The following is a 144179-nucleotide window of genomic DNA, read 5'->3' on the forward strand; positions in this document are numbered from 1 at the left end:
CGTAAAAACAACATAACAAGTAAACAGTGGGAGATACCCCTCAGGAACCTGGCATCCCAAGCAAACACCCCCGTTTACACAGGGTGACTGCGTTAGATTTAAGTTAGATCAAGGCACTTAACTTCAAAAAACTGTATACGAGTACGATTGCAGAGGGAGACAATTACCCAGCACAGGAACAATGCACAAGGAGATAATACCAGATGGAACAGTTTTAACACTAGTGACACATAGCAAAGCGGAGCAGTGCTGGCTTCAAAGTAGTACGATCCATCAATCGATGATGTCCCTGTCAAAAGAAATGCAGCAGCGAGGAGTCATCAGCATTCAGTCATTGTCACTTAGTCTTGCCTCGGTTTCAACATCTAGTGTAGTCTTTTTTTTCGATCCAGGACCACATATGTGCTTCGCAAATTTAAGGGCGGAACGGGCATCTGTAAAGTAATTGGGAGTCCCTTCATGCATAACGCGTAGTTTTGCAGGGTAGAGGAGGGAATACTGAAGACCTGCCTGCAAGAGTAAGCGATTTGCCGGTACAAATTCTTTCCTAGCTGCCTGCACCAGCGGCGTGAAATCAGGATAGTAGGAGAGAGTATTACCTTTATGTGTCATTTTACCTTTCTCTCTCGCGAGTATGAGTATGAGGTCTCTGTCCTGATAGTTCAGTAGTTTCACTAGAATGGGCCTGGGTGTTCCTCCGACTGGCGGTTTCTTTCCCAGCGCCCTATGGGCACGCTCCACGGTGAACACAGGAGACAGGTGAGGGTCAAATATTTCATGTAGCAGGTCAGTAATGTAAACCTCCATCTTCCCAATCGCCGTGGTTTCTGGAATACCTGTGACTCGAACGTTGCATCTCCTAGAACGTGCTTCCAAGTCGTCGGCCTTGGCGCGCAAATTCTCAAGCTGTTTCTAAATACTGGTGAATCGTACCTTTGTGTCCTGTTGGAATTCACAGCATTCAGTGTTGCGATTTTCCAGGCAGTCTAGCCTGGTCTCGTGTGTGTCGACCTGTGTTTTCACTGCATTTAGCTGGCAGACAGTGAGTCCAATTTTGTGTCTATGCTTCGTAAGCCGGAGCGCACTTCCAGCATTGTTTTCACATCTATATCCTGCTCAGCAGCATGCTCCTCCGACTACACCGCCTCAGAGTCCTGAGGTGGCTGTTTATTTTGGCGCTTCTGTTCGAATGTGAGTCTTGGTTGTCGGGGTCCCCTTTGCCCATCGCTCTAGCCTGAACAAAGCACTGACCACACGTCTCCAGCAGTCTGTCTGCAATGCTCCGTGTCTACCAATAGATCCGAACCAAGAGTGATTGCAGCGAAGTCCCCATAGGCCCTAGCACACGAGCAGCAGCTGAAGGAGCTAGGCGGGTGTCCGCATAAATGGGCTTCGCCGTGATGTCCGCAGGCCTTGCAGGTCCTCTCAGCCTCACCACCGCGCTTGAAGGAGAGTAGCCGGTACTGTAGGGGTCAGGCACCTCCCAGGTTCCCAATGTCCCAATCACGCATACATCTGGGATCTACAGGCCTCGCAGGGGAAGCGCGCGGTAAACCTCATATTTTGCCGTATAAATTCTCCCTCTGAGCTTGCCAGACAGTACCTCGCGGCCGGCCGCCACCCCCAGCTTCAGCAGGCGTCCGCCATCTTATTGCGAATCTCCTCGGGCTGACCTCATGGTGTAACGGCGATGTCCGATTACAGCCGTTGTCGTTCGTGCACTCCAGGCTACGTGTATCGGATTTGCCTTGGTAATGTGTAATGTCTCTGGGCGAGCCCGCAGGTCAATGATCCGGCAGCGAACCCCCAGCGGGGTAGCCTGGATCTCCACCACACGGCCTAGCCCGATCCAAGATGGCGGCTCAAAAGATTGGTTTTAATGTTGCTTTTTGCAAAATGTTTATTTTAAAGCCTTACAATCCCCTGGACATCGCTTCAATCGGCCAGTAAAGCAGTGATTAGGCGTCCGCTCAACCCCGCTCGAGTCCGCAAGTTCCTCTTCGCCGAGAGATGTCGTCACCAGTGCGGCCCGCTTATCCACTGGCTCAAGTGGACTTAGGCGCCAAATGGAGGATATCGCCAACTGCAGCCTCCCTTGCCACTTCACTCCGGCGTCAGCAGTTGGAGCGCACGACTCCCGAACCACACACGCCGCGGTCTCCAGATTTGAACTGCGGGCGTCTCTCACCTACCACAATCGCACCTTGCAAAAATTTCCGATGTGTCATGCGATCTTGAAGGAGTATGTTAGGATTTATTGCGCAGTCGGCGGAGCTCGCTTATTCAGTGGCCATCACGCTGCTCGGTCGGCCACTTCCCGAATGCGGTATGAACTTTAATCATGATTTTAAGATAGTACACATTTAAAACAAATTCCAATACACCATCAGATGTTTTCTTAATAAAAGATCCTGGCGCCTTAATGATTTCCTTTCTGATTGGCTAGGAGGGGTTTAAATGACGACGGTCTTGGCGATTCAATTGCACACTGGGCTGATAGGACGCCAGATGTCGCCTGCCGAGACTCCCCGCATTCTACTACTATTTACTCCATAACCAGGTGAGGATTTATTAGTTTAGACGAACCGCTTCTAGGCGGTGTAATTTAGTTTTGCAGTCCCACTATTAGGATGGATTCTAAGGGTGTATTTTCACTCGTTTTTGCAGGAATGGCGCTTTTGAATGTATGAAGACAAGGTGAGGCAATAGTATTAGTTGAACAGGACTTTTGTAGAATTAAAACTTCTATTATTAGATGGTCTGACTCCTAGCTGTTTTCTGTCACAGATATCGTTTTTTCACACTAATGAACAGCATCTTATTTGAAGACTCATTGAATAGCATATCTTTTAATATTGGTAAGCATCCTTTATATTAACAAGCATTTACAATGCAATGGTTTTGCCTTTGTTAAAGTTAGAGCTATTGGCATTGCTCTTGACATTATTTTTATTTATGTTTTTTTTTTTTAACATAAATAAATGGCATTGTCATTTACAATGCCACTAGCTTTATCTCTCGCAAATGACACACACAAACACACACAGAGCCCCCCCCCACACACACACCCACACAGAGCCCCCCACACACAGCCACACAGAGCCCCCCCCACACACAGCCACACAGAGCCCCCCCCCACACACACACAGCCACACAAAGCTCCCCACACACACAGCCACACAGAGCCCTCCACACACCCACACAGAGCCTTCCACACACACCCACACAGCACAAGCAGGCAACAGGGGCACACGGAGGCACAAGCAGGCAACAGGGGCACACGGAGGCACAAGCAGGCAACAGGGGCACACGGAAGCACACGCAGGCAACAGGGGCACGAAAACGGAGGCACAAGCAGGCAACAGGGGCACACGGAGGCACAAGCAGGCAACAGGGGCACACGGAGGTACAAGCAGGCAACAGGGGCACATGGAGGCACAAGCAGGCAACAGGGTCACACGGAGGCACAAGCAGGCAACAAGGGCACACGGAGGCACAAGCAGGCAACAGGGGCACACGGAGGCACAAGCAGGCAACAGGGGCACACGGAGGCACAAGCAGGCAACAGGGGCACGAAAACTGAGGCACAAGCAGGCGACGGGCACGAAAACTGAGGCACAAGCAGGCGACAGGGGCACAAAAACTGAGGCACAAGCAGGCGACAGGGGCACGAAAACTGAGGCACAAGCAGGCAACAGGGGCACACGGAGGCACAAGCAGGCAACAGGGGCACACGGAGGCACAAGCAGGCAACAGGGGCACACGGACAGGGTCACGAAAACAAGCACAAGCAGGCAAAAGGGTCACAAGCAGGAATTGTAATTTAGACGGGGCTGAAGTGGAGAACGGTCAGTAGGGAAGTAGTGCGGCTGGTGCAGTGGTACCAGGCCGAAAGGTGAGAGGGGCTGTCTGCACCCCAGTTTGGACAGTTTCCACTACCTAACAGGGATTGGTGGGAGGGGGGCGTACTTCTTGCTTGCTTTAGGGCTGTTACTTCGGGGACGCAGTGCACGCTTTTGCCTGCTGCCTGCTGCCACCGGGACACGACAACAGGCAGGGAGAGGACAGGCTGGGAGAGGGCAGGGAGGGGACAGGCTGGGAGAGGGCAGGCTGGGAGAGGGCAGGGAGGGGACAGGCTGGGAGAGGGCAGGTTGGGAGAGGGCAGGCTGGAAGTGGACAAGCTGGGAGAGGACAGGCTTGGAAAGGTCATGGAGGGGACAGGCTGGGAGAGGGCAGGCTGGAAGTGGACAGGCTGGGAAAGGGCAGGGAGGGGACAGGCTGGGAGAGGGCAGGCTGGGAGTGGGCAGGCCGGGAGAGGACAGGCTGCGAGAGGACAGGCTGCGAGAGGACAGGCTGCGAGAGGACAGGCTGCGAGAGGGCAGGCTGCGAGAGGGCAGGCTGGGAGAGGGCAGGCTGGGAGAGGGCAGGCTGGGAGAGGGCAGGCTGGGAGAGGGCAGGCTGGGAGAGGGCAGGCTGGGAGAGGGCAGGCTGGGAGTGGGCAGGCTGGGAGAGGGCAGGCTGGGAGGGGGCAGGCTGGGAGAGGGCAGGCTGGGAGAGGGCAGGCTGGGAGAGGGCAGGCTGAGAGAGGACAGGCTGCGAGAGGACAGGCTGGGAGAGGGCAGGCTGGGAGTGGGCAGGCTGGGAGTGGGCAGGCTGGGAGTGGGCAGGCTGCGAGAGGACAGGCTGCGAGAGGACAGGCTGCGAGAGGACAGGCTGCGAGAGGGCAGGCTGCGAGAGGGCAGGCTGCGAGAGGGCAGGCTGGGAGTGGGCAGGCTGGGAGTGGGCAGGCTGGGAGTGGGCAGGCTGGGAGTGGGCAGGCTGGGAGAGGGCAGGCTGGGAGAGGGCAGGCTGGGAGAGGGCAGGCTGGGAGAGGACAGGCTGCGAGAGGACAGGCTGCGAGAGGACAGGCTGTGAGAGGGCAGGCTGGGAGAGGGCAGGCTGGGAGAGGGCAGGCTGCGAGAGGACAGGCTGCGAGAGGACAGGCTGCGAGAGGACAGGCTGCGAGAGGACAGGCTGCGAGAGGACAGGCTGCGAGAGGGCAGGCTGGGAGTGGGCAGGCTGCGAGAGGACAGGCTGCGAGAGGACAGGCTGCGAGAGGGCAGGCTGCGAGAGGGCAAGCTGGGAGTGGACAGGCTGCGAGAGGACAGGCTGCGAGAGGACAGGCTGCGAGAGGACAGGCTGCGAGAGGACAGGCTGGGAGAGGAAAGGCTGGGAGAGGAAAGGCTGGGAGAGGGCAGGCTGGGAGAGGGCAGGCTGGGAGAGGGCAGGCTGGGAGAGGGCAGGCTGGGTGATGGCAGGCTGGGAGAGGACAGGCTGGGAAGCAGAGAGGGTCTTACCTGAGAAGTCTGCCAGCGCGGAGCTCTCCGGGGCGCAGAGCAGCAGCAGGGCCCAGCAGAGCAGGGCGGGGGGCGGCAGGGGCTCGCAGAGGTGTCTCCTGGGGCAGCCGCCCAGGTCCACCATGGTGCGGCTCCGAGCCCCAAGCTCACATGGTGCCAGCGCTGCCCGCTGCCGAGCAGCGCCGAGTCTCCGGGGCGCAGAGCAGCAGCAGGGCCCTGCAGAGCAGGGCGGGGGGCGGCAGGGGCTCGTAGAGGTGTCTCCTGGGGCAGCCGCCCAGGTCCACCATGGTGCGGCTCCGAGCCCCAAGCAGAGCAGCAGCAGGGCCCAGCAGAGCAGGGCGGGGGGCGGCAGGGGCTCGCAGAGGTGTCTCCTGGGGCAGCCGCCCAGGTCCACCATGGTGCGGCTCCGAGCCCCAAGCCTCTGGTGGTGGTGCTGCTGCGCTCTGTAGCCCATTTAACTTACCGGGCACTCTGGCGGGGGCTCCTTGCGACGGCGGCAATCTTTTGGGCACTTCTCCGGTCTCCCTCTTCAGCATGGGAGACCGGCAACGTCCTCCGCTTCTCCCGGGGCTCCCTCCAGGCCACGGGAGCCCTGCGTGGGCCGCCATACTTCTTCTCCTGGGCTGCCGTCTTCCTTCTTCCCCCGGGCTGCGGGGGGGCGGGCACTTCCGGCCGGCCGCGCTAGGATTGGCCGGCCGGCTAGTCACTTCCGGGTCGCCGCGGGCAGCGCGGCGGCCCGTCTCTAGCTCAGGCAGGCGGGCTGCGAAGTTTCCCGAGGAGTGGGCTCCCTCGCGGATCGCTGATGACGATCTTGAAGACGAACACCACGCCCACGGAAGAAAACACAAAAACGCCTACGGGAACGCCTCCGAATCTGGTCCGCGTTGACAGACAGATTCAGCTCCCAATGGGGGGCCGGAGACACAGACCGCGGGAGGGGGGCGGGAACGGGCACCCCGAGAGGGGGGGGGGGGAAGGGCACGCCGACAGCGGGAGAGGGGGGGCGGGAACGGACACACGGGGAGAGGGGGTCGGGAACGGACACACGGGGAGAGTGGGCCGGGAAAGGGTAATCAAAAGGCAGAGCACTCACCTGGACTTCTTGGAGCAACGAGAAGTCGACGGGCCCCGGCGCCATCTTCGGCGCAATGACAAAAACATGACTTGAGGAAACCAAAAAAATAACCCCGCCCACCGCCGCATGACTACACAGAGGGAACGCCCATGGAAAAAATCTCGGGAACGCCCCCGAATCTGGTCCGTGAATGACGGACAGATCTCTGTTCCAATGGCTAGCCTCCATTTATGGAGCTAGCCAATGGAACAGAGGGGAGTATTCAAGTCCCCCTTACTGAAAACTAGAGATTTCTCCTGGGGGCGGAGCTAAAGCTCCGTGCCCCAGGCAAAACCTAAAAATGAAGGGACCAGCTCTTGCCTCACAATAACAGTCCCAGATTACTGATGTATTCTTTTAAATATTTTACAGTTTTCTTATATTGGAGGAATATTTTCCCGGAGGGGAGGTTGAGGCAACTACACTAATTTAGTATTGCTCTCAGGTGAGATAATTAGTACTAGTAAAATGTTCTGTTTTGCATATGGATAATGTGAATGATTACTTATGAACAGTCATTATTTAAGATGGGGTGGCCTAGATTATCCTTGAGGGACATATGTTTGGATTATTGCCCTCTTTTGTTTACATTTGATATTCTTGACTAAACTGATGAGTATGTGACATTTAGTTCAGTTAATATGAATCGCTTTCCCTTCTTTTTCATTATGTCTTTCGGTAATAATTTCAACTTTAGGAGTGAGTTTTTTCAGATGTGGATTAAGATGAATTCATTAAAGGGTCGTCTTACCATGTGATGTTTGTTGCTTTTATATGATCTATTTCTTCTTTGTAAATATGATATTTTTAGGTCTCGCGACCTATCGATGCGCGCAAGCGCATCGAGCGTAGCGAGAATTCATGTGGCGAAAACATCTTCAAACCAAAGGGCTTTCAGCCCCGCGGTTTTCATGCAGTGCCCGTGTACATGCACGCGGATCGCATGCAAGCCCAGCCCAGTCCTCCCCTCATTCACGCCCACCCACCAGGCTCTCCCGCCCCCATCAGGCTTCTCTCCCAATCCGCCTGCCTCCCGCCTGCCTCCCCTCGCGCATTCACGCCTCCCACCAGGCTTTCCCGCCCCCATCCGGCGTTCACGCCTCCCACCAGGCTTTCCCGCCCCCATCCGGCTTCCCTCGTAATCTGCCTGCCTCCCCTCGCTCGCATTCCCGCACCAGGCTCTCCCTAAACATTACTTTTTTCACTGCTGGCCGGCCCATCTAGTTTTGCACGGCTTTCGTTTTCCGCTTGTCTGTTTAATTTTTAGGTCGAGTGAAACTCGGACCTATTATTGTCAAACCAAAAGCTGACTTTAGATGTCTTTCATTTGTTTATTTTTCACTCCGCGCTTTAACTTCATCATGTCAAAACCACCTAGTCTTTTTACATGAGGAAACATTCCCTATGCAATCAAAGTCTCTTACGAACATTAGCTGTAACTACAAAATTAAACAAGTGCACGCATCTGAGTGAGCATGTAAGCAAGTGTTCACCTCCAATGCTTACCTATGTTCTATTAAACAAGCCCTTGCAGGTCGCTCTCCTTCCCCCTGCTATCTCAGACTCCCCTGGTTTCGTTCTACCCTCTCCTCACAGCTCGCTCTCCTTCCCCCTGCTATCTTAGGCTCCCCTGGTCCTGGGGCAGCCCCTCTCCCCTGCCTTTGGAATCTCATTCTTGTGCGATCTGTTCAGTTTCTGTGGACGTCCATGGATGAGGATGTATCCCGAGTAAGTGGGTTACATTCGTTTTGATAGGGACACGTGTTGGGGGAAGAAAGTATTAATCTGGAAGTTTGCTTTTACTTCTTGTTCAGCCCGTCCCGTCCTCCTGCTTGCGTTTCAAGGTCTTCTCTGTGCGCCACCATTGTCCAAGTTAACTTTGCTCCCGCCCCCTCCCGTTGTCTGAGTTCACCACCTCCCTTGCCCCCCCTCCTCGCCATTTTCAGGGTGTGTGGTGTTATATATGATGTGGAGCCCTACAACAATACTGCATGCTGCACCCGCACCAGGGCAGTAAGCACACCGACTTTCATTGCCCATCGGCTTCCATACACCTCACTCTTCCAAAGAAAATCATCTTTGATCGGCACAAACTGTTAGGAAGCTTCAGTAATGTGTTTAATTTAAGTTGTAGATTATTATTATAACAACGTTTTCTTCATTGTTTATGGTCTTTTATTGAAGTGAAACCACGTTATAAATGAAAGATGGCTGAAATGCAGCGTGAATTTGAAACGTCTAAGATTAATCCCGGCATCCCTGCTTCACTAATGTGTGTGATCCTGGGCAAAATCTTTTTCACCAAGCCGCCTTTGTGTACATCACATATGACAGAACCTTTGAATGTGTGAGTTCGGGGTGTGCGCTGTTCAAAAACCTCTCTTATGTTTGATTTTAATATTTTAAAATGTAAAATCTATAATAAATAACTAGGCCTTTTATAGTGTTCACGTGTCTCTTCTTTAAGCAACTTCCGGGCCAGGTCTCCTTCCCCTCCAGTCCACTCCACCTCAGTCTCTCCTTTCACGTATCCTAAGACCACCTCCTCTGTTTTTTTCCTAAAACCCCAGCGTGCGCTCAGCCTCATGCCAGCATTTCTCCTCCCCTAATTATTCACTTGTCGGCCGGCCAGCACATCAAAGGCTGCTGCTCTCCGTGCGTCTCTCACCCGTCCTTCCTTGTAATTATTTACATGACTTTAGTTTAACAGTTCTTCTTCCTCATCTCTGGTACACGCAGTTGAGTTTCATTGACCTTTTTTCCTCTTAAACATTAGTATAGCGAGAACAATCCCAGTGATTTTCAAAATGTGGGCACTTAATGTTTTGTTCTCGTCAAAATCCCAATGTGTTTTTAGCTTTGACTGATCTTACAGTTGCTTGTTTTAGCTATAAAGCCAATAAAATGGGCTATCGTGGTTATAATTCCTGTTCTTTACATTATGCCACGGTTTTGGATTTGAGGTTTTCTACAGTGTGGTCCGTCGCATCTAGATGCCAGAACACTTAGTTTACACAGTTGTTTAACAAAAAAGTATAAGCAAAGTATAAAATCAGAGCCACACCAGTTATATTTACATTAAATTAATATTCTAGAACCCAGTTTATTGAATTTGGTGTATACCTTCATGTTTTAGTGAAGGAGGAAAGTGTTTTTTAAAGGTCTCGTGCTTTTCTTCCAATAGTTAATTCGTTTTTGTTTGATCTTGGGTTATATAATCAAGAACATTTCAGGAGTTAGATTATCCCTTTCAATGAAGGCAGCACACGCAACGCCACTCACACACGCAACGCCACTCACACACGCAACGCCACTCACACACGCAACGCCACTCACACACGCAACGCCACTCACACACGCAACGCCACTCACACATGCAACGCCACTCATCCACGCAACGCCACTCACACACGCAACACCACTCACCCACGCAACGCCACTCACCCACGCAACGCCACTCACCCACGCAACGCCACTCACACACGCAACGCCACTCACCCACGCAACGCCACTCACCCACGCAACGCCACTCACACATGCAACGCCACTCACACATGCAACACCACTCATCCACGCAACACCACTCATCCACGCAACGCCACTCACACACGCAACGCCACTCACACACGCAACGCCACTCACACACGCAACGCCACTCACACACGCAACGCCACTCACCCACGCAACGCCACTCACACACGCAACGCCACTCACCCACGCAACGCCACTCACCCACGCAACGCCACTCACCCACGCAACGCCACTCACACATGCAACGCCACTCACACATGCAACGCCACTCACACATGCAACACCACTCATCCACGCAACACCACTCATCCACGCAACGCCACTCACACACGCAACGCCACTCACACACGCAACGCCACTCACACATGCAACGCCACTCACACATGCAACGCCACTCACACATGCAACGCCACACACACATGCAACGCCACACACACATGCAACGCCACACACACATGCAACGCCACGCACCCACGCAACACCACTCATCCACGCAACGCCACTCATCCACGCAACGCCACTCACACATGCAACGCCACTCACACATGCAACGCCACTCACACATGCAACGCCACTCACACATGCAACGCCACTCACACATGCTACGCCACTCACACATGCTACGCCACTCACACATGCTACGCCACTCACACATGCAACGCCACTCACACATGCAACGCCACTCACACATGCAACGCCACTCACACATGCAACGCCACTCACACATGCAACGCCACTCACACATGCAACGCCACTCACACATGCAACACTACTCACCCACGCAACGCCACTCACCCACGCAACGCCACTCACCCACGCAACGCCACTCACCCACGTAACGCCACTCACCCACGCAATGCCACTCACCCACGCAACGCCACTCACCCACGCAACCTCACTCACCCACGCAACCTCACTCACCCACGCAACGCCACTCACTCACGCAAATACACTCACACCCACGCAGTGCCACTTTTACCCACACAGCACCACTTTCAGACACAACGCCACTCACACCCACGCAAGCCCACTCTCACACACGCAACGCCACACTCACCCATGCAATGCCACTCACCCATGCAATGCCACTCACACACGCAACGCCACTCACACACGCAACGCACCCACGCAACGCCACTCACCCACGCAACGCCACTCACCCACGCAACGCCACTCACCCACTCAACAACAATCACACACGCAACGCCACTCACCCACGCAACGCCACTCACTCAAAGGCACTCACACCCACGCAGTGCCACTTTCACCCACACTGTGCAGTGCACAATAGGTCTCGCAGTAGGAAAGTTGGAGCTATTGGTTTTGTAAATGACAAAGCCCTTTATGTTTTTAAAATGAAAACAAAAATAAAAGGCATTGCTATTTGCAATTGTAATAGCTCCAACTTTCCTACTGCGAGACCTATTGGCAACGCCAGTGCTTGTTTTGTATTATGTCTACAGATAATCTTGTATCAGGTTGCGGGGCTATCGGATATTAATGACTTTATGATAGATGAAACTTAATCTCGCTTTTGCAAGTTGCATATAAGAAAGAGGTAGGCTGATTAGATTACTTTGTTAGCAACATTTTTGAATTAATTTATTAAGGGGTTCTGCCTTTTTGGACGTCGTGAGTGCCGCCTGCCTCTTGCTCCACATTTCATCTTTGTGTCCAGCGCCAGCAAAACCTTCACGCCTCGCGGCCCCCGCTCCGCGGGTGCCGCTCGAAGGCAAGACTCTATCCGCGCACAGGAGCACCATCGCGATTGAGAAGAGCAAAAATCAACCCTTCTCCTCGAGGCGGGACTGCGAGGACCAGCGTGCAGCGCGGCGCTGATCGGCCGCAGCTGGTCCTCTTCCCGCCCCCTCCACCGTTAAAGATCAAGCGGTGTGACAGGAGTGTGGGTTCTGCCTTTTTGGACGTCGTGAGTGCCGCCTGCCTCTTGCTCCACATTTCATCTTTGTGTCCAGCGCCAGCAAAACCTTCACGCCTCGCGGCCCCCGCTCCGCGGGCGCCGCTCGAAGGCAAGACTCTATCCGTGCACAGGAGCACCATCGCGATTGAGAAGAGCAAAAATCAACTCTTCTCCTCGAGGCGGGACTGCGAGGACCAGCGTGCAGCGCGGCGCTGATCGGCCGCAGCTGGTCCTCTTCCCGCCCCCTCCACCGTTAAAGATCAAGCGGTGTGACAGGAGTGTGGGTTCTGCCTTTTTGGACGTCGTGAGTGCCGCCTGCCTCTTGCTCCACATTTCATCTTTGTGTCCAGCGCCAGCAAAACCTTCACGCCTCGCGGCCCCCGCTCCGCGGGTGCCGCTCGAAGGCAAGACTCTATCCGTGCACAGGAGCACCATCGCGATTGAGAAGAGCAAAAATCAACCCTTCTCCTCGAGGCGGGACTGCGAGGACCAGCGTGCAGCGCGGCGCTGATCGGCCGCAGCTGGTCCTCTTCCCGCCCCCTCCACCGTTAAAGATCAAGCGGTGTGACAGGAGTGTGGGTTCTGCCTTTTTGGACGTCGTGAGTGCCGCCTGCCTCTTGCTCCACATTTCATCTTTGTGTCCAGCGCCAGCAAAACCTTCACGCCTCGCGGCCCCCGCTCTGCGGGTGCCGCTCGAAGGCAAGACTCTATCCGTGCACAGGAGCACCATCGCGATTGAGAAGAGCAAAAATCAACCCTTCTCCTCGAGGCGGGACTGCGAGGACCAGCGTGCAGCGCGGCGCTGATCGGCCGCAGCTGGTCCTCTTCCCGCCCCCTCCACCGTTAAAGATCAAGCGGTGTGACAGGAGTGTGGGTTCTGCCTTTTTGGACGTCGTGAGTGCCGCCTGCCTCTTGCTCCACATTTCATCTTTGTGTCCAGCGCCAGCAAAACCTTCACGCCTCGCGGCCCCCGCTCCGCGGGTGCCGCTCGAAGGCAAGACTCTATCCGTGCACAGGAGCACCATCGCGATTGAGAAGAGCAAAAATTCAACCATTCTCCTCGAGGCGGGACTGCGAGGACCAGCGTGCAGCGCGGCGCTGATCGGCCGCAGCTGGTCCTCTTCCCGCCCCCTCCACCGTTAAAGATCAAGCGGTGTGACAGGAGTGTGGGTTCTGCCTTTTTGGACGTCGTGAGTGCCGCCTGCCTCTTGCTCCACATTTCATCTTTGTGTCCAGCGCCAGCAAAACCTTCACGCCTCGCGGCCCCCGCTCCGCGGGGGCCGCTCGAAGGCAAGACTCTATCCGTGCACAGGAGCACCATCGCGATTGAGAAGAGCAAAAATCAACCCTTCTCCTCGAGGCGGGACTGCGAGGACCAGCGTGCAGCGCGGCGCTGATCGGCCGCAGCTGGTCCTCTTCCCGCCCCCTCCACCGTTAAAGATCAAGCGGTGTGACAGGAGTGTGGGTTCTGCCTTTTTGGACGTCGTGAGTGCCGCCTGCCTCTTGCTCCACATTTCATCTTTGTGTCCAGCGCCAGCAAAACCTTCACGCCTCGCGGCCCCCGCTCCGCGGGTGCCGTTCGAAGGCAAGACTCTATCCGTGCACAGGAGCACCATCGCGATTGAGAAGAGCAAAAATCAACCCTTCTCCTCGAGGCGGGACTGCGAGGACCAGCGTGCAGCGCGGCGCTGATCGGCCGCAGCTGGTCCTCTTCCCGCCCCCTCCACCGTTAAAGATCAAGCGGTGTGACAGGAGTGTGGGTTCTGCCTTTTTGGACGTTGTGAGTGCCGCCTGCCTCTTGCTCCACATTTCATCTTTGTGTCCAGCGCCAGCAAAACCTTCACGCCTCGCGGCCCCCGCTCCGCGGGGGCCGCTCGAAGGCAAGACTCTATCCGTGCACAGGAGCACCATCGCGATTGAGAAGAGCAAAAATTCAACCCTTCTCCTCGAGGCGGGACTGCGAGGACCAGCGTGCAGCGCGGCGCTGATCGGCCGCAGCTGGTCCTCTTCCCGCCCCCTCCACCGTTAAAGATCAAGCGGTGTGACAGGAGTGTGGGTTCTGCCTTTTTGGACGTCGTGAGTGCCGCCTGCCTCTTGCTCCACATTTCATCTTTGTGTCCAGCGCCAGCAAAACCTTCACGCCTCGCGGCCCCCGCTCCGCGGGAGCCGCTCGAAGGCAAGACTCTATCCGTGCACAGGAGCACCATCGCGATTGAGAAGAGCAAAAATCAACCCTTCTCCTCGAGGCGGGACTGCGAGGACCAGCGTGCAGCGCGGCGCTGATCGGCCGCAGCTGGTCCTCTTCCCGCCCCCTCCACCGTTAAAGATCAAGCGGTGTGACAGGAGTGTGGGTTCTGCCTTTTTGGACGTCGTGAGTGCCGCCTGCCTCTTGCTCCACATTTCATCTTTGTGTCCAGCGCCAGCAAAACCTTCACGCCTCGCGGCCCCCGCTCCGCGGGTGCCGCTCGAAGGCAAGACTCTATCCGTGCACAGGAGCACCATCGCGATTGAGAAGAGCAAAAATCAACCCTTCTCCTCGAGGCGGGACTGCGAGGACCAGCGTGCAGCGCGGCGCTGATCGGCCGCAGCTGGTCCTCTTCCCGCCCCCTCCACCGTTAAAGATCAAGCCGTGTGACAGGAGTGTGGGTTCTGCCTTTTTGGACGTCGTGAGTGCCGCCTGCCTCTTGCTCCACATTTCATCTTTGTGTCCAGCGCCAGCAAAACCTTCACGCCTCGCGGCCCCCGCTCCGCGGGTGCCGCTCGAAGGCAAGACTCTATCCGTGCACAGGAGCACCATCGCGATTGAGAAGAGCAAAAATCAACCCTTCTCCTCGAGGCGGGACTGCGAGGACCAGCGTGCAGCGCGGCGCTGATCGGCCGCAGCTGGTCCTCTTCCCGCCCCCTCCACCGTTAAAGATCAAGCGGTGTGACAGGAGTGTGGGTTCTGCCTTTTTGGACGTCGTGAGTGCCGCCTGCCTCTTGCTCCACATTTCATCTTTGTGTCCAGCGCCAGCAAAACCTTCACGCCTCGCGGCCCCCGCTCCGCGGGAGCCGCTCGAAGGCAAGACTCTATCCGTGCACAGGAGCACCATCGCGATTGAGAAGAGCAAAAATCAACCCTTCTCCTCGAGGCGGGACTGCGAGGACCAGCGTGCAGCGCGGCGCTGATCGGCCGCAGCTGGTCCTCTTCCCGCCCCCTCCACCGTTAAAGATCAAGCGGTGTGACAGGAGTGTGGGTTCTGCCTTTTTGGACGTCGTGAGTGCCGCCTGCCTCTTGCTCCACATTTCATCTTTGTGTCCAGCGCCAGCAAAACCTTCACGCCTCGCGGCCCCCGCTCCGCGGGTGCCGCTCGAAGGCAAGACTCTATCCGTGCACAGGAGCACCATCGCGATTGAGAAGAGCAAAAATCAACCCTTCTCCTCGAGGCGGGACTGCGAGGACCAGCGTGCAGCGCGGCGCTGATCGGCCGCAGCTGGTCCTCTTCCCGCCCTCTCCACCTCTCTTGCTCATCCAATAAAATCTGTGCAGCCCCAACGCGCACGCGGGGCGACTACCGGGGCGAAGACCGGGCAAAGAGCGGGCCGTTTAAGGCCGTTCAAGGACGGCAGAGGACGGCCCTGGCCCTGAACCCCTGCTCTTTTGCCCTCAATCATCATAACGTCTAAGATGTCGGCCATGCGCAATAGAACCAGAAGTTGCGCGAAAAAAGCTACGGCGGTAGCACAGGTGACTGGACCTATAGATCTTTTTATTTCCCGTGTACATGAGACTATTGACCAAAGTATTGTTTTATTGGAAAAGAGAGTCTCCATGGACCTTGCAAATGCTAAGCGCTCATCCTTGGGTTCTCTGGCAAATGTTAAATCACCCGCCTTGCAGTCTTCGAATAATTGCTCCCTACCCCTAACCATGCCCACTAATAGTGCTCCGACTGTACCAAATACTGTTGATTTATCGGTTGCCCCATCAGACTCAGACCCGTCTTTTGTTGACCTGGAGGTTACACCAGATCTAGAAGCCTGTCAGTCACCTGGCAAAGCGGCGCCGAGTCTGAGTGGGTTTAATGATGTGGAAACAGCTCCTGTACCTAAAGTTCCTCGGGGAAGGGCTTCCAATCTCCCAAAGGCTATATCTAAGGGTAAAAATAAAGTAAAAGCATCAGTTAGGAATCACAATCTGATTTCCCCTACTCCACAAATGACATCAGGTATTCCTTGCTGGGTGCAAAACATGGTAACAGATTTAAAATTAGACCTTGAAGCCACACTAGCAGCACAAATCAAGCCTTTAATTTCTAAACTGGACAGGCTTACATCTTTAATACATTCTAAATGGCCACACAAAACGCATGGGCAAGGGCCTGATCAGCTACAAGGGATTACAGAATTAGCCCCCAAATGTTCATCGTGTATCCAGCCCCCTAAAGATGTATTAAACAACGTTCAAGCAACTGTAGCCCCTGGGAACCTAGTTATATCCCATCTGTCGCAAACAGGGAACAATTCTGTCCAATCCACAACTATACCCACTTCGAAGGTGAGGGCTCCTATTTTGACTCATCAACACCCTGTTGTTGATAATAATACCACCACTATTCAAGTAAAAGATGTTGTAGGGAAATCTAATACACCTTCAGTACCTCTTCCTACGAACAAACCTGAAAGTCCTAAGCCAAAGCAGGCACGTTTTAGGTCAATTAATCTACCACCAGAGGTTTCCCCTTTTGTCGTTGTGTTGACAGCAGTCCCCCCGTTGAAGGAGGGAGTAAAAGAAACTTTCACTGAGCTTAGAAATAAATGTGCTCAATGGCTCCACTTACATAAACCTCTACCTAACAACATGAACGGTGAAATTCTTACCGTGCGTAGAGGGGACTGGGTGGGCAGAAGCAAGAAAACAATAGTAGGGGACGTAATTACAGTTAATTTTAGGGATATAGGGGCAGCTAGCTATATATGTAATGCACCCAATAGTGGTCCTGCGACTCAAATTAACCCACTTCCTTTGTCTTATTTTTTACCGATGTCTTCAAGATCAAACCCTCCTTGCCCCACTTTTCAAAGTAATAGAGGACCTGTGTACCCCCCGCAACATGCTGCCAAACCTTGGCAGCAACCACTACACCCGTCTCCTTTTCTTCCACATTATGTTAATTTTCAGCAGCAGCCATTAAATGCTCCATCTTTTCCCCTGCACCATGTTAATTCTCATTGGCAACATCCCCTCCATTTTCCACCACCCCTACTTCAGCCTGCCCATCAGTGGCAGCAACCCTTTCAGCCACTACAACCAGTTAAACACCAGTGGCAACAAACATGGCAGGACTTGCCCCCTTCCCAAGATCCCCTGTTTTCACAATTCGCCCATCCAAATAGATATGCTGTGCTAGACGAGGTAGATTGACTCAGCCCTACTGAAGCTCTGGATTCAAACATCTCTACGTCCTATTTAGATATGGCGAGTTCTTCTCCTGTCACACCTTTAGCCGCACTTCTTGAACCCTTAATGGTGTCATCGCTAATACCCCTCCCACGTATAGAAAATAGGGGTAGCCTTGATGCATGTACAGCTACTGTTAGCCCCAGATTAAGCCCAGATACCATCTCTCGGGAAGATGGTCCTGCCCTATTACCAGCAATTCAGCCAGAGTCGTCTGTTGTTGGCGATTCTGGTAAACCAGCAGGACTCTCTCTTGTTTCCTGGAACATTGCTGGCCTTGCCAGCAAATTAGGTACACCCTTCTGGACCAGCTTTTTGGGGGAGGGATTGGACCTAATTTTATTGCAGGAAACTTGGTGTCTGGACCCTATTAATATCGAAGGGTATGCATCTTACTGTCTTAGAGCAACTAAATCTAGCTCGGGTAGGGCTAAGGGGGGGGCCTTTTGTTGCTTTTATCCACCAAGCTGTGTGATTGTACGGTCAAATACAGTACGACTGTGGGGACTCACAGCCAAGTTATAAGGGTGGAGTGCAGGAAGAATATTGATTTAGTCGTTGTAAATTTCTACAACAATATTTTTGATGCTATTAGAGGGGATATTTTACTGCCTCTAGAAAGGGAAATTGTCAAGGCCCTTGGTATCTCGAAAAGAAAGGCCGAGGTTGTCTGGGCAGGTGATTTTAACCTGCAGCCCTGCCATTTGTCTAACGGGAACATCTGCGGCTTTGGTGCAGCAACGAGTAGCCATTGAGGGGGCCTGGGGGCGAGGGAGGATTCTCCTCACTTCCAACATTGCAGTTATGGTTCCACATTAAATAATATGCTAGTCACACTAGACATGACCCTGTTAAACTGCAACACAAACAACCAGGCAATAACATGCCCTACATTTACAGGCAGAGATGCAGGATCATTTATAGATCACATTTTGTTGTCTAGCAGTGGAGACTTTACTGATCTGTATGTAAACGAAGAAAGTCTCAGTGACCATAACAGCCTTCGTGTTACCCTCTTGGGGCATGGTACCTCATTAGTTTCAGGTGGAAAATGTTCAACCGACTTAGTACCTATTAGACCAAAGGGTCTAAGGATTAAATGGACTGGTTTAAATTCAAAAGTTAAGCAGAAGGAGGTTCTTACTCAATGTAAGAATCAAATTAGTTCCTGTTTGGATGATGATTGTGATTCTGGCTGCTTAATAGCTCACTTTGTCTCCATGAATAGTATTATTGATGGTATTTTTACTAAGGCCCCGTTAGCCAATAGTGGTCCGAAGCAGGGGTGGTTTGATAAGACCTGTATAGTCGCCCTCCGTGATCTAAAGAATGCTTTAGGCACCAAACCACGCGTCAAGACGGATATACAATACTTTAGGGCTAGATATAAAATAGCAATTAACACTAGGAAAAGGGTATTACAGACTGAGGCGTGGGATAAGTTGAAGGAAGCAGCCGAGACTAAAAACTGCAAACTGTATTGGGAAACAATTAACAGCCCGTTTCTCAATAAAGAAAATGTTCCAGAATTAACCTCTTATGTGGCATGTAGCGATTGGGTTAGTCATTTTTCCAAAATATTCAATCCAGAAGGGTTATCTTCTGAGTCACTATCACCAGAGCCTACTCCATGGCTACCCCTCTCGTTGGGAATAACATTAGAAGAAAGCCATGAAGCAATTTCTTTAAGTAAAGGAGGCAAGGCCCCTGGCCCCGATGGGGTCCCGCTGGATCTATACAAAGATGAAACGGCTTTATGGGCTCCCATCTTGGCGAGGATATTTAATTGTGCGGCAGAAACTAATTTTCCATCCACTTGGGGCCAATCGGTCATTATTCCTTTACATAAGAAAGGTGATAAATCAGAGGCCTCTAACTACCGCCCAATTTCATTATTGGACGCCTCTGTAAAGGTGATGAGTAGGATTTTGCTCAAGAGGCTGGAAGACTGGGCAACTGATTTTAACATCTTAACTAGAGTCCAATATGGCTTTCGGAAAGGCCTGGGCACATTGGACCAATGTGTAAATCTGGACCTTTTAATCAATAAATATACTGTGGCTAAAAATGGCAACCTCTTTTTATGTTTTGCTGATTTGAGCAGCGCTTTTGATTTGGTTAACCATAACATTCTTTGGGAGGTTTTGCTTGATGCAGGGGCCCCAAGGGAAATAGTTCATTTTTTGGCTAGACTCTACGAAAAACTCTCCTGTAAAGTCCGCTATGGCACCCTTGGTGAATGTACCCCGTTTTTTAAAGTGTCTCGGGGCATACGCCAGGGATGTGTTTTGGCCCCGCTTTTATTTTCCCTCTTTATTAATGATGTCGACCGTTCCTTGGTTGACATCCCAGCAGATGCCCCCCTGATTGGTGGTAAACCTGTCCCGCTGTTACTTTACGCGGATGACGCTGTTCTTTTATCCCGAACACAGATGGGCCTTCAGCGCCTAATCGATAATTTTATGCAGTTTATTCAAGTTAGGCGGCTTCGTGTGAACAAAACCAAGACGTATGTAATGTCATGCGGTCAGACAGCTAAGCAGGTAAAGCATACCTTTTTTCTGGATAAGGAAAAGTTGACTCCTGTCAAGTCCTTTTGTTATCTAGGAATTACATACAACAATAGTGGGTCCTGGACCGCGGAATTTGATTCTATCAGACTAAAAATGCTGCGGTCTACTAGCAGTATTTTTCGTTTTGCCTCTAAACTTGGCTCACGAAGCATTTTAGACATGATGAACATATACAATGTATACTGTGTCTCCTCTGCTCTGTATGGGGCAGGGGTGTGGGGACATAGCGAGGGTATATCCCTGCAGAAGGAGGAAAATAAGTTTTTAAGGAGGTTGTTATGTGTTCCCCCTTCTGCCTCCATCCAGCTGATCCATGAAGAAGTCGGGATCGAGTTCATTTCTGACTTAGCAGCAGTCCGGCCACTTTTATTGTGGCGTTCTATTTGGGCTAAGCCAGAGACTCGATTCACTCAGGATATTATTCTTGATTGTATAGGCTTGGACCACTCTTCACGCATATTGTGGTTGAGATACATTCACCGCTGGTATCTCCTTCTTTTTAATATTGATGTGTTCCGTGAGCCTGAAGAGGTTGTTTCTATCTCAAAAAAAGAAATTAAGACAACGTTCCTAAACTTCCGAAAGGCAGAGCGAGATAAAATCTCTGGCAATCTTGTTACCGTGAAATTTTATAAAGATTTAAATCTAACTTCGGGACTCCAATCCTATCTTGTGTATGTGACTCGTCCCTCTCATCAGTATGTTTTAACACGTGTCAGATTGGGCATTGTTCACCACCTGGTTGCTTTTCCAAACACAAGAACCAGTTCAGACATACCCTGTCCGTGTGACAGTATTTCCCGGCAGAGTAGTTGCCATTTCTTACTTTTCTGTAAATTTTTTCATTTTTTCAGGTTAAAATACCTTAAGCCAATTTTTATTAAATACAATATTCGTACTACACAAACAGCACTGATATTTTTATCCTCATTAGAGAACGAGGAGATTTGCTTTTTTCTGGCTACTTTTATTTTGAAATGTACAGCTGCCAGGAAAAGTATTGTACTATAATATTTTTATACTTACCTGTCTGTACCTATGTTATACAGCTGCCAGGAATTGTTTTATGTTGCTATTACTGTTTACATTCCTGTCTGTATATATACGCCTTCAAATTTTATATCAATTTCTGTAATTAAGGTATTATTCATATTTGTAGAGGTCCACAGTATATTATGATTATTTAAAAAATTTTGATGTACAGCTGCCAGGAAAGGCCTATTGAGTAATCCCTACTGATCCCCTGTCTGTTCATTTATGAATGTCTTGTATTTTATAATAGTATGTTGACATAGAGACAAGATCACTTATTAATTGTTGCACTCTAACCTTTTGCACATTGTCTTATCATCTTTTCCTATAAGAGCTCATATGGTGATTTTAAATATTTTAACTATGTACTTTTGCTTGTATGATTTGTATGTACAAATCGAATAAAAGCTTTTGAAATTGAAATTGAATTGAATTAATTTATTATGTGCGTATTGAGTTTCAGGGAATGATATAAATATTTGAATTAATGTTTTTCTATATTTCTTAGTTTGTCAAATAGGCAGGTGTCTGTGACTGTTGGATTGTCAAAAGTAAATCTGTTTATGTGTACTGAAATCTTTTTATTCATGAAACATTATAGATGATTAATCTATATCTTTTTTGATTTTGTATTTTTCGTACAACAGCCCTGATGATGTCCATGGTTGGACGAAACGCGTCGGCTGTTTGACATATGTATTGACTATTGAAACAACGAAGATGCACTACTAACTGATCGCCATCATTTCTGTTGAAACAATATCAATAAAGAACATTTTTGGAATTCACATTGTGAACCTTTCGGATATTTCTTGTGGAACTCGTCGCTCCCTCAATTCATTAGAATTTGATTATGGACTTGATTGGATTTTTTCGGTGGATCCATATGAGGTTTTGAGCCGACATTGGAATGTTTACTACTTGTATCACTTCATATATGAATTTGGTTATTGTCTGTGCTGACTGAGTAACCCTCACCGTTTTTTGTTTATTAGTACTTGCATGCAGTGAACCCACAGCAAAGTTTGAAAAAACATTTGGGGATCTGCTCCTGGCACACCATGAAAGTACTGGAATATTTAATGAGAGTCCTTTCAGGATATATGGTTTTGTAGCAAATTTATGTGAAATTTTATGCTTTAAAATGCACAACTTCATTCCACATTTTTTTAAAGACAATTTTGATTGATTTCCATGTTGAAAAAATTAATTCGGAGCAAACATCTCAGTCAGTCTCATTCCAGACAATAAAACGTGATAGTTATGATTCAATAGGCTAGAGTTATAGGATCCTCACACAGTCACCATCAGGACCACAACCCCATCACAGTTTTATGTAACTCTCTACTCCACGACTACATCATGCATTAATGATTTGTGTCTGTATCCCTGTGAGATCAGTATATTTCCTCTGTATTGGACCCAATCTTTCCAAATGCTATAATGTTTTTGTGTGAAACTCATACACTGATCGAGAACTGCAAAGCACGGTCACTACTGCAACAGAATCAAAAGCTGCAAACACCCGTCTCGGTGCACTAGACCGCAGTGCCTATCAAGCTAAAGATCAACAACACATTATATGTAAAGAGCTGAACCAGAGAGAAAATAACACTGAAGAAGGAACTTGGCCCTTGTTTATTCAAAATAGAATGCTTTAATTGAATGGAATGCGGTATAAACTTTAATCATGATTTTAAGATAGTACACATTTAAAAAAAATTCCAATACACCATCAGATGTTTTCTTTATAAAAAGATCCTTAACAAATGATTTTATTAAAGAAATGTAATGTTAGTGTACATTAAAACATTTATATCAAAGAGAGGCGAAAAATAAAGGTACAGATTTGCATTATTCACAGTTAAGCCCACATGGCAGAAGAACACTTTTGGAGGAGGGTAGAAGAGGAATCTGCTAAAGATAACGAATTGAAGTGTGGTTCATAAATTAGAGCATCTCACAATCCCCTTGCACCCTGGAAATGTAAGGTACTAAGCTTAAGTGTGTCGACATTTATTTAAAAAACTGTTACATTCTGGACATGAAATACAATTAGTAGAAATACATTTAGTTTGCATTTTGAACTGTGGTCATTACCAAATTTCTTCATGAACTCAATTTAGATTTAGCACCTAAAATAGCTAGGGTTGAAAAGGGAATAGAGACTGTGCCCAGCTGCGGTCATGGCAAGGTTGAAAGTTGTAGCAAAACCGAGACTGTCACAGAAAAAGTATCATTAATATTTGAAAAAAGGATTTCAAACTAAACGTAAAATTCAGAGATGGTTAGCAACCTTCAGCCAATACTTTCTCACTAAACGTTTCAAACTATAAGCATTTCCAGCTAAGTATTTTGAACTTTTACATAGAGTCAGAAGGTACACAGCACTGAATCTAAAGGCTGGTCCAACGTACAGGCAACAACCAGGAACTTACATTTTCAAACAACTGGAAAGAGTTACTTATTGTTCCACCATCTTCTGAAACCTTCAGTTTTTAAATCCCCCCCCACCCACTGTACAGGGGCTGTTCACTATGTACTCCAGTAAAAAGTGGTACATAGTGTGTAAAGGTGCAGTGAGTGCAGTTTTTGAGAGACACAGATGTTCCACGAACAATTCACAGGCTTTCATGTATTTACATACACATAGTTGACAAGTGTAACTGCTGTGCAAGGTCATTATGAGAGTTCAGTATGTTGTGGGTACCACAAAAGTACCAATGGCAGTAATATTGCTGCTGTATTTGGCATGAACCCTTCGTCTTAGTTCACCTCCCCCCTCAAGCGCCTCCAATGGCAGCCATCTTTACTTCCTTTTCTTTTTTTCCTCCTGCGCGTATTTCGGGTTGTAAAGCATGGTGTTCAGCAGCAGCAGCGACATCAGCAAGTATGGGGCGTAAAATGACACAAGAGTCAGGCGCTCATTTTGGGTCACAGGCTTCTGTGAGGACAGAGGTAAATCAGCAAACAAAACATGCACAATGATGGGCAGGACAGTCGTCGCAACGTGGACGGAGTAAATAATGGCTGGAATGCGGATCCATTTGCAACCACCTGTGAAGAATTGAAAGGAAAAAAAGAAACATGATTACTTATACTATATTATAAAAATACTTGCAGTAGCTCTTCATACCAGCAGGGAGAACCTCTGAACTACAGTGGTCATCTCCTCCCTCCCACCCCAATTCAAGCAGAACCTCTTGGACAAGCGCGAGCATATGGACTAATACTTTGAACTACACCAGCGGTACTACCAAGGTTGAATAGTACCATAACTCTAATCAAATCATTCATACAGAAGACCCAGGATTAAATGGAAGCTAAACCTACTATGGAGCTCCAATGATCCTTTAGTGACAAGGTGCCGTTCTATAAACACAAGTTGATATCCATGGTTTGTGTTATTCTTCGTGTGATGGAATAACATTTGGCGCACGTGGCAATGGAAAATAAGGATCCACAGATATAAAAAACTTAAATAATAGAAAGCCGATATCAACAGAGAATAATAGATGTGACAGAAATAGAAGAAAACGTGTTCTTTTGGATGTACCAATTTGCATCTACTCGTTAAACTAGTCAATGCAATATTCAGACTGTGCTAAATATTTCCACAGCATTTCCAACTCATTTGGCTAATAAGAGAAACATTCTCACCTGTCTATGTATTTGTGCAGATCCTCATTCAATTTTACATCAACTACTCCAGACTCAAACATACATATGATTTGTGGCTTATCAGTAAATTCTATGCCACGGACAGAAGATGGTGGATAAGGTGGACACATGGATGATACAGAAAATGTGCAAAATACACCTTCCCTTGTAAAACATTATGGATACACACATTACAGAGCAAATGCAACAGGTAAATAGCTTCCTTCCACAGCATAGGTTCTTGTCTGGATTGGTTTGTAGACTAAGATACTACAACCGGTATATTCTATACATGGATTTCATGTTATCGGTTGGCACTCAAACAGACTTATCTGCACTAGAAACAAGGCCTTGAGCATCAACTTAGCAACTCTCAGCTCCAGGTTACCAGCGAGTGATTTCTTTCATGCCATTGTCTACAGACGTTGTAGAGCCACAGGCCTGCGTAGCTTCCACACAAGCACAGTGCCTACTGTGAGCTTACTGTAAGGTTATTAAGGTCAGAGGGCCCTGAGGTAGCATTAGCACAGACAATATGGCTCCGCCGTGAAAGAATTAAACTTTGCCAATGCTAGATGACCACAGCGACTGTTCAAACATCCATGGTAGCCGTCTTTGAATGGGATGTGTAAAAGCAATAACTAAAATGCATTCAAAGGCAAGGGCCGACATCTTGGAATGATCAAAACCCCATTTAAAAAGATGCCAGCTGACAGGGCAGAGAATAGCAAAAAAGTAACAATAAATCCATAAACAAGGGGACTGGAGGCTGGAGGATGCTGGGTGGTCGGGTACTTAAGAGTGGGGGAAAAGGGAGAGAAAATAGCAAGGTCTGTCATCAGCAATGGAAGGATACCAAATGTTCATACAAAAGACAGACTGAAATACTCCTGGGAGGGAGAAACACCAGAATAGTGACGCAAGCTATTGAAGCAGGGACAGGGAAGTGAGACAGACAACAAAGCTATTTAATCAGGAGCAAGGTGTTGACCCAGAGCCAACTCTAAGTACATGTGATGTACTTAAGAATAATAGGTCTGCCAACAGATTCTTGATATGCATTACAGAACAGGGCTATAATCTGCCACACTTAAGTGACAGTCTTGTCTTTGTCCATTTCTCTTAGTGTATTGAATTTGTTGATGGGTAGTATGATTAGGGTATGCTGCAATGTTGGGGACTATCCCGGCTTTTACTGTGTCCTCTTCGCTTTAGACAGGAGCGGTTAAGGTACACATTGGACTAAGCCAATTAAAACCCGTTTGAAATGAATGTGCACCGCACAGGAAGACAGTGAATTTGGATCACTCAGATGTGAAAGACATTAGGGCGAAGAACAATTGATCCCACCCTGCAGGAGTACTTTTGGTCCAATATTGCTCCTGTTTAATCACAGATTTGGTGCTTCTGAGGTCCACCATGCATGGTGTTTGTAAGAGTAGGATCTACCAACTAGGATCTTACAACTGCTTGACAGCTTGGGACTGCGGACAATGACACCGTTCCTGGGGCTCAATAATGCAATATCAATCTCTTATGTACTCAGTTTGGGCGTTGGAACAAGCGCTGCACTGAAGCGCTGCCCTGGTGCACTGCAAATTCAAAATGGAAAGGATGTGAACCATGTATCAGTAGGCCTTTAGGCATCCTTCTGCTCTGCTACCCGTCTGACAGTGCGTTTGTTCGAATAGTGTGCGGGATTTGATTTGAGAGCTAGCATGACCTGACATTCGACATTAAAAACCAGAAAAGGAAAGCAATGCAACCATAAAGACAATAAGAACAGCCACGATTTTAAGAATGGACTGACTTTTAAGACGCATGGGCAATCTGTTCCAAAGTTGACAGGTGGAATAGACAAAACTGTGGCCGCCCCACAAAATCCTTATTAATTATTTCAAGAATGACTGAACTTGAAGCATCAGATCACAGCAGTCCATTTGGAAAGTACCACCTGATTTTCCTTTTAAGGTTCTCTGCTCCAGTTCCACCCAAAGCTTTACGTGCCAAACATAATGCCTTAAAGGCAACTCTCGTCCTGACTGGGAGCCATTGAAGCGGAGCCAAGGCACCAGAGATTCTGCAGCATCGGAAGCGGATTTAATAACAGCTTTTTAATGCCCAAATAAAGGGCATTACAGTATCGAGCCTAGATAAAACTAGAGCAAAGACAACTGACTTTTGCAATTCAAAAGGAATAAAGGGCAATGCCGTCTTCAACATTCTCAACATGAAAAAGCATCACGAGGTCAGTTTATTGGTCCAGTCCGCAAACGAAAGCTCAGCATACAAAACTATCCAAGGTTCTTACTTTAGAAGCTGGTAAGAGAGGAGTGATGAGGGACTGAGGCTACAAAGAATGACTCCAGAAAGAGGCATCTTTCCTGAAAAGGAAAACCTCTGTTTTTTCTGAATTTAACTTCAGGCAATTGCCACTCATCCAATTGAAAATGGCACCCACACACCTGTTAAACCGAGATAGACAACGATCGGGGTGTCGTCTGCATAGGCTACTGTGGCAAATCCAAAAGAGGGAATCACCTCTTTTGGATTTGTGGCTAGAGGAGCCACTTAGATATTAAAAAAGCATGGGCTAAGTAATAATCCCTATTGAAGCCCACACGGTAGAATCATTTTGAATTAAACTCCCCAAGGGCCACCGACTGCTCCCTATTTGTTAGATGTGAAGAAATAAGATCACAATCTCAATTGTTGCCAGACTCAAGAAGGACCACGTGGCTCACCGTGTCAAAGGCTGTGGATAGACCCAAAAGGATCACTGCAGCCTTTTCACCCGTGTCCATGATGAGTCTAATCTCTTCAGAAACCACAACCACAGCAGCCTCGGTACTGTGGCGAGACCTAAAGCCACACATTGCCTTGTTCAAAAATTCATGTTTCTCCAAATATTCCGATAATATTTTGTTAACCCCTTCGCTGCGGGGTGTTTCCCTCCCGCTGTGTGGGGGGTAAGAGGGCCGTGCGAGGCGCCGCTGTGCTTGCAACGAGCTTGGCTCGTCATGAGGCACAGTGCAGCTGTACTCATGACGAGCAGAGCTCGTGACAGCCACACCTGTTTTCGAACGTTCAGCACAGCGGGGAAATTATCCCCACCTGCGAACATTCCAACGCCCGTTACGAGCGGAGCTCGTCATGAGTGCAGCTCAACCGTGCCTCATGACGAGCTGAGCTCGTCATGAGCATGGAAGAGGTTAAGATGTTTTTCAAAACCTTTACTGGATATGATAATCATGATAGGTGGGTAGTTTCTCTACCATAGGATCAAGAGAATGCTTTTTCAGCAGAGGAAGAAGGGAGGCATTTTTTCATTCCCTAGGAAAAACGCCCGCCTTGGTGATAGAGTTCAAAGAGACAGTAAGAACTGGAGCTAACTTTTCACCATGTCATGCCTCCTGGCCTGGTGTGATCAATTAACTCAAAGACTTAGTCTGTTGTCAGAAAGAGAAAGTACTGAAGTGGAGTTTTATTAGAGGTCCAAGAAAAAAATAATCTATCTGGTGAGGATTGGGTAAATTCGCTGTAGACTTTCTCCACTTTGTTTATAGAAAATTCCACCAGCATGTCTCAGAAAATCTGGCTTGGAGGTAAACCATTCAAGGAATTGTTTAACCCAACCTTGCTACCTGCTGTGTAAACTGTCCCTTTCCCCCCACCTTTAGTCATCTACGTTGTTAAGGCACATTGCTGGCTGAGCCACGCGTGCTATTTACCCGCAAGCCGTACAACACTTTCCTTAACCACGAATGTGCCTTAACAACGTAGATGACTAAAGGTGGGGGGGAAAGGGACAGTTTACACGGCAGGTAGCAAGGTTGGGTTACTTTAGAGTTGCAGAGGATCGTTTTTAGGGCTCAGGCCAAGGGGGCTGGGTCGGGATAGATTTTGGGGCGTGGGCTTAATTTTTAGGGCTCAGAGCAGGCAGAAAAGGGACAGTTTACAGGGCAGGGTCAGGGTAGTTTAGAGATGTAGGGGATAGTTTAGAGCTCTGGGCAGGGGGGGCTGGGGTCTGGGTAGTTTTTTAGGTGTGGGTTTAATTTTTAGGGGGCAAGGCAGGGGGTAAAAAGGACAAGTTACATGGCAAGGGTTATAATCTTTAGTTCGCATGCCCCCTTACCCATCATGTCTTTACCACGAAATTGTGAGGTAAAGGCAAGCGTAATAAAGGCATGAGTGGTAGAGGCATGCGTGCTAAAGACCCGGTTGTGGTACAGACCATGTGGTACAAGCATGCGTTAATTTAGGAGACAACCATGGAGCAGTTGGACTTTTTCTATACGTTTTCAGAATTTAATAGTACCAATTTAGAAACGGACTCATTAATCCACTCAGTATAACTTGCTGCAGCTTCGGTTGGATAAGTATCAGTAGCCTGGCTTCAAGGCTTTCAGCTAAATCTTTGTTATTAACCTTATTCCAGTCCCCGCTCTTTATGTCCCTCCTCACAGGGTTTACTACATCTTTCAAAGTCGATGAATCGAGACTGAAGTGGATTGCTTTATGGTCAGAACAGATGATAGGTAGTAATCCTTCCATTTTCAGATTACAATTATTGGAAAATATACCATCTAAAATATGGCACGTATGTATAGCGGGCTTAACTTATCTCGATAAAATTGCTCAATGCGCATAAAAACTTAGCGTTGGGGCTAGGGGGCCTATATACCAAAAGGCCATAAAACATGCCCTTCTCCGATAATTTGCATTTAAAAGAAAGGGGCTCACTATCCGTAAGGTTAGTAGGTTCACACAGTAATTCTAGCAGATTGTGGTAATCCATCGCTATTTGGCCTCTTGTGCCCGCCTAGTCCAATATTCCACTGCCTCTTGTGCCCGCCTGGTCCAATATGCCACTGCCTCTTGAGTCTGCCAGGTCCAATATTCAACTGCCTCTTGAGCCCCCCAGGTCCAATATTTCACTGCCTCTTGAGCCCCTCAGGACCAATATTCCACTGCCACTTGAGCCCCCCAGGTCCAATATTTCACTGCCTCTTGAGCCCCCAGGTCCAATATTTTACTGCCCCTTGAGCCCTCCAGGTCCAATATTCCACTGCCTCTTGAGCCCCCCAGGTCCAATATTCCACTGCCTCTTTTTCCTGCCTGGTCCAACATTTGACTGCCTCAGCAGCCCGCCTGGTCCAATATTTCACTTCCTTTAGAGCCCGCCTGGTCCAATATTCCACAGTCTCTCGAGCCACCTGGTCCAATATTCCACTTCCTCTTGAGCCCGCCTGGTCCAATATTCCACAGTCTCTTGAGCCCGCCAGGTCCACTATTCCACTGCCTCGTTTGCCTGCCTGGTCCAATATTCCACAGCCTCTGGTGTCCGCCATGACCAATATGCCACTGCCTCTTGAGCCCGACAGGACCAATATTTCAGTGCCTCTTGAGCCCGACAGGACCAATATGCCACTGCCTCTTGTGCCCATCAGGTCCACTATTCCACTGCCTCGTTTGCCTGCCTGGTCCAATATTCCACTGCCTCTTGAGCCCGACAGGACCAATATGCCACTGCCTCTCGAGGCGGCCCGGTCCAAAAATTCCACGGCCTCTTGTGCCCGCCTGGTCCAATATTCCACTGCCTCTTGAGCCCGCCTGGTCCAATATTTCACTGCCTCTTGAGCCCCTCAGGACCAATACTCCGCTGCCTCTTGAGCCCCCCAGGTCCAATATTCCACTGCCTCTTTTTCCTGCCTGGTCCAACATTTGACTGCCTCAGCAGCCCGCCTTGTCCAATATTTCACTTCCTTTAGAGCCCGCCTGGTCCAATATTCCACTGCCTCTCGAGCCGCGTGGTCCAATATTTCACTTCCTTTAGAGCCCGCCTGGTCCAATATTCCACTGCCTCTCGAGCCGCCTGGTCCAATATTCCACTTCCTCTTGAGCCCGCCTGGTCCAATATTCCACTTCCTCTTGAGCCCGCCTGGTCCAATATTCCACTTCCTCTTGAGCCGCCTGGTCCAATATTCCACAGTCTCCTGAGCCCGCCAGGTCCACTATTCCACTGCCTCGTTTGCCTGCTTGGTCCAATATTCCACAGCCTCTGGTGCCCGCCATGACTAATATGCCACTGCCTCTTGAGCCCGACAGGACCAATATTTCAGTGCCTCATGAGCCCGACAGGACCAATATGCCACTGCCTCTTGTGCCCACCAGGTCCACTATTCCACTGCCTCTTGAGTCTGCCAGGTCCAATATTCAACTGCCTCTTGAGCCCCCCAGGTCCAATATTTCACTGTCTCTTGAGCCCCCCAGGTCCAATATTTCACTGCCTCTTGAGCCCCACAGGACCAATATGCCACTGCCTCTTGAGCCGGCCCGGTCCAAAAATTTCCCTGCCTCTTGAGCCCGCCAGGTCCACTATTCCACTGCCTCTTTTGCCGTCTTGGTCCAATCTATTGATAGCGCAGCCAGCTGGTAATACTGCGGCAAGATTCGGATCTGAGGATTTGTCTGCCCAGGTTTTCAGCCGAAAATACCAAAATGGGGACGATACAGATGCTGAAAAAATCTGAAATCATAAGAGGGGAAGAAAGGACTGAAAGATCATTTTAAATCTTAGCAATGCCGGAGTTCATGCGAGGAAGTCGCTACTGCAAGAGGCAGAAGAGGTAATAAAAGCTTAAAGCACTGCCCCTCCTTCCACTGCCCCTCAAGCTGCAACTTTAACACCCTTAGGTAGGTTGGCCACGCTCAAGGCTAAGCTACCAAAGGGATAAGTGTTGGTGGGGTTAGAAGTAACAACACAATGCAAAATAATTGAGATATAATACTTTTTAAGTCCAGGCAAAAGCTTTTCGAGTTTGAACGGCTCGTTATTAGTGGTAAGAACGGTAATCGTGCCCCATATGGGGTTAGGGATAGGTACTATATGAAATTTGATTACAGGGAAAATAAAGAGTACAGTGGTAGAATGATGACCTGGAAACCTTTTTTTAACAGAAATGGGCACATAATGACTAGTTTGAAACGGGAGAGCTACTTACCAACTAAGTCAGGAAACTGAATACGAGGCAACGTTCGGATTTAACATAGGCGATTAACATGTATTTAGGGAACAGGGTGAACCACAACCATAAAGAACTTTCCACGGCATAAATGATTACAAAAGGATTAAAAGTATATGCTCGGATGGTCATAAACTGAAGAAAAAAAAACAGTCCAGAAAAGTCGATATAAACCACGCTACAAGGCCAGCGCTGAGAAGTGAAATACGTTGTCTTGTACATTTATTTCTCTTCAGCGCAACCATTTCCACTTCCTGTATTCGAAGGCAAGAGCCGTTAGTCACTGAGCGTAATATATGTGCGATACACTTCACAGCGCTGCTGCAGCTCACAGAGGAATTACGTGCCAACATTTAGTTAGGTGTTTAAGGCGCGTTCATACGAATTCTGAGCAGGAATCTTTCTAATTAATGTCAAAGAACATTTCTTTTCTATACGGTCAGTACCCCCGTGTCTCCACTAGATGGCGCCCTTTCTCCACGGATCTCCCTTTGCAGACGAGCTGCTTTTATGCTTATTTGAATGTCATGTTACAGAGGCGTAATACTACTATAGCAAAGCGCATTTATTAACTTTACCACTGCAAGCTAACTTGTTCGAGTTGCCACGAAATATGAAACAGTTATGAAACGGGAGTCCGTGTACAGAGAATGTCCCTGAAGTTTCCAATGGACCTACACTGATTGACACTTCCGTTTGTACAGTGACAGAGCATTCTTTGCACACACTTCACTGCAACGCATACTAACGTTTTAGAGACCCCGAGTCTTTCCCCGCAGAGGGCACCTCCTTGCCCACCATGCGGGTCTGGGTGATGTAAGGAGTCATTTCGAGAGGACACCCCCTGTACATACCAGTACCCAATCTAATAGTGTATCCGGGGTAGGAAGAGTTTGCGAAAAGCTCTTGACTCCAAAGTTTGTGGTTGTAAACCCACCTACCAGTGCTTTAAATGGGCCGGTACTCACCGGTACTGAGTACCGGCACTTCTGAATTTTCAGGCCCTCAGTACCGGCACTTTTTCAATAGCCAGAGAGAGTACCGGCACCCTATTAAACGGGGCTGCAAGCTCCGGTTATGTCTCCCCGTTTGCACAGGATAGATGACGCCATGCTTCTCAGGAGCTTGTAAGGGCGCCAAGCCTCTTACAGAGTCCCTGCTGGTGATTCCAGCAGCGCCCATGTGAATGGTCTGAGACAGCAGGGGTCTAATAGGGCTTGCCTTGCGTCACGCTGTGATTAACAGTGCAGGTTCTAGACAGACCCTTCCCTGTTGATCACATGCGCAACGACAGTTCAGCTGAAAGTGCTTTAGCCTCACCCTGCCCCTCTCGATCAGTTGTGTGTAAATGGGTTCAGAAAGACAGCCAAAGCTTGTTTTCTTTGCATCTTTTTCTTCAGGACAGGCGCTGCTTCTCTTTGTGAGCCCCTCCAACATTAATCACTGTGTTAATAAAGTAATTTACATAATCCAAGTGCCTTCTTCCGTGTTCGTGCCCAATCATCTATAGTTTACATTTTTTATCCAGTTTGCATATGCATATGATGTCTGGCACGTCCCGTGGATACGTCTTGTTAATAAAGTAATTAGCATAATCCAAGTGCCTTCTTCCGTGTTCGTGCCCCCCCATGATAATTATCTACAGTTTACATTTTTATCCCAGTTTGGCCCCGTCCCGTGGATACATCTTGTTAATAAAGTATTTTGAATAATTCAGTGATGTCATCATGTCGTGCTGTCATCTTCCGCGTTTGTGCATCCCATCTCCCATAGCTAATAGTTTTAAATGTGATCCCGGTTATAAAGTAATTGGCATGATTCCGTGATGTCATCATGTCATGCTGTCATCTTCCGTGTTCGAGCATCCCATCTCCCATGGCTAATATTTTCACATTTGCATTCTATTTGCATAATCCAAGTGCCTTCTTCCGTGTTCGTGCCCTCCCATGATAATTATCTACAGTTGAAATGTTTATCCCATTTGGCCCGTCCCTTGGATACGTCTTGTTAATAAAGTAATTTGAATAATTCTGTGACGTCATCATGTCGTGCTGTCATCTTCCATGTTTGCGCATCCCATCTCCCATGGCTAATAGTTTTAAATGTGATCCTGGTTATAAAGTAATTGGCATAATTCAGTGACGTCATCGTGTCGTGCTGTCATCTATCCATACACACAGATAGATACAGACGGACAGACACACACACACAGACACACCACACACACAGACACACAGACGCAGACATAGACGCAGATACACACACGCACACACACACCTGACCTGACCTGCCTGACTTGCTCAGTGTTGGCCGCTCCCCGAACATCGGTGTCCCTGAACCCTGGTATCGTTACGATTTTAATTGCAATTGCCGCCACCTTTTTGCATATTATTAGTACATAGCGCTAATTTCATTTTAATCTGCCTATAGCGCTGGAATTTGCTGTAGCGCTGGAATTTGCTGTAGCGCGTGTTTAAATAGGGATTTGACCGCAGCGCTACTGACTTTGTGGGTACTGCCTGACTTTCAACAGCTGCACCTTCGCCCACTTCCCAGATATATTTCAGCTGATTGTGCCGACCTCGGCGTGTTATTGTTTTGGCTAGGAGCCATTTTGTTGTTGTGCCTGCCAGCCCGCCCATCCACCCCGATCACACCTCCCTGCGGCCCCTCCCTCTCACTGAGTGAAGAGTGCTGACCCGCCCGAGCCTCCTCTGTGACCTGCCTGACTTGCTCAGTGTTGGCCGCTCCCCGAACATCGGTGTCCCTGAACCCTGGTATCGTTACGATTTTAATTGCAATTGCCGCCACCTTTTTGCATATTATTAGTACATAGCGCTAATTTCATTTTAATCTGCCTATAGCGCTGGAATTTGCTGTAGCGCTGGAATTTGCTGTAGCGCGTGTTTAAATAGGGATTTGACCGCAGCGCTACTGACTTTGTGGGTACTGCCTGACTTTCAACAGCTGCACCTTCGCCCACTTCCCAGATATATTTCAGCTGATTGTGCCGACCTCGGCGTGTTATTGTTTTGGCTAGGAGCCATTTTGTTGTTGTGCCTGCCAGCCCGCCCATCCACCCCGATCACACCTCCCTGCGGCCCCTCCCTCGCTCCGCCCCCCTACACCCCCCTACTTATGTCAGTAGGACCTACGCGCAGCGTTCGAGCGCAGCGATCGCGCCCAACCCGCGCCGAAGGTGCGCCAAAGGTAAGCCCGTCTACGCCCGTCCGCGCCTGGACCGCGCCCAGCGCCAGAGCCCCTGCCCCACGCGCTGCCCAGCCCCCCCGCATTACCTACGATGCCGCCACCCTCCTAGCCCTTAACCCCGGTCGCGTCCCCAACTGCGTCCAAGCCGCTCCTGGACACACCCATGGGCCTTTCTCCTGCTACTCCTGCAAATTCATCGGCACCGACAACGTATCCGCTACGACCACAACACAGACCCCTGACCCCAACCACCTACATTGCATCCTTCTCAACACCCGATCAGTCCACAGACACGCCATTGAACTATGGAATCTACTAGACACCATCTCTCCGGACGTCGCCTTCCTAACAGAAACTTGGATGAACGCCTCTTCCGCCCCAGACATCACCATTGCCATCCCAGAAGATTATAAAATCATACGCAAGGACCGTACCGGCACAGGAGGAGGAATCGCTATCGTCCATAAGAAGTCAATCCGCATCTCAACCAACTCTGACGCCAATCTCACCAACTCAGAACACCTTCACTTCCAGATCCACATCGACCCCAAGACCACACTCAGAGGCACCCTCCTCTATAGACCACCAGGTCCCCGCGCAAAATTCAGCGAAGACATCACGGACTTCATCACTCCACACGCGCTCCCCTCCAAAGACTACATCCTTCTGGGAGACCTTAATTTTCACCTTGAAAAGATCAACGACCGCAACACCACCACCCTCTTGGACAATCTCGCCAACCTCGGACTTAACCAACTGGTCACATCCCCCACCCACATCGCAGGTCACACACTCGACCCCATCTTCACCTCCAGCAACCATGTCTCCTTCAGCCACACCACGGAGCTCCTCTGGACTGACCACAGCTGCGTTCACTTCACCTACAACAAACCAAAACCCACCAACCACCTCCAACCAACTCTGCAAAGAAACTGGAACAAAATCACCACGGACCAGATCTCCGCATCGCTCCTTCTAAACACCCCAGCCCACTCTTCTAACGCAAACGAAGCCGCCGCCAACCTCACCCTATGGTTATCCAACACCGCCGACACCTTAGCACCACTGAAGAAACGTCAAAACAAACCTGCCAACAAAAAGGCCTCATGGTTTAACGATGACCTTAAGAAGTCCAAGAAACTCTGCCGCTCCCTCGAAAAGGCCTGGAAAAAAGACCCAACTACTAACACCAAGGACGCCTTCAAAAACGCCACCCGCACTCACCACCAACTAATCCGAAAGGCCAAGAAAACAGCATTCAAGGATCGACTAGACAACAACGCCCACAACAGCAAGGAACTTTTCAACATCGTCAAGGAATTTGCCAATCCCTCGGCCAACTCCAACGACATCACCCCCTCTCAAGCCCTCTGCGACTCCCTAGCCTCTTTCTTCCACAACAAGATTGCAGACATCCACAACAGCTTCGACAACCATCCCGGAGACCAACCCACCCAACCATCTGCTGAACATTCTCCCCCCGTGAACACCCTTAACGACTGGAACCCAATCTCCACTGAGGACACAATCCGCCTGATGAACTCCATCCACTCAGGATCCCCCACAGACCCATGTCCTCACCACATCTTCAACAAAGCAGACTCCATCATAGCACCGCACCTCCGAGACGTCATCAACAGCTCCCTCAACTCCGCCACCTTCCCGGAAGACTGGAAACACGCCGAACTCACCGCCCTCCTGAAGAAACCCACAGCGGACCCCACCGAACTCAAAAATTACCGCCCCATCTCGCTCCTTCCATTCCCGGCCAAAGTCATCGAGAAAGCTGTCAACAACCAGCTCGCCGCCTTCCTCGAAGCCAACAAATCCCTCGACTCCTCACAATCTGGCTTCCGAGCAAAACACAGCACTGAGACCGCCCTCATCGCAGCAACAGACGACATTCGAACTTTACTGGACAATGGAGACACAGTCGCCCTCATCCTCCTCGACCTCTCGGCAGCATTCGACACAGTCTGCCACAGCACCCTTTTACAACGCCTCAATAACATCGGAATCCAAGGAAAAGCACTTGAATGGATCACCTCATTCCTCACAGGAAGAACTCAGAAAGTCCGCCTCCCACCATTCAAGTCCGAAGCCACCGAAGTCATCTGTGGAGTACCTCAAGGTTCCTCACTCAGCCCCACCCTCTTCAACGTATACATGAGCCCCCTCGCGACCATCGCCCACCAACACAACCTCAACATCATCTCTTATGCGGATGACACTCAACTTATCCTCTCTCTCACCAATGACCCCAGCACCGCCAAAACTAACCTACACGAAGGAATGAAAGAAGTTGCCGAATGGATGAAACAAAGCCGTCTGAAACTGAACTCAGACAAAACAGAAGTCCTCATCCTAGGTACCTCCCCCTCTGCATGGGACGACTCATGGTGGCCGGAAGCCCTCGGAAAGGCACCCACCCCGACAGACCACGCACGAAACTTGGGCATCATCCTGGACTCCTCACTCTCAATGAATAAACAAGTCAGCGCCGTATCCTCTTCCTGCTTCAACATTCTTCGCATGCTGAGAAAAACATTTCGCTGGATCCCCACCGAAACAAGGAAAACGGTCACCCATGCTCTGGTCACGAGCCGACTGGACTACGGAAACACACTCTACGCAGGCACTACCGCGAAACTCCAGAAGAAACTCCAACGAATCCAAAACGCCTCAGCCAGGATCATATTAGACATCCCACGCAACGAACACATCTCCGGTCACCTTAAAGACCTCCACTGGCTACCCGTCAATAAGAGGATCACTTTCCGACTGCTAACCCACGCACACAAATCACTCTACGACATCGGACCAGAATGCCTCAACTCACGACTGTCCTTCTACACCCCGTCCCGCCAACTACGTTCTTCCAGCCTAGCCCTCGCCACTGTACCTCGCATCAACAAGACCACCATGGGAGGCAGATCCTTCTCATACCTGGCCGCTAAAACTTGGAACTCACTCCCCGCTTACCTTCGCCTTACCCAGAACCACCTAGCATTCAGAAAGCAACTTAAAACGTGGATATTTGACAAATAATCCTCCTCTCCCCTCTAAGCGCCTTGGGACCCTCTGGGTATGTAGTGCGCTATATAAATTCTCTGACTTGACTTGACCCAGACACACGCACACCCAGACATACGCACACCCAGACACACGCAGACCCAGACACACACACACCTAGACGCACACACCCAGACGCACACGCACACACACTGCAGAACAAAATACTGGCCAGATGGCAAACTTAGGGGATGAGTACAGAATGGAGGTGAGAAAAGGAGACAAGTAGGGAAATAAACAGTGAGGAAATTGAAGACTTGTGGAGAGAGTAAGCAAAAGGTGGGAAGAAGAGAAGCAGAACTAGGGAGATAAGCTTAGAGGCTGGGTAAAGATGAGAGGCGAATGGAGAGAACATGCCTACGTAAAGGCATGGAACCAGGAAGGAGCCTGGTCGTAGGGAAAAGGGCAGAGGCATTGTTTTAAATGTGTGTAGTAGCACGTCTCTACTGCTGAGGAGAGTACCAATACTCATGAAAGGTAGGCTCACTGGCTGCTAGTGCTGGTGAGCACGAGGCTGCCATGGTTGGAACCTATTTGACAGCCACGGCGCTTCTATAGACCTGAGCAGAGCCGCTGTTGAACTATTCAGATTGGGATCATTTGTACACGATGTCGCTGTGTTCACCGTCACACAGTATTGACAGTGGAGGGCCCATTTAGGCCCTGTGCTGTTAATCACATTCCCACTATTGTGTGCATTTGGGCAAACACAGGTATGGAGGCAGAACATGGACAGCGGCAATTTAGAAAGTCATGGGAGGTAAGGAGTTTAAAATGGCTTTAATCCTACCTGAGACTTTTTGTGAGTGTTTGCTTATGTCTGTGTGCTTGCCGACTTGTGTGTGCCTGCTTTTCTGTGAGAAAAAAGGGAGGGAAAGAGGGAGAGAATCAGGACACTCAGAAGATTTTAGAGGGAGTGTGTGTGAGTGTGTGTGTGTGTGTGTGTGCGTGTGTGTGTGTGAGAGTGTGGGTGTGAGTGTGAGTAAGCCTGAGAGTAGATAGTATTGTGCCAAACAACAACAAATAAAAGTATGGCATTAAAAAGCAGCAAATATTACAAAACGAGGAACTGTTCACATATCATCCTGTTGGGATTTCATTTTGTGTAACGAGTTAACCTGTTTCGTTTACATACACATATTTTTCATGTGTTTTTATAGTGGCTGCAACTGGTACAGAATTCATTATGCATCATCATATGTTGCTCTTAACCCCGCCCCTAGCCCCGCCCACTTGCCACACCTCTCGCTCATATTAATGAGTACCTGCACTTTTTTTTCCCCATTTAAAGCACTGCCACCTACAGAGCAGCGAGGTTTGTTGCTCCTAAAGGAAGGTACAGGTAGATGTGTGTATGGAGAAATACTATGCTCACTGAAGGCAGGAGAAAATGTCCTCCTTTCGAAAAAAGACCCTCACACACCCAGTCAGCTAGGTGTCTTCCTTCATCATTGGGTCTGCTCCTCGTCGGGTTGGCGCTGCAATACCCGATCGGCACCCATAATGGGGCCTTTTGACAGAGATCTTTTTTCCTGGCCATTGGGTGCAGTGCGTGTGAGGCACCTTTCCTGCCTGCGGAGCAGCGGAGATTAAATGTGTGCCAATGAGTTGGTGGCATTGCTGCCTTAAATGCAGGGCCACACGCCTGTGGTACACTAAATACACAGGTTTTGTAGCACGCCACAGTGAGCAGGTCCCATAGACTTAGCATCCACATCCGGGAAGGAATACATCAGGCTGTCATTGAAGAGCTGGCAAAAATATTTGTAGGGAGTATTATCAGCAGTGGTGCCAGCCTAGAGAGGAGTCCTAGCTGGCATACACATGCAAGGTACATGTTTTATTGGGAAGGCGGTTCAAAGCCGCCGTATAATCTTGCGATGTTGAAAAGAATCAAATGCAAGAGAGAGAGTTCAAGTGATAGGTCTGCTGGTACTCCGTTTGAATCTATTGTAGTTGCAAAATCATCGCGTGTGGAACCCACTCTGCTTCGGCGCCACAGCCGGACCAGAACCTGTCGAGACAAGGTTATTTTCTTTGATGAGGCAGATCTTTCAATGTTTTTGCCTAGAAACAGTTGTTCATTGGCTGGGAGTTAGGAGGGGCCTTTGGTTGAGGGCCTGTTTGGTTTAAGAAGGGTTTATGGAAGGCATTTAGAGTTATTTTTGGAAGACACGTTTATGCAAGGAATAATTGACTGGGATTAGCTCAAAGCTATCCATGAGGATGTTCTTGAATATATGAGCAGCAGATAGGTCTGCTGGTGGTCATGCTGGTCAACAGGCTTTTTCAGCCTTGAAGACGTCTTGAGTGGCAGGTGATTTTCCAGTGAAACGCACTGTGCTGCTGGAATTGCGATTGAGCAGTTGAGAAGGAAACAGGGGTCTGAAACGGTCTGGAGGATTGGAACTGATGCATGTGTGTCATGCATGCAGCAAGGACCAGTGGTGAGGCCTTCATGATGCCAAGGCATCCCAATGTCCCAAGGTACCTCCACTTCCGGTACTGCGGCTGGATGACCCTTTTTTCTGTGAACTCCTCGAGCAATCTGTTGTTTGTGATCTCAAGCCCCCTCCTCAGCTATCCCTGTTCAGATCTCCTGACTCATGTCTGGGTCTCTTGATCCCGGTCTACTCCCCGCGCTGCAGGACAGCTCTACGGCAGGTCTCGCTGAAACATGGCAGGCAACAGGTCTCCGGGCTCGTTGGCTCTCATCAGGTTTCCTTGCTACCTACTCCGAGTTGTTATACAGAAGAAAAGAAAATGAAACCTCCATGGTGCTCACCATTGAAAGGGTGAGCAGTGCCTATTCCTGGAGACATGTGTTGTACAGACACAGGCAATGACTGAAAAGAAAATACATTTATTCCACGAGTATACATTCAGACACAATTATACATTAGTTTAGTATCTACAAAATGACACATTTGTAGGGATTGATTAAACATGTAATGAGTTAACAGACCATAAGAGAAACAATATTCATTTAAAAAAAAATATTATATTGCATGAACATACCCATTACTAGAAAGCCACTGTCATTCAGTTAATTCTTTTCTATTCTGCGAGTCTTGTAAAGCCCATGGATAACAAAAGGCCTCTCAGCGCTAGAACAGTCATCGTCTGAACCGAATCACTAGGAGAAACTGGATTCCAAACAGTCATGTTGTTAAAGATGTATGGAACTACAGCTCAAAAGGCAGCTGGCGCAGGTCAAGAGGGAGAGAGTTCCACAATGTTGGGGCGATGGCAGAAAGAACAGACACACCAGTGAGATCTGCTGAACCTAGGGACCTGTAGTAGAGGAGCAGAGGACGATCTCAAAGACCTTTTAGGAATGTAGGGAGTGGCAAAAGGTCCCAAAAGAGCAAGACCTCCCTTGTGACGAGATCTGTACAGAATACATAAGGCTTTAAATTGGACCTGCTGATCAACTGGGAGCCGGTGGAGATCCCTCAGGGCCTTTTTTGCAGATTGGTGGCGCGGAGATTCATCAAAAGTCTTGCCGCAGCATTCTGTGTAGTCTGAAGTCTCTTTGTGACATACCGTCAAGAACCCAGGTATAGAACATTACCATAGTCAAGGCGAGAGATGAGAGCTTGGACAATCAGTCTCCTCATTATAAAAAGGAAGAAGATAGAAAACCTTTCTTAGCAGTCTCAGTTGACCAAAACAGTTGGCTGCAAGTTTTTTTTTCTTTGTACTCCATAGTGAGGGTGGAGTCTAGCCACATTGTAGTAAATGTAAATGTAGTAGTATTTGTATAGCGCCCGAATCGACCCCCGAAGGGGTATCTCAGGCGCTTGTACACATACCACTGTGGAACCCTTCCTGGCTTTTCCCTGTGAAGTGTCCACTCCTGGGCACCCCCAAGGTGAAGCCAGGCATCCTAGCATTGTTGGGGCTGTTGTGGAGATTAAGCAAGCTATTGCCCAGAGTTGCAGCGTGGGACCCATGATTAGAATAGGCACGGAGGCAAGAATTATCAAGTCCGCGGAAATGGAGGCCAAGACCCGCCGAGGCGGGAATTGAACCCTGGTCCCGGGCTAGACCTCTGCATCAGGGTCTGCCGCTCTAACCATTGAGCCACACTTCTCACACATTCCAGCGCTTGTATCGCTTTTGGGACTGGGCAGTCTATCCAGGCCATTGGGCACAGAAGAGGGGATTATTTTATTGAAGTTGTTGCCCAATATCATGAACTCAGTCTTGTCTTCCTTGAGCTACAATTTACAATAGGCCATCCATTTGGCCACTTCAGTAAGACCGGGGATTAGACTGAGATGATAACTGGGATGGGGAGAAATAGAAATCACCAACTGGGTGTCATCAGCATAGGAGACCAATGACAACACAAATGAATGAACAATGTTGGCCAAAGGATACATATAAAGGTTTAAAAGAGTGGGGTGGAGGGAAGATCCCTGGGGTTCCCCAGAATACAACAAAAGACTATGTGAGTCCTAGGACTGGTCCTGCACCTGGAAAGTTCTGTCCTTCAAAAAAGAGGAAAGCAGTTCAAAGCACAGCCAACAACGCCCACTTTGGATATCCTATAGATAAGTGTTAAAAGATCGACTGTGTCTAAGGTCTAATAAAATGATGACTGCAGGCCCTTCTTTATCCAACAGAGATCTAAGCATCTCGAGCACAGCGAGCAAGGCAGCTTTGGTGCTATGCTGGGGTCTGAACTCCATTTGAGGTAATACTCAGATTCCAATGGAAGTCAGGGACACAATTGGTGCAGCTAGGTCCTGAGCAAGATTATTGGCACTAAAGGCAATAAATACTTGCATTGTATCGTGATTAGCCTTTCTTTTTTATTAAAAGAACCGTCATTAACGGAGGTGTTTGAAAACTTCTGAGATTTACAGATTTGCTTTTAGGCCGGGTCATAGCTCAGTTTTCGCTAGACCATATGTGAGCAACAAAAAAAGAGTTTTAGAAACAAACCTGAGAGAGGAGCTTTGGCTCCACCCACGTTGGTTACATTGATTGAGAAGACGTTGTGTGCTGCCACCAAGAAACAGCGCTTATTGAACTTCTATTGGCTCCTGAGGGGCGTTATCCCACCTAAATTTGCAAGGGGGAAAACCCCTCCACCGTGCATTATTGCATAGACTAAGACTATTGCGCCATGAGCCAGCAGCAGCATGATTGGCAGAAGTATCAGGACGCGCTTACTATGCGCATTACCTAGGGTGCAGATAATGTTTTGATTGTTATCAATGGATAAAAGACCTATACTATCTATATCAGTATCAAATGACCGGACTATTAAAGTAGAATCTTTACTTCAGGAAAAGCATTGCTTAAACCCTCCGACTTCCAATAAACACCCCCACAAGACACACCCATGTGCTCCACATAATGGATGACCAAGAAGCCTCACGATCAGCTCATTATAAATCTTGATCCTCCGCCAAAGAGCGATAAATACTTCTGCAACGTTATGTCAAAATGGGTACAAAGGCGTTTACCAATCACAACTACGACGCATCCTACATCACATTCAAGTACATATACGGGGCAGGTGCAGGTCCCGAAGGTAAAAAGAGCAAGAATGGGTGGAAATTTTTTTAGAGCCTCGACTGCTAGGCTATGGAAGATGCTGCCAGAAAAGCTGCGCTTGGAAAACTCGGAGCTCATATTCCGTAAAGAACTTAAAACAATCCTGTTCCCCAAACTTTAGTGCTCCAAATAGGTCCTCTTTTCACAATCAGAATCAAACGCTAATGGAAACAACAGCAGCAACTAGCGCGGGGACACACCGGCTGGTGTAACCAAGCGCTTTATAAAATATATAATAATATAATAATATTCTCATGGACTCAACGGCTGAAGGCTCACCTTTCGGGTTTGAAGTTTTGGGCGCCAATTGGAGCAGATATATACCCATACCTCTATTAATTTCTATATTGATGTTCATTGAGACTGTTTAATTACCACTTCCTACCAGATCTACGACGACTCATTTGTGAAACCTTCTCATTAAATCTGAATGGCATAACTAATTATGTCAAAAGGAAGAGGAAGAACGACCTTGCATCTTGGATTCAAAAAGCGCTACACACTGCCCTATTGCACTTTCCCCTCCCCCTCAAACTTGTAACTCCTACAGGCTGCCAAATTTCAAAGAGACTTGGTGGGCAAAATGATACGGCATCTGGATCCACTTACAGAAAAGGTGGGGTAGAGATCCCTATCCATAAAATGTGCTTGCGCAGGTTCTGAAGACCTGGTATGTCAAAACCAGCCATTTTTATTTGTCAAACTGTCCTTACAATGCTTTCAATTAGGGATCTGATCAGTAGATGCCCCCAGCGTGGGCAAATTCTGATTCTTCTCCACATGAAGCAGAATTCTGACTGAGATTGACCATTCCACATTATTGGTCGGCGGCTTCTGGAAAGTCTCACCAGATTTAGTGCTGGATAGATCTGGTCCTCCAAACAAAGAGTGCAGTCCGGACAAAGGTCTTCTTGTGGCTCTTGTGGACTATGCCTTACTAGCACCCTGGTGACAAACTCACCCCATCGATAGCCTATCCTTTTCTGTTGTGCGTCACACGGCACAGAACCAGAGCTGGACTCTTTCGTACTCACTGCTCCTTTGCCACGTGCTCTCACTATTGAATTATTGATCATGGAATTTCAGATCACTCCTTAAGCAAGACTGACATGGATGCGCAATTAAAAATGTTGAAATCACATCGATGGAGGATGCCAACCTTGAAATACAGAAATCCAGCTGATAAATTAATATTTTCTCAGAGACTGAATGAACTTGATCGAGTGCTCAGCTTCCTACTCCAGTGCAAGCAGAAAAGTCTTTGTCCGGGGTCAAATAATGGAAGACATAGCCATAACCAACAGTCAAACATTAAAGAAACAACATTAATTAGAAGAGGACCTTTCTATCTTCTTGAAGCAATACCGCAAACGACTCATAACTGACTTATTGACCACAATAATGCAGGCAAAATTCAAGCTTAACTCTATTTCTGCATCAAGAGTGAATGGGCCTTGGCAAGATTCTACCACAAGTCCTACAAACCAGGCGAAGAAGACAGATAGAATATTAGCATTCCAACTGAGACAAGACATGGCTTCTAGAGAGGTCCTAACAATACGAGCCTCCTCAGGAGCACTGGCTGAACATCCTCAAGAAACTGAAATGACTTTTAAAGACTACTACTCCTTCCTCAATTCATTGGAACCTGGCACTAAAGAATTACAAGACACCCCCTTCTGAGAGACACTCCAGTTACCCTGACTAACTCAATCAGCAGCAGCTTTGTTGAAGGCGGATATTGCAAAGAAGGTAATCTGTGAAGCCATCACGGAGATGACCAAAAATAAAGCTTCTCCAGATGATGGCCTTCCTCTCAAGTTTTAGAAAACAACTTCTTCTATAGTGATACCAATATTAACCCCTCCCATGCCCATGACGAGCTTAGCTCGTCATGAGCCACGGTGCTCCGGTGCTCATGGCGAGCTCAGCTCGTCATGAGCCATGGTGCTCCGGTGCTCATGGCGAGCTCAGCTCGTCATGGCCCGCGGAACGCTCGCACGCTGGGATAATTCCCCTGCTGTGCTGAGCGTCCCATTAAACGGGCGTGGTCATGACGAGCTGAGCTCGTCATGAGCATGGGGGTGGGGGCCACGGTGCTCCGGTGCTCATGGCGAGCTCAGCTCGTCATGAGCCATGGTGCTCCGGTGCTCATGACGCGCTCAGCACGTCATGGCCCGCGGAACGCTCGCACGCTGGGCTAATTCCCCTGCTGTGCTGAGCGTTCCATTAAACGGGCGTGGTCATGACGAGCTGAGCTCGTCATGAGCATGGGGCGGGGGGCACGGTGTGCGCCCTCCCACCCCCTAGCACAGCAGGGGAATAGCCCCAGCAGCCAAGGGGTTAAACAGGGTTTATGCTGAAGCAATCTCGCCTGATGGCTTAAGCCCTGAATTTAATAAGGCACTTATTTCCCTAATATTAAAACCGAACAGAGATCTTTAGTTATGTTCTTGCTCAAGACCCATTTCACTTAATAGAGGCATGAAGATACTGGTAAAGGTCTTGGCCCCCATATTGACAAAGTTTCTTGAACTACAGCTACACAAGAGTTAGGTGGGCGTTTCATCAGGCTCACCACCAGCCAACTATCTTCACACTTTTATTCATCTTTTCTGGAAACTAAGACATATTCAATGGGAGGCTTTAGTGGTCTCCCTCAATGCCTTTGATCGTGTAGAATGGCCCAACATGTTTAAAATCTTCAGGACCTTTAGCCTTGAACACAAACCCATTCATTAAAAAAATACACATCGGATGGCTGTACCAAATACCCATTACTATTGTCAACAGCAATACATATCTGAGAAGTTTCCCATCCATCACGGCACATGTCAAGGCTGCCATCTTTCCTCTTTTTGCTCATGCTTGAACTCTTGGCAACAGCAAACAGAAAAATGTAAAAAATGTATGGTATGTAAAACAGGTATGGCATCCTAACTGATGAACTGAAGCTATTGGTCAACACAGATATTATGTTGACTCTTAAAAATCAAGAACAGTCTCTGCATGTCACTCCAAGTATCATTTCCACCTTTCAAAGTTCTCAGTCTATAAAATAAACCGGGCAAAATGTACGCGCTAGCTACGAATGCCTTTACCATGAAAGCAACACAAGTGGAACTCCACTTCCGGTAGATGCCGTGCAATTTGAAATATCCTGGTATCTGGATCAGCTGTAACATTAACCTAATGAAAACGGAATTCATACGCCGATTGATACCTCAAGATGGACCGTTCTCTAATGGAAACACATACAACTGTTGCTCTAGGGTTGGGTAGACAATTAAAATGGTCATAGCCTCAAAGACTTAATTATGTTGTTAGCATATTACCTTTACAAGTCAAACCATACGTTTGGGTGGTCAACTGCAAAGGCTCAAAATGGAGAAATGATGTGCCCCTACAACAGCGGTAGGATTACAGTTGCTAAATATGGGACTGTATTATGTAGCCCATCGTCTATCACAGGGGGCCTCCATCTTCTCTCCTCTCTGGAAACCTTGGATTTAGCACTCATTGAGCAGCAACTATGGGAAAATCCTTTAGGGTTATTAGATCTATAGCATGGGGTACGGAATTCAAGTGAACCGGATAATCCACTGCTTGATGTCACAGAGAAGACCTGGATGAAAGTACATACCAGAATCAAGCGAATAGGGTTTCCTTAATCTCAACACACCCCTAAGGAACAATGCAGAGATCATTATTGATAGTGAAATGGTGGACTTGGTATGTTAGGTTTGTGAATTTGTTAGAGTGCGGCTAATTATCCACACGAGTATCCAGGCACCAGGAATCATGGCAGATGCCAAGATCAACACAATGCAACATGTTTTGGCAACTGAACCGAGTCCTTTTGGGAACTGGTAGTGGATTTCAACCTTCCCTGAAATCAAGAATAGAAATACCTATGATTAAAGTACTGCCTACACAGAACTCTAGAACCAGCACCGCTGATACTGGAGGAATCACCTCTTCATCCTTATTTTCAAACAAGGCGTAGCTATAAGGGTGTAATGTCTGGCCTTTTCTTATTGTCGATCGAAGACTTGTAAACCAAATCCTTGCGTACTCCCTCAAACAACTGCGGGGGTCTAAGCTTGCGATAACTTGATTGAAGTTCAGTTTCTTTAAAATACCGCATGGATGGCTTTGGTCGCCTGTGAAACACACTAAGGGGCACGTAAGTAGTCCAGACACTTACCGGAGGTGCTGAGCCCTTGGAGCGGATACTAATGATAGGCAATGCCATGACAAGAGAAACACACATGCGACTTACCTATCAAACCCTCTCAGGCTTTAGCATTATTAAATGCAGTGTCCCATATCAAGGGGTTCACAAACTACTGGAAGAGGTGGATAGACATCGCTGGCCATAACCAAAATTGACATACTGCGTAAATGGCCAACTAATCTCCCACCGACCAAACAGGACTCGATGAGGGAGGCTGTTGCAGCTTCTCATGATAAGCGATCTACAGACTGCATGATCAACAAGAGTTATTTACTCAGATATGAACCCCTGCTTATCCCTTTTATTGTCCTGATTAGATACTCTGGACAGTGATTAGATACTCTGGACAGAGATTGAACTGAGTCATGTACTGTACCAATGTTACTGCAAGAGACATGCTCGAGGAGTTTGAGATGGTTGGTTAATTTAGACCTGCAAAGAGGTAGAGACGTGCATTGTTCAGACCGCTCTTAACATCATCAGAAAAGTACAGATTAGTGTGATAGAAGATTGATGTATATGTCTTGCATAGCAGTAACTTCTCCAGGGTATAATTTTGCATGTCCACCATTGTTCTGACTATGTTTTTTATCCACATGTTTCTTCAAAGCCTGGTATTATGGACTCTGCATTTACTCGTGGTGTATCTGCAAAAACAATCACCCCCAGCGGCACTGCCACTCGAAATGATTATTATTGTCTTTCTTCTCTTCTACTATTCTCTTAATGATTTACTGCTGGGTATGTTAAAGGGTTGGCAGTAGATAAACCTGACCCACATATACTGGATGACAGTCGATTATGCAACTGAAGGTGAGAGGGCTCAATTGCTTTCCTGTTATTACAAATTCTTTTCATGTTTATACATTAGGATTGCCAGATTACATTTCACTTGTTGACAGGCAAACTGTGGTTACAGGTCAGTGAACTAGTAATTGATTAAGCTATAACTATACTTACCACGTTCAGAAAAACAAAACGTATTACAACATTAGTATTAGTGTAATGCTATCTACATAACCCAAATATATGTACGTTTACAAAAAAGAATGAACCAACTCTCAAACAATAAGTCATTCTAGATCACTCCGGATTAAAGGCTCACAACTCAAAATGTGTGCAGCAGCAGCAATAAAGCAATGTCCTGCCAAATACTCACTTTTATGAATAAAAGAAGTAGTTTATTTCTGTTGGACCCGGCCCTTTAGGCAGGTTCACCCCTAGACTTTTTGCTTTTTCCTAGCCTGTTTATGGAACCTGGTGGTGGTGATTTCAGGCCTCTGCGCACTTTTCCACTGTGGGACAGTGTAAAGTGCTTGAGCTCTCTGTGTATGCGTGGTGAGTGACCTGCCCTCCTATAGGAATGAATGGGGAATATGTATGCCCATGGTAGTTCCCGATGTGTGGGGAGTGCAGGGTCGAGTTTGATATGTACGAACTTGTGAGAGTGAATGCTGTGTAATGGTATATGCGGCATGATTGTGTCTAGTCTAGAAGCGCCACTTTTAGAAGTTGGCATATTTGTGTAAGTTGGTTCTGGCGTGTGATTGGCTGGTGAGCCTGGCCCAGAGTGCCTGGGCATGCTGTGGATTAACTGTCTGGTTTGAGGGTGACAGGGGCTGGAGAGCCCAGGAGGTTGTCTGAGTCAGCCCGTGGATGAAAGGCAGCATCTGCTGCCAGGGAAGTGGGAGGAGATCGCATCTGATAGTGCAGGGCTGTGCCTGCCTGACCACCCTGCTGGCTCCCCCTCCTGCTGGCCAAATGTCACCTCTGACCCTGATACTGACAGGCTGAAGGAAACCAGAAACACCCCAGTGCTCCAGCAACCCCAGAACTGGTTTAAACCGGGCTCAGGGCCCCCTTGCACAAAGACTTCAAAGGACTTCAAAGACTTTTCTGTGGATATAGAAGGGGCTGTGTCCCCTTCCAAAATGTTCTTGTGTGGGACTTGAATCTACCAGGGGCGGGCGCTGCCCAGCCCCTGGACGCCTGGAGAACTGCTGGGGGACTCCTCTGCCTTGCCTGGGCAGATGGGGGGGACATTGCTTTGCCCCCTTGAAATCTTTTGGACCTTTTTGCAGCATGGAGAAGCTGCATTTTCCTGCAGGAAGCGCAGTGCTTCCCCCTGAGCGCCTGGGAGTGCTCTGCCTGTTTTCTAGCGCTTTGGAGCGCTTTATTTTCGTTTGTAGCGCTGGACGCGCTGAGGTTTCTTGCCCGTATTTATTTAATAATCTGCGAGTGCCCACCTCGCTGGTATATTTTATTCCACGAGGGAGCCCACTCCTCGGTTAATTCAGCCCCCTGCCTAAGGAGAAGGGCCGCTGCGCTGCCTGCAGCGACCCGGAAGTGGTTGGCCGGCCGGCCAATCCCAGCGCGGCCGGCCGGGCCCGCCCCCGCAGCCCGGGAAGAGAGGAGGTGTTTTCCGCTTCCCCCTGCCAGGGGGAAGCCTTTGCCGGTGTTGCCGGTCTCCCATGCCTGGAGGGAGACCGGAGAAGAAGGCACCCGAGAGATGGCGGCCGGTGCCGCCGGTGCGGGGCTCCCATTGCTGTGGGAGAGCCCCGCAGGCACCAGCCCGCCGTGAGAAGAGAGCGGAGGGGGCGCGGGGCACATTGTCGGTGCCCGCCCCCACCGCCAGTGAAGCTGCCCGAGAGGAGGAGTGTGGCCGGCTGCTGGGGCTCCCGTGTGCAGAGGGAGCCCAGAGTGAGGAAGTGAGCGGCCGACAGGGCTCCCGTGAGCTGAGGGAGCCCTGCAACGAGAGGAGAAAAAGCCGCGAGTGAAGCGGAGTTCCCCGACCAGCCCGGTGAGTGTCAAAGGGCTGGGGTTAGGTGGGGAGCTTCGCGGGCGGCAGGACCTGATGGAGGCAGTGTTCGAGCGGCCCGTGGCAGCGGGCCGCTCCTCCGCGAGGTGGTTCTCTGAGCCCCGAGGCTCTTGCGGGCATTGGTCATTTTGAGCCCTGCAAGGCTCCCTCTTATGGGCACATTTTTGTGTGGTGCAAGCAGGGCGGCCCCGGTTGGCAGTGGGTCGCCCCACCGTTGTAGAGCCGTGAGGAGGCTCAAGGGGCCATTCTAGCTAAGGGGGGGGGGCGTCGGGGTACATTGCCGGTGCCCGCCCCCTCCTGCTTGCGAGAGGTTTGGTTCCAAGAGTCCAGGAGAGGCTCAAGGCACCCCAAGTGTTCCCGGGTCCCCCGTGAGGGACCCCACCACCTAGTGAGGCCGCATCTTCGTCCAAGAGCCTGTGTGGCTCCAGCATTTAACTAGGTGTAGTGTTTGCCAGAGCCTGTGTGGCTCCAACGTGCGCAGTGTTTGGTGTAAGAGCCTGTGTGGCTCCAGCAGTGGCGCAGTTTGCGCCTAAGGGCCAGTGAGGGCCCTGGCGCAGTTTTTATGATTCTCCAGCTGCCCAGCAATTAGTGGGCAGCTGCACCGTTTAGGCGCAAGATGGAGAGCGAGTCCCTGAGAGGGACAGAGATGGCACAGAGGTGCCCGGCCAGTCACAGCTGCGCAGCACTTAGTGCCAGCTGCAGCGTTTAGGTTTTGTGATTGTACTCAGGTGCCCAGCAAGTAGTGGGCACCTGCAACGTTTAGGTTTTGCGCCAGTGGCGCACCCTGGACTGGCGCTGCATGGCAGCGCACCCTGACATTTGGACCCAGGGCATCTTTGCCAGGGACTGCCACAGGTGGTGGCTTATGTAAGTTGTGCGCAATGTGGTTATCTGATATGTCTAGGATGGTAACTGCCTACTGTGTGTTTTTGCGCTATTGTATTGTTCTGGCACCTCTGAATGTTTTTAGGCATCATGTGTCTTTCTTCCCATGTGCTGCACCTCTGAATGTTTTAGGCATCATGTGTCTTCTTGCGCTGCACCCCTGAATGCATTTTAATGCATCATGTGCTTTATTCTTAAACACCTCTGAATGTTTTATGCATCATGTGTTTCCCGTTATTACTCCTCTGAATGTGTTTTCATGCATCATGGGTAATGTGTTATTTCCTAGACCCCTAAATGCTGTGTGATACTTAGGTGGTTGTTCTTTTTAGTACAGGTGGTCCTAGTAATGTCCTGGTTCCCTGCGTGACATTCTCCTACAGTGGTTAGGGTTGCGTAGTGTGTACTTACCTGTTCCCAGTAGATACTGGTTGTGATTTCTAACTGTTACTTTGTGCTATAGTGATTTTATATACTTATTCTAATTTCTAAAAGTGCTATTTCTAAAAGTGCTGATTATGACAGTGGCCTATGTGGCCCTGTCTTGTAAGTAATCCCTTGTAAATATTGCCCGTGCCAGTTGGTACAATGTACATGTGTGATTCTATCTGATATGTTTTGACAATACAAAAGTTATTTTATAATAACCTTGTGTGGAGTTTCTTTTGTGGTGTGCCTAGTATGTGTTGCTGTTGTGCGCTGGCGCAAATGCTTTACACATTGCCTCCGAGTTTAGCCTTACTGCTTGTGCCAAGCTACCAAGGGGGTGAGCAGGGGTTATCTTGGCGTGTGACTTCCTTGCCCCGACTAGAATGGTGGTTTCTGCCTGGCTTTGGCGTCAGCCTTAGCCTACCAGAAATAGCCGGTTCTAACAATTTCCTACTGCTATCAAAGGAAAATTATGACATACAGAACAACTGCACAATAATTGAGGATATGGCTCTAGTGTTTAAATGGCAATTCCCTGTCCCACTACTGCCTCGCGGGTTATTCCCCATACACGACTGGTATGCCCTACTGGCAGTCCGAGTCTCAAGAGCGTACTTTGACTCAATTAGCCAATGTTCTAGCGCTGTAGCGCTACTAGCGGCAAGTCCCCCAGGGTGGATAGGTCCAAAACCAGTCTTACCTGCATCAGCAGGAGGGAAGTGTTCGGAGTTCCTGAGTGCGCCCCGTCCGTGGGTGCTGACGCGTCAGGTAAGTCGTCCGCACGCGGAAAATGAGGTTGCACTCAGTGGGTGCAGGATCTCTCACTCGCGCACGACCGGAGGCTTCCTGCGGCTCCTTCTGTAGGGTAAGTGTTTATTTGGCTCCCAATGAAGAGTGGCAATGACGATCATGTGTTTGGTCCCTTGCCTGGTTGACGGTGCTCCCATAGCGTCCTCACTTCTCCAGCGGGGTAAAACATGTTGCAATCCTTGGTCCTCCCAGTGCCTCACTCTGGCATACAGGGTCACCGCAACTCACAGTCCTCAAGCTTTGCCCGATCGGACCAGTGATACTCTCCAGGGCACAACCTCCTGGCATACAGGATCACCGCTTCACTACCACACAGGGCTATGGCCCCTTTCTGCACTACAGACTTTATCTGGCAGCTGCAGGTGGTATACAGGATCGTCACTCTGCTACCTCACAGGGCTACTACACTCCCTTTCTGCATGGAATTCTGTCTCCGATGGCCCAATGTGGCACACGTGGTCACCGCACCGCTACCACGCAGAGCTCCGCCCTGATCACGAAGCACAACATACAGCTAAGTTCAAGATGGTTCTCTCCTGGTATATAAGAGGGTGATCGACTCCGTCTTGCACAGCCCAACTCTTTATAATTCTCCAACCAGCCCATCTTCTTCCTAAGATGTGCCCAAGCCCCTTCCTCATGACCCTTCACTGAATCGAAGAACATCCTGAAGTGTACAAGGGAGGCTGGTCCTCTCCTCCCGAGTATGTGTCCCACCCAGCTTACAGGAATACACAAATCTGTTGCGGGCGGTCTCTACCAACTCTCCATGCACTCACCATGGAGGTCAGGGTCTCCCAAATGGATCCCAGAGCCCTCCATGTAATGTGCCATTCAAAGACACACTTACACAAAGTGCATGGATACAGTATACATGCACTGCACAGTAACTTATCTCCATGTACTGAACCACTCACAGGCACACATACTCCCAGCACATGCAATTAACATGCATGCACTGCCCAGCACTGTGTCCTTTATGTATTGTACCACTTACAGGTACACATACACCCAGCACATGCATTTTTATACATGCACAGTACATCACTATATCTTTCAGGTACAGTACCACTCACAGGCACATGCACATCCAGCAAATGCATACACCATGCACACACTGTTCAGTACTGGTTTTTACCTGTACTGCAATCCACCCGGCGCCAATACATCACTTATGCGCTGCAAAGCACTTCACACTAACCTTATTTAGCTCAAGCATGAGTTAAGCGCACAGCAGCGGAACATTAGAGGCGAGCAAGCCTGAAGACCGCTCTCCTGTGAAGCAGGTAAAAAGGGAGGTGTTCACTGCTACTGATCACTACACGGTATGCTGCCACCACTGCACTGGAGCTGCCTGACTCCTGGGGAGTAGCCCTCCACCACTATGAGAGTAGGACTTTGGGCGCCCTTCCCAGCCCAACAAGACCACAACCCATTAGACAGGACAATGTCCCGGAGCACACATATGACCAGTTTTTGCCGAGGACATCAAAAATCAGCATTAGGGATCCAGACATAAATACAGTCTAGTCTATTACCATGTAGACGACGATTCCATCCTAACAGTGTTATAACCCGTCATGTAAAAAGAAAAGTTAAAAGTTTGCACTCACCTTTATAGAATGCATATGTTGCCACAGGGAAAAAGGGCAGCTGAAGGAGAGCTTCACAGTACACAAACGTAAGGAACCACACCGGGGGGTCTTGCATTAAGGGATCTTTGAAGTTCACTGTGTACCATTTCAGCAGATCTGTCAACTGAAGACAAAAACAGATGAAAAAAGCTGCGAAAGCATCATGAACGGGATAAAAAAGAAAATTAACAAGCATTGGAAATGCAATAGGTCTCGCATTAGAAAAGTTGGAGCTATTGGTTTTGTAAATGACAACTTTTTTTTTATGTGTTGGTCTTGAAAATAGCAAAATTAATAGCTTTGTCATTTACAATGCCAATACTTTTAACTTTTTCAAATGGGACACCTATAGCATTTGTAATGCAACATGTTTTGTATGTACGTGACTTACATGTATTCATATTACAAATACAAATGGCTTTTAATTTTTTTAAATAATTAATACTTAAATAAAAGTTCTTGTAATTTATAATAGCAATAGCTTAAACTATTGTAAATAACTTTTGTGAAGAATATGTTCAGTGTATTTTATTGTGACGAAAATGCAAGAACAGAGGTGAAATATTGATTTTACAAATAACAATGGCTTTTAATTTTTTTTCGAATAATTAATACTTAAATGAAAGTTATTGTAATTTATAAAGGCACTAGCTTAAAGTAAATCCAAAAAAAACAAACCATAGTGTAATATGGAAACATTTACCGCCGAACTGAGAACAATGTAATGTGAAAGCTCTTCATATTTGATTTTTGATGTGGATTTATATAGCGCGAAATTGCTGCCCGGAGGCGTCCAAGCGCTGAGAATACCAGATCCGACAGAGGGGGGAAGGCACGGGAGAAGGGGGAGGTTAGACTGAATGGAACAGGAAGGTTTTCAGTTGTTTGCGGAACGTCGTAAGGTTAGAGTTGGATCTTAAATGCGGTGGAAGGGTGTTCCAGGCCCTCGCCGCATTGTAGGAAAAAGACCTACCTCCAGCTCTGGATCTCCTTACTCTCGGGGTAACTGCTAAGAAAGACTGATCTGATCTTAGGTTCCTGTTGGGCCTGTAGTGATGGATTAGGTCCTGTGTGATCTTGGGGCCAGAGTTCCAAAAAGACTGGTGGGCTATGCATAAGGCCTTGAACAGCACCCTCTGGCGCACAGGTAGCCAGTGGAGAGAGACCAACCCGGATCTGACTGACTGTCTGCGAGGGATGTCAAGTAGCAGACGTGCAGCACAATTTTGCGCTATCTGCAGCCTCCTCAGAGTGGATTCTGGGGCTCCGAGATAGAGGACGTTATTAAAATCAAGGCGGGATTGAATCAGGCCTTGTATCGCTGCTTGCTTGGCTTCCATAGGAAGAAGGGGGAAGATTTTCTTAAGCATCTTCATGATGCCAAAGCAGGTGGCCGAGAGTTTGGTGGATTGTACATCGAAGGAGAGTGATCTATCCATCCATATTCCCAAACTTTTAATACTGTTTTTGGGGGTAGGTGGAGGACCCATACTGGGTGGCCAGAGGGTGGTCGGGAGGCTGGAGATCGAGTTGCCGAGGACCATAAGCTCGGTCTTGTCTCCGTTCAGTTTCAAGGATGATAAGGACATCCAGGATTTTACCTCTTCTAGACACTCTCTGAGTCCGCTCTGTGCAGGTAAATTGGTCTCCTGTGTAAGGGAGACCACTAGCTGCGTGTCGTCCGCGTAGGAAATTATCTTAATCCTGAACGGACGGACGACGTCAGCCAGTGGCCTCATGTACAGATTGAAGAGAGCCGGGCTCAGAGAGGATCCCTGGGGAACGCCACAGTTCAGGGGAATGCTGGTGGAAACTGAATCACCCTCGAACACCTGGAAAAGATCTATCCTCCAGGAAAGACCGAAACCAAGACCAAGCTCTGCCCCTGATCCCAACCTGGGCCATACGGTCCAGCAAGGTGGCATGGCTGACCGTATCGAAGGCCGCGCTGAGATCAAGTACAGCTGCAGACCTTCTAATGTTGATTAAGTGCACTATAAAAAGAAAACTCAAAGGAATAAATCTGTGTCACTCGAGCCCTGCGATGGGGAGAGTGATTTCCATATTTAGAGCATTACATTAATAAATGTCACAAGCTTTGTCTCTTGTGCCCGTTTACACAAGCGATTGAGGCATGGTCTGTGGCAAGCGAAAAACAAGGGGGAGGGGCATATCTGCGCCCAAAAAGATGAACCCCAGGACCAAACGCGAGGCCACCCCTTGATAAGCTGAAAGTCTGGGATCATTGGGAGTGTGTGGGGATGATTGCTAAACAGGACGTTCTAAATCCTTGTTTTGAGGTAATGTCTCTGTGCACAAACCAGCCTGCAGGCGCTGCAGCCAGGTCCTCTCCTAAAGTGATTGTAACATGGAATCTGTGAAGCAGATATTTGTTTTATTGTATTTACTGCCCCGGAGATCCAGGTTTACAAAAGGACAACAGAATGAGAAGGCCATAAAACGAGCCAAGCGTGTAATGCCCAGTGGTTCGGCTTGCAGCAGGCTGTGCTTCTGCACCACAAAGGAGCCGGCTAATGAGAGGTCCAATGCAGCCTGGAGAAACGCGAGAGACGGCCCGGCGGCCGTCAAAGTGAAAGTAAACAAGTTAAAAAAAATAAAAGTATTTTAACTTGTTCTTAGCTTTGTGCGCAGTGCACAGAATCACCTGAGCATCCAGACTCACCACAGAAGCAACCCAGCTCCCAGGATGCACTGCAGCTAGCTGACACAAAAGTAGGACAACAGCAAAGGTTTCAGACCGACAAGGAAGGCGGACTCTCTCAGCTTGTCGCCGTAAGTGAGCAACATCTCCTTCAAATGAAAAGCTTACGTCAGCGTTCGAATCAATAAATCAAACAAAGCAGGCAGGCATTTATTTTCAAAACGTTTTTTTATGCAACATAACTTTGCCTTTAAACACTAAATACATAATATTACTCTTATACTGTTACTAGATAATAAAAAAAAACGTTCGCATTTAGAACACCCCTCCCCCCAAAAAAGACGGACTTCTTTCAGAATGTATTAAAACAACCCAACTCAAAGATGGCTGTGTGTATTGTGACGCGTTCTACCAATCATCGGGAATCTGTCCCACCCAATCCCAAGCAAGGGGCAAAACAAATGTGCAATAGGTTTGATGTTTTTTATACTGCGGAACCACATGAACTCGACCACGCGGCACCCGTTATTATCGGCATGTATGCGCACACAATGAACGCCCATGTATACATACTCGTACCGGTGACTGAAGAGCGAGGGGAGGCCATGCAGTTAAGGGTGATAAAACGCCGAAAAAATATTTTGAGTTGATGCAGGTTTGTTAAGTCAGTGATTTAATGGAACCTAATTGTGTTGAGGACAAACATTTGGAAGCAAGAAAAAAAATTAATCGGGGAAATTGATTTTTATTTTCTCTGTTGACTTGCATAGAAGTGGAGGCAGCCCCTGAGATGCTGTTTTCCCGAAAGCTGACACGGCGGGCAGGGGAGGGGGCGGAGCGGGGAGAGGTGCGACACGGCAGGCAGGGGAGGAGAGTAGGAGGAGGAGGGGGGAGGAGAGTAGGGGAGGCACGGCCTAGCGGCCGTGCAACCAAGAAGTGAGGGGGCGGAGCTGGGGGAGGCTGTGAGAGAGAGAGTGGGCAAGGCAGGCGGCTGGGGGCATGTGCACGCGCTTTTAAGCTCAATGCGCATGCGCATTGAGCTTAAAAGTCACGGGCACTGCAAGGAATCGCCACGATTCCTTGCAAGTTAGTTAAACACTGTTTAAGCCCCCATAGTCTCGCAAGCTCGATGCGCATGCGCATCGAATAGCGAGACCTAAAAAGGGGACAATAACTAGAATATTTAAACTTTTATTTGAGTGGTTTATCTAACGCTGGCGATAGATAGATATATATATGCTCTCAACAATGTAAAAAAAGAGTTAGCATACCACTAGGTCTTGCCTTTCCAACTTCGGCCAAAGAAATAAAACCAGCGCAATGGCGTGTATGTGTGATGACGCACGTGTGTGTGTGTGTGTGTGTGTGTGTGTGTTAACACAGCTGCCTTTTTTTACTATGCCAATATTTTACGATGGCGAGCGTCAATTGGTGCATAAGCTAAAACCTTCATATGTGAGCAAAATGGAGTAGCATTCACAGCAAATCTCAGCTGATTTCTCGCAAAAAAATAAATGAAAACAAAAGAAAAAAAAACTTTATAGAACTGCAATGGGGGTAACAACAGAGGAGCTGGTGCAGGGAACAACAGCGGAGCTGGTGCAGGGAACAACAGCGGAGCAGGTCAGGGAAAACCATAGGCAGTGGGCGGGGGAGCAACTAACAGGCTGAAGGCCAGAAGTTTGAGGGATGGGTGTGGTTGGAAATTAAACAAAAACAATAAAAAGTCAGGATGGGGCGAAGCAATGGTCAAGGTCTGGCTGAAGTGGAAGAGAGGGAAGCACATGGAGGTGCAGGTCTATGAGTGCAGGATACAAGGGGCAGGAAAAAGAAAACACGTACATGCTCATGGAGTGCTGAAAGAAAAATAAACAAGCATTGGTAAAGCCAATCGATTTCGCCTATGCGATATTTTGTATTGTATTGTAATTGCATTTATATAGCGCTTACTACCCCTGACGAGGCGTCGAAGAGCTTTTTCTGCGGGTAGCACGCTACTCCGGGACCCACAGAGGATTAGTTTTGAATTAGTATAGTGAAACACGCAAGTACATTTTAAGTGGTGCAGAGGTTAGTCAGTTATTTGGATTTGGAATGATAGCAGAAGGATAGAGTAGGACAAAGGTTAGAATTTATTTATCGCTCGCTTGTTGACGCATGCTATTTGGGGAGCCTAGAAAGGATTAGTGGTGAATTAATATGGTGAAATATGAGGTAATTTTAGTGGTGGATATTAGTCTGTTACTTGGCGTGAGAAGGATTGCGGATGGATAAAAGGGGAAGAAAGATTTGCATTCATATAGCACTTGTTACCCCTGATGGGTGTTGAAGCGCTTTTTTGGCGAGTAGCACGCCACTCCGGAACCCATAAAGGATTAGTGTTGAAAATTAGTATAGTATAAATATGAAGTAATTTGAGTAGTAGATATGTTATTCAGTTATTTGGGCAGTATATTAGTATAGTTGAATATGGAACATGGAATTTGAGAAGTGAACATGTTAGTCTGTTAATTTTGATAGAAAATGGATAGTGGAGGGATAAAAGAGTGAAGGATTATTTTTTTTTAGGAGAAAAAGGGCAGCATTTCAGGCCCTAGTCCCGACCAGTCTCGAACAGGCCCAAACAGGCAACTACCCTTGTCCTCTCCACCCTTAACAGGCCCAAACAGGCAACTACCCTTGTCCTCTCCACCCTTAACAGGCCCAAACAGGCAACTACCCTTGTCCTCTCCACCCTTAGCTGAGACGCCCTAAGCCTGGCCCTTTTTGTAGCCCTAGTAATCAGGTGACCCCTTCAGCCAATGGGAACCCTAGCCCTAACACTATCCAATCACAACACTAGCCCTAACATCTTGAACCAATAGGAGACCAGGACCTTGCAGCCAATCTTAACCCTAGTCCAAGCACCCAATCAGTTCAAAAACCCTGATCTCGACATCCAATAAAGTCCTTAGTCCTACCGCTAGTCCCAACCCAAGTCCAAGCAGCCAATGGTACAAGTAGCCCTAGTCCCTACTTCCAGTAGAAAGCCTAACCCTACTCCTAGTCCCACAACTGGTCCAACAACCAATCACACCAGAAGCACTAAATAGCTACTTCCAATTAAAGGTCTAACCGTAGCCCTAGTCCCACCCTACTCCCAACAACCAATAACATAGGAAGCCCTAGTCCCTACTTCCTATAGAAATCCGAAACCTAGTCCTAGTCCCAACCCTGCAATGATTGAATCACAGACCGAGAAACCAATCAGAACCCTCAAATACCCAGTCAATGAGGACATTAACCCTAACCCAATAGAAACACCAGATACAACCACCAATCAGTATACACATGTGCCAACCATCAGCACACCATATAAGGTCCCAGCAACCTCAGACAAGGTATGCTGGCCAGGGAGTTGGAAGCTGCTTGCTCCTGTTCAGAATCTCCTAGGAGACAGACAGGCTCATTTCACAACTTTGGACTTCAGCAAGTAAAGGCTTCACTAACTCGAAATCTAACAATACTGTTTGAATAAAGCTTTACTCCCCCTGCTGGCCAAAAAACGAAGTGCACAGGCCCCAGTAAATACAGTTTCAACAGCTCACAGAAGCACCCTCTGATGTAGAAAATCCCTGTTGCAAGGGGAGGGGGAGGGGGGCAGGGGGGCTGGCCTCACTGGCTTGTGAACACAAAATGGTGGCTGGGGGTGCACTATTTCAGCACACAGGCCTAAGCACAGAGCAAAGGAGAAATTTGGAGGGAAAACAGATGTCACCAAGGAATGAGAGGGACAAACTACAGAAGTTGGACTGCAAATCCCACAATTCAACACACTAAATGAAGGCAATCATGGGCAGGGAAAACCAAACATTTAAAACTCAACACAGGTGATAAAATATGCAATTACAGGCAGGCTAAAACTACAATTTTTAACTGTAACAACCACAGGCATAGACAGTAAACACAGAAAGTGAAAATCGTTTTTTAAATAACTTTTTGTCTTGGGAAGAGGCAGCACTAGTCTGTCTCCTTACCACTTCCTGGACTCTGCAGAAAGCAATCTGGGGCACATGTGGGCTGCAACTCACAAGATGGAGGACATTTTTTTTACATGTTGCACAATTGAGCTGCTGTGCAACATGGCTTAAAGAAAAAAATAAGCGCTGTGACGATTTTTTCTTTTTACTTTAGGTCATTTTGCAATGTAATGGGTCTCGCGTTTGTGAAACTTAGAGCTATTGACGATGTAAATGACAATTTGTTTTTCTTTTGTTTTTTCTTCGTTTGCAGTTGAGTGATCATTTTTGTATAGCGCTATTGCTATTTGTAGCTAACCGAAGCTCCACGACTGGTTTCATTTTTGTTATCAAACGGCTCCTAATACTTACGAGTTGAGAGGGAATGGTTTTTTGAGAGCTTGGCAGGTGGAGAAGTTGCAGCACCGTCTTTGTTGTGAAGTAGCACAACAGAGTTTAGATGGAACAACATGGCAACAGCAAAGTAACACGATTGGCGCGGGGAGGGAGGGCGGTCCCGAGACCGAGTATCTGCCCTTAATTGGCTCCCAATTAAATGATTCTGCGTACAACTTATTAAAGGATTTTGGCAGACAGTCATGTTAACAGTATATTCGAAATACTAAAAAGTAAACTATTGATGACTTACACAGTAAACCCTGAAGAATGTGAGCGACTAAGTGCGGGACAGAGGAGCAAAGAGATGCAACAACACCACAGCTTCTGAAGTGACAGGAGGGTTGCACCCGGGCGGTTTATCCAGCAGCGGTGCTGCAAACAGTGCCCGCTTGCCGCCTGCTCTGAGCGCCCCTGGCTGAGCTCTTAAGAGTTCCCGCCCAGCGAGCAGAACAAAATAATTTGAATGTGAGCGACTTGGTGTGGCGGAGGGAAGAAAAGATAGCTGCCATGAAACAGACAACAGCTTCTGAAATAGGTAGAGGGTTAGCCGGGCTGACTGCTTGGAAGCGGTGTTTTGCACAGTGCCCCCTCGCCTCACATTCCGCCTGCTCCGAGTGCCACCGGGCTCCCGTCCAGGGTTGCGGGACAAAACAATTTGAACATGTCTGCAGGTAATTAAAAAAAATGTTTGGCTGTCTAGTGCAGAAAAAAAGAAATGCGAAAGCCGACATGTTAAAGATGAAGGGCATTGTGGCGCGTTCTAAAAAAAATATATATATATATATATATAAAAATGTTTTAATGCAGACACTCTTACGGAGCAGGTCACGCTAAGCAACAAAAATATAATTTTCAAAAGCAACTCATATTACCGGTAAAAAGTGTCAGGGAAGTGCGTAGCTGTCGTGCCTGTAACGCCAGCTACAACAAAGAAGTCATTAACAAAAGAGTGCTCCAAAACTGTAAATAAAACGTACAGAGTAACATGTAACAGGGGCATTCCATATGGGGGTTACAAGAGTAGAAAAGGAGCGTCTACTAAAGAAATTAACGAAAGAAAAAAATGCATTTCCAAAAGACAGTCTAAGGAATCAATTAAAAACATGGGCGGAGCTTAAAACCTATATTCTGAATACAACATGTCTCGAAGAGATAGCAGAAGCGCTGCCTAGGCAAGACCTTACAACATCGACAAAGCCAACAGATGAAGAGATGTGGGAGAAAAGACAAAGAAGAAATTATGGTGGATGCAGGGGTAGAAAGGGAAGCAAAGAAATGTGGGTGGAGAGGAAAAGAGATAAGAACGTTAGGTTCTAAATCTGTAGTTGAGCTGCATCTGTGCAGTGCTACCTGCATGCTCTGTCTTTGTAAACTCCAACAATGACCACTGTAATGATCACAACCAAAAATAATATACAATAAAAAGCACAAAATCTGTGTTTAGGTCCTCATTACGTCACTTGAATTTGCCCAGGATGGGAGCGGACAGATTTCAGACACTGCTGGTACTGCGCATCCTCCAAGAACTTAAGCCAAAGCTGCTGCCATGATGGAGTGACCAGGGCCCCAGGATGCTGCAGCTGTAATTGCCGGATAGCGGGATACAAGAACGTGTATTCCAGAAGCTGTATATTTAAAAAAAATCTTACTGCAGCCAGTGAACAAAGTCAGCAGTTCAATTTCCTCTCTCTCTGGTAAGATGCCAACAGTCTCAAGCAGGCCATGCGATGATTGAGGAATTACTGTGCAGTGTTGATAGTGCAATAACTGTGCGGCCACAAGACGTGATCTGTGAACAGCATGTTACTCCTAGAATCAGTGTGCTGGCCGTACTGTGCTAGGAATGAGGAGATATATATATATATCTATATATATATATCTATATATAGATAGATATATATATAGATATATAGATATATATATGATGAAAAAACTGGAGTCTTTCAAAGGTGCGTGGCCAATTGTGGCTTAGCATAGTGTGCCGCCCGACTTGTATTTTGCTGTTTCTGTCATTGTATCCAGATATAGGATTTTGCAAGTAATATCATACCCACAACAAGTCAGGACCATTGGCATTGTCAATGGTTGTTAGTTGCATGTGACATCACGACGATATTTCTGCTCCTGAGTTTCAAAAAGAGAATGGAAATCCAGAGAGAAATGACTCTTTAAATGATTTCCCTTCCCCTACAACGCTCACCAGGCATGACGTCTTGCCAGGGCACAAAACAGAGCCCTATAGAGACCCGTTTCGAGGGCCCCTTTAAACAAGCCTTGGCATAGCCAATAGGTGACCTTATAAGTATTTAGTTATGCAGCACAATATCCTTGGTGCAATAACAAACTGTTGCACGGCTAAAAAACTTATACTGTCCCAAAGGCGAGACCTATTGGCTATGCCAATGCTTGTTTTTAGAGGCCTGGCATGCAGTTTTAAATGTAGGCTGGTAAGAAAGGTGCCAACCGGAGGGGCAAGGTCTAGAGAGAAATAAGATAGGAAGAGAGGTGAGTTATAATGAGATAGCACAAATAGAAAGGTGAGGCACAGAATGGCAGGTCAGGTAAACAAAGTAGAAAGGCAGAGGCAGATAGAGGCGGTGGGATGAAAAATAGATATGAGAAGTAGAGAGTAAAGAGGTGCAGATGAGGTGGAGAGATGAGGCACATACAGAGGAAGGGTGAGGGAGAAGTAGAGAATGGTGAAATAGGGAGAGAGAGACAGAGGTGAGGTAGCACAGATGTATTAAACGAGCACGACATTGGAAGCAGAGAGTGAACGGAAACAGTGAAGTAGATAGAAAGAGATGAAAGTAAAGGGAGTGATAAATGGAGTGGAAGCGGTAGAGAGAGCATTGTAGAGAGAAAGAAATAAAATAATGGGAAAAGTGAGGGAAAGAGGACATCAATAAAAAGAGACATAGAAGGCCAAAAGGTGAGGTGCACTGAGAGGCTAGATAGTGTTTGAGAGGTGGGGAGGAGAGAGATGAGGCAGTGAGTTGTGAGGCAGAGAGATAAATGAAAGAGAATGGTGAGGTAGAAAGAGGCATGCGAGAGGTAGGGAAAGGTAAGGTATAGATGGCAAAAATTATAGAAAGGGTAAGATGAAGAGAGATGAAATTAAGAGGGAGGTGAAGTAAATGGAAGAGAAATAAAGGTGGATGAGATGCAAACCGAAGAGAGAGAGAGAGACAGAGCTGACCAAGAGCTAGAGATCTAGTGGTAGGATCGGAGAGAGGTGGCAAGTTGAGGTCATGAGCGGTAAGTGCTGTGGGGCACTGAGGTTTATTGAAAGAGAGGTGTGACGTACAGAGAGAGTTTGAAGGTAAAACAATAGTGTGGTAGGTACGTAGCCATGCATAAATAAACAGGTAAAAAGGGAGTGTTTAAGTAAAGGAATTAGACAATGGATAGAAAGGTGCGACAGAGAAAGAAAAGTATTGGGTGGTATAGAGAAGTGACAGCTAGTCACAGAGTGTGGTATGTAGAGAAGTACGTTAGAGAGAAGGGCAGGGAGTTAATCTCTGGTCAGGTAAAGAGAGTTAACTTACAACAAGAGAGGAAGAGAAAGAGATGAAGGAGGGAAATTTGAGTAGAGGTGGGAGGTAGAGAGGCAAAACAAAATTAAGTTGATATCCTTACTTTGAATCATGGGAACAGTGCAAGTAAAGCAGCTACATGCTGCCAAAAAAGAGGGCATACTTTACGAGCAAAAAAGAAATGGATGTGCGGAAAATCTAACATATTGCTTTGTCTTTTAGAAATAAAACTACCTTTTCGAAAAGCTCCAACCTGCCCATTGATTTTTGCAATTATGTTGCTTTTCAATGAAATAAAATAGTTAATGATTTGTCTATTGGTTTGATGTATACTTGCTTCTGTGCGTTATTTTGAGGTTTAAATCGTAGACATTGCTTACACCGGAGTCACTGGCGACACAGTGGGGGTCCACAGTACTCTAAAGATGAAGAACCACTGCCCTATAACAGGTGACTTACTACACGCTATTATCAGTAACAATGTTTGCCAGTTACAGATATGACTTCCCTCTGATTGCACGACAAGCCTCCACAAGACTGAGCACTGTCAAAAAATATATAAATATATATATCATTACTGTCCCAAATCAACAGCAACCTTAAGTCTCCCAGTGAAAAAAAAGCAGAATCGAGATAAATAAAGAGCGCCAATGAGATCTCGACCTGCAGTCAGCAGGCCATAAATTTTACACGTAGCCAACCACAAAGTGATTAACAAACTGCTTACTCATCAGAAACCTGTACACGGCTTTGTTTTCCAAAAGAGAGCAAGCCACTACTAACAGGGAAAAGATATATGGCAACATTTAAAAGGGGTAAGAGATTATATTATATCTATATCGATGGAAGTGAACTGTAAACCCATATACACACTAGATTACAGTGCCCCATCTCCAGGCACAACGTTTTACATATATTTTTTTCAACGGAGCACAAGGGATCCTTCAGCAACAGAAGTCAAACTAGCCTTATAGGGCAATGAGGCATGAGAATCTAGTGATTCACGATGCAACAAGAGAGTCAGACGGTGTACGGGTTACTGGCACTCCTCAAGGTGGTGAGTGAAGATACAACGCTAAACAATCAATTCATGGCTGAGACCAGCAGTGTGTACTATTAGCAGAGGATTCACTCCTGTGAGGAAGAATTCACTTTAAGTGTCTTTCCTTGAATTTCAATAACAGCTCAAAAGTGTTTGCGGTGTAACATTTCTACTGTAACCGGCAGACGCCGAGGCGCCAGGCTGGGAAGGAGCCAGCGAAAATCCCAGAGGCCAGATTGGGCCATGAGATTATGTTGTGGCAGTACAGAGGAGCCAGCAGGCCACCAGCAGTCATGGGGGGCACGGAGCCCACTGCAGCAAGTTTGAGACTGCTGAAGCCAGGCTCTACTGCCTGTGACAGCAGGCCATAATACACAGCCCGCATGACAGGGCAGGTCACATTCAAACAGTATCTGGTAAAAAAAATAATAAATAAAAGAGTACCAACTTGCTGACCCCAGCTGCATGCATGCACGCTTCTTGTACAGTGGAGACGAAGTCAAAAGGCAGCAGAGCTATGGCAGGTGGATGGCTAGACCACAGGCGAGCTTACTAAGAGTGAAGGGTGGCAGCTACTGCACCGTAGCGTAGTGTTTGAAGAGGGACCTCAGCAGCTTTTTTACCTGTAACACTACATTTCCTCCATTTCCAAGCCCGGGAGTTGTGTGAGCGCGCGCCAAAATAAAATAAAACAAGCATTGCTTAAAAGCGGATGCCCATTCTCAGCAGGTGAGCTCAGAAAGAGGGCTGCGCGGCCGTGAAAGTGACACGGCCACCCGTGAAAGTGAAACTGATCGCGATCAAGAGAACATGAATATAGGGGGGCGGGATGAAGGGGAACACAAACAGGAAAGATCAAAGAGCAAGGGGTGGAGAAAAATTAAAAGGAAAATGAAGCGGACGAGGAGGGAGTGGGAGAAGTGAGGGGTTAGGGGAGGGGATTCACACGCTGCAAGGCATAATTACAGAAAACCAGATGGCAGCTGTGCACGTTCACATGCGTGTTATCGCATTTTTGAAGCCAGCAAAAGCCTTTGGTAGCACTTTGAAAACCCAGTTACTAAATGTCTTGCCAGAGCAACAGATGCGTTAGCTCAAGCGAGACCTAAAAACTGACAGTGCTCAGACTCGGCCCACTTAAAGCCCTGTAATATATCGATGAGGAGTTACATTCGCACTTGTAGAGAAGTGATATCCGCCCTAGGCCCGACTCGATAAGGTTCAAGAGATGTTCCTTATTCTTTTTAAATATTTTTACAGAAATATCTGTACGGATATAATTTATTGTTTTGAAGGTCTCTGTTCATATTCTTTATTCGTTCAACCATATTATTGGCATTTACCATGATTAACAGGTTCTCAAATCATTCTGAATAACAAATGGACAAAACTGTTTAACGAACCATGTGTCCGATTAACTTTGCTGGACAGGAGATGTTTGGCTGCTTACACTGACTGAAAGCATATGCGCACCAAGCAATAACGATTTGCATGTACAATCCTCAGTATGCCTGAATATTTGACGATAAAATCACTGATCTTGCCTGATTTCCTTTATATGTACAGACATGTATGCAAAATCAATTATAATCATGAACAGCGATTCAAATTTTCTTTTGTATTTCTAATGATTTACACTATTTGCTAAATCACTCACATTAATGTCTGTACAGTCGTTTTCCATTGTTATGTGTACGCTGCGTTTTGCATGATGCTGCCACTATATTATTTCTTGAGCTTTGCACCTGGTCACGTGACCAAGAGCCAGAGAGAGGTCGAAACGCGTCTTTCGTGCCATTAAAGTTCAAAATTTTGCATCTCAAAACCAGAGTGGCTCGTTCTTCTCACTGTATTTGTGCGAGGGATTTCTTTTGCACATAATATATATATATCCATCGCTACAGGAACCACACTTTGAAGGAGACCACAGAAAGTGGAAATAATCTCTTTATTTTGCAATATGGCAGCTTGCTTGCAAAAAGTCTTGGTCAGGATGGCTCATTCACCGTATAACAGCCGGACGCGTTTCAGGATGCAAAATCCCTTCCTCAGCGGCGTGGTCATAAGCACAATGCAGGCGCTGAAATGTTGCACTTCATATCTTAATCCCACCCTGGTAGGCGTGGCCTTCACTGTGGCCTTGTGGGATCCGTAGTGCACGTTTAGTAATACCTCAGTGGGTGCGCTGGCATTTGTGGCAATAAATCCATAGTCTTTGATAATCCCATCCTGATAGACACATGCCCAGCTTTGTAGTGCCATACAGAGTTCAAAGCCAGCGCTTCCCTGTAAAAACGCCAGCATCGATATTTTCTCCCCAATTCCGACATCAGCGTGATGCTCGAAGCGGGACCGCCTACGGCGGCGGGTCTCCTTCACGACTTGGGCAAGCCGTTACAAATCCATCGCTACAGGAACCACACTTTGAAGGAGACCACAGAAAGTGGAAATAATCTCTTTATTTTGCAATATGGCAGCTTGCTTGCAAAAAGTCTTGGTCAGGATGGCTCATTCACCGTATAACAGCCGGACGCGTTTCAGGATGCAAAATCCCTTCCTCAGCGGCGTGGTCATAAGCACAATGCAGGCGCTGAAACGTTGCACTTCATATCTTAATCCCACCCTGGTAGGCGTGGCCTTCACTGTGGCCTTGTGGGATCCGTAGTGCACGTTTAGTAATACCTCAGTGGGTGCGCTGGCATTTGTGGCAATAAATCCATAGTCTTTGATAATCCCATCCTGATAGACACATGCCCAGCTTTGTAGTGCCATACAGAGTTCAAAGCCAGCGCTTCCCTGTAAAAACGCCAGCATCGATATTTTCTCCCCAATTCCGACATCAGCGTGATGCTCGAAGCGGGACCGCCTACGGCGGCGGGTCTCCTTCACGACTTGGGCAAGCCGTTACAAATCCATCGCTACAGGAACCACACTTTGAAGGAGACCACAGAAAGTGGAAATAATCTCTTTATTTTGCAATATGGCAGCTTGCTTGCAAAAAGTCTTGGTCAGGATGGCTCATTCACCGTATAACAGCCGGACGCGTTTCAGGATGCAAAATCCCGTTCTTTCCGCACGTTGGGAACTGCAAGCTTTGGATATATATATATATATATATATATATATATATATATATATATATATATATATATATATATATAATATGGAAAGAACGCCGGCGAGGAGATGGCCTGTAGAAGTAATCGTATGGAGTGTTAAGATAGCAAATATATATATTAGTACCTTCAGACTGCGTAGCCAAGGGAAGGATACTGGCCAGTGACTGGGAGCCGTATTTGGGCCTTGCTCCACGGCACGGAGGAGCACAGCAGGAAGACGTGCAAAGTGACAGCAGACGACGTGCAGACCAACCAGAAGCAATCAAATTAGAGCAATACTGGAATCAGCAAATGCAATGGGCGGTTTCTAAGCCAATTTAAGATTTTATTTTTATACAAGAGATATCGCAAGCACTGTGCAGGCGAAATCTAAAAACTTGTTGCCTGAATATGCACGTAGGAAGAATACAAGCCATCCAGGAAGTCCCTCAAAACCTTGATGTTCAACCAATAGGAACGGGCAGTGGAATCCCACAGCAGGACCCCACAGCGCCTCGAGACCCTCACGGGTGAAGCAGCCACGCTATAATAATCCTGATTGGATCAATCAATCAAAAGGAAGCTAAAAAAAGAACTATGTTCCAAAGGAGGGACAAACACAAGTATCTGATGAACAACCATTAAATAAGACACACGCAAACTAGAGTGACAAGAAAGCCAATCAATGTGGTATAACCCACAGGAGGTCTTTCCACAACAGACAATTAAAGGCTGCTTGTAGAAAAGACCTAAAAATAGAATAAATGCTGCATTAGTACAGCATAAATCAATGCTTTTTCATGATAAAGTTCACAGTCCAAGGAGTTCAGCTATCTACTCTGAGAAATAGGGAGATACCTTCTATGGTCTGGTCTTGTGAAAAAAGTGTACACAATATTGCAACCTGTAGAAGAACACACTGCATAAGTGTATTTATTTGACCTTGTGTGGTCATGATGGCACACCCCCATCAACTGCTAACAATATCAACTGAATAACTTATCAGAGGCAGATTATGAAAGTGCACATGATTTCATAACTAAATTGGCTTAGATGCAACAAGGGGATACATCTTATCACAGCAGAACAGACTGTATTGTGCAAAGCGGACTTCACGCCATAATTTGACTTCAAGTTTCTAGCCCTGCTACCAAATACAGAGCATTACACTAATAATTTTTTAACAAATGATTTAACACCTTTAAAATGCAACTCGCCTAAAACAAACCATATATAAAATGACATCTTCCATTCATGGACACACACTATTACCCCCCACCCCCTAACTATTTCACGGTCTCCTGTCCTAAAAATAGACCATTTCCAAAGTCAATCAATCAATATTATTTTATTTCAGTCAGAATGTGACCATGAAAGACATAAAACAGTTTAATCAAAAGGTAAGAAAAAAAAATACAATGATCAGAAAGAAAAAACTGAACTGTATAGGATGTACAAAATCAGCAGACATTTCAAAGCTTCTATATCATTACATCCATCTTAAAGTGTCAGCTAATCTAAAAACAGACTGAAATGTACAGCAAAATTAATGTGCATATCTTCGTCTAATATAAAAGGCACTTCTAATTTTTATTACAACAAAACATGTATTAAAGCGCACATTCACCCCCAACGGGATATCTTGGCGCTGAATAACATATTTGTATTTTTATCCAACTCAATGGTAGTCATTTTATCGACCTCAGAAAGGATGAGAGACTAAGTAGACCCTCCAGATGTGAACCTGTGACCATGATATGGTACATAAAGGCCCCTGCAGTGGATGCATTAGTCCACTAAGCCACCAGACCGGTCTGTACATGTCTGTACAAAGCACAATTGTTGTAAAAAGAAATCTAAGCACTTTTGTGTTGTCTTATTTTTGACAGTTTTAAAACCGGTATTTAAAACCTCCTCCAAAGAACTGCGTACTAAGAACATTAAAAAATGTAAAATGCTTTGTGTAGTGCAGTTATCGCACGTGCAGGTGGGTATAAATGTAAACCAAGTGCTCTGGGTAGGAAAGGCACAACAGAAATGGATAGTATTCAACCCCAGTCTAGGTAAATAAATATATATTGGGTGTTGCAGTAAAAGGCAAGATAGGGTTTCAAGGCATTGGATGGTCCAAAGTCTGGGTATGCTCTCACTGTAGGCACATTATACCCTTTTGAAGTGAAATCAAGATACAGAGATTTAACTAATTCCTTGCTATGGGGATTTATCACTGTGAGTTTAACATCGAGTTCTTTAGGACCCAATTTCTCCAAAGACTGATTCACATACAACAGCTAAATTATTCTATCCGACCCATCCAGAGCCAGGCAGTCCTGCCGAACCATCCTCGAAAAGGCCGTTTCTGGCGAAAACCAGAACTTAACCCCCAAAAGTAAAGGGGAAAGATGGACCACATCTTCAAGATAGTTCAGGCCCAGCTTGTGATGGCCAATGGGTGAGGCTAAAGAGGTGGGGTTGAAAGCATACGATTTACAAATCTATTTTCCAGGGTCCGAAGAATTTCAACATCAAATTGACCCCACCCTCCCGCACCACAGGGCCTCACTGGAACACTTCTATACAAAAGAAGCATACCCTCTACCATTTTTGCACTCAACCGTGAGGGGAATCGAAAAATTGCCTCAATGGCACCCTGAAATTGATGTGCTCTGGTACTAAGTAAATGCATCCAATTTGAAGAGGTATCTAAAGATATGTTCAGGTATTTAAAGGTCGGGACTCTCCGAATAGTGACCCTTCCACCATTTGTAATCTAGATTTCATCTTTCTGGGTCCCATAATCATCATAAAGGATTTATCAAAATTAACTTTTGAATCTAAATTGCACATAAAGGCCGTAAAAATGTGAAGAGCCGCTGTAACCCATTGGCTATTTGCACTATGAGCACTGAGTCACCTGCATACACTACAGGTAAACCTCTCCCAGTCTTAGTTATGTGTGGATCCAGACCATTGATATACAGCAGGAAAAGAAACTGGGCCAAAATCCATCCTAGCCAACCCCCTCTACTCGATTTAAGGGGGGGGGGGGGGTCAGCGCAGTCCACATTTTGGCCAAAACGAACTTTGATGACGATATTCGAGTGCAACCTCTGTAGGACATCCACTCAAGCCTGCTCCACCCCCAATAGATTCTATCACATTCCATAACTTGGCACGGTTTACATTACGAAAAGCACAGGAGAGATACATCGATGCTACATGTAAGGCATCACCCCTGGCTTTGACGTACTTACCGGCTAGAAGTGACAAGTTTGAACATTGTTCCACCATGCCCACCCCTGGACAGAAACCAAAATGGACAGGCAAAAGAATATTGTTGGATTCGGCCCACTTCTCTAGACGTATAAGATGAACCCGCCCCACAATCTTAGACGTAGTATCCAGTAAGGAGATAGGTCTAACAACCTGGGCCGGATTTGTCCCCCTTTTTAAAAATAGGGACAATAAATGACTCCCTCCAAGAGGGTGGTATGTGGCCAATCATCACAAAAACACTAAACATTAGTGACTAGAGTGGCCTATAGTTCTATATTGGCTTTACAAAGCTCCATGGGCACTCTATCTGAACCCAGATGCTTTATGCAATACTCTTTTATAGCCAGTTCCACCTCCATATTATCTATAGAGAGGCTTAAAGCAGAAAGGGCACCACCATCTGCAGGGGCACTCAGGGACTTGCCTCCACTAGTTGCCATAGCCTGTTCTTGGCAGAACAATTTAGAAAAATTAGAAGTCTAGGATTCAGATGGTATTACACAATCAATATTTGTCAATTTCCGCTCCGAGAAACGAGTTACAATTTCCCAGAAGCTGGAGTGGTCCATGGTCCGGATTGATGCTTCTAGTTCATCCCAAGCTGCTTTGCAGATTCATCCTTCTAGACACTAGGGTATCTTTACACATTTTCCTGGACAATTTAATTAGGGTCTTATCAAGGTGGTTTTGAGTGCCCCTTTCAAATTACAGTGGGTAACACTGCATGCATTATTATACCAACCACTTGCTTGAGTAGTTTGCCTAGAATTTTTAGCAGTTAATAAAGTGGAGACCTTTAAACAGAGTAACGCAAACTCTGTCATAATCACTTTTGGGCCAGCATCTGGGGACAGGCAAGAAGCTACTGACGACTCCGCTCCTTGTATTAGATCCTGCATGAACAGATGTACTTTATTCCATTTTAATCTCATACCACATTCGGGCGAGAAAGTAGATTCTCACACATTTTTTCCCAGTGCCCTCTCAAAATTCAAATTCAATATTAAAATAAATAAACTATGATCACTCGAAAAATTATTCCTGATTAACAAATCACCAATTTGCGGTGCAAGGTCACTCGTGACTACCAAAAAGTCAATTGAGCTAGTCTCGCCATTTCCATGAAATGTGGTCGGTAGTGAGAATACTCTAAAGAAAAGCTCTGGAACAAAGAGCAAATGAGGTTTGGTAATGATCTTATTTAAGACCTCTCCATAGGGGGTTTGCAAAAAGTGAGTAATCATGTCACCATTTGGAGCGATTAGGCCACAAACAAGGTATTACTAAAATTACAAAGTTTAAATTGTGTAATACCTTTATTTTAATTGAGGGAAATTTTACTGAGACCAGGACCACGAAGCGCCCTATTGCTCGCTCCACTGGTAATGAAATCTCTGGGAAGCAGTACGCGTGGAGAACATCTAAATGAAAGGGGGGTTCACCATCCATGTTTCCTGTAATAAAAGTACATTGTATGTCCTAATTCGAGCTAACCAATCTGGGTTGTCAAGTTTACCCCGTACTCCAGGAAAGTACACTAATAGATGAAAACACACTGCTGGAGTCCCTACCAGGCATTTCATTGCCCGAGTCTATACTTTTTGTAGAAGCTGGATTACCCATCTCATTAGCCTGTCTTTCCAATATTTACATCTGGGCAACCCCCTTACCTAGTCTATGATATCCCTCCATATCATTGTGTCAATCTAAATCCTCCAGATTAGTAAGGGGTGCGAAACGATTTTGTGCATCTATATTAATTATGAACTAGGGGCCTAGGAACTGTTCTCAATGATTTATACAAGCATTTGCAATGCAATAGGTCTCGCATTAGGAAAGTTTGAGCTATTGGTATCGTAAATGACAAATTTTTTATTTATGTGTTGGTTTTGAAAATAGCTAAATTAATAGCTTTGTCATTTACAATGCCAATAGTTTTAGCTTTCGCAAGTGTGACACCTATAGCATTTGTAATGCAATATGTGTTGTATTTACTTGCCTCAGATGTATTGATATTACAAATAACAATGGCTTTTATTTTTTTAAATAATTAGTACTTAATTAAAAAAGTTATAGTAATTTATAATGGTAATAGCTTAAACTTTTGTAAATAACTTTTGGGAAGATTATGTTCAGTGTATTTTATTGTGACGAAAATCCAAGAACAGAAGTGAAATATTAACATGTTTTTTGTGACATTTGTAATAAAGCTTGAAACATTGAGAGAACATATTTGAACCAGTTGTTGTTGAATTGAATGGTTGCACAGAGTGATGCTGTGGCGTTCAGTGGTTCTGAGCGATGCTGTGGCATTCATTGGTGCTGAGTGATGCTGTGGCATTCATTGGTGCTGAGTGATGCTGTGGCATTCAGTGGTGCTGAGTGATGCTGTAGCATTGAGTGATGCTGTGGCATGCTGTAGCATTGAGTGATGCTGTGGCATGCTGTGGCGTGGAGTGATGCTGTGGCGTGGAGTGATGCTGTGGCGTGGAGTGATGCTGTGGCGTGGAGTGATGCTGTGGCGTGGAGTGATGCTGTGGCGTGGAGTGATGCTGTGGCGTGGAGTGATGCTGTGGCGTGGAGTGATGCTGTGGCGTGGAGTGATGCTGTGGCGTGGAGTGATGCTGTGGCGTGGAGTGATGCTGTGGCGTGGAGTGATGCGGTGGCGTGGAGTGATGCGGTGGCGTTGAGTGATGCGGTGGCGTTGAGTGATGCTGTGGCGTTGAGTGATGCTGTGGCGTTGAGTGATGCTGTGGCGTTGAGTGATGCTGTGGCGTTGAGTGATGCTGTGGCGTTGAGTGATGCTGTGGCGTTGAGTGGTGTTGAGTGAAGCTGAGTGATGCTGTGGCATTGAGTGATGCTTAGTGATGCGGTGGCATTTAGTGATGCTGTGGCATTCAGTGGAGGGATCCGTGAGTGGATGGATGAATGGATGGATGGATCAGTGGGTGGATGGATGGATGAGTGAGGGGATGGAAGGTTGAATGGATCTATGAGTGAGTGGATGGATGAATGGATGGATGGATGGATGGATGGATCAGTGGGTGGATGAATGGATCAGTGAGTGGATGGATGCATGGACGAATGAATGGATGGTGGGTGGAGGAATGGATGGAAGGCTCCGAGTGGATGGATGGATGGGTGGTAGGAAGAATGGATGCATGGATGAATGAGTGGATACACGGATGGATGTATAGATGAATGGTAGTCACCGAGACAACTCAGAGCACAAAGTACGCAATCAGTGCCTGCGTCTATGCAAGCCTCACGCACACCTGCGGTTATGCAGGATCCGAGTTCTGCCATTATGCTATCAGCGTGGCTCACCCGCCCCGGCTCTCCCTGCTCCCTCCCCTCCCCTTTGTACAGCGGGAACAGCTGTGCGAATAAATAAGCCTCGAATGAAGGCACTTTATGTCGTCCCCGCCGCCATGAATCTGCTGTAGTGGCTGAACTCGGCCTCAGTACAATGGGCGCCACTCCGCAAGAGTAAGATAACAAGCATCAAAGGGCTGGGAGAGGGAGAGAAAAGAAAGCGCGAGGGGGAGGGAAATGTAAACAGAGAGGAAATAGGAACCCCTAGGCAGTTTAATGCGCGGTGAACATTCTGCAAATGGGTTAATTCAAAGGAACATATCAGAGGGGACATGAGGGAGTGGGAAGAAGGGGGAGGGAGTAAAAGAAAACACGGCGAGAAGGACGACCGAAACAGAAATAAACCCGTATGCAAGAAGGTTCAATAAATGCATGGCTGGGAGGCGCGCTGAGTCTGATGCGCAGTGAAGGCTCGTGAATGAGTTAAAAACAGGGAGAAAATGCATTGACAGCATAAGCGCCTTGTGTGCCAGGATCTTTAAAAGTGCAGAGTGCCCGATGTTACAATGATGCGGTCAAGTGAAATAGTGCCGGTATTCGTTTTAAAAGACAAGCCCAGACGGGGCTAGCAAGCTCCATGTGTGTGTCTGTACAGTTGAAAATGCCGATAATCGTTTGTAAATACATGCCCTGATGGGGCTGGCACAATGAACCCAAGGAGTATTGGCTGAACTCTAAAAACTGACGATGCAATAAATATTAAAATCTCATGTAACGCGTCCAATACAATTAGGTGGAAACTAACAACTTTTACCTTCGGGGTTAGTTCGAAAAGCTGGCAAAAGTGCCTGAACTATTAACAAGAGCATGAGAGAAAGTTATCTGCGGGCATTTTGCAACGAAATCACGCAAGAAAATATTGAATGTGTCCGTGTGTAATGTAGCTGGGCCTCATGTAAAGCGCTATAACAACTTTTGTTAGAGTTCGCGCTATATAAAACTACAAAACTACAAAAACAAGTTGTGAATGAAAGAAGGGACAGAGAAGAGGAAAGGTGGGAGGGAACACGGCCTGGGGGAAGCTGGCTGGGGAGGGGGAGGAGAAATCCAAGTAAGGCTGTGTGCAGGGAGAGAGAGGGGAGGTTCTGGAGCTGGGGAACAGATGGCCGTGAAAGTTTATGGCCCAAAAGCGCGTGCCTGTGGCCACGTGAACTCGAAGAAAAACGCACCAAAAAACCCTTGGTTTGACGAGTATTTTGAGCACTTGAATTCTCTCCATTTTCCATTCCTTAGGAATGGAAAAGGAGAGACCTAAAAAGAATCGCAGGGGGGTGGGCCTGGATACCATTGGTACTTATCTTTGTATGGGTGAGGCGATTTAAAAGTATCACCACAAGCTTTGGTACCTTAAAATTTACCACTTCCCAATCTGTTTGGGGGTTACTCGGAGTATAGCCAATTTTCATAATTCTTCTTACAAAAACAAATTCATCAAGCAGGTCCTCTCGTCACCCTGAATTTTGCATGAGCCAATGTACCACTTTCGACTTTAAGTCACCCACATTTTCAGACTTCCCAGGGGCCAGAGGAAGAGAGTTCCTTAAAGTTACTACAATAAGTGTGCAGGCTGGAGGCAAATCAGGGTTCGCATGAGACGGTATGTTACTCGACTCTGAATTCTGTATGTCATTGTCTAATTTTTTGTTTTTTAGGTCTCGGGGCGTTTACAGCACGAAGCGCTGCCTCGTCAGAGACCTATTGTCAGCGACTCAGCTTTCCAGGAGACATGAGATGGCCACCCACTTCTTCAAAAATCGTATCGGAGAGGGCTGCGCGCATGCTGTGGCCATCTCCTGGGAATCTCCAACACACACACAGCCACACCTCCCCCTGCACGCATACATAGACACACACACACGAGCGCACATACACGCACACATACAGAGACACCCCCCGCCGTCGCACACATACACACACATGCGCGCACACACACACACACACACACACACACACGAGCATCAAGACCACCCTCCGCCCCCCCCTACAACTAAGGCCCACTTACCGCCACTCCAGACATCTGCAGCCTCCGTGGGGCTCTCCCTCACGACTGCTCCTCCAGACACTCCGAGACCATTCCCCGCACCCTGCCGCCCCCCCTTCAACTAAGCCCCACTCATCGCCCGCCACTCCGGACTTCCTCAGTCTCCTCTGCGGGGTGCGCTCCACGCGGGGCTCCCTCAGCTCACGGGAGACCCGGACTGCTGCGCACTCCATCCCCGCCCATGTCCCAGGCAAGGTGGCAGCACGCATGCTCAGTGCGTAAGCGTGTGTGCACGAGCAGCTATTGTGCCGCGCACTTTCAGTTTCCCTTCACTGGCCCTGGGCTGCTCCCAAAGTCGGATCCCTCATTCCTAGGGGGCATTCCTTGCCACAGAGGGCCCTCCCTTCCCCCTGGTCAGCTGGTTTATTTTTTGGTTGGTGCATTGGAGCAAGTCCTTGCCCCAATGAGTTGGAAATCAGACTACTACGACTCTATAGGAGCTCCTGGATCGTGACAATCCTACGCACTACTTTGCTGTGGGAGAGCAGGCTGTAAAGAATACGATATCAACTGATTCTGTGGGTGTTCCGCCGTTCATTCAGAGACAACGATCTGGGGTGACATCTCTTGATTTGGCCCAGCAGGTGACTCCCAGCCCTCCCACGCTAGTCATTGAAAATACACTGGTTGGCATCAAAATGTGCTAATTTCCCTGTAGGCCAGTGGGCCTCAGCCTGTCCCCTGCCCACTCGCGTGCCTCCACGTCACCGTGCAGCGTCAGCGTGGGACGCGTCAGTCTGAGCGGCCTTCCCTGGGGAGGCTGCTGCCTGCGCAAAGAGCTCAAACAAAACAATTAGACACAGGTGAGCTGCACGTTAAAAGTGCTCGTGCAGGTGTGACCATGACATCAGCATCACCAAGGAGATGGGAGAGCGGGAGCCCGGGAGAGAGCAGGGCAGTGGTGTGTGTGCCCGAGGCTGGAGAGGAAGGGGAGACAAACAGAGCTCGAGAGGCAGGAGGTGGTGCGAAAGGGCAAGGGGGGAGCCAAAGGTGAGAGTGAGGCCCCAAAGGCGCGAGAAACCAGGATTATGGGATGAGAGACACGTCAGTGGCAGTTTGTGAAAGTACGCGAGAAAAGAGGATATAATATAAGACTGGATGGATGGACAACAGGTAAGGTTCACAGGAAAGAGTGGCGGGCGATGAGGCAATGAAGGCATAAAAGAGTGAGGCCCAAGGCCTGAAGGGCGAATGAAAAGGCACCGCAAGGAGCGCAAGGTCGGCAAAATCAATAAAGCAGCAGGTACGTTGGTAAGGGAGCCCAGGGGCATAAGGGAGCCTCTGTATGCGATTATGGTTGAATAGCGCTACTCCAACCGATGGGACGGTGTTCCTCAGATGGGGCGATGTTCCTTGCCTGCAATGGATAGCATCCTTGACACGCCGTGAACGAGGGTGGGTGGCCGCTGGTGAAGTACTAAGATGATGAATACGGTAAATGCCAGTGTACGGCACGAGAGAGTTGGTGAAAGGGCAACGGGCAGAATGTGCTGAGAGGTTCAAGTCGGGAAGAGCGGGAAAGTAACAATTGCCCTCACGGATTTGAAAGGGCACGACCCCGACCCCAAGAAATCTGTAGGTCGGTAGGAGGGAAGGCAGGCATAAGGTCCATAGACATTGGTAGGTTGGAAAGACGGAAGGCAGAGAGACATACGAAAAGGTCGGTGCACTTGAGGACAGACAGGCAGAAAAAAAGAGTGGTCCGTTGACTAGCGATTGAACAGTCGACGTAAAAGATGGGATCGCGGTAGACGCTGCAATCAAAAGAATACGGAAATATGATGGTAAAGACAAGCAGAAGAGTTCAATACAGGGAAATTGGAGAAAAAAGCAAGGCGTCAGGCGAGCAGTAGCAGCATGTGCCATTCAACATTTGTGACTCTGAGGTGAAGGGCATTTCTCCAGGGAGCAGAGGTGTCAGATTTTTTTTGTTTCTCGAGCTGTTTCCTTTGGAGGTGAGCGAACAATCAAATTAACAGGAAGCGCCGAGCCAAGGACACGGCTTGCATCTCAGAGCCAGGCGCGCAACACCCATTGGGCTCGCGGGGCTACAGCCCCCCCCCCCCCTCCCCGTCGTGTGTGTTAGCTCGGGCTGACACAGCTTCGCGGGCTGGCGATCATCTAAATTGCAGCCGCACCTGAGTGCTTAACAGGTCTTTAAAGACCATTTACGTGTAAATGAGGCTTTTTAGTGTGTTTACCCCTTCTTACAGCCCTTCTGTCTTTTGTTTGAAGAATTAGCCCCCCCCCCGAAATATTTTTCAAACCCGACCCTCCCTCCCCCCCGAAATGTGGCTTTAGTTGCTCGACTGCTCAGAGCCTTGCACTGGCCGAGCCCTGAAAATATTAGTTATGTAAATCATACAACTAAACTACTTAACATATGACAAACTTTCTTCAGAGTTCAAACGGTGTATTTCTTTAACTCGTGGAAGTTTTGCTGTTAAAAGGGGACTTTATAGCACTGTACTGAGATGTACTTTGAAAGTGGTTGTTTTTTAGGACTCGACGAGCAATGCTGTAGGGGCTATTTGAGCACTTGATCCTTCTTACGTCGATGGTCTGCGCTCCACCTCTTCTTTAGCTAGTGCAGGCGGCAGGGAGGGTCCCTACTATCCCTGCTACCTCGAGACTCAATTGGCTATCGTTTGTGTCTACATATCCGCCTACCAACAAATGTCAGTGCACACTTTTCCACCAGGCAAACACACCAACAGCCTTCAGTGCACGCTTCCAGACACACACCATCAGCTTTCAGTGCACACTTTCGCGGGGCACCAACACAACCAGCTATCAGTGCACGCTTCCACCACACACACCACCAGACGTCAGTGCACGCTTTCACCAGGCACACACACACACACACCACCAACCGTCAGTGCACACTTCCACCAGGCACCCACACCACCAGCCATCAGTGCACATTTTCTACAGGCACACACACCACCAGCCATCAGTGCACGCATCAATTGTTGACAAATCCACAATTAACTATTGTAGCAATCGCAGTATGGCGCACTTTACTTTTAAACATGTCAGTGCACGCTTTTTCACCATGCACACACACCACCAGCCATCAGTGCACACTTTCAACAGGCACACACACACCACTAGCCATCAGTACACACTTTCAACAGGCACAGACGCCATAAGTCATCAGTGCACGCTTTCACCGGGCACAAACACCACCATCTGTCAGTGCACGCTTTCACCGGGTACAAACACCACCAGCTGCCAGTGCACGCTTCCACCAAGCACACACCACCATCCGTCAGTGCACGCTTTCACCGGGCACAAACACCACCATCCGTCAGTGCACGCTTTCACCGGGCACAAACACCACCAGCCAATACAGAGTTTGCAAAAGAATTCATGCAACACATTGTCACATACAATGCCAATAACTCAAACTTGAATGCTGCGAGACCTATTGCATTGCAAATGCTTCTTTTTGTTGGGGCGGATCTAAATGTACTCTTGGTTGAATAGGTGTGACTTGCTCCTCAGTAGGTTGGAGTCTTTCTAAATTAGCACTTTGTGGGGTTCCTAACATATGGCTCCCTATGGGGCTGGGCGTTTGTTAGGAACAACTTTTCCTCAATAGATTTCAGGCGATCACATTACAACATTCCGGCAATTTTATGCCCCAAATTTTAAAAAATGTTGTGCAGGGTTTATTAAGGTTGCCGCATGCCAAGTGCTCTCCCTGCCACGGACACTCGTCTACCGCGTGTATATCAATACTCATATGGGGCCAGCAGATCTCTTCCTCTACAGGGGGCCGAAAATCAAGGCCCCCATCCCCCTTCTCTTTTTTGTTGTTGTTGCGGTTTTATATAGCGCGAACTCGACTTGAATGTATTGGAGCGCTTTACAAGAGTAATAGTTACATTACACAAGGACACATTCGTTTTTTGGTAGGCACGGGGAGATTAAGGGATTTGCACAGAATCACAGGTTGTTGAGCCGACGCCGAGACTCGAACCTGGTTCCCCAGCTCTAAAGTCGGCAGCTCTGACTTGTAAGCCTCTTACTACTAACAACTGCTCTCTTTTCATTTTAGTCGGAGGGGGATTTGTAGACCCCGGGCATACAACAATTACTTCCAGCTGCGGATTAGTGCTACTACAAGGGTTTTCTTCTGCGCACTATTTGCCATTTAAGCCCATCAAGTACCTTGCAACTTTTTTTTAGAAATGCCCCCCCCCCCCCCCCCCCCCCGGGTTTAATTTCATGACCTGTCTTTACCACTCCTGCAGGGGGTGGGTCTTATGACTGATGGTGAACGTTGGTCCATGCGTTCTTCAACCAGATCTAATTCCATGCAAATTGCCCCCACTAGGCGGTGTGGCTTGGAGGGCATTTGAAGGGACACCGTTCGCAGAATCAGCTTTCCTTTATCCAATTTTCACTCGTTGCTGACAGGGGTATTGCAGGGTCGGACTATCAAGGCCAAGAGGGGTGGGTTTAATGAATGGGCTCTCCCGGAATAGAAGGAACGGAGAACAGAATTAGAGACAATAGGACTGGGGGAATTTTATAATTTTCTACCATCATATCAAAGGATCCTACCAGGATTTAGCAGAAACCAGGTCAGATCCAGGCCAGAATGTGCGAGGGTACTTGCCTTTATAGGAATAGGGAGGGGTAATTACCAACCTAGTTATTCATAATAATTTATTTATTACATCATATATATTCAGTACTAAATGTATGGTATTTAACAGCACTGTAAACTTAAAGGACCTTCTGACAAATGCCACCACTTTCTCAGATCACGTGACAGTGAGTAGAGGGGTCGCCCCCTCACTTGTAAAAACATGGTAACACTTCAGGCGTCACTTGTGGGGATGGCAGAGCGGCCTGACCACACTAAACACAATCTTACTGATGCAAACCAACAGCTTGGAAAACACTGGAGGAGATATTAAAAAAATTAGCATTAGCAATGCAAACGGTCTCGCCTTTGGGGGGGAGAGGGGAGAGGGGAGAGAGAGCGCAACATGGCATGAGCACAAATTACATTACAGAAGAACACATTCATTTGTGGTAGGCACAGGGAGACAAAGCGATTTGACTGGAATCACAGTATGTTGAGCTGATGCCGAGATTCGAACGTAGCTCCGCAGCTCTAAAGTTCACAATTCTAGAACTTGTGGCAGGAGGTGTGTCTAAAAGTGTATGTCTGTGCTGGCCATCAATGAGAGAGACCTGTGCATTTTTCAAATGGGTGGTGAAAAAATATGAGTATGTTGCTGGAGATTTGGGCCGCCGTGCCAGCAATGTACTTACTGAAGTGGGGGGAGGGGGGGCAAACACCCATTATTCCGCAACTTTCTTTCCGCATACCATCACTCCGCATACTTTCATTACGAAAGTATCATGACTCCGCAATGCCATTATAACGCATGGCATTACATTTTATATGCTTTTACCACGCATACATTTACAACGAAATTAGTTGTAAATGCATGAATGGTAAAAGCATGTTTTTTTATGTTTGGATAAGGTAAGTATGGGTATATGTTTTGGGGTACGGAGGTATAGGTTTTGGGGTGTTTGGGTATTTTAACCCTACGCATGCTGGTGACGAACCCCAGCAGTCACACTCCGTGGTGCTCGTGTGCTGATGACGGCTGGGGTTCGTCGCGGCCCGCCCTGTTCGTTTGTTTACTGCACAGCGGCAAAAACGGGCCAACAGCGAAGGGGTTAAGGGTTCAGATATAGTTTTGGGTTATGGGGTACAGGGGTAGTTTTAGGGTTTAGGGATAGGTATGGGTTTTGGGGTACAGGGGTATTTTAAGGGTTCAGGGCTATTTTAAGGGTTCCTGGCTAGGTTTAGGTTTTGGGGTACAGGGGTATTTTTAGGGTTCAGGGCTAGGTTTTGGTTTTGGGGTACAGGGGCATTTTAGGGTTCAGGGGTAGGTTTGGGTTTTGAGGTACAGGGTTATTTTTAGGGTTCAGGGGTACAGGAGTATTTTAAGGGTTCAGGGCTAGGTTTGGGTTTTGGGGTACAGGGGTATTTTAGGGTTCAGGGGTAGGTTTGGGTTTTGGGGTACAGTGGTATTTTTAGGGTTTAGGGCTAGGTTTGGGTTTTGGGGTACAGGGTATATTTATAGGGTTAAGATGGGTTAGTGTTTAAGGGTGTTGGGTTATTTTAAGGAGTACGGGTGGGTTATGATTATGGGGTGCAGGGGTATTTAAAGGGAGCAGGGTGGGATTAGCACACAATATGAGATGGCATGAGGGAACGTACCACACGCCCCCAGCGATTGTCACGCCCCCAGCACACGCAGACACGCCCACAAGGGACTACTTTTCTGGCACAGTTCTTTTACCTTTTCAATGTATATTGTGGGCGTCTGCATAGCCTATGTCCTTCTGCTGCAACTGCCCTTTCCAACGCTGTATTGGGTGTTGTGATTGGTGCTGTGGTTCCTCAGATTACCTGCCTCAAAGGTTTGGGCTCTCTCTTTATTATATTAGTATGGATTTAGCTATGTAGCATATTAGCCTGGGTGCAGAAATATCTACTGGTCTTTAACATGGAGGAAAAGTAAGCACCTAAACTGTGTGACATGCCAGGTATGGGGAAAAAAGGAGAGAAATGTCGCCTTTCATCGGGTATTGGCTAAGTCCAAAGCTCTGTTTTTAATATAAAAGCGGTTCCTTTGGTGGTTATATCACTGACAAGACAAGATTTGAAAATAATATTATTGTCTACGGGTGCTTGTGGACTGGAATCTAGAGAATGCTAAAGTGATTATGGTATTTTACTGACCTCTGTTGGTCGTTTTCTATCAAGAAAGTTAAATAGAGGCAGTTGCCAGTAAAAACAAGCATTTACAATGCAATGGTCTCGGCATTCTTAAAGTTAGAGCTATTGGCATTGCTCATGACATTATTTTTATTTATGCTTTTGTTTTTAAAACATAAATAAATGGCATTGTCATTTACAATGCCTATAGCAGGTCATAAGCCTCCTTTTGTTGGAGTCTCCTGGCTGTCAGCAGTCAGGAGCCTCACACCTGATGCAAATGGAGCGGAGGGCTCTGTGCGTGTGTTTGGGGAGCTCTTTGCGTGTGTGTGGGGGGCTCTTGTGTGTGGGGGGCTCTTGTGTGTGGGGGGCTCTTGTGTGTGGGGGGCTCTTGTGTGTGGGGGGCTCTTGTGTGTGGGGGGCTCTTGTGTGTGGGGGGCTCTTGTGTGTGTGGGGGGCTCTTGCGTGTGTGTGGGGGAATCTTGCGTGTGCGTGGGGGGCTCTTGTGTCTGTGGGGGGCTCTTGCGTGTGTGGGGGCTTTTGCGTGTGTGGGGGTCTATTGCATGTGTGGGGGGCTCTTGCGTGTGTGTGGGGGGCTCTTGCGTGTGTGTGTGGGGGGGGGGGCTCTTGCGTGTGTGTGGGGGGGCTCTTGCGTGTGTGTGTGGGGGGGGCTCTTGTGTGGTGTGTGGGGGGGCTCTTGTGTGGTCTGTGTAGGGGGCTCTTGTGTGGTGTGTGTGTGGGCCTCGTGTGTGTGTGGGGGGCTCTTGTGTGTGTGTGGGGCTCTTGTGTGGGTGTGTGTGTGTGCAAATGCAATACGTCTCGCATTTGCGACAGAGTAAGCTATTGGCATTGTAAATGACAATGCCATATATTTATCTGTTTTCAAAACCAACACATAAATAAAAAGTTTGTCATTTACAATGCCAATAGCTCTAACTTTTCCGAAGGCAAAACCGTTGCATTGTAAATGCTTGTTTATAGCCCTAGTAATCAGGTGACCCCTTCAGCCAATGAGAACCCTAGCCCCAACACTATTCAATCACACCACTAGCCCTAAAATCTAGAACCAATAGGAGATCAGGACATTACTGCCAATTTTAGCCCTAGTCCAAGCACCCAATCAGTTCAAAAACCCTGATCTCTACGTCCAATAAAGGTATTAGCCCTACCAGTAGTCCAAACCCAAGTCCAAGCAGCCAATGGTACAGGTAGCCCTAGTCCCTACTTCCAATAGAAAGCCTAACCCTACTCTTAGTCCCACAACTAGTCCAACAACCAATCACACCAGAAGCTCTAAATAGCTACTTCCAATTTAAATGTCTAACCCTAGCCCTAGTCCCACCCTACTCCCAACAACCAATAACATAGGAAGCCCTAGTCCCTACTTCCAATAGAAATCCTAGCCCCAACCCTACAATGATTGAATCGCAGACCCAGAAACCAATCAGAACCCTCAAATACCCAACCAATGAGGACATTAACTGATGGGTGATAAAATGTCACCTATTGAGCAGATACTTTCTCTTTTCCTTAAATTCAAAGAAGCTCTTGAGATATTTCAGCAACCTCTGATCAGTGCATATCGGATTTTTGCTGCTCATATTTTAGTTAATGTCATTTCACACCATGCATTGGTGCAGTCCGAGAGGCCGGAGCCCATAGTGTTTGAGCGTGGACTGTCATGAGGTATATTCATGGCCACTGGAATCGTATAGCAATGGAGGACCAAAGTATGTGGCTGCGTTGACTGAGTTATGCAGCAAGAAAAGGCAAGTTAAGATGCACAATGTGGAATGTGGCAGCATTAGTTCACCATTTTGTCATTTCAACTTACAACAGTACTATCTGGGCAGTAGTTTCACCTCATGAAGTACCAGTTTAACTCCAGAATGTATGTGAAAGTTGACCAGTTAACCTCTGTACTTGGACTGTAGCCTCTGATTGTACCTCAGCCAAGCTGAAGTAGAGAGAGAGAGAGTTAGTCCATCAGGGCAGTTGCATCTGCAGCCGAGTTAGCGGCTTTGCAATCGCTGCTTTTGTTATTTTTGTGTGTCACTGTGCAATTAAAAACCATATGCTGACCAAGAGCAGCAGGCATCCTCCATTTTTTGAGTGCTAAAGGAAGATTGTTTCTCCCGAACAGCAATAATTAGACATCCACAGTCTTCATTCTGTGCAATGAAGCTCTACTCGGGGTGGGCCATCTTTCTAGTTTACATATTTTTCAGTCCTGAAGTAGAAAGTACTAGCAGCCTCAACAACACTCTTCCATAAGCCGCTTTCTGGAATCCACGCACTTGGCATCTGCCAGAATCTTTTATTTGGTATGTATATAGCTTGCTCTGCCACTGTATGTTGCGTAGTCCAAAGGGTGCTGTTTCCATGTTAGGTTTCATGCAAACCAGGAGGAGCTGTTTGTCCTTTTCGGGTTACGTGCAGAGTTGGGTCTATTTCTCCGGTTGGCTGTTTTGGGCCACAGGCTGCTGTAGTGTGCCATGTGCTTTGGCATTTGGCTTGTGGTTGTGTTGCTCAAAGTTGGTCAAGTGTGCATTATTAATGCTGGTATTGTTTGTAACAATTGGTGAATTTCTGATTTCTGCTGCTGCCAGTCAGGCGGCAGTAGAGAGCAGTAATGGCCAGGGCACTTTAAGTTTAAAGTGCGCATTGCTCTTTGGCCGGACGTCTTGCGACAGCCAGCCAGACATGACATTTTAAACCTCTCTAACCCAGCAGTCTAAGACAGCTGTGTTAGAGACATCATAAGACTCCAGTGTCCTCGGAGCGCTGAAGGAGACCGCTCCCTTCATCCTGGCGCTAATTTCATGCTGCTTTTATTTATTCATTACTTTTATTTTTGTCCCCCCCACCACCCTCCGTACATGCCGGCCACCACTGAATATACGAGTTTCTACTCCATTCTATTCTGTTGGGTTTGTAGAGCGCATGGCTACCTGTGGACGTCCAGTGCTAGCATCCAACCGACACTTATGGTACCGTGTTAGTGGTGCATGGAGGTCTGCTGAGCTGTGTTGTGCGAATTCACAAGGAGCTGCTATGTTCTGGCATTGCTGCCTGCAACGCTTTTCTAGACAATGTGACTATGTTGTTGCATGGCGATTGGCTTGTGTTTGTGGTGGTGTCAGTGTGTTTATTCAGGCTGAGGTCTGTGGTGTGCAGTCATGGGTAGGACTAGGGTCGCATATTTGTTTACTGGGTGGTATTACGTTCGTTTGTGTAGTAGGCCGCTGTTGACGTTGTGGTTGCTACGCGGAAAGGTATGGTCTGTATTACCGGCCTGTGCCTTGCTGAATTTTGTGTTCTGTCGTTTTGAGTTTATTCAAGGTATGTGATCGTGATTATGCAAAGTTGGATAATGCCACGCTTTGTGTGCAGTGTTTCGAAGTATAGAAGGCAGAGGTTGGCGCAGCTCTTGAGGGTGGTCGGTGGTCGCTATTGGTAAACTCTGAAGGCACCAGTCGGTGTGTACTATAGTGATGCATTTTTGGGTTCACGTTTGATATCTGTCTGGCTGGTTAATTGTTTGTTTACAGGACTGTTATATTCATAAATGTTAACTCATTTCAAGATAAGTGATAACTTTCAGGGAAAAAAAACGTGACGTTCCATTGAGCGCACACAAGGAATTGGAAAGAGCAGCCTAATGCATTTTGGAAGGTGTAAAATGCGCGCGGGACATTCCATGTAATAAAACAAGCGAAACCTAACGTGGGGCGGGACTGAGAAAACGAAACCTATCGTGGGGCGGGACTTCCGTTTTGTGAAGCCCGCGCCCACGGAGTGCCTGGAGGAGCACCGAGGGAGAGCCCCGCGGTCGGAGGGCCTTTGACCGGTGAGCGGAGCGGAGGGGGGGGGGGGGGGGGGGGGGGGAGAGAGAGAATGCCTGTATGTCTGCGTGTCCGGAGGGCCTTTGACCGGTGAGCGGAGCGGGGGGGGGGGGGGGGGGGGAGAGAATGCCTGTATGTCTGCGTGTGTGTGTGCGCGACGGCGGAGGGGTGGGGGGCGGGGTGCGACGGCGGAGGGGAGGGGTGCGACAACGGAGGGGTGGGTGGGGATGCTCGGTGCACGTGTGTGTGTGTGTGTGTGTATGCATGCGACGCTGGGTTCGCTGTATGTGTGGGTGCGTGCGTGCATGAGCGCTCGTGTGTGTCTGTCGCTGTTTCTGCGCATGCGCGTGTGGTGTAGCTGCTTCCCAGGAGACAGCAGCTGAGCGCGTTCGCGAGCGCGTGGCCAGCGGAAATCGCCTCCAGAGAGGCAAAGCGCGCGACAGACCCTGTCTCCTGGGAAGCATCGTCCCTGACATAAGATCTCGGCGGAGACGCGCTTACGCGCGTCTTTTAGCCGAGACCTAAAAAAATGTAAGTCCCTTAGCAGAAAGCAATTCTGATATTTTACTGACCTCTGCAGGTAGTTTTCTATCGAGACAGTTAAATAGAGGCAGATAATCAGAATAAAACGTCTCTAAGTGGAAGCAGATAAGTCGTAGGGCTGATCTCCAGAGACCACAAGGTACATACACGTATAAGTATATACTAAAGTATATATACTAAATAAAGTATATACAAGAGGTCTGGAATGCTCGACCTACAAAAGGAAACCCTTCTTTTGGAAATGTGGTCTCCTGTTCTGCAAGTCACTGTTTGGAGTGGTCTGAATGGCCTTGTTTCTAAACTGTTTTAACACAGTTCAAGTCAAACATTAATAAGCAAAAACTTTTCTATCAATGCCAAAGTAAATAAAACTCTGAAAGGCACGGTCATCCAGTGTGGCCTACAATCTGAACTCACACAAAGGACCTTGTACTCTTGGTATACAACCCAAGTGTGCCTAACTGCAGATAACCAACCTGTAAGTACCAAGGTTCTCGCAACGTGCCGCTCGAAGGTTGGGCATAGTGCTAAGTCACAAGACAGCCTAGGCTGCCCAGCCTGCACAAGGCCTCTCTGTATCTTATCACACACTGCAATACTCTGCATCAAAGAGAAAGCGGCACCTTGCACTTACTCTGAGTGGAGGGAGATAGGGTTCTGCTGCAAACAGACTGTCCACAGCCAAGAAGAGGGTGTGATCTGAGGGACTGCTAAAATGCCAACTTTGTTTTTAATGTGTACAATTGCACTTGGAGTCTGTGAGCTTAGTTGTGTGGTCTACAACTCGTCATCTCATTTTAGCTCGGTTACAGAGCTGCACATATATTTAGTTACTCACAGTCACTCATATAGAAGGAATCGTGGGCTAAGACTAACAAAGTGCACTCAAATATCTTCACAACGAGGCAAAAGGTCTTTCTGAGAAGAAACATAGGACTTCAGTTCGGTCAATTTCCCTAGTCTTTTTGATATTTTCGCTAAACATCTTTGGGCCTATGCTAGTCTTCTGCTGCATGCTTAGCCACATAGCTATAAGCACGGCTACATAATGTGCAGAGTAAGTGTGAAGTACTTGAGACTTTTACAAAGAGTGAGGACACTTCCAGCCAGAGCACCAGGTCAATGAAGCCTTACTGTAGAAGTCTTGCGTCATGTTAAACTCTACCAATGGAGTGCATAATGTTAAAGTGCTGCTTGGAACATATGCCATGCCTTATCAAACAAGCATTGGCATAGCCAATAGGTGTCGCCTTTGGGACCTTATAAGTTTTTAGCTAGGCAGCACAATATTCTTAGTGCAACATAATCAACTGTTGCATGGCTAAACACTTATAAGATCTCAAAGGTGAGACCTATTGGCTATGCCAATGCTTGTTTATGTTATGGGGTGGGGGGACACAACACGGAGTTCAGGAGGGGCAAACACCAACATGGAGGGAGGAGGAGGACGAGAAGGTGCAAAGAACAACACAGAGGGCAAGAAACAACAAGGGGCAGTAAGGGACAATCAACTACCCGGAGGACAGGGTAAGCAGCATCACAGGGGGCGGTTAGGAGTTGGAAGGCAACAACATGGAGGATGGAAGTATGGGCAAGTCACAACATGGGCTAGGGAGGGTGAGGACGTTAAAGGAACAAATGCAAAGTAATATTTGAAAAGTACATATAGAGAGAGTAAGAATAATTATTTGTCACGGATTGTATGTAAAAAGAAGCATATGGCTTAGACGTGTACATGCAAGGAAGTGTTTCGACAAAACGAAAAAGTTTGCTCACACAAGGCAAGAATTGGAAGGAAAGAAGTACTTTAACCATGCTTCCAGTGAGGGTCAAACAGACTAAAAGAAGTGAAGCTGCCATGCAATGACCAAAGAGAATCAAGCACATGACTGATGATTAAACCAACCCACTTGTAGACAACAGGAGGACTGTAAGCCCACTGTAAACTAATGAAATGTCTTGCAAGCAACAGCACATGCGCAGTCTAAGGTGGGACCTAAAAATGTGAATTAAGTGAGTTGTGAGGCCCCATAGTACAAGGTATTTGTCTAATAAGCAGAAGAGTACTTTGTGAAGTTGGGAATGAAATGTGGCACCAGTTAGCACAGTGGGCCCATTGCAAGCACGTGTTTATGTAGTTGTATTGTACAGCACCACCTTGTGACATGAGAACCACTTCATAGCACTATTCAAAGTAAAAGTTGTCATTTTCAGGACTTTTCCTACTGGATCAGGGAATCCTTCTGGTTTTTTTTTATTTGTTGACTTACTGCAAAGGGGAAAATATTGTCCTTCGTGTGACCCTGTCCTCTAAAATCAAGGGGAGGGGCCCTGTGACTTTCTAGGAGGCATAGAAAGTTTTTCTCGTTTCAAGATTTATTTTATACAATGTCAGATTTGGTTAGTTTCACATGCACCAAGGTAATTTTAAGCAGTGGTTAAAAGCAGCACCTGCCTAAACTGGGTCGGTTACAATATACGTTCCAGAAATTCTGCCACAAAGAGCACCCTGGCATAGGAGGTGTTGCATATAGTAGCAGGACCGACAGCGGGGAGAGGAGAGAGAGAAAGAGAGGAGGGGAGAGAGAGGGAGAGCGAGAGGGGGGGAGCGAGAGGGGGAGTGAGAGAGAGAGTTTTGCAATGTGCTATATTGTGGGGGGTTTTAAGCTTCGCAGCATAGGCATACATATTTTCCCACATCAAATGCCATACAAAATGTTTTTCTTAATCCCAAATGTGGGCTTTGGAAATCTACTGGCTTAAGGGGGACTGCGTGATCCTTGCTCAGTTGTTCTTAGCCCTTCTATTGGTTACTCATTCTTACCACCCCTGGGGGAGGAGGAGTTTGTGTGAGGGAACCAGTTTACGTCCCGATTGCCCAGGCTCATCTCTGTGAAAGGCATCAAGGGAGTCCCGACTGGGATGCCTCTGGCATGGTTATCAGGTCGCGTAAGAGCTACAGCTGCCTTCTCAGTCCGGGAGCGGACTACCTTAATTTTGGCAGATCCCTTGGAGGGCGAACTATGAGTCTACTGACTATCTCAAAATGGATGATTCCGCTTTAAAAAATGTATAGTCTACTTTGCGCTGTAAATGTATTTTGCATATGCTGATCTGTCATGTCAAAAATTGAACTAATGATTTGTTACTGTAATAAATATGACCTGAGATGTAAAAAAAAAAATGACAGTCGCAGGCCCCTTTCATTGTTGGGTCTTTAATCTGAGGCCCTTTCCACTTGGGGAGTGCCCATCCTATAAATGTTGCCTACATTTACACAGATTCATGCATTGTTTTTCTGCTGTACCTTAGTGCACAAATAAAGTTCTTCGTTAGGTGCACAGCTGTACCACGGTGGTGGCATCTTTATTTCTACAGATGTAGGTCTACCCGACAGGACCCTTAGATCGACATCCTAAAGTAATCGGACTGGTGACTCCCCCTCCTCCTAAGCATAGCCCAGAGCAGCCTGCGCAAGCCTCGGGGACATCATACCCTCCGGCTCCCTCATTAGGGAGCGGCAGGGGCCGGGGCCAGCTGTGAGGAACCTGCCTCACCTGAGGCTCCCTCGGAGGTCGGCCCGACCGCTGCATGCTGGGCAGTAATGTGCTAGGAATGCGAGGCCTCTGAACCGCGGAGGCTCGGCATGTGTCGAGCAAGGGCTAAATGCCCGCTGCTCGAGGCCAAACGTTTGCTGCATTTATGGGCTTAAAGGCACTTGGAACATTATAAAAACAAGAGTGCGAGCCACAGCCCGGAAGGACGCCACGGCTCCTCAGGAGCGTGCAGCTGCGACAGCCGATATAAACCACGGTGACGCACACCTACAGATTGTATTAGGCGGCGCTGCCTTGCAGTGGTAATTGAATCAATTAACAATTAAATATTGTCTCAAATAATAATAAACAAGCATTGGCCGCGCGGCAGTGAAAGTGGCAGCAGGGGGAGGCGGCATGGGCGATTTCCTTTCGGGAGCGTGCGACCATATGGCGCTGCGCGCTCCCGAAAGGAAATCGTCAAGGTGTGCATGCGTTGCATTAAAAGCAATGCAACGCGTGCACTTCTTTGCTGAGAAAGCGGTGCCAATGGCATTAGGTCCCCTCCTATGCAACGTATGCGCGTTGCGTAGGACGAGACCTAAAAAGTAAAGCGTTCACATAACATTTTCTGCCACAAACTAACAACCTTGTAGGCCTCTATACAAAAGCAGCTCTTGTAATGACCACAAATATGACTTATTTTATCCAGTCGAGCAGAATGAAAAGCCTATTAGGGCATTAAGAAAGAAACCAGCGACTACAGATTGCGCGTAGACTGCTGCAGGAAGTGTAAACCCACTGTGTTCTTTTACACACTTCCACTTGAATTAGTCATTGAGAAGTAAAAGGAAAAGTGCTCCCTCAAATATAAGTGGGGTCGAGACACCCAATATTAAGCAGACCCTACAAGAACATGGGCCATCGAACATCTTTATTTCCATTCGGTCCTCTCCAGGTAGACCAAGCTAATCTGTAGGGGAAAGAAAGTGGACTTGCGTGGTCCATAGTACTAAGCAGGTTGAAGCCAAATACTACTCTATCAGTCACATCAACAACCTTATCGCAGGTTGCATAAAAACTGTTCCAGAGACTTTCAGACCAGCCACACTGAATAAAATGTCCAGCCTGGAAGAACAGCAAGAAAGGGGCCCTGTGTGGGGATGAGGCGCGCACTACATTGGCTCCTTGATTCAAGTGAAATATATTTCAAGATTCTCTGTCTCCAAACACTTGGAATAAAACAAAGCATGCAATTAAGTTTTAGCACCACACTGTCCCAAAGATTGGTAAAACACGACCACCTACAACTCCCTTGGAGGAAGGAGGCAGAGTTCATGGCCCCATGTTAGGAAATAAACACTCACAAGTGTGCATAATTGTGGGCAGCTTCAAAATCAGTCGAAAACTTCATAAAGCTCTCCTTTGCCATGAATATTGCCTGCTACACTCTGCCTATTCCATCTGCATAAGGAACACCCTTAGCTTCAAAATGGATGGATGGCCGTGTCTGAGCACCACATCCATTTACTCGATCACTTTCAATTGGAATCATGCCTTATATTTCCAGTTAAAAATATATAAGAGTATAGCTGTTCTACTTAACTGCAAAGGGCACGTAAGGGCCAAAATCAAATCAATGTTGTTTATTTAGTGGCTTAACATCTTAAAGGGCAATGGTTTAGAAAACTAATTTATATCAAAATCAACCTCATAGATTAGTATCTGTTAAGCTGAACTGGATCTAGAATAATTTGCTGCCCAAACCAAGCTACCAAAGGTAAGCCAAGTACACCTACAGTGAACCCTATTCACCTTTGTGTGCCCTTGTGTTTGGGTGGTCGCAGCTGACCTCAGACTGTGCTGCCTGTGCCAATGGATGCCCACCGGCTACCTGTCAGACTAGCTGCCTCCAAAACCAGTCAGACTTGCTGCCTCCAATACTAACAGGAAAGTGTCAGACAAAAGCCACCTGATCGGGGTCCGAGGATGGAGGTGGTAGTGATAGGGCAGGCACACAAATGCCAATCTTTTCGTGCCTGGTTTTGGTATTAGAGTTACATTTGTCTCTCTTTTGTTTCAGTTACTTTACCGATCCTTACAAAGGAGCTAGAGTGGTTCTAGGGGGTTTACCAAGTCACCATGGAGCGCTCTGTTCCACTCCTCTGAAAAACCCCTCGGCCAGAAAGACTTCCTCTGTCTATAGTTTGTGGCCCTCGCCTCCTTATCTAGTACTCTCCAACAGCGCCTTCTGTTGGAGAGTGTTGTAATAGAGTATCTGAAAATGATATGTCCCATCTTGGGCAAGTCTACCACAAGAGTCGGAGGTGTACACATTCGGACAGACATTTTAGAGTTTGCTGCTTTCACCCCCGCCCTACCTGAGCAGAGCCCATGTCCGCCGTGGTTTAGCTTTAGACTTGGTTAGTCAGCCTGTATATTTCTGTTCCAGGTCTTTACGTTGCTGGTCCCTTTCCGTGACGTTTGCTCGGCTTGTCAGGCCAGCGCTGTGTCCTTCCAACTGAGAAGTGCTTTCGATTTATCCGAATGTGCGGCTTTTAAAGACCCCACTCCTTGCGTATCGACGTATACGCTCCTATGTGACCCCCGCCCGAACTCCTTATAGACGCGCCAGTGACATTGACCCTCCGTTGGAATGAGCCCAGCTTCATAGGGGTCACCTCACCAGAAGTTTCTTTCACTTTGTAGGTAGGGTACCCACAACTTCCCTACAGTTCAGCCCATATTAAGCAACCCGCACAGGCCTCTAGGGAAATTGTGCAAGTACAACCTGTTCCCCTCCAAATTTGGACCGGATCATTATTAACACGTTTTTAGATGCAGCGCTGTCGGGGTGACCTTTGAACTTGTTCTGTCAAATAACCGCCTGTAAGAATGGATCCAACAGTGCCGTGTTAGATACACAAAGGTGAATGAGCCATCGATTTCTTTTTCTCCTGCCTGCTACAGCCTCTTCGAGGGTTAGAGACAGCAGCACGCCGACTCATTTCAGATATTTGAAGGTTTGAAATAAGGGCTCGCTTTGCACATTTTGCCTGTGTGCTCTTAAGCAGGCAGACCTGCTCAGGCTGTCTGTGCAGGCAGTGGGGAGGGTGCAGGGGCTGGAAGCCCTGTGCAGCCCGAGGGCTCTCTGTGCAGGGATCGGGTAGCGCCCCGTTCTCCCTGTTTGTGTCTGGTGCTGCCTCGTTTTATTAGGTCTCGCCTGGAAATCGCATCCGAAGGATGCGTCCAGGTTGGAGACTTCTAGCTAGCTGACACGGGGAAATGAAGGACAAGAAACTGTCACAAGCTTTTTCTCGGCTGGATTCAGCTGCGTGCACACGCTTTTTCCTTCAGTTTCTTTCACAATGTTTCTTTCTTTGTGTGAGCTTGCCTTCACTTTCATTTCCTGTCTTAGACCAGAGCGTGTTTGTTTCCACTGTTCGCTTTTACTATGGGCATTCTTTGAACACGAAATAAATAGAAATGCGGCATTTAAAAGTGTGCGATGCACGGGTGATTGCAGAGGCATCGAAGGTGACACTACTGTGCTTGATGTTTTAATGAAATAAATAGAATATCATGTTTCTTTCTGCCTTGACTTTCGTTTCCTGTCTTAGAGCAGAGCGTGTTTGTTTTCACTGACCGTTTAACAATGGGCATTCTCACTAAATAAATAGATCACAGCCACACCTCCTCCCTCCTTCCCCCCCCCCCCGTCGCCGCACCTACACACACACACACACACACAGAGAGCAGGCTGTTCAGAACACATGCACACGCAGGCAGACACGAGCGCACACATACAGACACACACTATACCTCCCCAGCCCCCCCCCGCCGCCGCCCACACACGAGAGTACACGCACAGACAATCCCCCCGCGCATACACACACGCGCGCACGCACACACTGCATACATACACGCTTCCCCCCCCCTACCTCACCAGAGACACACGCGCGCGCACACACATCCCTCTCACACCCCACTCACCAGGTTCTTCTTGCGTGTCCCTCGGCAGCCAGCGGGTCATTCCGGTTAACAGGCGGGGGCCGCGGGGCTCTCCACGAGCACGGGAGCCCCACTAGCTAACACGGAAATCCTCCGGCGGGCACAGGAGCGCCTGCTTCCTGTTTTTGTCCGGCCCCGCCCCCGTCCCAACAAAGGTTGCCTGGCTTCCTGTTAAAGCCGGGCTGTGGCGGTGAGTTTGCTTGTTTTCTCATTGCGGACCTTTAATTTGAGGATGCAACGCGATCTGACACTGGCACTCATGAGATCCTTTCTGACTTTGCGGCAGCCTGCTCTCATGCCAGGCGTTTCCCTGTGTTTCTCTGCAGACGCGCATGCATATGAACCTGCCTGTAACAAAGTTAGCGCGGAAAGGTCTAGTGCTCACATGACCGGGGTCCCGCGCCAGGCACCCGGACTGGTGTGCAGCAGCAGGCAGCGCCCTCAGGCAGCAGAGGCTAACTGGGAGGCTGTGATGAAAGGCGCGAGCCTGCCTCTGACACAGGTGTGGTGTCTGTGCACATTAAGGCTGCCTGCACGTAGAGGCCTCTGATTGAATTATGGGATCGGTGCTTGATACCCAAAAGCCGCGGATTCAGCAGCCAGCGAGGGGAGCTGCTGGGGGGCCTCCCTCCCCTCTGCTTATGGCTGCATTATTTTACCTCGTTAATTGTCAACGTTGCCTTTCGCAGGTCTTGGACAGACTCTTTGTTTTGCAGATGTGTGTATACCTCTCACTGTTTCACTCTTGCTGGTAGCGAGTGTGCCTAGCGCAGCACGTCATATATTCAGAGCAGGTCCGATTCTTTATCATTATTCGATAGTGCTCGTGGTCCGGCGCGCAGAAAGAGCAGCTGCAGTGGGCATGATATTGAGAAACCCTTTCTTAAGTAGCACTCACCAGTTTCCGTGTGATTATTCAGAAGTGGGTTTCGCATTTCCCTCGAATTACGTTAAAATGAAACTTGTGCTCCCAAAATTGTTTCTAGGGATGGCATGTCTGTAGCCACACTGCACCCTCACACACACCGCACCCTCACACACCGCACCCTCACACACCGTAACCTTACACACACTGCACCCTCACACACACTGCACCCTCACAGACACTGCACCCTCACAGACACTGCACCCTCACAGACACTGCACCCTCACACACCGCACCCTCGCACACACTGTTCCCTCACGCACACACTGCACCCTCACACACACACACTGCACCTTCACACACCGCAGCCTCACATACCGCACCCTCACACACCGCACCCTCACACACCGCACCCTCACACACCGCACCCTCACACACCGCACCCTCACACACCGCACCCTCACACACCGCACCCTCACACACCGCACCCTCACACACACAACACACCGCACCCACACACTCTGCACCCTCACACACACAACACACCGCACCCACACACTCTGCACCCTCACACACTCTGCACCCTCACACACTCTGCACCCTCACACACTCTGCACCCTCACACACTCTGCACCCTCACACACTCTGCACCCTCACACACTCTGCACCCTCACACACTCTGCACCCTCACACACTCTGCACCCTCACACACTCTGCACCCTCACACACTCTGCACCCTCACACACTCTGCAATGGAACATACACTCCAAATACCACTCAGTGCCACATAATTATATGCAACATAATTGCACACCTCATACTTACACTCTACTCAATGCAACATAAATACACTTTATCTATCTGTCTATCTATCGCACTCACTCTATCGCCCTCACTATCTATCTATCTATTGCCCTCCCTCTATCTATCGCCCTCCCTCTATCTATCGCCCTCCCTCTATCTATCGCACTTACTCTATCTATCGCACTCACTCTATCTAGCTATCGCATCACTGCAGCATCACTCAGCACCACCACAGCATCACTCAGGGGCACCACAACATCACTATGCGCTACCACAGCATCACTGAACGCCACAGCATCACTCGTCACCACCACAACATCACTCAGCGCCACCACAGCATCAATATGTGCAACCATTCAACAACAACTGGTTCAAAAATGTTCTCTCAATGTTTCAAGCTTTATTACAAATGTCACAAAAAGATGCTAATATTTCACTTCTGTTCTTGGATTTCCGTCACAATAAAATACAATGAACATAATCTTTAAATATTTACAAAAGCTATTGCCATTATAAATTACAATAACTTATTTCAGTATTAATTCTTAAAAAAATTAAAAGCCATTTTTATTTGTAATATCAATACATCTAGGTCACGTAAATACAACACATATTGCATTACAAATGCTATAGGTGTCACATATGCGAAAGTTAAAACTATTGGCATTGTAAATGACAAAGCTATTCATTTCGCTATTTTCAAAACCAACACATAAAAAAAAATTGTCATTTACAGTACCAATAGCTCAAACTTTCCTAATGCGAGACCTATTGCATTGCAAATGCTTGTTTTACTACTCTTCGGGAACAAGTACGGGCGCCGGTGCTAACCAGGCTGTGTATTGGGGGTTAAGGGGCTCCTGCTAGGTCTGTGGAGGGGTGGGCTCCTCCGCCTGTATACGTAGTGGCATGTATCAAAGCTGGAGCAGACCTGGCTTGTGTGCGTGTGCAGACGTTGCCTGTTCTGCCAGGTCGGTGTGTGCTGGGCAGGAGCTGTACACCTGCGTGTGTAGCAGGAGCTCTCAGCTCTGCTGTGTGTACAGAGCAGCAGTTACTGCAATGCCAGTCTGTGTGTGCCACCGAGGTGTGTGTACTGCGCGCGTGTACCCCTGCAGGTCTGTCTGTGCAGGTACACAACTGATGTATGTTCTATTTCAGCATGGTTGGGCAGCCCTGTTGTGTTACGAGAGCCAGAGTTCTGCACTACCTGTCTGTGTGTGTGCCACATGGGCGATACTCTGTACGCACGAGTGGGCAACCCAGCTGTGTGTTAGAAAGCTGCAGTTCTGCAAACGCCTGTTTGTGTGTATATGTGTGCATCAGGTGGTGCAATGCCCCTCTCTGTGTGAGTACGAGTGGGTAACACTGTTGAGTTACGAGAGCGGCAGTTCTGCACTACCTGTCTGTGTGTGTGCCACATGGGCACTACTCTCTGTGTAAGCACGAGTGGGCAGCCCAGCTGTGTGTTAGCATGCTGCAGTTCTGCAAACGCATGTTTGTGTGTACATAACAGGTGTATTTGTGTGCAGCAGGCGCAATGCCCATCTCTGTGTAAGTACGAGTGGGTAACACTTGTGTGGAAGAGAGCAGCAGCTATGCAATGCCTGTTTGTGTGTATGTGTGTGCAACAGGTACAATTCTGCTTTCTCTATGTAAGCAGGAGCTGTGTGTAAGGGAGCAGCAGTTCTGCAAACGCCTGTTTGTGTGTGTATATGTGTGCAGGTGGTGCAATGCCCTTCTTTGTGTAAGTACAAGTGGGTAACCCTGCTGTATGGAAAAGAACAGCAGCTATGCAATGCCTGTTTGTGTGTATATGTGTGCACGAGCTGTGTGTAAAAGAGCAGCAGTTCTGCACGAGTGTGTGTTTCGCCTCCATGCTCCGCTCTATTTCATCAGGGGTGGGCAGCCCTGCTGTGTTGCTGGAGCAGCGGCTCTGCACTGCCTGTTTGTGTGCCACAGGTGCAATGCTGCTCTCTCTCTATTTCAGCTCGGGACGGCAGCCCTCTGTGTGAGGGCAGGGATTCACAGCCCTGGCCTCGGTGTGGCAAGAAAGACAGGAGCGGTGTTACCGTCTCTCTCCACCAGGACCCCCCGCCCTGCCCTCAGCCCTGGTACTCACGCAGTCCGGGTAGAGCCACGCAGGCAGGAGGATCTGCAAGTCCACGCAGAGGGTGATGGGGATGTGCGAGAAGAAGTAGAGGCAGAAGATCCACTCCAGCATGCGGGTGAAGGAGGCCATGGCTGCGGGTCAAACACACTGCACTGGCGCTGCTACAGGAGCCTGACTGAAAAACAAGCGCAACCTCCCCTAAACACATGCCGAAAAGAAGCCCAACCCAGGGACTGACGACGACTGGCTAAAGCACACACAGGATGACCTTCCCATAGGGTGAAATACAACTGGAATTTTTATGAACCACTGGCAAAGCACACCGGTTTGGCTTATTGAGTGGGTCTCAGACAAAAAAACATTGTACTGCAGCACTTTTATGCACTTCTTGACTGGACCCTAAAGCGGTGTTTCTTGAATAGAAAAGTACCAGAATATGTGATCCTCACTGCAACAACCGCTTGCTTCACCCGATTTCTTCTTCAACAGGAAGCGTAAAATGACTCCATTTATTTTATTAAAAGACGGAAGCCTCATATAATGGTATATGTTCATGCTATTTATCAACAGCAGCAAAGCTAGAAAAGAAACTACATTATCCAGGAAACCTGGCAAATGAACTACAAATAGTGACATCATAATATTACAATGTTGTATATTTGTGCTTCATGCAACATGGCCACTTGTGGTCATTAGCCCTTTCTTTGTGTTCTCACTTACCTAGCCTTCCAGAATACCTGTGAGTATTCTAGCTTGTACTTGAGTGTTCCACTCTGGTCAGTTGATGGTCTGTTCACCTGGGAGGTGTCCGCTCAGCTGTTCTCTTAAATAAATATACTTGTGTAACTTATTGGAAGTGTCCTGTTCCAGTATAACCTTATCTACAACATACAACCAATAGGACGTTGAGTAACCCAATAATTTTCTTGACTGCAGCAACAAATCCTCTTTTCTTGCTGCTCACAGTCAGGATAGACCCCGTATTGTTTTTTCCCCTTTAACCCGTTGACCGTGGCGGGAATTCCGCCGCAGTGCGGGTGATTTATGACTGGGCGTGGTCAGGACGGCCGTGACGTCGGACGGTCGGGGGCCGTTCGACGCACGTAGAGGGTTAATATTGTGTTTCACTGACTTTCTTTGCTTTCATTACCATAGTTTTGCATTTGTGTGGCACTGTTTCGGTTCCCCTGCACGCACGCTTTCAGTAACGTTTAACTCTGCCTCAAGCGTTTTCACCGCTTCTTCAGCGCTGTCGACTGCAATTTTTTTCCATTCGCTTAAGGTTTTTAGGTCTCGCCTGAGCCAGCGCATGCGCTGCCCTGGCAAGACTTTTAGTAAGTGGGCTTCAGAAAATGCTACCACACGCTTTTGGCCTAGAGCTTGCACTTACGCACGCGGGCGGGCGCGCGCTTACGAGCAGAGGCGCCATCTGTCTTTCTTCTCTCGTCAGCAGCGCATGTCACATCATAGCTAAGAGGCGATTCTATATGGTATGTTTATTTTTGTTAAACTAATTTCTTTTGCCTTCCTTTTAATCTATACTTGGTCATGAAATTTGTATTAGGTTCAAGTTTCTGTAATTTGTTATTTGTAAGGAAGTGAGCTATTCTGGTGATGTCTGTGTGGAGAAGTGTGGCTCAGGGGTTAGAGACGGCAGACCTGGAAGCTGAGATCGGCCCTGGACCAGGGTTCAATTCCCCGCCTCGGCGGGTCTTGGGCCCAAAAAATTCCACGGGCTAGATAATTCTCGCTCCGGTGCCTTCTCGACTCACGGGTTCACACTCTGCGACTCTGGGCAATAGCTTGCTTAATCTCCACAACGGCCCCTCGCGGCGGGATGCCTGGCTTTCACCTTGTGGATACCCTGCCGGGGTTATCTCATAGGGGAATACCAGGACGGGTTCCCTAAGCAAGCGTCGGGAAACCCACTGCGGGTAGCTGTGCGCTATATAAGCTCAAATACATTTACATGTCTGTGTCACTACAGTCCACATTCCATGTCTCCTTCTCAGGAATGTGGAATGTGGTGTGAGCAGTTTGAGATGAGAGCAGTCCCATGATGGGGAGTTGCTGCTGGACTGCGGCCAATAAACCTATGTACTTAAACCCAACATGACTCATGTCGCTTCTTTGGGGCCGTGTCACCACACTGTGGCCATCAGCTCCTGGACAGCTGAGTTGCAGGCGCCAGGTCCTATTGACAGCAGAGCCACTGGAGAGTTTTGATCAATACAGACACTCCAGAGAGGTTTGTACCAGAATTGATGTTGACTTTTCCTGACTGACACATAAACCCAGGCGGTGAAATGTGAAGACGGCTATTAGGAAGTCCCGATGTACCCCTAACAGCAAAGAGGTTTATAGAAACAATCATCAAAATGAGGGTAAATGAAAAACGTATGAGATACGTTACAAACACTGCCATACACTCTGTGAAAGTTCTTGGTCACAAATTTACAAAATTAGTGCTAAATGTAAGTGCTCCCTGAGAATTGAAATTTGTACGTGATCTTTTGCAAATTGTCCATGCTGGACAAGGCCCTTGTTATAGGTTTTTCCCCAGACTTTTAGCCACAGCATCACTCAGGGCCACCACAGCATCACTCAGGGCCAGCACAGCATCACTCAACGCCACCACAGCATACCTCAGGGCCAGCACAGCATCACTCAACGACACCCACAGCATCACTCAGTGCTTCTTACACTTTTTAATTACAACTTCTCAGCATGCTGCACAGCAGCCACACTTCTCTACAGCACAGCTTAGAAACATTGTCAAAGTCAATAGCTCTACCTAAACACTTATTAGGCGCCCCAATGCATAGCCAATAGGTCTCACCTTTGGGACATTGTAAGTGTTTAATTATCCAGCACAATATCCTTCATTAAACAACATTAAGTGTTGCATGACTAAACACTTATAAGATCCCAAAAGCGAGACCTATTGGCTATGCCAATGCTTTTTTTGTATTGTGTTGTGGAACTGCTTTGCGGTAACATACTTTCTCTCCCTTTACTCCTCTCAACTGCACTCTTCCTCTGCTGGTTAACTCCTCCCCAGCATACAGGCACTCTTTCCTTAGAGCCACGCCCATCAATGTTTCCTTTTCCTTTAAGGGTTGGTTGTATTAACCCTTTCCTGTCACTTTAGTGCAGATATTTATTTACTATTTGCTTTTACTTGATTTTCTGAAGGGTTTCTTTTAATGGGATATTTATTATTTATTAACCCTTTACTCTATTCACAATGGCAGAGGAAGAAGAAACTCAATCTTTTAATCATAATTTGAAATCCTTTAATAAGGATTCTGTTCAGAAGGCGGTAGCTGTCTCTATGCTGGATGTATCAAAAAATGAGAGGCTTGAATTTAAAAAATTCTCTCTTCCTCTACTGAAATTCCCCCAAGAAAGGATAAGAAGCATGCAGAGACCCCTGGTGGGTTTATAAAAGGCAATTTGTTAAAAACTGGTCCTCCCAGAGGTTAAAGAGGTTTCTTTTATGGGGCTCTCATCTTCCCCTCTTCAGGTTACCCACTTAAAAGAGACTGATGATGATGATATGGTGAATGGCACACAAAAAGTTTTGATGGATCTTCAGACCCATTTAATTATGTGCTTCCGGAGAAAAGACAAAAAATGTTACCTAATGATGGTAGTGATTCTCACCCAGTGTCTAATGAACTAATTGGCCATCTTTGGGAACCCATGCTTGACCCCTCCCTTATTCATCACCCCAGTTCCACAGGCGGGTCCCTTTGGAGCATGTGGCAGAATATATTTAATTTTATCTACACCATGCTCTAGATAAATCTTCTAGAAAAAATAATTAAAGTCAGCAAGTCCCTGCCCTTTCCTTCCAATAACATTATGGCTACTCCTGTCATTGATCTAAACATGCTTATATTGTTTTACAAAATTTGGAAAGGACCCGAAGAAAGGGGTTGACAGGGCCTGGTCCAACTGCCAAGACAGGATTTTGGACTTGGTTGGTCCCCTGACCAGGATATTGGATTTGACGGAAGAGGCAAGAATTGTGGGCACTCAAGTCGATCCGGATACCCTCTCTAGTTGGGCCCAGTGAGTTATATATATTTTGGCCAATTACAATGTTCATATTAAACAAGAGAGGCAAAAATGTTGGCTATTAAAAATAGACCCCAAGCTTATCAGTCTCTCTACTAAGGAAGAGGGTCCACTTGCTAAGGCCTACTATTTAGGGATTCTTTTAAAAAGTAACTTAGAAAATATGTCTCCATGTTTGCCATGATAGACAAGGCCCAGCTCTCCCTAAAGACATTTTTTTCTTATCTGGTGTTTGCCAGGGCCGGTAAAGGTAGGAGTCGCTTTGCTGGCTGTTACCCCACACGAGGACAATCCCTTAACAGAGGCTCCTTCGATCAAAGCTCCCAAGTCGACTTATATACTGGTTACAAACCCCAGTTCTATCCCTGTCATTCCAGAGCCTTCTGGTCCAGGGGATATAGAAATAAAGGACAGCAATACTCAGGTAAGAGTTTCCAGGTCTGGCCTTCCTCACGGAGGAGGCTGATTAGCTCTCTGTCTGAATGCTTGGCTTTCTCTCAGCACAGATCCCTGGATAATACAAATGATTCAAGGGTATCATATAGAGCTTTTCCAGCCCGCAGTGCAGTTGCAACATCCCCGTCCTCTTCATTTTTCTCAGGATCAATTCCTTCTGGTCTAGGACGAGATTCAATCTCTTCTTTCAAAAAAAGCAATTGAACAAATAGAGTTCGACCCCATGGGTTTCCTCAGTACCATCTTCTTGGTACTGGAAAACATTTTTTTTGCCTTGTAATAAATGTAAAGGTTTTAAACAACTTCGTAGAGTATCATCACTTCAAGTTGGAGACCATTCTTCACCTCAGAGACATATTTCTCCAAGACGACTGACTGGTCAGATTAGACCTTCAAGATGCTTACTTTACAATTCCGGTTCATTCCTTGCACACAAAATATCTCCAGTTTCAATGGGATCCTTCGTCCTTATGCTTCAAATCTCTTCCTTTCGGCCTATCATCAGCTCCTTAGTGTTTCACCAAGATTCTAAGGCTGATTGTAGCCTTTCTCAAGGCACTGGGGATCTTATTATGTGTGTACCTTGACGATTTTCTAATCATGGCCCAGAACTAAAAGCGATCTTCTCTCACATCTTTGCCAAGATCTTCTACTTCTACTAGATTTCCATATAAATGTTCAGAAGTCTGCACTAATTCCTTCTCAACTGCTGTAATTTATAGGGCTCCTGATAGATACCTTTCGGCCTATCCTTCAATTCCCTCAACATAATGTGGCTCTCATAAAAAAGTAGATTTGACATTCTTTCACTCTTACTCATTTTTCTCTCAGATCTCTGTCCTGTATTGTGGGTCTTCTGGCTTCTTTGATTTAGACTATTTGTCCTGGCCCGCTTCATTATCTTGCCCTTCAAAGATTAAAAATTGAACATCTTTGAAATGACCTGGCCTTTATAGATTCAGTTTCCCTAGAGCCAGAGTCCAGAGAGGAACTCCTTTTGTGACTGACTCACTTCGACGCTTGGAATGGGAGAACGATTTTCTCTGCTGCTTCATATCTTGTCTTAGAGACCCAAGCAAGCCTGACAGGTTGGGGCACAATATGAGGTCAGTCTTGAATGGAGGTACATGGTCTCATCAGGAGTTTGTCTTGCATATCAATAGTTTAGGGATGCTTGCAGGATTCTTTGCCTTCCAGTCCTTTACAAAAGACAAAGCAAAATGCACCATTCTCTCACGGATGGACAATCTGTCAGCAGTCAAATATATAAATCATCACGGGGGCACAAAATCCAACCCTCTTGCAGATCTCGCCAAATATCCTTCGGAGTACTATCTTCTCCCCCGAGGGAATTCTGAAAGCAATATTGCTAAATTGTGTATTTTACACCCCGGTTTTTAATAAATGTACTCATCAATCTTTTCTCTTTATGCATCCTTTCATCTCTTCAACCCCTTCCTTTCCCAATCCTCTTCTCCCCGCTGCCTCTCTAACTCCTGTCATGGTTCCATCATGCTATTCTCTTCTACGGTTCATGTATGTGCTTGTATTTAAGGACAAGTATCTCCATTCAAAGACAAAGGGGCCACAAGCAGTATTTAGCGCTGACCACCTCCTCCTCTGCTGCCCCCTGATTGACATGCAGCGCTACAGGCGGCTGCTACAGCACTTGGAAACCCATGCCTAACACAGGAAGAAGCAACGCCGCACCTGCTTTGCTTCTCCTGTGTAGACACAGCTTTTCCAGGGTCCCCCTGCTAACATCTGTGGCCACCAGAGCAGTAATGATTGTGTTTACATCTCACCAATTCGCAGGGGGGGGGGGGGGGGGGGGGTTGAGAAAGAAAGGAAAAAAGATCACAGAGATGTAGAGAAAGATGAAAAGGAGGGATAAAGAGCACGAAAGAGAGAGCTAGAGTGGCAGAGTCAGGGAGAGGTAAAGTAGGGAAAGGTAAGAGAAAATAAAAGTAAAAAACAAGGGAGAGACACAGCTATAAAGACCCAAGCAGAGAGTGAGTGTGATAGAGTTTGTGACTGAGGTGTGTATGACAGAATGTGAGAGTGTTTGTGTGAGTGAGTGAGTTTGAGTGTGAAGGTAACTGTGTAAGGTGAGAAGGCATCCTTAGAGCATGGCCTCTAATCTTTATCATACATCTTTGAAACATTATTATTTTTTGTTAGCAAGATTGGGCCTGGGTATTATCATAGAGCATGGCTAGTGATGCCAGTCATACATCCTCAAAAACATTCAGGGGCACATTTACAAGGAGGCAACACCACCAGAAATAGTTTTTCCGACATTCTGGTGGCGTTAAGTCCTTTGCCTTATTTACAAGGCGGTGTTAAGCCACTAAACGCAGCTTAACACCGCCTTCTAAATAAGGCCCCTATTCAAGCAGCACTTAGTGTGAAAGAGGTGTGCAATGGGTGTTTCAGTGGGCGTTCCACTGCAACGCCTTTTGTTGTTTGACATTGCCCCCTATTTACAAGGTATCAGGCAGAACTAAAAATATCACCAGGGAATACCTGGTCTTGAGCAGGCAAGATGTAGAGAAATGTTTAATTTCTCCTTGTATTCTACATACTGCAGCGCACATAGAAGTAGCAAATCACAATTATTGATTGTTCATGTACAGGAAGGTGTTCCTGCCTGCACATAAACAATCACCCCAGCAGCACAGGCAAACTTGCAACATGGCACAAGGGTGCCTGCGCTGGCGCTAAACAGCTTCTTAAGTGCCAGTGCTAGGGAAAATGCAGGAGTGGGACACATTCTTGTAAACATGGCACATCCCTGTGTTTTGAAACTGACATAGCGCGACATCACCAATTTTAACGTAGCACTGCGCTCCGCCAGTTTCTAGTAAATATGCCTTTCTGTGCTTTTGTCTACTCACTGAGCTTTTAGAGACAAACTAGTCCTCTGGCTCGGCTCTAGCTTGACTCTTCAAGTTCCCATGAGTTCTGTGACTTGCTCACCTCTACTGCTTGGTGACGGAACACCTCAGTTTCCATGCCATCCAAATGTTGCCTTTTTTGGAGAAAAAAAAAAGATATTTATTTGTTTACTAACTTAGCTGGCATAGAACAAGTGAACCAGTTGTGGGGGATTATGCATCTATTATATGTAGACATATAAATAAATGCATCATGAGACTCCAGTGAACAATAAACATTGTAGGCCCTCTTTTGGAAAAAAGAGAGTTATAAATAGCTATTAACAGTTTGTCTGAGCATCAATAGTTTTTCATAAATCTGTTTGGAAACACTATCCATGACATTTGTTTGGAAGCAGCACTGTATAGCTGTGTATCACACTGAACTCTGAATGTGAATAAAGATTTTGGAAGCACAGCCCTACTGTGTGAAGCAGGGTTGCAGATGGGAACTTAGACTTTCAACAATCTCAGCTGAGAGGCCAAGCAAACAAGCATTTGCAATGCATTAGGTCTCGCATTTACGCAAGTTTGAGCTATTGGCATTGTAAATTACAATGCCTTTCATTTATGTTTTGTTTTTTTAAACAAAAGGCATAGTCATCTACAATACTAATAGTGTAAACTCTTGCAAAAGCGAGACCTATTGCATTGCAAATGATTGCCGTGCTGCGCCCCTACAAACACAGTGCAATCAGTTACCTGGCACCCAGAATCAACACGTTCATCACATGCATGTGTCTGTTGTCTGTTTGCACCCCTTGCATAGTGTTTGCCTCCTTCATGTCTATATTGTCTGATGGTCTCAGTTAACGTAAGGCTACCACCTCTCCAGATAATGGAGCGTCCAGGGCATGCATCAGACTACACCCTTGGAAGACCATTGTCGGCTCGTTATCACTGAACTTGTCAAATAAACACTCTTACCCATCGTTTTACGGGTTCCTTACTCATGGAAAACAGAGGCATCTGTTCACTCATGCCAAGCCTGAGAAAACAGGAGTACAAGGAGCAGTTCTATTGCTTTCCACTCCAATTCCAGCCATATTAAAACTATGCCCATCTCAATAGTCAAACAAGCAATCCCCCCAAAAAATAAATGTAAAAAAGCAAAGAAAAACCGGAAAAGCAAACAAATGAACTGGTGTTGTTACTCACCCATACCGTATGTTTCCTGTTTCTTGGTGGGGGCCCATGGAGTAGTTTTTAGAGGGAGGTTTGGTGGGGGTGCCCTTTCCTTTGGAAGCGGTATCTGGGGTTACTGACCACCCCCCCGGAATCCCTTTCCTTCCCGTCACACGAGCGCAGGCAGGCCATTTTGTATATCGCGCAGGCCGGCCATTTTCTATATCTCTGGCCAGCAGCAGGAAAAAATGTTGCCAAGACGGAATGTGTGGCTTTTGCACTGCTGCCGGAGAGAGGCGAGCTCGGGAGTCTAATGGGCCCAAGAGCTGCTTGGCAGTGGGTCCTGTGTTAGGTGGGATGTTCAGTGGGGCTAGGGCCGGCAGGCAGCAGAGTCGTGGATCCCAGCTCTGGAAGGGAGCAGAGTTGCGGGTTGTACGGCTCGGAGTGGGAGGAAGCTTATACCTGGCAGCAGAGTTGGGAGGAAGGTCAGCTATGGCCTCGGGTAAGGGAGGAAACTCGGTGGCGGCTGGGTCCCGAAGAACAGCTGGGGCGGACACAACCAGCTAGTGTGACGCGTGTTTCTGAAATATTGTAAGATCTTAGTAAAAAACTTAACACATGGGAAGGATGTTGACCTAGTGTCTAAAACTACATGGTTACTGACATGCTGGCCTTAAATGAAAAGAAAACATCAACAGCGTCTTCTTAGATTCAAATGGCTCTTTTATTAATGATCACGTCATAGTTTTTGATCACCAGCACGCTAGGTTTATTTTGTGTGAGGGACGAGCCCGGATGTTGGTTTTGCGTTGTGGGGAACTCTGCGCTAAAGGCAATCACCTCTGGAAGCTCACTCTGCCCCGTAGAAGCAGTCTGGACCTGCAGCGCTGCCCGGCAGGCATGTAATTTAAAGACTGGTGGAAGCGCTGCGCGGGTCTTCAGCCCTGTAATCTACAGGCGAGAGTGCTGTCTGTGCACGCGTTTACCAAAGGGCTTTCAATGAGTGGTCTTGAAAGCACAGGGCGACCAGACTAAGCAGTACGGGGTCGTGCTGTCATTGGCGGCCGCCGAGGCAGGAAGACAGACAAACACGGAGGAGACGTGGGCGGGGCCTGATCGAGGTTTTCGCTTCCCCCTGCCTGGGGGGAACTTTAGCTGTCGTTGCCGGTCTCCCATGCGGTGGAGGGAGACCGGAGTTGCTGCAGAAAGCCCCGGGTCCCAGGAGGGGGCCCGGGTGAAGGGGAAGCCGGTGGAGCTGTGCGGGGCTCCTGTATGATGGAGCGAGCCCCGCGCTACATGAGGAGATGCCGCTGCAGGAGCCCCTAAGAACGGGAGCTCCAGAGTACACCGGCAGCCTACCGGTAAGTGGGGCCGGTGTTGTGGTAGCAGAGGGGGGCGTCGGGGCACATTGCCGGTGGCCACGCCCCCGTGTGCTTTCCCTCCCTGCGGGTGCCCGTGTTTAAGACAGTGTGCACGGCGCCGTGCTGGACGTGCGCGTTCGCGCACCCAATTCCACACGAAAAGCTCGTAACACCTTCCTGTCCATAATTCCCCCGAGACGGGCAGCTATACGTCTCTAGCTGGACGCATCCTTCCGATGCTAACTCCAGCGAGACCTAAAAAAGGAATGGCTTGTATTTACTTCTTGAACAGCGTTAAACACTGATGACAATATTGAAAAGAGTGTGCTGCTCTGAATTATCAACTACTGTTCACTTAGCATCTTGAGACAGAAGCAAAGCACAAGAGCCTAGTAGCAATTCAACTGTTCGATTGTGCTTTACAAAAATAATTCTCTCGGAGGTGGACTAGTTGCAATTTAGCAAGCATAATGGTACAGTATCTAGGTTAGTGTTTCTGTGATCATGTACAATTACTGAAGGAAAAAGCTGAACATCTCAAAACGTGTCATGAGCATTCAGAACTTGAGTTACACAGAGAACAGGTGAGAAACAAGACAACTGAAAGGAAAGTTTCTAGATACATTTTGTTTTGCGGTTATATATAGCGCGAACTCGACCCGAAGGTATTGGGGCGCTTTAAATAAGCACCAGTTACTTTACAAAAGGACCCATTTATTTTTGGTAGGCACGGAGAGATAAAGGGCCATATGTATGAAGCTAATTTCCTGTCGCAAACGCTGCGAATGGGTAATAATAGCGTTTGCGACAGGAAATTAGCAATTTCCAATGTATGAAGCAGAAAATGCTCGCAAAACAAGGAATCGCTATTTAGCGAGTCCCAAACATTGCGAGAGCCTGAAATATGCGAATTCCAGAGCGATTATCCAATTTGCGACGAAACCAGGTAGCGAAAATCGCTAATCTAGAAATCGCTATTAAGGATTCGCAATGATATGTATCAAAAAATCGCAATTTGCGATTTGATGAAAATCGCATTTTAAGGAATCGCAATTACCACCAAGTGGGAGCAGGTGGTAACCAGGTACAAAGTATATAAGGAAGCCCACAATGCAACACACTCTTTTCCACAATGTCTGGGCTGTACATCATTGCGAGGAGGCGAAGACTGAGAGCTGTGGCGCAGAGGAGGAGACGGCAGGAGAGGATATTCCGTATGCGCACCACCATCTACCAACGCACTGAGGAGGACATCTACACCCACTACAGACTGGAGGAAGAGAGCATACTTGATTTGATAGAAGAACTTAGACCCTATCTAGAACACCCCACCCGCAGGACACAAGCCATGCCCACTCACATCCAGGTCCTGTGTTCACTACACCTGCTTGCCTCAGGTAGTTTTCAGGGGGTCATAACCACAGAAGGAGGGGTGTCACAAAGTGCCCTGTCGTGCTTCTTCCATGCGTTCCTCGATGCCATGACACATAGGATGCAACACCACATAACTTCCCCAGCATCCCACAGGAACTAGCACAAACCAAGCAGGACTTCTACAACATTGCCCAATTCCCCCACGTAATAGGATGCATCGATGGTACACATGTTGCAATATGCCCCCCTCAAACAGAGTACGTATACAGGAACAGGAAATGCTACCACTCACGCAACATATAGGTAGTGTGTGATGCCAAAAACATAATCACCGACATAGTGGCAAAGTATCCGGGAAGCACACATGACGCCTTTATCTTCCGTCACAGTGGGCTATACCGTAGACTCAAGAGGTGATTTTGGCGAGGGATACCTACTAGGTAAATGCTCACATACATAGGCCACATTTCCACTGACTAGCATGTGCATTACAGTGACTAACCGTTAACATTTCCAACCACAGGTGACAGTGCTTATGCAGTCCGGGATTTCATCCTGACACCCTACCTCAATCCTGCTACTGCTGGGGAGCAGCGCTACAACCGGGCACACATTTCAACAAGAGGCACCATCGAGAGAACATTTGGCATATTGAAGAGCAGATTCAGCTGCATTCATAAAAGTGGAGGAGCTCTCCAATACAGCCCGGAAACGTGTTGCAAAATTGTTGTAGCTTGTGCCATGCTGCACAACATCGCCACCAGGAAAGGGACACCACTGGAGTTGAGCGATTCAGACGCCTCCGACGTGGAGGGACCTGGACCTGTACCCATGGAAGGTGGCGTAGCTGGTGCTGCAGCTGGGCGACAGAGGCGAGATGAGATCATGCGCAACTACTTCTAGGTGAGTAATAATGACACTATGACAACTTAAATCTTTGAAAATGTGTTTTAATTGCTACAGCAACAATGCCACACATCCTCATATGCAAGTTCAAACACTCCTAATGTAATGCACATGTTAATTTCCCAGTGCAAATATTTAACTGGAATGACTGCACAGTGAACACTGTAGTTGTCCATATTTAGTCCCTGTAAGTCATCGTTATTTGACTGCACATCCTATTGGTATGTAGCAGGCCTGTTGGTCCAGCCACTATAGCGCCTCTCAACAGTGGGTGGTGGGGTGTTGGAGCTCCGCACTGACTGGGAGTCCTCCTCACTTGGAGTCAGCACTCCTGGTTCTGTGGTACATAGGGGACGCAGTTCATCCAGGGCAGAAGTGGACTGCACTACGACAGTTGCAATGCCCTGAATGCCGTGAGAGAACTCCCGCTGGGTTTCAGTGGTACGGCTGGACAGGATATTGGTCGATAAGGCCAGGCGGTTGATTGCGCGCATGTAGTGGTCCATGCGGGCCAGCTCTGTGCGCCTAGCAGAGCGTTCTGCACGTAACTCCGCAGTGAGCTCTTGCACAGCACCCCTCATTTCCTCACGCATGCCCCTGAACCCTGCCCTCATCTCACGCTGTATCGCCTTCATGTGTTTTGCTTGTAGGCGCTGTACTTGGAGCATATGCACTTCCAGCCCTTCAAACACTGAATCTTCCTGCTGATCGATTGATCTGCTGCATGTGCGGGGTCTACGCCTGCCTGTGACCTGTGGAGCCTGGCTGTGTTGTGGCATGGACTCCTGCTGCTGGGAACCTGGTGCTTCAGACTGCACTATGTCATTGTTGTCCTCATCATCGTCCTCAATGACTGCCAATGGCCTCACGATCTTCCTTCTGTGTCCCTTTGGTGGAATTGCAGGGCTGTCCTCCCCATCTGTGTCCTGTACCTGGCTAGCGTCTCCAGAGGCTGGGGGTCCTGTGTCTCTTCCACTTCCTATGGGCTTATTAGTCGCAGGTGCTGTGGATAGAACAGCACACATTAATTTCATTTGCTAATGTATGATGTGAAAATAAAATATTTCACAGTTATCCCTTACTTCACTTTTGTCATTCCCCTTCCCTGACCTGCACATGTGAAAATTACCTTAGATGGATGCTACTTCCAACATTAATTTCTATTGTGACTACATCTCCCACAATGCATTGCTGTGACTGCCTGTGTACTTTCTCTAGTGTGACATGTTGTTCCCATAATCCCTAGGTTTCTGCAGGGGGTGGGGGGTGGTTTAGGGTGTGAAGGCATGCTTCTTACCTGGTCTGGCAGCTGGTTGGTCGGAGCTGTCTAGCACGGACACGCCCGCAACACTCTCTGGAGCCAGTGTTCCCTCTACCAGTTCCTCTAGCAGTGTAGAATCTTGCACATTGGAGGTCCCCCCACCGGTGAGCTGTGACTGCCAATTTTTCTTTGGAGCGCTGGCGCAGGTCGTACCAGCGCTTGCGCAGTACTTCAACACTCCTGTGTGTTACTCCTAGGGCATTTACTTTCGCCTGTATGCCTTCCCAGATGCGTCTTTTCCTTGCTTCAGGCACCTTGTGTGAGCTTCTCCCAAATAACAAATCATGGTTTGGCACCATTTCAGTGATGAGTGTCTCAAGTTCTGCTTCTGAGAACTTCATCTTTCTCTTCCTAGATGTTTCTCCTTCTTGCTGGTCCTGCTGGGTTGTAGGCACATCCTTGTTCCCACTCTCAGCCATGGCTCCTCAGTAGCAAACCTCACTCTCACACTCTCTCACAATCAATGCAGTTGCATCATGGGTAATCAGGCACTTCCTGGATGGTGATGTCATCAAACTGCATCAGGATTGCGATTGGATGATTCTAGAAAATTGCAATTTTGCGATTTTTTCCGATGTGAAATCGCAATTTTGCGTTTTTTTCCGATTTGTCCTCGCAATCTTGCGCATTTCCTACATTAAGGAATCGCTATTGAATCTATCGCAAATATTTAGCGATTTTGGCCGGAATCGCTAAATATTTGCGATTGTGTTGATACATTCCGATTAGCGATTCTGGAACTGCGATTCGGTAAAAATCGCAGTTTCCGAATCGCTAATCGGCTTCTTCATACATATGGCCCGAAGTGATTTGCCCAGAATCACAGGCTGTTGAGTTGATGCAGGGACCCGAACCTGGTTCCCCAGTTCCAAAGTGGACAGCTCTGGCAGTTATGCCTCATCCTCTGCCCTATTCGTTCGGTGTCACTACAAACATATTGTACATCAAACTACTTTCTGCATTAGCCTCTTGAGGAGCACGATGTAAACATGTTTTTACTCACTCTCTCATCAAAGAAACTGATAGACAATTTCACTGAGCGCTATCAGTTTCTTCTGGCTATAATTTCTGAAGTTAATAAAGCTGCGAGAAGGTAACAAAGGGGCATATGTATCAAATACCATTATTGCGATTCTCAAATAGCGATTTTTAGAGAATTGCTATTTGAGAATCACAAATCGGGACGCAATAAATAATTCGCAAATATTTTGCGAATCCTTGGAGTTCCTTAATTGCGATTTGCATATTGTGAATCGCAATTAAGGAATACCTTCCCATTCATTCCTATGGCCTAGAAGCCTTGAGGCCCATAGAAATGAATGGGAAGACATTCACAATTTGTGAGTACCCATTATGTACTCGCAAATTGCGAATGCAATTTCAAGGGTGCAAGGGTGTCATAAGGACACCTTGTTGCATCCCTGAAATGAGCATGTGTGCACATGTGGCGCACATACACGCCCTAAGGGCATGTATTCGCGCCACATGGCACTTTGAAAAATGCCAAAAAGTGAATTTTTCTAAGAAATTACTTGAAGTTGGTGGTAATTTGCGATTTCTTAAGGAGAAATCACACAACTTGGGTGCTTTCCATATCGCATTTAAGGAATCGCAATTTGCGATTCCTTAAATGCATTCGCAAAATAGGGAATTGTAAATTTTGCGATTCCCTATTTTGCGAGGGCATTTTGGGATGATACATCCCAGAAGACTTTTTCCCATTGGCATATGGGCCGATTCTGAGAATCAGCCCGTTTGCGAACGGGAAATGGGCTTCATACATATGCCCCAAAGTTCTTTAAACATAATAGTGCTTCTCTAGAAAAGGAAGGATTAAAATAATGAAATATGAAAAATAAATATTCTGAACTATGTATTGTTTCAAATCAACTGATCTCTGTTTTTCTCTTTCTTTCTGTCTCTTACAGTTAATACTGCCTTGTTGAGTATTGGCTTCACCTGGCACCTAAAGTGCATTGACATATCACAATTCAATGGTACCTTCTACCAATACAATTATCGAGAATTTACGAGTACTTTAACATTAGGGATTCCAATCAACAGATTTGCTAATTTGTGTATGTTCGAACAATCAGAGGATGAGAAACTATCAATGAAAGCATTGGCAGTGCATCGGGTTCGCCTATGTGATGAATAAAGAGCTGTTTTCATTCAATCATGTCTAGAAGAAGAAAGAGCTCCCTGACAACACAGGAGTGGAGAAGATGTGGTGCAGCGGCCAGAGCTGCTGACTCCAGAGCTGGGGATCCTGGTTCCAGTCTGGGTAGTGGCACCATCCTGTGATTCTATGCATTCACTTAATCACTCAGGTGATACATTTTTGTATAAAAATATGCTACAAGAGTAAAAAGAGGCAACATTTTATGAAAAAATTGTTTCACCAAAGCAGATGCTAACAGTATTTTGGCTACGGGAAACTGATAAGAGAAGCAGATGAGGAACAAGCATTGGTAAATGCAGTGAAATATGCTAATCCAATAGAAATGGAGTCCCTTTTAAGTTTCTATTAAAAACAATAGATTTGTCAAGCACAGCAGGTGAAACCTAAAAATGATCAGCTAATTGCCCCGCACCCTTGCCTAACGGTGAGAGATATGGCCGATATATTGACATCTCGGTGTAGGTCTTCACACAGCTAGCAGGAGTTAAAGAGACCCACATCATAAGACCCCCTTTGTTTCTGTCTGAAGACGATAGCAATGCAGGGATAACTAAAAGTTTGTGGCATAATCTGTTATAAAGTGGAGTGTCGTTAAGTAGAGTGGAGTGTTATGGAGTGGTGTAGAGCTGAGTGAAGTAGGGTTGTGGAGGGAGTAGAGTGTCGTTGACTGGAAGAGTGTAGAGGGGAGCAGCATGGAGCGAGTAGTTCGAAAAGGTAAAAATAGATTGATAATAACACAGTTATTGTCATTTTATTTTTCCATTCTGGCTCAGCTGGGGCGGGACTGGGCTGTCACAGGAGGAGTGGTGGGCACTCTCTTAAGTGCACATGGCAGTTTGGCTAGCCGTCTTGGCTGGCCAAACAGTTATGCGCACTGTGCATGTTCTCCACCGGGCTATCATCATGGTGATGGCAAATGGGAGTCCGGGAGCTACCTGACTCCTGCTTCGTGCTTCGATAACCGAGAGGCAGCGTCCGTCCCCAAGGTAAGTGGATTTGTTTTTCACCACCTTACCCCTGCATCACCGCCCCCATTAATCATCAGCCGCCACTGGTTAAATGACAGAGTGGAGTGAAGTGTTATAGACTGGAGTGGCTTAGAATGTCGTAAAATGGAGTTGTGTAGAACAAAGTGGCGTCAATGGTGTTGCTTACAGTGGAGTAGAATATTGTACAGTAGAGTAGCGTAGAGCAGAGTAGACTGGAGTGGCATAGAGTGGGCTGAGTGAAATGGCATAGAATGGAGTAGAGTGTTGTAGAGTGGAGTGGCATAGAGTGCCATAGAGTTGAGTTGAGTGGAGTAGTGTGCTGTAGAATAGAGTGGAGTTAAGCGGCATGGCGAGGGAGTTATATAGATTGTCGTAGAGTGGAGTAGTGTCGTAGAGTGGTATTGAGTGGAGCAGAGTGTTGTGGAGTGGCATAGAGTGGAGTAAAGTTTAATGGAGTAGAGCATTGTAGAGTATTCTGAAGTGTAGTGTTATAGGGTGAAGTGGATTGTTATAGAGTGGCCTAGAGTGAAGTGGAGTAAAGTAGAGAGAAGATTGGCGTAAAGTGCATTGGTTTTGAGTAAAGTGGTGCAAAGAGGATTAGCGTAAAGTGCGGTGATGTAGAGTAGAGTGGCTAAGTGGCCCAGAGTGGAGTAGATTTAAATGGAGTAGAGAATCATAGAGTAGAATATTCAGGATTTTAGTGTCGTAAAGTGAAGTGAAGTGGAGTAGAGTAGCCTAGAGTGAAGTAGCGTAAAGTACAGAGTAGATTTGCATAGAGTGGAGTGGCATAAAGTGCACTGGTTATGAGTAAAGTGGCGTATAGTGCATTGTCGTAGAGTGCAGAGACGTAGAGTAAAGTGGTGTAGAGTACAGTGGAGTGGAGAGTCGCAGCGTAGCGTGCAGTGACATAGAGTGGAGTGACGAAGGGTGGAGTAGAGTGGGGTAGAGTGCAGTGGCGTAAAGAGAATTGGCATAGAGTAGATTGTTTCAGAGTAGAGTGAAGTGGTGTACCGAGCACAGTGGTGCATAGTAGAACAGAGTGGCGTAGAGTGCAGTGATGTAGAGTGCAAAGGTGTAGAGTACTGAAAAAGCCATAGGTTTAACACTAGTTATAGTTAGCTGGACATTTTACTTATACAAAACCATTGAAATTCCCACGTTATAGGTAGTTGGACTCACTATAACTCGCGCGCCCGCAATCCACTGCTGATGATGTCACAAATTACATCATTCATAACATGGTCAGTGACATCACTGATGACATCATCCAGTGTCTGTGTATTTCTGAAAAATAAAAATACAATTAAGTTAAAGTTAATAATTTACATATTGAAGAATGAGTGGATGTATGAGTGTCTGGATGAAGGATTTAGTGGGTGCGTGACTGACTGCATGAGTGAGTGATTATTATTATATGTGAGCAGTTAATTCTCTTGGTATATGGGTTCAAGAGTGCATGTGGAAAGAGCTGTATGGGGGGGTTGACTGTCTGCATGAATGTGTTGGTGAGTGAATGGCTATCTCAGTGCTACATGTCAAAGTAGGTACATATGTAAAACACAGTGCATGTGAGAGTTGCCATATATAAATGACTATACATGAGAGCCTGTGATTGCATATGTGACTGTATGGTTCAATGTGTACTTGTTTCAGTGATTGTAAAAGAGAGTAAGTATGTATTACTATATATTTGAATAAGTAAGGCTTAGTGTGTATAACTTTGTAGTTGAGGAAATGGGAGTGTGATTGATTCTCTGCATAACTGACTAGGCGTTTGAGTAACTCTGTGAATGAGTGTCAGTGTATAAGTGTCTGTATAGGTATATGACTGGATATGATAGTGTTCTATTGATGAGTGACCGTATGTATGATTGATTGTATGGGTGAATGAGTGGATGTGTGTGTAGACTTAGAAATCAGTGAGTGTTATGTTGTTATGTTATGTTAATTTTAATTTCTATAGGGCACGGCTACTCCATTGGAGTGTCCCGGCGCTTTTATTGGCAGCTCATAAGAAGAAAAACATAACACAGAGAAAATAAAAACATCCATTAACAGCAAAGGAGACATACTAGAGGGTAAAAAGCCAGGTTTTAAGGCCCCTCCTGAAAGACAGCAGATTAGAGGTACAGCGTAAGGCCAATGGCAGAGTGTTCCAGAGCTGCGGTGCCCTCAGTCTAAAGGAGCGCCCCCCGATGCGGGCCCTCTTTACTCGGGGGACCACCGCAAGAAACAGGGATTCAGATCGCATAGATCGGGCCGGGCGGTAAAAGACAAGCCTACGTTGAAGATATTTTGCTCCCGAACCAAAGAGCGCCTTATGAGCCAGAGTCAAAGCCTTAAAAACTATCCGCTTCCGGATAAGCAGCCAATGAAGCGACTGCAAAAGGCCGGACACTCTGGCTCGCCTATGAAGGCCAAAAATGGCACGCGCAGCGGAATTCTGCACCACCTGCTGCCGCTGTACAAGATATTCCGGAAAACCCAGATAAAGGACGTTGGAATAGTCCAATCTGGAGCCAATTAAGGCTTGCACCGTAATCTTCCTGTGCTCTTCTGTGAGCAGAGGAAGAAACTTCCGAAGCATCTTGAGAATGTCGAAACATGTGCCCGTAAGACCGAGGATCTGAGATCTCAATGTCAGACCATTATCGATCTTAATTCCCAGATTTTCTGCCAGCTGGGACGCATGTGCTGGGGGGAACATATTAGTCGGCCACCATGTCTGCCAGTCAGGGTCTGAGGTACAGCCAAAAAACAGTACCTCCGACTTGTCTGAGTCACATTTCAGGCTGTTCAGCTGGAACCAATTAAAAACAGCCCCAAGACACTCCCGAATGCTCTCTCCGTCGAAATCCTCTCCTTTCCCGCTCGTAAAGAGGAGCTGGGTATCGTCGGCATAGGAGACGATCTGGGCCCCAAAAGACTCCACCAGTGCCGCCGAGGGGGTCATAAAGATGTTAAAAAGAGTCTGGCTCAGCACAGAACCCTGCGGGACTCCGACTCCCAACGGCGACATCTCAGCAGAGCTAGGAGAGGCCCAGACCTTTTGTCGACGGCCAGCTAAGAAAGATGTAAACCAGCTGAACACCGTCCCCCTCCGACCGATGTCATAAAGTCTGGCGAGGAGCCCCTCGTGGGGGACGGTGTCGAAGGCCGCCGACAGATCAAGCATGACAAGCATGGCTTTGCCTCCTGAATCCAGAGCCTCCTTAATGGCCTCGGACACCTCCAAAAGCGCTGTCTCAGTGCTTAGATTGGGGCGGAAGCCAGATTGAGTGGAGTGCAACAGGTCATTGGTTTCTAGAAAAGCAGAGAGCACGCTGTGCACGTGCTTCTCCACGATTTTGGCCAGCGCCGGAAGGAGATAGGCCTATAGTTGGCCAGCACCTCGGGATCTAGGCCAGGCTTTTTAAGGAGGGGGATCACCATCGCCCGCTTCCAAGTCTGCGGGACCACCCCCTCCCTCAAAGAGAGGTTCAAAAGTGGGTTAGCCAACGGGTTTACAACAACCGCCATCTTCGCCAGGAATTTGGCCGGGCATGGGTCTAAAGGCGACCCAGATTTAAGGTTGGCCAAAAGTGCCAATGACGCAGAGGTAGAGATAGGCGGAAAAACAGCCAAGACAGAATCCAGGGTGGCAGATGGAACTGACCCGTCCCCACAACTGGGACGAACTTCAACCAAACTCTCAGGAAAGGAGTCCTGAATCAATTTAATCTTAGCCGTAAAAAACTTGGCAAGATCACAAACCCACGACTCAGAGGGAGCGGCTTGAGATAAATTAGACCGAGGGGCCGTAAACTCCCTCACAATAGTAAAGATCTCCTTACATGAATTGGAGGCTGCCTCTATCCGCCTAGCAAAGTAACCCTTTTTCTCATGGAGGATATCGCGATGATATACTTTGATCGCAGTCCTGTAAGCAAGTCTGGCCGCCGGGTCGTACTGTGAGCGCCAAGCCCTCTCAGCTACCTTGCACTGCCGACGAGAAGCAGACAGTGCTTCCGTGAACCACGGAGCAGAGACCCGCTTTGATGTTACCCGAGGGGCCATCGCAGGGGCTAAATCATCCAGCCTGTCTGTCAGCCACACCTGCAAAGACTCTAAATCCCGCTCTAAGTCGCCCGAGAGGGGGCACGGATGGTCAAGAGATGCCTGGGCTAGCATCTCTGGAGTCACCCGATGAAGTGCCCTAGAGTCTGGTCCATGCTGTCTAGGCGCATTGCTAGGCAGTTTCTCCATGCCCGGCACATAAAACCTAGCCAACCTGTGATCGGACAGAGCACCGGAAGAAGTTCTATGCCTTCTAAGGGGGCCGTAGAAAAAACCTGATCCAGGGTGTGACCCTTGTCGTGTGTGGGGCCTAAAAGAAACGGGGCAAAGCCAAGGGGAGCCGTGATATCGAATAGTTTGTTCGCATCCGGATCCTCACCCTCGTCCATGTGGAAGTTAAAATCTCCCGCCAACACACAGTGCTCAGCTCTCAATGCTAACCCCGAAATAGCTGCCTGCAGTTCGTCAAAAAAGGATCCCGCCGGTCCGGGGGGGTCTATAGACCAGCAGCCCTTTAAGAGCTTGATGAGGGGCCAGTGTAATAGAGAAGGCCAGGGATTCAGAACCTGTAATAATATTCATAGGGATGATAGAACAAGCGGCAAGCTTATTAATAATAAAAAATAATAATAAAGGCATTTCTAAAGCGCCTGGTGACGCCATCACGGCGTGTCCCCGCGCTGTGGAGAAAGAGTCATAGAGGAGGAGGATCCGACTATCCCTCCTTGGCAAACAGATGTGTTTTCAACATTTTACGGAACAGGGTTTCATTTTTGGCCATTCTAATCCCAGGTGGAAGGCTATTCCACTGGGTAGTGGCCAGCACCCGAAAAGAGCGGCCTCCCATCCTGGCCTTTCTAACTAGAGGAACTTTCAGAAGACCCTTGCCCGCCGAACGAAGTGCTCTTTGGGGACGATAGGGGATGGCCAGATCCTTCAGATACCCAGGCGCTTCTGCATAGGTTATTCTGTAACAGAAGAGGAGGGCTTTAAAAAGGATTCTTTTCCTTACAGGCAGCCAATGGAGGGCAGCCAAAGTAGGCTTGGACGCTGTTCTTTTAGGGAGCCTGAGGGCTAAACGGGCCGCCGTATTTTGCAGCACTTGAAGTCTCCTCAAGTTTCTCTCCGTAGTGCCTAATAGCAGCACATTCGCATAATCCATGCGAGAGGTGACCAGGGCTTGGATCATAATACGTCTGGCCTCCAGAGGCAGTAGGTCCAAAGTGCGATTCAGGGTCTTCATAACCCCGAAGCATTTTCCCACCACCTTGTCCACATGGCTCTCAAACGAGAGTTTAGGGTCCACCCAGACCCCCAGGTTCTTAGCCTCATTGCAAGGGATGGGCAGGGAGCCAAGGCAGGGCGGCCACCATTCATGAGACCAGCTCGCCCCATCTCCCCCTATCACCAACACCTCCGTTTTAGCCCCATTGAGCTTAAGGCAGTGCTGATTCATCCATCCAGCAAGTTCTTGCATGCAGGTTTTAAAGTTCGCCGCTGCTAGTTTCGGTGACTGAGACAGGGAGATGAGCAGCTGCGTGTCATCGGCATAGGATACAAGATCTATGCCGTATGACTGAACAACCGCTGCCAGTGGAGCCATATACAGGTTAAACAGGGTGGGGCTCAAGGCAGAGCCCTGAGGCACCCCCTGTTCCAAGGCCACACTGTCGGAGAGGAACACACCTCTCTGAACCTGGAAACTGCGGCCCAAGAGGAAATCCTTGAGCCATCTCCATGCAGCCTTTGTAACCCCGGCGCTGCTCAGACACCGCAGCAAGGTGGAGTGTGCTACGGTGTCGAACGCGGCGCTGAGGTCTAGCATGATAAGTGCCATGGTGTTCCCCTCATCAGCACCCATCCGTAAAGTTTCGGTTCACCACAAGAGCCACCCCTCCTCCCCTCCCCTTCAATCTATCTTGCCTAAAAATATTATATTCCGGCGGGATTGCCGCAACGATATCGGGATTGGACAGATCCCCCAGCCATGTCTCTGTCAACATTAGACATAATGGTTTTTCCATAACAAGGAGATCAAAGATCTCCAGGGCATGTCTGCGCACTGATCTGGTGTTTAAGAGCAGGCAGAGATGTTTCACATTGGCCCCTACCCTCTTCAATGAAGCGGCAGGGGTATACCCTGGTGACCAACCACATCCAGGGCAATGCCTTTTACCCCTATAGCGACCAGGAAAAACTGTATGAGTGTGTATGTAGTTACTGGTATTGGTGTGTCAATAATTTCAGGAATGGTAGTTTGTATTTAACACTGTATGTATCAAAGATTAGATTAGAGTGTGAGGAGATGCATCGTATTATCACATGGATGATGTCATCAGTGAGGTCATTTGAGATGTCATCAGTGATGTCATCAGTGATGTCACTGACCATGTCATGAATGATGTAATATGTGACACCATCAGCAGTGGATTACGGGCGCGCGAGTTGTAGTGAGTCCAACTATCTATAACGTGGGAATTTCAATGGTTTTGTGTGAGTAAAATGTCCAGCTAACTATAACTAGTGTTAAACCTATGGTTTTTTCAGTGAATTTCAAAGGTTTTTTAAATGCTAATTCCTAACTATAACAAATGTGAAACCTATGTTTTTTTTAGTGAATATATATATATATATATATACTTAAAATTTGTCTTTCCAGAATATAAAGCTCTTTAAAACATATACATCCGTGCTTCATGTATACTTTATGTTGATTAATATATGTTGAAATATCTGTGAAATGCTTTTGTGATATGTACACTCTATGACAAGCAAATTAAAATAGCCAGTCTAAACTGAGGATAATAATTGACACAGAAATCACTTAAAATAAATCCCTTGTAGGCGCCTTTACCTGTTAGCAGAGAAGGCGCTATAATGAGTGATGTTGCATTTCAGTGCGGTGATGCGGACAACCACACTGAAATGCGTTAGACTAACACCTGATGCATGATACTTGGCAGGACGGCCTAATATTTTGTCTGATCGCTGTTTTCTGTTACGTTTGTGCCAAATAGCAATACTATTCTTTATTTCAAAAATAAGACCAGACTCAGTCCTAGAGATCTGATCTAAACTTTAGAACAAACATTTTGGTTATGATGGAAATAAACCTGCTTTGAATAAAGCTCTAAGGACCATACTCTTTGTATTCGATCAGCAATCTAAAGAGCAAGAAACCGGGGTATCAGGGGAATATGGGTTTCAAAGTGTAAAGTATGTCTGCCATGGTTAGGTACCTGTGGAAAAGCAATATAACTATATGCATTTACAATTTAGGAGGTTGGAAGAAGCGTTAAGAAATGAAACATAGTACATGTCCCTTTTATCAATGTCACATTTAATGTTTTTACCATCATACTGTACTTCATATCTACATTGTACAAGGTTTTAGCAAGTGTGCAACACAACTTGACCAAATTCAGATATTTTCTTTCTCGTCATGTGTACATCTGCACTTTATTTTGTTTCAACAAACGATTTTCATCCAATTTAAATGAAATGCATCTGTTACTTTTTATTCTTATGACTCACATAAAAATAAAAAAACACCACAAAAAAAGATACATCTCTGTTTTTGGAATTCATATGTTTTTCTTTCAGAGCAACATAATTACTTCATTGAAGTTAAAACGTTCCACCCTCTCTCCCGCCATCTTTTCACAAGCAATCAATTATTTCAGTCTCATTAGTACAGAAAGAAATATTTTTCTTAAAACAGATAATTTAAGATAACTTTCAGTAGTTCATTATCCAGTATAAATATCATTTCTACCCAACACCAATATTTGAAATAGTTTATTCCCTATTTTTCTTCGAGAACAATCTATTTTGGGCTGCTTTGTCCAGGTGAAAAACGATCTTCAATGTTCATAACTTCTTTATTTAAATATAAAAGTTGGAAAGGGACATTCAAGTTTCCAGTCTCCACACTGAACCTAAAAATATATTAATTATCAAGTGGAGTTAAACAAACCAAGTTGTATACTCCAGGAGGTAGAGGCCTTCAGCTTGTACTTATATACATATGCACATATAAATTCAGCGTTTCAATAAAAATAGATCAAACAATGGCAAATTCTAAACGACAGTGACACGCACAGATGCCCAGCCTAATTTGCTTATCATAAACACAATAAACATAATCCTTTATGTGCTGTTGCGTGTTTATGTTCTAAAAATATCCAGTGGAGGGAAGAACAAAAGTAATTTCCCCACATTTAAAGGTGCATGCTAATTTAGCTCTGCACGTTAATAATGCTCAGAGGTGAAGCAGCTCTTTTAAAACTAGCTCATCAATGAAATTATTTACAGCGAAGAAAGGGAAGCGTGCCTAGGGGCTCTTAATATAAGATAGACGTAGGGGTAAACGGGACCTAATAAAAATAGATTAAATATATATATATACATATTTGTATACATATATACACACATGATAAAATTATAGTGAGCAGATTACTAGCAATTCCTTCTCCTCGAGAAACAAGAGGACATGAACCTTTTGCTTTCTTAGCAACATATATTACCAGTGCAACTCAATTTAAACACTAATTTATTGAACTGGGTAGCAATGTTAAGATGCTCATTCACAGGTCTGATTTCGGTTGAAGGATGTGACTATCTAGGATTGTTTCGGGGCTCATTCAGGATCTTCTTGATAAAATATCTACATTATGGCTGTGTATCAAAAGGGTCTTGATTTTTGTACAATAGCAATTTAATATTTAAGAAAACACAGGGCCATACTTGAAAAACACCCTATCCATCCCCTGCACCCACTAACTGGGTTCAATTCTCTATCTGTTCTGAGCCAAACAATTGTATAACATTTTGCAAAGCATTTACAACTCTGGGAAAACACTTCTTCTAAAAGCACAACCATTTCACAAGATTAAAGGTTGCTAAAACAAGTTTGCCCCCAAGCATTATTCGTCGTACACAAGCAGTGGCTGTTAAACTTCATTCATTAGTAAAATTACAGTGCACTCATGATTAACCTCAATAACTGCAAACCCTAGACTCCAGTGAAAAGCTACAATACATGTCCAGTAGTATGTATCTTCTGTTTTTACTCCCAGACCAGAGGAGATGGTGGCATTTCAGATGGTTGAGCCACTGTGGAACTAGGAAACCAAAGAAAAGACCAGAAAAATGTTAATAAAAATCACAAGAGAAATGCCATTTAGAGTTATTTTTTAATTTTTCACTTCTGTCAATTTATAGTGCTTACATTACGTACCAAGTCTAAGAAAACTATCATACATGTAAACTTCTTTGCATTATGTACTGCACAGTTGTTAGCACCTCGTCACAATTCCTAATTTTAGAGAGTAAATGTTCACTCTCCCAAATATTAGATGTCTCAATCTCCGGATGATATATATTTCTATTTGTATTTCGGACAACCTGTTTTCAGTTCAAATCTCAAAAGACCAATAGAAGTCCATCAAATAAAAAATAGCCCCTAACAAGTGTCTATTTATTTCTAGAACGGAAATAATTAAAAATAGGTAATTACATTAAAAATGTCTTTACATTTTCTTTTTTTATACAACACATTTTACTGCTTTAGGAACTACCAAAGGAAGTAGAGAAAAGGCATTGCTTCATGTTACATTAGCATACTGTTTGGTTCATGAGGTCTCAAATCTCACCTCCTTAAGGGGCGTAACACAGGCCCCCACAACCCCCGCGGTTCGGGGGGCCTCGCACTCCAGGGGGCCCCTTCACTCATCGGAGCCAGCCAGCCTCATGTTTTTAAGGATTTAAATGGTGCGTCGTTGCGCACGCCCGGGCTCCCCACAAATTAAATGGTGCGCGCAGCCACGCACGCCACGTCCAGGCTGCCTCTACATTAATTTAAATAGTTGGTGCGCACGCCCGGGCCCCGGCCGGGCCTCCGAGGCTCCTCGTGAATAAATGGTGCATGGCGGCATTCAGTTGTTTCCGGCCTCGTCTGCGCGGTCTTCATGGTGAGGCATAATAAGAGTGGGGCTAGTGATTAATACGCACCTCGAGTCAAGTCATCTCTCCCGCACAGTGGCCGCGCTGCCTCCCATGGATGTCGTGGCTGAGCTGGCCCGACAAAAAGTAAGTGCTCGCCTCGCAATGTGAGTTCAACAGTAAGTTCCTGTCACAGTGTGCCTATGGAGCGTGTTAATTATAATGCAGGTAAAATGTATTTTATGCAACTAAATAGCGCGGCTTGCTGCAAGGCACTTTAAATCATACAGCGCCCTGGCTCACTCCGGGGGGATGGGGAGGGGATAAGTGTGTGCGTTTGTGCGTTTTCTCCCGAATGAATGCCTGCACTGGTGCTCTTTACCGTGGCGGCCGTTAGTCAGGGACTTTCAAGTATGTTGGCTCATTAAGGCAGCCGGAGTGGTGGTGGTCTGGTGTCGTGGCACTGCAGCCTGGCCCTGAAGTATGTTCTTTCCACAGCTTTCTGTAATGTCACTGCTTTTAAAGGTAATTCACGTCTCTCCACATGATATCGAGGTACGAGCTCCTGTGGCTTTAATAAAGCGACAGTGTTCTTTTGGATATGGCTCCCTTATGTGAGCACAATAAACTGCGGACACCTCGGGGTGAGCCCAAAAGAAGGAGGAGTCGGTCAGTGGTAGGAGATCTTTGGGTGGATGTGCACCGGCCAAGCTCCATCCGGTGTAAAGCAGTCTGGAGGAATCCTTGCTCGCCTCGGGGAGGCGAAAACCGCTGCTGTGGCGGCCTGGATCCGTCACTGCCTCGCTCCCCCGGACTGAGGCTGTCACACAGCTCTGGACCGGTCGGTCCGTGCGCATCTGTAGGCCCCTAACACCAGCATCCCTCTGCAACCCCTTAGGGTGAGAGACGCTAGATGTTGCAAGGGCTGTGACCTGTCTATGTTATATGTGCAGGAAGGGAGAACTGAGTATTCAAATTGATAAAACAGAGTGGCTTCAGTACTCTTTACTTTGCAGCCACAAGACCCCAGTATGGTAATTGCAGCGGGTGCTGCAGGTAAAAGTTAATGTGCATTGCAAAAGCTGTGTGACATACTCAGAACTGAGAGGCATTTGTAGAGTTGTGTGCGACTGACTCAATCTTGGAATAAACAGCATATTGATAGGAGGTACACTTTCCAGACAAGGAGAGTAAGAGAGAGAGGGCATGACGTTGTTAATGTTTAAACGTACAGCATCAGGATGCACGGGCGGGAAGCACAATGGTTGACACCAGGCCGGATTCCAGGATTCTGAATGGTTTTAGGCATATGGCCATTAAGGGAAAGGTGACCCTAAATGTCAATTCAGGAGCTACCTGAGACTGAAAAGCAGAAGAGAATAGTCAAGTCCTCTGCCAGATCACCTGTGAATTTGGCTCCTCTGGCCCCCTGGATCAGCAGCCGTGGCCCCCAGGATGAAATCTCTGCCGCTCGGGCAGGCCCACGTTTAAAAACTCATCTGCCCTCCACGTGTGTTTGGAGGGCAGTGGGAGCACATGTTTGTGTCTGGGGATGAGCGCTGCACTCCCCCAGTGAAGTCTTTAAAAGACATTGTTAAACTTGTCAGCTGACTCAGCTCACCGTTGACTGCAGCACCGTCTGAGCCCGCCCTCCCCTCAGTCCAGAGAAAGAGGCTTGGAACTTGCCTACCGGTGCGATGCCAGCAGGGCCAAAGAGTCCAGCACTGCGCAGCATTGAGGTACATGCAGTGTAGCATCCAACATTTACAATTTCATTTGGTATTTAACTATGAAAAGGAAGAGTTTGGATTTAATTATCAGCCTTATGGTAGAGTGAATAGAGTCAAACATGGTCAGGCATTGTGATTTATCCATAGTAGTGCAAGCAGGTGAAGTGGAGCAGGTGTAAAATTTAGGATGTGTAGAGATTGTGCAAGTGTATGGAGGCGTTTTCGAGGAGAGTCTATTAGTGACATTCCATTCAAGGTTTTTGTAGCCGTTTCAAGACCTCTTTAAAGCTTCTCATTGCTAAAGTGTCATTTCTAATATTTCTTTCCATACACTTTGTTGCTTTATTTTGCTCGCGAAAAATGTCACTCAAAGTCGTTGAATGTCACTCATAATTACACTGAAATTATGTTATGTTATGTTATGTTAATAACTTTTATTAGGCGCACAGCTGCCCCAGCGAAGGGGCGTCCTGGCGCCTGATCAAGTGCCACAACACAACAAATCGATGCTGGAAAGAGAGGGGATCAGTCAGCAGTAACGAACAGATGAGTTTTTATGGCGCGTCTGAAGAGAGTCAGGCTGTTCAGGGCACGAATATGGACAGGAAGAGAGTTCCACAATCCTGCCGCCAGAACTCGAAAGGAAAGACCTCCCATCCTACTCAATCTGAACCTGGTCTTAATCGCCAGATGAAGAGATTCCGACCTGAGAGCCCGCGTGGGAACATAGGGGGAAACAAGACCCGCAAGGGCTGGAGGAGAGGAGAGTTTCAAGATCTTAAATGTTAGACAGAGGGCCTTGAATTTAATTTTCTGTCTGACCGGCAGCCAGTGAAGAGAGGTCAAGACTGCAGAGACAGAACAACGCCTCGGAAGGCCAACAATGGCCCGCACCGCGGCATTCTGCACCCTCTGCAGCCTAGTAGCCTCCGCCTGATTCACTCCAAGCAGCAGTGCACTCCCATAGTCCAGCCGAGAAAGGATGGAGTCTTGGACCACCAGTTGCCGAGTAGGGGGGTCGAAGAATTAGAGGACTGGTCTCAGTCCTCGCAGAATACCATAACAGGTAGCTGCAATCTTCTTTGTGTGGCTGGTAAAGGAGAGTGTAGGATCCAGCCAAACCCCCAAGTTCTTAACTTCGGCAGCTGGGATGGGAGTCACCCCCAATTCAGGAGGCCACCACTGATCTCCCCAGAGTTCCGCCTGCTTCCCTAGAATCAGGACCTCGTTTTTTTTGGCATTTAACTGTAAGCAGTTAATGCGCATCCAGTTAGCCACGGCTATGAGTCCTGCACGGAATCTGGGAGCAGTCACCTCAGGGTCCCCACTGAGTGTCACCGCCAGCTGCGTGTCGTCGGCATACGATGTCATGGTTAAGCCACACTGTCTAATGACTGCAGCCAGCGGTTTCACATATAAGTTGAACAAAGTGGGGCTCAGCGCAGAGCCCTGAGGGACTCCCAGTCCCAATGGATGGAAGGAGGACTGACCAGGTGGAATGGCCACTTTAAAAAACCGGTCCGAAAGGAAAGAGCGAAACCATTGGAGAGCCGTCCCCTCAATTCATTATGAAAATGTCACACATGGCAATCTGAAACGTTGGCAGCTATGCCACCACCAGCCCCCGTTTTCGAGCCTCCAGGGGCCCCATCAGCGCTGTAGCACACACAGGCAGCACTACACTCTCTCGCTGGCATTGGTTGCACCAGTGAGTTGCCTCATAACAGTCCTACTTCATAAATTAAAGGGTGCGTGCTGGATGCTGTGGGTGCAGGTGACCTGAACTTCCAGGCCCAGAAACAGGGGTTATTGAAGGCAACTGTCTCGAGGCCGGAGACCATTTGCATATTTACATACCTTTTGTAAACTGGTTACACAGGCTTAGTTTTTTTCTGGATCCAGTACTCCCTGGGCCCCCACTCTGCCTTTTCTTTGCATTTGAAATTTACATTTACTGCTGTAGTGTGAGAATGCATTTCATGAAAAGGAATATAAAGTAGGGTTGTCATAAGAAAAATGTCAGCCATGTGTTTAAAGAGCCTGGAAAGACTTTGTCTTGACACTAAATAGGGTTATAAATAAAAAAGTATGGATTCATTTGTAATGTGACTTTTCTATCTTTGTTCCCTTTAATTATCAGTCACGGATCTCATAATTCAGGCAGCACTAGAACACAATTAAAGTGCATTCTATTTATATTTGTTGTTCGCAGTATGCACAGATATGTGCTGATTATACAGCTTTAGGTGACTGCTTATTTTTATTGGTGGGGGAAAGTGGTAGGTGGTGGGCCGGGCCGCTGGGGGGGGGCCCTCATTGTGCTCTGCAGGGGGGCCCCCTCAAGTTTCGTTACGCCACTCTTTCCCACCCTAGCATATCACACATATTTCTCATTCCCAAAAGTACAGCTTTTTGTGTCCAAGGAGCAAGCAGTTTGTTGGAGGGACTTCAATGCAATGTGTCTATATTGAGCGGATTCACTCCAAATCTTCTGTATTAGGGACACACAGACTGGTCTCATACATTGATCAACAACTTTCCTCCAGGGAAGATCCTTCCATTTCTACACAATGCCTCTTTTGTAAGAGTAACGATCAAGGTTTATGGTAATTTGTAATATACAAAATATGGCCTAACCCACCAACAACACTAATTACTTTAGTCTTCCGTGACAGAGATTCTTGGGTTTGTGCAAACTCACGTTAACCACACAGTTATTTATTTCTGTCCCAGTGTCTTTTCTTAAATAAATGTAAAAAAAGGGGAAAGGGATTAAAACATGTTTTGTCAAATACCATCAATACACCACACCATTCATTCAATGAAAAATATGTGGAGAAAGAGAGAAAGTACCTCACGGTAGAACCGCCAATAGGGTTGCTGGCTAACAATTACCAGTGTACCCACTTATCATCATAGGTAACTTACTCTCTTGTAGTGGAAAAAGAAAAGAAACAAACAAGAAAAAGACCAAACACCATACAACAGTACTTTTTCTTCACGAAAACCAGAAAGCGTGCTGGTTATTCGGGCAACAGCAAGGCAAGGAAAACCACGTTTGCTATTGTGTGTACACATACACCTAAATTACCCTGTGAGAAATAATAAATGTGAATCTCACCATTAAAATTAAAGAGCTAGCTGGCCACTTTTTATTTTATTCTGAGCTGCGAGCTCTTCAAATTAAGACCGGTTCAAACTGAACCAATTTTTACTGTAGCCAACATGTTTCGTTGCTCTATTTTACGCAACTTCTTCAGGGCCAACGAGGGGTTATCTTCTCATATTTCCACTTCAATATTTACACCACCTGTGATGGTAAGAATTGACATGAAAATTACTGAGCCCAAAAATCCAGACCCGCCTGAAACGGAGGGCTAGGTCAGATAAAATTACAATTTTGTAGCACTTAGATCGTTTAGAACATAATCACCTGGAGGTTGCGTCGTGGTAGCATACCTGCAAACCTCTCACTTAGGACGCCAGTGTCAATTTTGTAGCACTTAGATCGTTTAGAACATAATCACCTGGAGGTTGCGTCGTGGTAGCATACCTGCAAACCTCTCACTTAGGACGCCAGTGTCAATTGATCACGTGTCCAACAGAAAACCAACTGCAGTGTGGTCTTCTGTAAATATACATGAAACCAGTGTGAGGCAATGCACGGGTATGTCCCATATTGACTATCGTTTCATCTCCATATCACCTCCAATCCAATTCTCCTCAAATCTGTTACCACCTTTCAACCATTAAACATCTTATACTTCGAAAAGTGTCAACGACACGCGATGTGTATAATGCCAATACACACGTGCTAGCCAACTTCCAAAGTTCAACTCTGCTAGATTCACACCGGCACTCATTCTCACTCGCACCATCCTGTCCAGCTCTTACCAACCATTTATGAGTCGCTTACCCCAGCCGATTCACTCCAGCGTCGTGAACTCGACCCCATCTACGAGTTCCCGTTCGCATGTTAATTTAACTTTGTGCATTTGTGACGCCCACTACGTCATGTGATTCCAGGCGTCCTGAGATAGACAGTAAAAACAGCGGCCATCTTTAAGTGGACCGCGATTGTTGTGCTACCCTCCATACTCAGTCGGAGCTTACTTTTCTCCGCACACTATGCCAGCTTCTGTTGACCGTTCATACAAAAACTAATTTGATCACGTTTTGGTTCAAAATTGCAATGTTCGCATCGAGTCATCAACCATATTGATCGATTCCAAAAAAATCTGGGTAACGTTTGCCCAAACTAGGTCCCACGGAGGTCATACAGTTCCCCCGAGACCTACTTGCACACTGGAGCACCCCGCCCATCAGAGTCATATCGTGGAGGGCGCCATCATGCTATTTCATCGGCCATCTTAGAACGGGTCCCCATGTCAATAAAGTTCGTTTTTACAAAATCAATACCATTCACTATATTTAATTCATATCAAATGGTATATAGATTTAAAGCTGATAGCACAAGCCTTACTACATACACAAGCTCTGTAATATCAATCATAGTGTCCTATTGATTTTGGTTCTTGAGGCCCCTCAATCACAACCAGCATGATATTCGTGCACAAGAATGGCTATCTAGGAACAAGATTCCAATGTCAATAAAATCTCACAAACTCTAATGTTCATTCAACAACCCAGTTTTAACAAATTAAATAACCTACACAGTTCCAGATGGTAACCAGAGCGTCACAATGTTTACCAAAGCTATGATATCAATCATAGTGTCTTATTGTTTTATAATGTCTAAGGCTCGCCTCTTAATTCCAGCAAGCAAGATGTTGTTGCGCAAAGGTAACATATAGACATGAAACCAACTGTTCCATATTTCGGCGTGATCAGTTCCACGTGCCAGGGGGAAAAGGGGTAACAAAACTCATATACCACCCACTGAAAACGTGCTACAAAATTAGCGCTTACTAATCTTGTTCCACTCGATAGAGTCTTTCAATCCAGTCCAGAGACTGGCCACCAATGTACATCATAAGAAAACCGACAAGAATTCCCTACTCCACTATCGGTCATTCCACCCCCGAGATATGCGGGATAATCTTCCTGTAGGTACATTTTTACGCTATCGGCGCAATTTTTCAACGACTGAATCCTTTATGGAATAATCTGAAGAACTTGTTAACAAACTAACAGAAAGGGCATACCCGATAAGAGTGGCGAAGCAAAGCCCGTAAGCGAGCGTTGAACACTTCCCGTGAGGCACTCTTGGAAAGGAACAGTATGGTGAGACAAGACTGTATACCAGTAGTGACAATTTTTGACCCCCTGTCTACCAAAATAGGACAAATCGTGAGGAAACACTGGTCAATTCTTGATACCAGTACCAGCAAGAAGCCATCTCCACGGTTTGCCTTTAAGAGAGCTACCAACCTTAAAAGATAAGTTGGTCCATACTCGGACCCGCAATGCCCCTGTGAGTACCCTGCCAGCTGGGCATCATCCTTGCGCCAGTTGCTCAGTATGTAGTTTGACTCAAACAACTAAGATGGTCACTTTGAGAGATGGCAGAACCTGGTACCTTACCAGGTTTAGTAACTGTAATACAGTGAATTTGATCTACAGATTAACATGTACCTGTAGACTTCACTACATTGGTTTAACATCAAGAAAAGTGAAGGTCCGAATACAGGAACATCTCAGTACCATAAAAGTAAAGAAACGGACTACACGTTTGGTACAACATTTTAGTGAGAAGGGACATGACCCCAGGGATCTCAAATGGGTGGTCCTTGAGAGGGTGGTCGGTGAAAGCCACAACATCGAGAATATACTGGCCAGAAAAGAAGCCCGATGGATCTACCAAGAGCAGGTTGATAGGGATGAATTGAACGACTATCGAGTGGAACAAGATTAGTAAGCGCTAATTTTGTAGTACGTTTTCAGTGGGTGATTTATGAGTTGTGATATGACAGTTTTTGTTACCCCTTCACCCCCCTGGCACGTGGAACTGATCACGCCGAAATATGGAACAGTTGGTTTCATGTCTATATGTTACCTTTGCGCAACAACATCTTGCTTGCTGGAATTAAGAGGCGAGCCTTAGACATTATAAAACAATAAGACACTATGATTGATATCATAGCTTTGGTAAACATTGTGACGCTCTGGTTACCATCTGGAGTTGTGTAGGTTATTTAATTTGTTAAAACTGGGTCGTTGAATGAACATTAGAGTGTGTGAGATTTTATTGACATTGGAATCTTGTTCCTAGATAGCCATTCTTGGGCACGAATATCATGCTGGTTGTGATTGAGGGGCCTCAAGAACCAAAATCAATAGGACACTATGATTGATATTACAGAGCTTGTGTATGTAGTAAGGCTTGTGCTATCGGCTTTAAATCTATATACCATTTGATATGAATTAAATATAGTGAGTGGTATTGATTTTGTAAAAACGAACTTTATTGACATGGGGAGCCCGTTCTAAGATGGCCGATGAAATAGCACGACGGCGCCCTCCACGATATGACTCTGATGGGCGGGGTGCTCCAGTGTGCCAGTAGGTCTTGGGGGAACTGTATGACCTACGTGGGACCTAGTTTGGGCGAACGTTACCCAGATTTTTGGGAATCGATCAATATGGCTGACGCTGGGTTGATGACTCGATGCGAACATTTGAACCAAAACGTGATCAAATTAGTTTTTGTATGAACGGTCAACGGAAGCTGGCATAGTGTTCAGAGAAAAGTAAGCTCAGACTGAGTATGGAGGGTAGCACAACAATTGCGGTCCACTTAAAGATGGCCACTGTTTTTACTGTCTATGTCAGGATGCCTGGAATCACTTGACGCGCCAGGCTCGGCATAGTGGGCGTCACAATGCACAAAGTTAAATTAACATGCGAACCGGAACTCGTAGATGGGGTCGAGTTCACAACGCTGGAGTGAATCGGCTGGGGTAAGCGACTCATAAATGGTCGGTATGAGCTGGACAGGATGGTGCGAGTGAGAATGAGTGTCGGTGTGAATCTAGCAGAGTTGAACTTTGGAAGTTGGCTAGAACTCGTGTATTGGCATTATACACGTCGCATGTCGTTGACACTTTTCGAAGTATAAGATGTTTAATGGTTGAAAGGTGGTCACAGATTTGAGGAGAATTGGATTGGAGGTGATATGGTGATGGAACGATAGTAGATATGGGACATACCCGTGAATTGCCTCACACTGGTTTCATGTATATTTACAGAAGTCCAGACTGCAGTTGGTTTTCTGTTGGACGCATGATCAATTGACACTGGCGTCCTAATTGAGAGGTTTGCAGGTATGCTACCACGACGCAACCTCCAGGTGATTATGTTCTAAACGATCTAAGTGCTACAAAATTGTTATTTTATCGGACCTGGTCCTCCGTTTCAGGCGGGTCTGGATTTTTGGGCTCAATAATTTTCATGTCAATTCTTACCATCAAAGGTGGTGTAAATATTGAAGTGGAAATATGAGAAGATAACCCCTTGTTGGCCCTGAAGAAGTTGCGTAAAATAGACAACAAAACATGTTAGCTACAGTAAAAATTGGTTCAGGGTGAACCGGTCTTAATTTGAAGAGCTCGCAGCCCAGAATAAAATAAGGAGTGGCCAGCTAGCTCTTTAATTTTAATGGTGAGATTCACATTTATTATTTCTCACTGGGGTAATTTAGGTGTATGTGTACACACAATAGCAAACGTGGTTTTCCTTGCCTTGCTATTGCCCGAATAACCAGCACGCTTTCTGGTTTTCGTGAAGAAAAAGTAATGTTGTATGGTGTTTGGTCTTTTTCTTGTTTCTGTTTCTGTTCTTTTTCCACTACAAGAGAGTAAGTTACCTATTGGCGGTTCTACCGTGAGGTACTTTCTCTCTTTCTCCACATATTTTTCATTGAATGAATGGTGTGGTGTATTGATGATATTTGACAACATTTTTTTTACTCCCTTTCCTCTTTTTTTACATTTATTTAAGAAAAGACACTGGGACAGAAATAAATAACTGTATGGTTAACGTGTTGGGATACTGTGAAATTTTGCACAAACCCAAGAATCTCTGTCACAGGAAGACTAAAGTAATTAGTGTTGTTGGTGGGTTAGGCCATATTTTGTATATTACAGTTTGAGTGGGGGGCGGCCTTTTTCCCTTTTTCTCCCCCTTGTGCTCCCATTATATTGACTATGGTAATTTGTAACAAACTCATCTTGGGGTCATAAGGAAGTGACCAACCAACCTGGCTGTTGCGCGAGGCGCCTCGCGAGGCAGTTGTTGCTTCTTACTCATTCTGGTCCTGCGCGGACACTGTCGTTGTTGGGCTTCTTTGTGTCCCTGCGAGGACCCCGTCTCACCTGCACTGGCACCGAGCGGGCAGCGGATGACTGAAAGGTGGAGCCCTTCACTGCCCCCGGCCTGTGGGAGCCCGCCTTAGTGAACTAAAGAAAGAAACCTTTGTTGGAACGACTTCTGACCTCAAAGCTCTCCTCCTTCAAAGACACCTCCAAATGTAATTCAAGCCCTCTCTATTATCTGAAGGAAGACCCTCCATTATAGAGAATTTTTTTCGCCATGACTGTGGAAGTGCCTTCCCAGTGTGTTCTGCCAGTCATTGCAGTGTTACCCTTCTACCTGTGTTTGGTACTCTCTTGTAACATGCACACGTCACTTTTCTCTTGTAACACACTGCTTGCTACCTCCTTCATTTTGTTTGCTTTAGATACTTGCACAAGTGCCACCCTTGCCTACGTAACGTTTGTTCTTGTGTTAGAGTGTCTGCCATATATTGCAGTATTACACCTCTACTTGTACTTAGTAGACCTTTGTGACCTGCACACATGTCACTTGTTCCTCCTGTATTGCACCGTTTGTTACCTCTTGTATTTTGTTTTCTCACAATTGTCACTTTTGCCTCATGTAACTCAACGTTTGCTTTTGTAATTTGTTCACTTGTAATCTTCTCCTCATGTATCATTACTGTTCCTATTGTGAAGCGCTCTGACACCTTCGGGTAAGGTGGGGCTCTCGTTAGGAGAGAGAGCCCTGCAAGCGCCGCCGCAGGTGAAGAGACCGGGGAAGGAGAAACTGCCCCCAGAGCTGGTGAGTGAGGGCTCAAGGGGACGGGGTGGTACCGATCAAGGGACAGATTCCAAGCGGGCCCGCCACGAGAGCAGGCCGCTCCACCGTTGGTTAGCCCCCGCTCACCCGGGCCCAGAGGAGCCCATTCTTTTCATTGTGCATGGGGGCGTAGTTTGTGACAGAGCCTCCGGAGGCTCCAACGTGGTACAATCGCTTTTCGAGCCCAAGTGGCTCCAACAATGGCACTATTATCTTATGGCTGGCTCATAGGGGCCTTTTATTTTCTCCCGTAATTGCCCCAGCCTCGGGCATACTTCATTTTAAAAAGCGCTAGTGCACTCCACGTTCTTGGGGGCATAATTTGTTCTACAGAACACAGGTGGCTCCAACGTTTTGCAACATTAGTGTCAGAGCCAGATGGCTCCAGCGTTTTAATAATTATTTACTGAGCCCCGAGTGGTTCCAACAAAGGGAGACACGTTTGTCCTGAGGGCGAGTGAGAGCCCATGCTGCATTTTCACTTTCACAGCTACCCAGCAAGTAGTGGGCAGCTGCACCATTTAGGTTCTTCTTTATTTCAGGGGACATGACTTTTTACTCCATGAGTGAGACACACTCTTTTGCCTATCCCTACCTTGGTCTGCACAGCTGCGCAGCATTTAGTGCCAGCTGCAACGTTTAAGCCCTTCATTGAAAATTCCAAGCTGTCCAGCTACTAGTGGGCAGCTGCCACGTTTAGGTTTGCGCCAAGTGCGCCCCCGGTGACCGTCGCTGCATTGGCAGCGAGCCCTGACTTTTTGGACAGAGGGCATTTGAGCCCTTATAGATGGCCAGTTGGCCCAGGGGACTATTAGGTTTGTAGGGCGCCAGGCCCAAGTGTACTTTTTATAGGCGCTAGGAAATTTAATGTTTGTAGTGTGATTTATGCATCTTGATTTATGCTTATAGATGTGCTTTTATGCTTAATAGGTTTTACCTACTGTCTTATGTTTTCTACTGTGGTCTAGGTTTGATTTATTCCCTACTGCAGGTTATGTTACTAAGTTTAAGTTTATTTCCTGATGCAAGTAATGTTTAGGAGTTGCGGTCTACTAGATTTCTGCTTATGAGGTTGGTGCAGAATAGAGTTCTCGCCTTATGTGCTACTGTACCTATTATTTGATGTAATTATGTACGCGAGGAGCTTGTATGCTCGTATGGGCTGCAGAACGGGAGGGCTCCCTGATTATTGCAGAATGACTCTGGAGACTCCATGCCAGACCTGCCACTCACCCCCTCTGAAGACATGCGGACACTGGCCCTGTCCTCCTGCTGCTTCATGGCATAGATTACACCCCCTATGCTTTGGGAATTTTGGGGACCGACTGAACTCAACACCAAGGTCTCAACCCCCCATGCCTGACCTCAAGTTGGCAGCCTCAGTCGGTCTCTCCACGATGCTCTAATGCTCCCGGACAATAGAACTGGTCAGCGTCCTGACCTTAACCACATCCCTCACCTGACCTTGATACTGCTCTCCCTCCTGGACATGTATTCTGAACCTTCCCAAGACCATAGAGACCCTGCTATTTGTCCGATGTACCTGTTAGCTGAAGAGGAGATGGGTTGTGGATTCCCCCTCGGCCGTCACCTACCCATCCGGATTTTGGGCAGACTTTCCTTCGTCTCTCTGTCGTTTCCCCCTCCTACCCTTTCACCCCATCCCCTTTCCCCTCTACGCTCCCTTCTTCTCGCCCTCTTCCCCTTTAATGTTTTTCTGTTGAGACCTATCCATTTGACCGTTGCACGGTGGGCCTACCTGATAGCTGAAGAGGAGATGGACCGAGGATTCCCCCTCGGCCGTCACCTAATCAGCCGGACCTTGAACTACCCTTTTTGCCCTCACCCCCTTTCCATTCCTCACCCCATTTTCCTTTTCTTCTATGCTCCTAAAAAAAAAGTTTTTTCTGATATCTTTTGTAACTATTTTCCCCTCGTCTCTACTTCCTGTCATCCTCCTACCCCTTAACCCTATCCCCTTACCCTTTCTGCTCCAGTCACCTTGGTCCCCTATGTTCTTTAAATGCTTTTGTTGATACTTATGTAACTTTTAACTGATGTAATTTGCAACATTATTGTCCGTCATGTATAGCGCTCAGATTCCATCGGGTCTAGCCAGCGCTATATAATAACTCATTAATTAAATTTGTTCCCATTTAGTACTCTTTATCCCTTTGCCTACCTCCATAGCTCCTATCCTCTCTCCCCTGAATCTCTCACCTTACCTGATAGTCTGCCTAGCCCCCTGTCCTTTGTGCCCTTTGACTAAGCACTCCTTCTCCTCTTGTTGGGGAAAGATCCAATATTTATACTCTGGAGTCTCAGCGTACCCGCTGAGAGAGTCCACTGCGCCAAGGGAGCCACTTAAAGCTGAGGTATGGTATGGCACCCCTTGCCAAAGCACTCCCTCTCCCCTTTTTGGGGAAGGATCCAGTATGTAGGCCTGGAGTCTCAGAGACCCCTCTGAGAGAGTCCACTGCGTAAAGGGAGCCTCCCGCAACAGAGATAGGGAAGTGATACCACTTCCCCTGGGATCACAGCTTACTGGACTTTGGACGTTGCTTTGACTTGTCTACCGGTTTGTGATCCCCTTCGCCCTTCCCCTCCTCTTTCCTTGCGATGTCCTTCACCTTCCCCTCCTCTTTCCCGCCTTCATTACCTATCTACTTCCCCAGCTCCTTCCCCCCTCCCCTGAATCTTTCCCCTTGCTTGCTTTTGACCTTTCATATTTGTGCTTATTGTTTATCTTGACCTTACAAGTAACTATGTTGCCATGCTCTAATAACTGTGTAACCTTTGTAACGATGTAACCTGTAAGTACGGTCTGATGCTCATGTAAAGCGCTCTAATACCTCCGGGACTAGCCAGCGCTATATAAAACCTTTGAAATAAAATAAATAAAAATAAAACTCCAGGGAGATAAACATCTATGGCACATGGGTGAAGCCACTAATCCCATTCTCCATACTTAATATCGAATGAGATATGTTTGGTGCAGACAGATGAACTAGATGAGCCTGACCTGTGGGGCAATATCAGATTCCGGGGGAGGAAGCCCACACCTTCCGCCAGTCATCATCAGGGAGTGGACCCAGATCGCACTCCCATGCATCCCCTAGTCGGGGGAAAGAATCAGAAGAATTGTTTACCAATGCTCTATAAACTACCGAGACCTTATGCTCCTGAAGTTCTTCCATCAGAAGCTTGGCCGCCAATGGACTAAAATTAGGAAGATCCTCCAACCTCCTTGTGAATGGCCCCAGAATAGGCTTGTTATTTTTAATGCCTTACTTAAGACGGTAAAACAATTAGGGTTCGTAACATTAGTCAGTAGTAAGCAACTTTGTAAGTGGTGGTATTTAGCACAACACAGTTAGATAGCCATAGAGTCTGAAGAATGGTTTATGATCAGTCAGTGCTGTAGTATGTATACCTTCAATGTCGCTACAATGTCATAGTGTTATTACCTTGTCGCAGCATTTTGGTGGTCTTGAGGATTCAACTAATATCCACTGAGGAATCTGACACAGAGTTTCTGTCTGGATGGCAGTCAACTTCCTAAGCTCCTCGTAGCACTCACTTCGTAGGCTTGTATGTGCTCTGACTGAATTTTACTAATAAACATTTTTCAAGTACCAATTCTATGCCTTTTGTCTCCTGCATTACAGTATTTGGTGACGAGGATTATAATTTTTTTAAACAAGCCTAAGGTAGGAATTCTTCACCGATGTGTACCACAGCTTTGGATACTTTCCTGTCTAATGCCACACCCTAGTAAACCCACATTTTAGAAAGCTAAGGTATGTTTTATTTGCATTCACATTCAAGTTAATTCTTAACTTAATTGACTTAATTGACCGGAAGGTGCTACCTGTCTCGCGCCCATGAGCTCTGTGTGCAAAGCCTGTACCAGGCCTTCTGGCATGCTGTTAGTTCCATTATCGGCGCAAGATGATCCCCACCCGGACCCAAGTGGAAAAGGCATGCATAAATAAATACACAACACAACGTTTTTGTTTGGAGAAAATATGGCTACAGGTTTATTGCATACAACAGTATGCAAATTATGGTGGGTTATCTTACCGACGATCCAAAGGCAGGTAGCCGTACTAACCTATGCTACCCTGCCCGCCTGATGAGCCAAGTACTGTGGAAACCCAATCGGCGCTACCCTTATAGGGGTGATCCCCTTACTGGATCACGTGACACATTGGTCCCTTATTACTCACGTCCCTTTCAGGGCGGAGCGTAGCAAGGCAAGCCCCCGGTTGTTCAGGCCCACAACCGCCCGAAGGACTAACGGGGCGCCAACGTCATTGTTCCAGGACCCTTCCCCGAGGCTTTTGGGATTTGGCCCTATCACCCTTATTGTGCTCTTGCAGAGGTATCCTTCTGTACTCAGACTGCTTCCAGATCGCCCTGCAACTCCACCTACAACAACAAAGAAAACATTACAACATCCTCAAAATTCCCTTGCCTGCCCCATGCCGGGTACGCGGTGGGGTGGGAGACGGCGTGTCGGGCAGCAAAGAGCTACACTCAACGAAAGGATGACGCTTAGCGAGCGCAAACGGCACCTTCCGGCCCGAGGAGCAGCGACGACGAAACGATGGGCAGAGACTACGTGTCGGGCAGCAAAGAGGCCCAACAATGGCGGGGGAGCCTAAATAGCCCTCCCCATCCCACAGCGCGCCGGACATGATGTGTCGAGCACTCCTGGAGTCCCGCAAAAGCCAGTGGTGAGGCGCCTAAATGCCACTAAGGGTGGTCGCCCTCTGTGGGGACCGCAAGCAGCTGCATAGTTACATTATCGGCGCAAGATGATCCCCACCCGCACCCAAGTGGAAAAGGCATGCATAAATAAATACACAACACAACTTTTTTGTTTGGAGAAAATATGGCTGCAGAAGGCCCAGGAATTGACCACCTGATGGTGAAAGGGAAACCCGCCACATCAACCTACGGAGGTGAGTCCACGATAACCTCAGACTCCTTCCTTTTAAGAGACATCGATGTATTGGATAAGGAGATTCAAACCATCGAACGCAGGCTATCCATGGGGGATAAGGAGGCATACGCCAATTTGACTGAACCTTCAACCAGTGAGCCTCTCATTGTGGCTGTATCAGACACCTTACTTCCAAACCCAGAGTTAACCACTACTTGGTCCAAAAGCCTGATTTCCAGTACAGACAATGTCCTACTCCCACCCCAGTACCTTCAGAACCTCCCCCAAAGAGTCAAAAAGGAGGGAGACCAACTAAAGCAAAAATTCTTGCATCCCAAGATCCCACTTCACTCACCTAATCTTTTTCGGATTCCTTGATTTTAAAGATTGAACAGTCAATTTCAGTTTTACTCCAACCATTGATAGATAGACTTTCCAGAATTGAGGCCAACATAGCCAATTTCCGTTCTGCGGGAGAAGATCAATCTCACCATAATTTAGGCTGCCATATTAATTGCTCAGGTAACCCGGGTCTAATGAGAGTGGACACTAATTCCCATTTTGGGTGTATGCCACCAGTGCCCTCAACTATCCAGCCAAACCTGTCGTACAAAATTCCAACTGCTTGGTGTTGAAATCAACCAGTGACAATCAAAGTGGCACTTTGTTCCAAGGAACATTTAAGGACACAACACTGCTGCCTACAAGACACCTATAAGACCAGACCGAAGGACTGCAACAGAAAAAGGGGGTAAAAAGGACTACCATACGAAAATGGCACTTCCCTCGGCAGCTTGTCCCCAAGTTGTAATACTGGCAAATGTTCTCAAACTACATAGCACCCAAAAGGAGACCACAGACCAATTGATGTCCAAAGCAAGCCACTGGATCAGTAAACATCCGGGGTAGGGAGCGATGTTGCAAATTGTAATGGGCAGAAGAGTAGGATGGGTGGGAGACTTGGAGAAAAACATTGAGGGCGATTGTGTGGTGGTTAATTTGAACTACCAACAAATGGTCCAGCATTTATTTCAACGGCTTCTGAATGAACCATCGCGGCTCACACAAATATTAGCCTTACCACTGGGGTATTTTTATAAACCCATAACAATCCCACTGCAGGGACTACAACTCCCGCTCCCCGGTCCCTTCCCCCAATTCAAACCCTACCAACACTCCCTGGGTCAGCACCCCACTTATATTTCTACATATAATCGATTCAACTAACTAAAAGACCTAGAGGGCATTGATTGACAGAGATTGAACAGGAGAGTCCCAATTCCTGTTCAAAACTCATCTATATCAGAGCCTGATACTCCCATAGTCAAGTCAAGTCAAGTCAAAATTTATATAGCGCACTACATACCCAGAGGGTCTCAAGGCCCTTGAGGAAGGGGGGGAGGTTTACTTATCGAATATCCAGGTTTTAAGCTGTTTTCTGAAGGCTAGGTGGTTTTGAGTGAGGCGGAGATGGATGGGA

At 47.1% G+C, this 144179-nt stretch overlaps 2 protein-coding genes and 1 pseudogene across 2 annotated transcripts in view; 1 reads left to right on the plus strand and 2 right to left on the minus strand.

Moving 5' to 3' along the window:
- Positions 1-22581: 22581 nt before the first annotated feature.
- TMEM97 (transmembrane protein 97) lies at positions 22582-100767 on the minus strand. The gene is made up of 3 exons (XM_086954550.1): positions 100203-100767; positions 54275-54419; positions 22582-24001 (listed from the first exon to the last, which is right to left on the minus strand). The coding sequence occupies exons 1-3, from the start codon at positions 100320-100322 to the stop codon at positions 23754-23756; spliced, it is 513 nt and encodes a 170-aa protein (XP_086810676.1). The 5' UTR covers positions 100323-100767; the 3' UTR covers positions 22582-23753.
- A 3339-nt stretch (positions 100768-104106) lies between these two features.
- On the plus strand, positions 104107-112616 carry LOC147729669 (uncharacterized; annotated as a pseudogene).
- An 11689-nt stretch (positions 112617-124305) lies between these two features.
- Positions 124306-144179, minus strand: part of NLK (nemo like kinase) — a 933583-nt gene continuing 913709 nt past the window's right edge. Inside the window, exon 11 of the mRNA XM_086954551.1 lies at positions 124306-126105. Within this exon, the coding sequence (XP_086810677.1) occupies positions 126051-126105 (55 nt within the window). The 3' untranslated portion in view covers positions 124306-126050. The remainder of the gene's footprint in view (positions 126106-144179) is intronic.

The sequence above is a fragment of the Lissotriton vulgaris genome, chromosome 2_1, assembly GCF_964263255.1.
Source record: "Lissotriton vulgaris chromosome 2_1, aLisVul1.2, whole genome shotgun sequence".
NCBI classification, from domain to species: Eukaryota; Metazoa; Chordata; class Amphibia; order Caudata; family Salamandridae; genus Lissotriton; species Lissotriton vulgaris.

Coding starts and splice junctions, on each gene's coding strand:
- TMEM97 (XM_086954550.1), bottom strand. CDS start 100,322: ATGGCCTCCTTCACCCGCATGCTGGAGTGGATCTTCTGCCTCTACTTC. Junction 54,420..100,202: donor CGTGGCTCTACCCGGACTGC/GTGAGTACCAGG, acceptor TTTTGTCTTCAG/TTGACAGATCTGCTGAAATG. Junction 24,002..54,274: donor AACATATGCATTCTATAAAG/GTGAGTGCAAAC, acceptor AATTCTTCACAG/GTGGTTGCAAATGGATCCGC.